General features: G+C 47.0%; 8 protein-coding genes across 13 annotated transcripts; 4 read left to right on the top strand and 4 right to left on the bottom strand.

Moving 5' to 3' along the window:
• Positions 1-24,978: 24,978 nt before the first annotated feature.
• Positions 24,979-26,719, bottom strand: her9 (hairy-related 9). 2 transcript variants are annotated; one of them, XM_030119757.1, is made up of 4 exons: positions 26,436-26,719; positions 26,243-26,338; positions 26,064-26,151; positions 24,979-25,969 (listed from the first exon to the last, which is right to left on the bottom strand). In XM_030119757.1, the coding sequence occupies exons 1-4, from the start codon at positions 26,541-26,543 to the stop codon at positions 25,389-25,391; spliced, it is 873 nt and encodes a 290-aa protein (XP_029975617.1). In that variant the 5' UTR covers positions 26,544-26,719; the 3' UTR covers positions 24,979-25,388. The 2 variants fall into 2 exon arrangements, with proteins under 2 accessions (XP_029975617.1, XP_029975615.1); XM_030119755.1 differs by having other exon boundaries at positions 24,979-25,972.
• Positions 26,720-58,604: 31,885 nt separating this feature from the next.
• Positions 58,605-67,960, bottom strand: tmem201 (transmembrane protein 201). 2 transcript variants are annotated; one of them, XR_003933798.1, is made up of 12 exons: positions 67,779-67,960; positions 66,881-67,001; positions 66,357-66,551; positions 66,099-66,278; positions 65,195-65,544; positions 64,919-65,122; positions 62,149-62,324; positions 61,304-61,366; positions 60,940-61,227; positions 60,692-60,817; positions 59,590-59,970; positions 58,605-59,439 (listed from the first exon to the last, which is right to left on the bottom strand). XR_003933798.1 is itself a non-coding variant. In XM_030119749.1 (11 exons), the coding sequence occupies exons 1-11, from the start codon at positions 67,886-67,888 to the stop codon at positions 59,873-59,875; spliced, it is 1,911 nt and encodes a 636-aa protein (XP_029975609.1). In that variant the 5' UTR covers positions 67,889-67,960; the 3' UTR covers positions 58,605-59,872. The 2 variants fall into 2 exon arrangements, 1 of the variants encoding a protein (XP_029975609.1); XM_030119749.1 differs by having other exon boundaries at positions 58,605-59,970.
• Positions 67,961-71,200: 3,240 nt separating this feature from the next.
• foxl2l (forkhead box L2-like) lies at positions 71,201-72,672 on the bottom strand. The gene has a single exon (XM_030119045.1). It carries the CDS (start codon positions 72,616-72,618, stop codon positions 71,713-71,715), a length of 906 nt encoding a protein of 301 aa, XP_029974905.1. The 5' UTR covers positions 72,619-72,672; the 3' UTR covers positions 71,201-71,712.
• An 8,472-nt stretch (positions 72,673-81,144) lies between these two features.
• On the top strand, positions 81,145-88,014 carry LOC115408651 (uncharacterized). The gene is made up of 6 exons (XM_030119501.1): positions 81,145-81,274; positions 84,362-84,588; positions 85,990-86,176; positions 86,274-86,369; positions 86,468-86,975; positions 87,069-88,014. The coding sequence occupies exons 1-6, from the start codon at positions 81,248-81,250 to the stop codon at positions 87,983-87,985; spliced, it is 1,962 nt and encodes a 653-aa protein (XP_029975361.1). The 5' UTR covers positions 81,145-81,247; the 3' UTR covers positions 87,986-88,014.
• A 4,651-nt stretch (positions 88,015-92,665) lies between these two features.
• snx21 (sorting nexin family member 21) lies at positions 92,666-97,374 on the bottom strand. The gene is made up of 6 exons (XM_030119003.1): positions 97,180-97,374; positions 95,598-95,912; positions 95,105-95,286; positions 94,872-95,013; positions 94,628-94,793; positions 92,666-94,550 (listed from the first exon to the last, which is right to left on the bottom strand). The coding sequence occupies exons 2-6, from the start codon at positions 95,893-95,895 to the stop codon at positions 94,088-94,090; spliced, it is 1,251 nt and encodes a 416-aa protein (XP_029974863.1). The 5' UTR covers positions 95,896-95,912; positions 97,180-97,374; the 3' UTR covers positions 92,666-94,087.
• Positions 97,375-97,853: 479 nt separating this feature from the next.
• Positions 97,854-107,725, top strand: LOC115408317 (deoxyribonuclease-1-like 1). 2 transcript variants are annotated; one of them, XM_030119006.1, is made up of 10 exons: positions 97,854-97,964; positions 100,085-100,251; positions 100,353-100,441; positions 102,321-102,332; positions 104,959-105,045; positions 105,137-105,234; positions 105,322-105,434; positions 106,126-106,283; positions 106,421-106,517; positions 106,650-107,724. In XM_030119006.1, exons 2-10 carry the CDS (start codon positions 100,093-100,095, stop codon positions 106,779-106,781), a joined length of 945 nt encoding a protein of 314 aa, XP_029974866.1. In that variant the 5' UTR covers positions 97,854-97,964; positions 100,085-100,092; the 3' UTR covers positions 106,782-107,724. The 2 variants fall into 2 exon arrangements, with proteins under 2 accessions (XP_029974866.1, XP_029974867.1); XM_030119007.1 differs by lacking the exon at positions 102,321-102,332 and having other exon boundaries at positions 106,650-107,725.
• Positions 107,726-109,396: 1,671 nt separating this feature from the next.
• hm13 (histocompatibility (minor) 13) lies at positions 109,397-120,632 on the top strand. Of its 3 annotated transcripts, XR_003933763.1 has the most exons (13): positions 109,397-109,770; positions 111,017-111,052; positions 112,249-112,347; positions 112,433-112,515; positions 112,926-113,014; positions 113,424-113,509; positions 113,622-113,747; positions 113,822-113,879; positions 113,985-114,105; positions 114,195-114,297; positions 114,419-114,504; positions 115,938-116,154; positions 120,601-120,632. XR_003933763.1 is itself a non-coding variant. In XM_030119004.1 (12 exons), the coding sequence occupies exons 1-12, from the start codon at positions 109,567-109,569 to the stop codon at positions 116,005-116,007; spliced, it is 1,161 nt and encodes a 386-aa protein (XP_029974864.1). In that variant the 5' UTR covers positions 109,397-109,566; the 3' UTR covers positions 116,008-116,634. The 3 variants fall into 3 exon arrangements, 2 of the variants coding, with proteins under 2 accessions (XP_029974864.1, XP_029974865.1); XM_030119004.1 differs by lacking the exon at positions 120,601-120,632 and having other exon boundaries at positions 115,938-116,634; XM_030119005.1 differs by lacking the exons at positions 111,017-111,052; positions 120,601-120,632 and having other exon boundaries at positions 109,398-109,770; positions 115,938-116,634.
• Positions 119,201-121,693, top strand: mrgbp (MRG/MORF4L binding protein). The gene is made up of 5 exons (XM_030119009.1): positions 119,201-119,421; positions 120,074-120,195; positions 120,307-120,388; positions 120,490-120,564; positions 120,804-121,693. The coding sequence occupies exons 1-5, from the start codon at positions 119,280-119,282 to the stop codon at positions 121,073-121,075; spliced, it is 693 nt and encodes a 230-aa protein (XP_029974869.1). The 5' UTR covers positions 119,201-119,279; the 3' UTR covers positions 121,076-121,693.
• The last annotated feature ends 850 nt before the right edge of the window (positions 121,694-122,543 follow it).

Below are 122,543 nucleotides of genomic sequence, written 5' to 3' on the forward strand. Positions count from 1 at the left end.
GTTTCCCCTTCGCACGGCTGCTCCTAATCTCTGACCCCCATCAATAAGATGCATTCAGAGTCCATCAAACAGCTGAGTCGCTGCAGCCGTGAACCGCTGGGGGGAGAGCCATGGGAAACACTCTCTTAATTGTCCGCCAAACCTTTTTAAAGAATATTAGGCTGCATTAGCCGGCCATGAGCCTTTCTTCGCGGGGCTTTCTTCTAGAGAGGGCCACAGCGAGCCACTCAGCCGACAGGCCATTAAACGTGACAGGTCTTTGTGGGGAACAGAGGGACGAGCTCACGGGAAAGTACAGCCAGAGAACCACAGCGCGGCGGCGGCTAACAGGTTAGCGAGCCGTGCAGCCGGTTCGCATCGAACCGTCACTCCGCCAGCTCCAGCGGACTCGAACCGTGACTCAGACGAGGGGCGATCTGAACAGCCTCGAGGGACGAGAGGAATAAAAGTTTCGAGATTCACTAAAGCTTGTTCGTTGGTTTTATTTTAATTCAAACACAGAGAAAAGAAACATGAGTGAGAAGACGCTTCACTCGTTTGCACGACTTTGATTTCACGTCAAAAATTTAAAACTTTCGTTGTGTTTTGGGGTTCTGGAAACAGTTCCCAAAGTGGATCTTTTTGGGGAAAAAAAAACCCACTCCCAATGAGCTCCAAGTGAGTGGAAAAACATCTCTGATAACTCAGTATTACGATCATTCAGCTGCTTTAATTGAAGGAACATATTTCATGCAGTATCAACTGATTTAACTGATGAATAAGCAAACACTGAATGAAATACAAATTCCTTTAGTGCTGTTTATTCCAAGAGAAAAAAAGAAGCTTTTGTTCAAAGTAACACAAATCACCTTTCATTCCAATCATAATCAAACGGCATTGCTTAATTTGTTAAAAGTGAGCTGCATTATTCTAACTCCCTGACCCGCTCTCTCTCCGGGGCACGGCCATATTGTCCCGGGCGTTAGTCACATTAGGAGGACTTTACGAGCGGGACGGAGCGAGTCATGTGTTAAGGTCGGTGTTAAGCTGCTGCCTGCGCCCTTTATGTGCTCCGGCCTCAACCTGCCGCGTCACGGCGAGCGACGTCGGGGGGGGATCCGGAGAATTCCCCTCTAATGTGAAGAATCACGGCCCAGGTTTTTAACTTGCCGCTGATTGGTGAAATAATTCATGTTCAGTGAGTTCAGGTGGCAGTGATGGGAAAGAGGCCAAATGCACGTGAATACGATTAAGATGAAGTGCGCTTGTCTGAACGCTGAAAAAAGGTGAAACATTGCCACAGTCAGTATTTGTTATTAATCACAGTGTTAATATTTTCAGTTGCAATAAACTGCCTGCATTTTCTTAGCTGTGAACAATAAGAGCTCGGGATGCTCTGATAGAGATGCAGAGTACCGATACGATACTCCTGGAAGCTTGGATTAGAGAATCACAGACACTTGTTAACTCAGAGGATGTGCAGAAGTGCATGGTTCACAGCAGCACATAGCTTTTACATACTGTTTACATATGGAGTATAAATTCTACTGACTAGCATTTAATAAGTACATGTATCAGTATTTGGTATCGACAGGTAGCTGAAGGTCACTCGTCTTTAGCAAAGCGGTGTCGGTGCATCCCTCGTAGAACCAGTTCCTGGATGTTTACTCAGTTTATTCCCACATAACCAGTGACTTAAACACATTGTCTTTCCACAGATGTGCTCTTTACCAAATAAGAAAGCTCCATTTCTTCCCCGGTTTCCCTCATTCTGTGTCTGAGCCGCTCGCCGTGACCTCCTGACATCATTAGTCAGAAAGTGTCGGCACGCCGTCTCCTCATTGGGTCCCATAAATGGCATATGCTGCCCAGAACGCCCGCTCCATTAATCAAAGGCAGTTAAGCAGCGCTAAATAGGCAGATCCTGGATGAGGAGGTAGGATGAGTGCCCCCCCCCCCCCCCCCCCCCTCACCGGGGTTCATATCATCCGACGGGAAGGGGATTCATCACCTTGTCATCCGCAGATAATAAAAAGCTGGGAGGGCAGCGTGGGCCCGTGTGAATGCGGCAGCTCTGCGACGTTGGAGGGTGCGCGCGGCCGCCGGCCAGCGGTGGGCCGGGCCTTCCTGTCGGCGGCACAAAGCCGTTGCCGTGCAATCAGCTCGGTGTAAAATCGCCGCGCACAAAGCCCGACAAAGGCAGGGGGCTGGTGGCTGGGGCGGGAGCGCCGCGGCACAGCTGTGAGCAGCGCCGACACGTCCCGCCTCAATATGGGCTCCCCTCACATCTGTAGCGGCCGGGCCCCCGCTTCCGCCCGGCCCCCGGACAATGGAGGCCCTCGGCCGACCCCTTTGTTGCAAAGTTTTTCAGAGTTCCTTTTTAGCCTAAATCTTAAATATTTCATTAGGGCTCCTTCGCCCCTGCTCTCTTTTCACAAGTGTTTTGAAGAGCATCGCCGGGACCCCCGGTCTCTAGCCACCCCCCCCCTCGCCGCAGTAACGCCCTGAAGACAACAAAGGATTCCTCCTGAAACTGCCGGGACCTGCTGTCACTCGAAAACAGGCAGTGTTTAAAATTAAACACAAGATCAGCACTTTGAACCTGCTGTGTGTTTTCTGGAGGTTTTCCTCTGCTTTCTGCACGCTCCAGGGTTCAGTTCATATGCGCCAAGATGATTTCAGTGGATCAATCCCATAATGCTTTGCACTGGGACGTTTGCCAATAACACACCTGGCTTCACCTGGAAGCCCGCCAACATCGAATGTGGAATTAAATGGAGTTATTTCACTCGTGGCTCTTTTTTAAAAAACATTTTTTTAAACTGCAAACAGTTTGAAAAGTATAATCAGGAGGAATCGAGCAGGAGACGCTCTTTTGCATGTACGTGGTCACGTGACGGCGTTCGGGGAACTGACGTCTCTGACAAGCACACAAAGTTCCAACCGTAGGAAATAATACGGTGTAAATATGATCAGACTGAAGAGTCAACATTTAATTGGATTAGTTTTGGTCCATGTAACCACAGCTACTGTCTTTTGGGGATTTTATTCTGTTGTTTCATGTTCGTGAATTAAAGTTCAGGTTCCATTTACACGACGACAGTCTCCTGAGTCTCTGAGAATGCAACTTTTTGAAAACTCTCTGACTCCGTCTCCATGTAAACGGTGAAAACACAACTTTTCAGAAACACTACTCCTGTAGATGGACAATAAGACCAGTGTTTTCCTGTCCTCATGACTCCCGGTCCAGATTCTGCTGGGACTTAAAGCTTTAGATTACAGAGTTTCTTCTTGTCATTATTACAGTTTTATAGTTTTATAAGCTGATTTGATCAAAGTCAACAATCTAACCTGCCATGACCTTTTCAATCGGGTGTAATGGGTGAAATATTTGCTCCTAACTTTAAAATTGCACCTTAAATAACAATGCTGGACCTGAAGACGTTGATGCTCGGAGCATCTGTGCGAGCAGCAGTCAATAACTGCCTGTTGAGTGAATGAATTCAATGATCCTGATGATGAACAGCGGAGTGACGGCCGCCGATTGAAAGTCAAATGTATTCCTAACATATGGTCACATTAGCGGCGTAGAGCGCCAGCCGCTCGCCGGAGGAGGGTCAAGCATGAATGTCATGTGTAGAAGAGGTGACCAAACACTCCCATCCAAATATTAAACACTTGTTAATAACTTTTCCGGCCCTGCGGCAGAACTTCTGTCAGGACGGACAAAAAAAAAAAAAAAAAAAAAAGAAAAAACAGCAGTGAAAAGGATTTGTGTGTGTGCTGAGCCTTAAACCGGCCCGATTGGACGGGGGGACAAAGAGGACGGGGGGGTTGATTTATCCAGCACTTTAAGGGAGTCTAATGAATAATTCAGTGTTATCATTCAACTTGATGCTCAATTATGAAGTTTTTCTTCTTCCTTCACACGTGAGGGACCCCGGCGGACGGGGGGTGTCCTGCGGGGGCAGCTCGGGGGAAGTAATGCGCTCGCAGGGACAAAACCGGAGAGGCAGCGGTGCAGTCACCGCGCTGTCAGCTTGATAAATATAATGTGTCACCAATTAAAAACTCGTTGCCATTCTTGAATTCAGCCGAGGCCTTGTTAACCGCCGCCTGGCGGGGAGGCTGCGGGAGCGGCCGCGGCCTCGGAGACCAGCTCCGCCATAATAGAGGCCCCTGCTTTCCCATCCCTTTTAAAACCAGAGCCCTTCCTATTGGCATGTAAATAAGACATTCAAGCGGCAGCACTTTTCCAATAGAAAAAAATGACCATCGATGTCTTTGATTTTTATCTTTTTCTTCTTCTTTTTTTTTTTCCTCCTGGGAAAACAAAGCATTCTATAGTTTCAGATTTTTATTCAAAAAACCCCTTTTTGGGCCTTTCTCTGGGTGCTTTCTCATGGTAATCGTGTTGACTCAACTTTGTGCGACGCGGCTATACAACACATATGAACCCTAGCAGGAGTCCATTACAGAAACGCCATTTAGCAAGCCGTTTCTGTGAGAAAGTCAAACGTTTAGGGGGCTTTTTTTGTGTGTGTCGCTCGGGGACAAGGGTCTCTGCGGAGCAGCGGGAGTCCTTGGAGGACTTCAGAGCGACCCAAAAGGCCTCTCAGGTCTGAGATAGTTCCCAGCTGAAGTCAAAAGTGTCAAAAAATGCAGAAAAGCTGGTTTTCTTAAGCAACGTCTGACTCCTTGTCAACCATGACTGCAACGCCACTTAGCAACTTTCTTCTCTGACACCGGATAAGTGGCTACCTTTAAGCCTTTAGCGTCTTAGATCTTTCTTAGATGACAGGAATTATGCAACAACAATCCGTTTCTATGTCCTCTAAGCCCAACCAGAGCAGCAGAAAGTCTCCTCTGACCTGCAGGTTTCTTCCTGTTGAACAGGACGTGTTTCCTTCCACCGTCTGACCTCAAGTGGAATTTTGGGGTTTTTCTCTGGAAAACTGTATTGAGATGATTGTGTTGTTTTTTTCACCATAGAAATAAAATGAATTAAATTGAATTGTAATGACGAATCTTGCATTTCAGTTAGAAAAGTCCTGGATTCCGGTCAACAAGAATCCCTTTTTGCTGGAACGTAATGAGTTCTGATCCTTCTCAGAAGTCTGACGACAGTAATTCAGAACGCTTTTGTCCAAAAATGGAAAGATTTAACAAGCTTAAAGCTCCGGATTACCTGAAAACATTACTGACGTGTGGGGAAATCTTCCAGGGTGTCAGGATAACGGCTATCGGAGAGTCTCCGCCTGCTGTTGCAGCAGTTTGAGTCACCGGCCGAGTCAGAACGCAGCTTTCCGTCTCCCACGCACCTTTTGTGCGATGCGCCGTCCGCACGGACGGGGGAAACAATCCCGACTTCTGGGAGCTGAATTGTTGGAATTCAGGGGTCAGGCCGCTTGTAATTCCTGCTCTCTCGGTGTTCCTCGTCGCTGCTGGAATGCCAAATATTCCATTGAGCGCTCGATGAGCCGGGTCATCCTGGAACCATTAAAGCATATAAAGAGAATGAAGTATGAACATCTGAATGAGTGCAAGACTCCATCTTCAGCGCCATACAATCCCACACCGACCCCCTCCCCTCCCCTCCTCCCCCTCCTCCCCCTCTCTGCCCGCTCATTATCCCTGTCACACAGGACCAGGGCCCACTTGGCACAGCCTTGTGGACTTAATTGAATTAGACATACCCGCTTGTTTAGGCATTGTGCGGTGGCATGAGAATCTCCCAGCCACCTCCGTGAAGCCAGAAGAAAGGAGACGGGATCAGCGCCACTTGTCGGTACATCTGAGAGTCGGGGATTCTCAGGGAGGGAAGGGGCAGAGCGGAGGGCCGCCGGGCTCCCACCGCCGCCCCGGCTCGGTGCCAAGCGCAGAGCGAGACCCGTTCAGGGGAGTCACGTCACTTAACCCCGAGGTGTGGCGAATTCCCAGCATCCCACCAGCCCTCAAAGCCTCCTCTGCACCGTGTGTGTGTGTGTGTGTGTGTGTGTGTGTACAGTTTCAGGGTCATCTGAAAAACGATCACTGAGAAAACATTTCACTGATTGGAGAGTTTAGAGGGATTAAGAATAGTCGATAGTTGTAGAAATGGCAGTGGAGGGCGTCTCATCCTGCCTCCATCAACACTACAATAAGCAGGACCAAGACACAGATCTATGATACTGCTCTAAGTGGTTTTACAAGGGGGTCAAACATAAGGCCTGTGGGTCAAAGTAGGCCCTCAAGAGGCTCCAATCTGGGCCGCCAACCACCCGAGAAATTCAAGCAATTTCAAAGAAAATATAGATTTCTTAAGAGTATCAACACGACACAACACTGAGACCCGAGCTGAGACATCAGTGATGCTGCCATGAAAGCTAGCTAGCTAGCTAGCATTAGCATCAAATCCTGCTGTCAGGGGGAGTTTGTAAATGCATGAAGAACGCAGCAGCTGCAGCAGAAGTTTTATAACTCTGGCTTCATGCTGAGATTGTAGCCCTCTGTAGTAATAGCTGTTTGGTTTTGTGAGAATATAGAGACTTTCAACACGTATACTCTGCAATATCAAAAACAACTTGCATTCAAACACTATTTTACTGATCTGACCAACTCAGGATGACATTGCTTTGCATGTGGAACCAGAACTAAAATGTGATTGTCTCATTCTAAAATGAGGAGGGGCATTAAAATAGTTGTAATAAAAAGAGAAAACAATATTTACAATATTTTCATTACCTTTAACAATTGAAGGCCTCATTAACAGACAATGTTTTAAAGTGGAAAGTGAAAACACCACACTACAACGGCACTCAGAGCCACTGAAACGCACAAAAACGGAGATCGTTTTGAAAGCGTTCCCATGTAAACATGAAACTTTTCCGAAACGATGAGTTTTCAACGAGCAGGGCTCATTAGAAGTGCGTCGAAGCTTTTGTCACAGTCTCGTATTTCCTGTTAGCAATTGAAAACGTTAAAATCTGACTGCTCTCTGCTTCGTCCTGTCCGGTGAAGCGGTTCGCTCCTCCCGTCTGTTTTGGTGACGGCAGCCGTCACCGCTGGATTGACAGCGCTTTACTGTGCCGGCTTAACCCTCTGACTCCTGCCTCTCGCAGCTAAACGCCTCGGAGCAGATTCTAAAGTCAAGAGTCACTCACTTTGTGTTCCAGGTTTTTTTCTTTTTCTTTTTCTTCTTTGCTTTAAATTGGAAAGAAACCACTTCTAATGTGATCAGCCGTTCCCATTTAACCAGCTGGGCCCTAAATGGAGGTGCTACAAGGAGCTGTGACTACATAACGTCACCTCCCTAACCCCGGGGGTCAGGTCCAGATTGACACCATAACCCACATCCCTGATCCTCCTCCAGCCTCTTTAGAGGTGCACCCGGCCGGCAGTAATGCGGCCCGCACTTTATTCACTTGGAGATCAGCCGAGCTGAAAAGATAAGCTCTGAATAATTGGAGCCCGTGGACCACGGAGAATCTGACGGGATCTTCCACTCTTTAGCTGTTTTCAGCCCCTTGTTGGATCCGGGGCAGCCAGATGGGCGAGGCAGCGGCGGGCCGGTCCGGAGCGAGGGAAGACTCCGGCTGCAGGGGCCTGTCACCGGCGTGAATGAGGAGCCCTTAATGAATCCTCCACAGCCACCAGTGGACAAGCCGGAGCTGTGTGTGGACACCAGACAGCCAGACAGGAATCCATCCGGCCTCCTTTTCAGGCCCGCTCTCCTCCTCGCTCGCAGCGCCGCAATCGATTTGCACAGGTTTCCTTTTAAAACTGGATACTACCGAAACGAGATGCTGCTCACTCATTCATTCTACACACACTTATCATCATCGGAATTCACTTATTTCACTGTTAAGTGTGCAAATCTACAAAAAGTCTCATCCTGCAACAATGGTGTCAAAGCGTTAAGAGTTTTATCGCCATCCTCATTCAGCACACACTTCATGATCCTCCATCAAAAATGTCCCCGGTTCACTGACAGATCCTCATCTCTACAAACCCTTGTGCAAGCATGATGGAAGAGCTATAAATGAAGGTTTTTTTTGGACATTTCACTGAATTTTGCACCAGAAACTATCATTAAAATAGGATTTCTGTTCAGACTGTATTCAATTTTTGCAAAGATACAGATGTTCTCATCATGAGCTCTCTGTCATCAGGACAACAGAAGAAAAACTTAAATGCAAAGGTTATTATGGCTCTATTTTACCGGTTCAGTCCACAGATCACTTTCCATTTATTTTATCATGCTGATACTGTATATTGTCTTTCCGATAAAAAAAAAATTCTGTTAAATGTTGATATTGTCATTTCCAACACTGACCAGTCATTTTATCTAAATGAGCTTTATCATGATCTGTATTTCTAATACAGTGTTAATGAAGCATTCCCCTTGGTTTCCCATCATTCCTCCAACATGTAGTTTTACTGTCTGACAATAAATAGTGTCGAGAAGCATCCGGGGATGTGTGGAACAGCGGCGCTCCCCCCACCGAGACACCAGATCGGCCGTTAATAGAGCAGTCAAGCCTCTCTGGGCGGTGGAGACAATGAGACATGAAAACGAGACTGTCTGTTACTGTGCCTGCTGTAGTTAATCATCCCGGTGTCAAATTAGCTTTGGCCCTGCCCTGCGTGGCGGAAGGAGAAGACACCCGGGCGGATTGACAGGCCGTCGTTAGCTGCGCCGCGCAACAATGAGCGACCGACGGGGAGGCTGCGGCCGTACTGGTAGAGTCAGGTCCCGGGTCACGCTGGTCCGGGGCCAGCTGGAGCCCCCGCTGCGCTCTGCCAGCCCGGCGCTGTCTCAGCAGAGAGCGCTCTACTGTACGAGGCCGGAGCCGCAGGACCACACACTCCTTCCTCATTAACACGGGAAACCGTCATGGCTTCCTCTGCTATAGATCATTAATCGCACCTTGTAAGAGGTCTGGACAGCAAACAATTGATATTATTGTCATAAAAAGTGATTTATGTACAAATCCGCCAGCAGCAGTCAGTGGAGGGTTCTGTCCCCCAGCCTCTGAATCCCAGCACTTCAACACAACAGTCCTGATGATTGCAATAGCATGAAAAGCAGCTGGTGGCGTTGCCCCGATCCACGTGGCACGGCGAGAACCGACAAATCTCTCCACATCGAGTCGAGCAAAAATATTTTCTCTGCCCAATCACAGGGGCGCAAAGCTTCCTGTCCCGGACACAGTGGCGACCCCGGCGGCGCTTTGTTTTCCATTAAAAGTCCTTTCCTGTGGCTCGGGGCATTTTTCATGGAAAATAATGATAAAGGTTCTCATATGAAGTCCTGTTTGCAGCTTTTAAAGCAGAAATGTTTCTGAACTGGACGGAGCTGTGAGCGCTGGACGGTTTACAGTTTCAAAAATAATGAAAAAAACAAGAAATATAAGCGTAAAAACTGTGGTGAAGCTGGTTTTGGGGTTCTGTTCTCAGGTCACAAACTGCTTTCAATCTGATTGATCACGTTGTACATGCGCAGAGTCGAGTGTTTTCAGAAAGTTGCATTTTCGCCCGTTTACATGACGTTTACATGAGTCGTAGCATCGCCAAAAAGTTCCACCTCGGGAGCTGTTTTCAAAAAGTTTCTAATCCGGTGAGATTATCCTGTGAGGCTGATCCTCCCGCCGCCAGGCTGGGATTGAGTAATGAATACTCGACGTACAGACGACTCAAGTGAGCCAATATTATAAATCAGCGGCGGTTTGTAATTCTCTTCACATAAACAAAGGCCGAGCGAATAAAACTCATTAAGATGACATGTGAATTGGCAAACAAACTGTTTAATTTGTGTCTGCTGTGTGAAGGGGGCTTTCTGCCGGCCGGGCCGGGGGCAGCCCAAATTTACATCTGATTGGAGTTTAATGGCCCATGGCCGCTTTTACTGCGCCGTCGCCACGGCGACCAAGCTTTTCTCAAGATTTCCAACAGACTAAAATGTCCTTTTTCCTTTTTTTTTTTTTCCGCCCATTTGAAATGTGTCATGCAAGCCAAATGGGGACTCGGGCTTGTATGTATCAATTTGTTTCTGTTGCGGGGCCCACGCCGGCCCCGCAATGAATATATGGGCCATTGAATCGCCGCGCACAATGGCCGCAGCTGATGCGGTTGCCACAGAGACACGCCCACACAAAGGCCCGGAATGATGACATATGGTCCAAACCTGCCCAGTCGCTGGACCCCCAATAGGCCCACTGCATTGAGGGACAAAACCCCGCGTTAGCCATTTATCCGTGCCTACTCATTTCATGGTAAGATACACTTTTTATAAAGTTTCCACAGCCCGTGCACAAGAAGTAAACGGATGGTGAAAAAGCCACCATGTAAAGTGGGGGGAATTCATCATTAAGTGATTAACAAAGGCTTCTTTACCACCTGCTTCTACATTAATACGGACATTTAAGGCCCCTCTTTTTGTTTAAGGTGAAAGAGAGGAGATGGAGGCTGAAAGCATGAACTTAAAGAGGCAGCCGGACGAAGCATATGTCCATCGTTTGACCGCTCGTTCTACAAAAACACTCCAGTTTGACTCTCACTGCCGTGAGTTGATTCTATTGGGAACCTTTTTAAAGCTTTAATGGATTCAATTCTTTTGAAATGCCAGATGTTTTGTTTTTTTCTTTTTCTGTCATTTAGTAAGATTTAATAAATTTAAATTCTGGACCATTTTGAAACTTTTTAGAGTTTAAATATTTAGCCGTGTGGTGTGAAAAAAAAAAAAAATATTTGAATAGAAATAATGAAGTTTCTGTGAGAGATTCAGCATTTCTGAAGGAAAACCTCGACGAGATAAAAGATAGAGATGATTAACAGGGTGATGTGGGGACAATGGCCGAGGGGAAATCCCCGGGAGAGCAGGCGTGTGGACGGAGGAGGCCTAATTCCATTTGGAAAGATAAGCAGTGTGTGAAGAAGACATTCGAGACTTGACCCGATTCATTACTCAACACTCAAATATGTGGTGACGTGAGCGCGGGCCTGCATGGGGGGGGGGGGGGGGTGTTTCACTGTCACAGAGGCAGGAGTCACTGGAACCCCCTGCAGACCATCCTCTTCAGCTCCTCCTAAAATACAGATTTATTACTGAGATTATGCGAAAAGGGGCAAACAGAAGACAAATCATGTGGGGATGGCTGCTGTTTTGGACAAACCCACTAATTTCGCTAACAGATTATCATATCAACTAAAGCAGGGTGTCAAACATAAGGCTGGTGGGCCAGAATCGGTCCACTCTGATCCATCCGTTCGTCCCTGAACTAAAATGTGTTTGACGGCACTGATTATGAAACGAAGCCGTCGAACCCGGTGAACATCGTCACAGCGGACGTCCTGATATCATCTCTGAATCTGAATTGATCCCAGAAAAGCTCCTGATGTGAACACAGACAGGATGAACTGGTCCAGCAGCTCTGCCAATTCCAGCATCATCTCACACGTTAATCCGCAGAAATATGTTTTCTCTGTAACCGCAGCTCGGCACATGCTTCCTTTGCGTGGTATGGATCAATTCATCAAGTAGAGGGCAGTAAATGTTGTTGGCTTCATCTTGAACAATGTTTCTAATCCAAACGTGAAAGAAACAGGTTCGAAACGGCTAAACTGAAATATGTTCTTTATTTGAATGTGTTCATTGTTTTGATTTCAGCTTCGCTCGCTAAAACGTTCAGGTGAGATCAAGCACACATTCATACAGTCTATTTTCTTTATCTGTGTTCTTAAATCCTTTAAGCTGGTTCTAAATGAGCTACAGTGCTCAACACTGACCCTACAGGTCACCGGTGGTACTACACCAGTTACAACAAACCCTGAAGTTCAAACAACAAACAGAAACCAGAAAGGTTCGTCTGTATTTGTCCATTTATCATCCTTAGTTCGAACTTTCTGCACTTGATAATGAAAGTTTTATAAACCGTTAGGGGAAAATCAACATTTCAATGCTCCAATATGTCAAACCTGCTTAACGGATCCCTTAATAATAGTAATATAATAATAATATTTAATGATATTTAATTGCCTTTAATTCAGACATTTAGTTACAGAACCAGTCCAGCGTGTGTCGTGCCTTCAGCCACACTTCTCTGGGATCAGCTCCAGAGATCAGCTTTCTCTTTTGGAATGAATGAATGAACTTCTTTGTTTATTTTGAACAAAAAAATAAATTGAAATTTAAAAAGAACAAAATACAAGCAGAAAAGATAGTGTCTTAAATGGAGCAAGAATAAGTAAAACTTATATGACGCTGCCCGTTTCTTTCCATTCTGATAATTTAGTTTCTTAAATCAATTTATACCCAATTATAAACATGCAAGCACCCATCCTGAATTTATTCATGATCCGATTTAATTAAATAGACATTCCTCAAATTATTTACAATCCTAGACAAGAATAGCAATTAAACCAACAGACAAATCACCCGTTAACAATGAGGTGGACATAATGGTGGAGAATCCTCCATTTCCACACAGACTGAATTAATGCATTTTCAAAAAGTTGATTTGGCCTATTTTTTTTTTTTTTTTTACAGGCGGACAGAGTCAAAGCGTTTTCAAAAAGTTGCAGTTGGATCCCCTGTTGCATCCCCAAGTTCCACCTTTGGAGCCTTTTTCAAAAAGTTGTGTTTTCAGTGTCTCCAAGCACCGTGGTTGTGTTTTCCGTTTTCACTTGAACTCAGCAGCGGTTCACCACACCACACTGCCACACTTTCCAAACACACTTCAGTCTCACACAGATTAACCTGCTTTATTCTGATTTCTGCTGTAAAGAAATGAAAACGACAGAAGATGTGACTCACTGGAAAATAACATGGATGCTTTTTGGGACACAGTTACCCGGACTCCCAGAGTTTAAATATAGAAATATAAAAAAAAATTAAATAAAGTGTTTGGAGTGAATTTAAAAATGTGTAAAATGTTTAAAAATTAAAAATGTTTTTGTAACTTGGGATGGAACACACACACACACACACACACACACACACACACACACACACACACAGTACACAGAACACACAGTGAGACAGGTGAAACTCATCCGAGTGCAGCAGTCTGAAATGAGAAACACAATCTCAGTTCAATCCAGCTCTATTGATGCAGTGCCAGATACAACACAGTCCCTTCAAGGCCCTTTTACAGAGAAAAACCAAACAATTCCACACGTGGGAAGGAAAAACTCTTTTAAAAAAGAGGAGATACCTGCAGAAATCATGATGAAATCATCAAATTAAATCCGATTCCATTCAAAAACACTCAAAAGTAAAAAAATACTCCATTTGCAAAATACTAGTCTAGTCTTTTTGACAATTATTTGTCATAATATTTCTAATAACTTGCAAAAACAGAGTCTGAGATCACGTTCACATCCAGATGGAGCTGAGCATTTTCAAAAAGTTGTATTTTCCAGGAAGACTGAGACATAGGTTGATTTTAAAGTAGCGTGTTTGACCATCTCCATGGAGATGGAGTCGTAGAATTAAAAAAAAAGCTGCATTTTCTAAATTTGCATAGACTTGTAGCCTTTTGAAAATGCTGCAGCTTTCCCTGTTTCAAGAAAGACTTGTAGCATTTTTTTTTAATGTCGAATTTTCCTCATTTGCACTGGAAACCTTTATCAAAAAGTTGTATTTTCAGTGACTCTGAGCACTGTTGTCGTATAAACGCGGCTCCAGCCTGCCGGTGTGTGTGTGTGTGTGTGTGTGTGTGAGTGTGTGTGTGCGTGTGTGACGGTGTTAACAGCTCCAAACGGCCACAGTGGAGCTGCAGCGTTTGGAAGCGCGGAAACACCTTTACTCTCCACTCGCTGTATCTGCTGATGCTGTCAGGTCAACGTCCAGCCAGGCGGCCGAGGCAGCGGAGGTCAAAGAGTCGCTCCATGTCAGCCGTGCTGACAGGCGCTGAGTGCGACCGGAAGGAGGGCGGACTGATACCGAGGCGACTGCTCCTCCTGGAAATGACCCGTCCGAGTCCCCCCCCCGCCCGGCCGGCCGGCGGGCCGTCCCCCGCATGGACGCCTCCATTGACCGCCGTCAAAGAGCAGGACCTGGAGGACACCATTACACTGGGAGGTCAGGGACCCCAGGGCGACCCGGTGAAGCCCCGCCACCCCCCCCCCCCCCCCCCCCCCCCCCCCCCACACTGGCCCAGAGCGGAGCTGACAGTGGAGCTGTCAGACCGGAAACCCGGTGTGAACGCACTGTGAAATTTCACATGAAATCCAGCCTGAGAGGCGTCCGTCTCAATCAGCGACGCTCCGAATACAGCTGTCCATTCTTCTGCTGGTGGACAGTCTTTTTCTGGATCTCATACACACACACACACACACACACACACACTTCTCCTCTTCTGTCATCACTTGAGCAGATTCCCAGATTCCCGCAGATGAGCGGCGGTGCAGACCCCACACTGCACAGCATTATGCACGGCGCTCCTCGATTCACACACTGATCTAAAAATACCCGCCGGGGCGGAAATCCCCACATTCTGCAGCAGCGGAGCTGCACTACAAAGACGCCCAAACAATGAGCGTCTCCCGACTCGGAATCGTCCCAGACGGCATCGGAAGGCCGGAGCATCGCAGCCTTGTTTTTTCCCGGATGGACTGTTGTGTCTGGGTGTGGAAGCCTCTGCTGACTCATGGCAGCGGGCCATGTGTGTGAGGATCGGCTGCTGGACGGGCGTGTATCAGGGAAAACACCCAAATCATCGTTTTCATTTGAAAGGTCGTCCCGTAAACGGGACCTCACAATCAGACCCGTCGCTAATCTGGCCTGTTAGCCTCAAACCGTAAAGCGGAAAACATGCAGAGTCAAATATATAGATTAACATCCATTCTTATATCAAAATCCACATGGCTTGTATTGTGGTAAAAAACATAGTTTAGGGGCCAACTAATTTCATCTTGACTTCAGAATAACCTTGGATTTGAAACTTTAAAGTTTTTACAACTAATTTAATGAGACTTTCTAGTGCAGAATATAACAAAATATCACAAAAAACTGTTGCATTCTTCAAGTTTTTACAAACTCGCCCTGGCAGAATGGCTGAAGCTAATGCTAGCTTGCTGGTTTTCATAGCAGCATCACTGTGTTGTGTCCACCACTCGAAACAAACTTAATAAAAAACTAGAATTTGGCTCTCAGAGAGCGCAGACCTCCGCCACAGCTCAAATCAGTCCCCAACAACAATAAGAACACCATATATAATAATAATAATAATAATGATGCATTGGTTTTATATAGCGCTTTTCTGGACACTCAAAGACACTTTACATTGCATTATTCATTCACACCATACTGGATGGTGGTAAGCTACTATTGTAGCCACAGTCCATAACTTTTTCCGTAATGTTGCGAACAAACCAACCAACCAACCAACCAACAAACCGACGTGATTACATAACCTCCTTGGCGGAGGTAATAATGTCTTCTTTGGAATTGGTTTTAAGCCTCTTGTGGAGTGGGTTTTGCCTAGCCTCATGTTTCACACCCCTGGCCCAGCAGCTCCGCTGAACACTCCGTCAGGACAGACTCCTTGTTAAGACCAGAAGATTTAATGAGTCGCGACACTTTTCTGCCCCGCCGGCGTGATGAGCTCTGCTTTGTGAGCGAGGCCACAATACCAGCTCTTATTCTGCAATTAGCATTGTTGTGGACGTCCACTCCATCAAAGGCGAATCCACTGACCTTTAATTAAATACATTGGTCTGATGCTGGAGCATCAAACAAAAGGTCTGTGGGCCTTGAACTGAGTTTTTTTGGACATTAGACTGTATTTTACATCATTAAAATTGGCTTTATGTTGAGATTGTAGTAACTTCCTACAGTGATTGTTAGTTTTTGAGAAAATAAAGATGTTTCCTCCCTCCCCTGATCTAATATATTCATTAAAGATAATTGAGAGCTTCTGAATCTTGTTCTTTCTTCACACTCAGTCCTGAGAAGGTATCAGCTACAGGAGCGGCCTCGGCTTGACTGACAGCCCCACAAAGGCGTGCGGACGGAGCGATTCGTCAATGGCTAAAAATCAACACAAAGAGCTATTGATTGGCAGGAGAGAAAGGAGGCCGAAGTACAATGAGCGTGTTTCTGTGAGATCTCACAGGACTGATCAATACTGGAGTTCTGCATGAGGAGCCATCCCGCTCCCTGTTTATACAGTCAGACACACAGCAAAGATCAGCTATTGTAGCGCCGCAGCGCCGCTGTCACTCAGCGCGGAGAGACCCGGCAGGAGGGCCCAGCACACACACACACACACACACACACACACACACACACACACACACACACACACACACACACAAAGACTATCCTTTCACAATTTCAGCTTCATGGGACAAATAAAGGATATTTTACTTTAAATGATCTGATCTCAAATCATATTGTCACATTTCTCTATATGTTCCATTCTTAAAATTGGTCTTAAATTAAAAATTTGGTCATTTTCAGTGGTAATTGTTTGGTTTTTGTGAAAATAAAAAAAACATTTTCATTAAGTATACTCTGTGCCAAAGCAAAGAAAACCTTTACAGTTTAAAGGTGGTTATTTTTTCTGTTTTATCTCTGAAGATGAAGTTAGGCTGAATGTGACTCCTGAACTAATGCGTGTCTTTTTTAACACCTCTGGGTTTAGAGTTTGTTCACAACATAGTCTGAAGAAAATAATTAATTTCAGAGTTTATTAATCATCAATAGAAAGAAGGACACTTCTTATACACTTCTGCTTGAGCAAAGAATAAATATCGGATATACATAAATTCCAAAAGTGTTTGATTAGAAAGTTAAAGCTCGTGTCCGGAGTTTTGAAAGAATGAGAGTTTTTTTTTAATCAAACATATCGAGGTTCCGCCCTCCCTCTGCTCTCTGAGCGACCAAGCCACGCCCCTTTAATTGTGCACGCGCATTACCTATGGGATGAAAATGAGAGCCTCCGAGTCCTACAGCATCCTCCATGTTTATCTGTTTACGGTGGATGTTCAGCAGACAGTGGATATATCCGAGGTAAGAGCGGCGGCTGCTGCGTAGCTAACTCACCTCTGCCTGGGCGAGCGGCCGTGCTCTCTGGCTGCGCCACACGTTGATTGACAGCATGACAAGGCGGAAGCTCGAAATCTATAGGCTGAAGCTGACCGGCGCTTTTTCGGATAACATGGGGGTCTATGAGACGAAGGCGGGGCTCATAAATACATTTTTATATTGCTTTATGCTAATATTATATTATTGTATCGAACCAGACTGACACATTTAAGCTCTGTTGAAAAATGATACATACGTTGGAAACAAACGGAAACTCCGGACACGAGCTTTAAAGCTTATCTGTCTTTGGCACGTTGTTACCAAGTTAGCTCCCGTTTACACGACGACGTTTCAAGTGAAAACACATCGTCTTTCCGTTTTTGTTTCAGAGACGTTTTGCATTTAGAGGACGACACGTTTCCATGGAAACACTGGAAACGATGTAGTGAGCATGTTGGGCCACTAGCGGATGCTGTTGCTTCTTTAGAAAGAAACCACACACACACACACACACACACACACACACACACACACACACACTCCTTGACAGTGACTCCCAGCAGCGTCGTCGTGTCAACGGACCCCCAAAACATGGCAAAAGTTTAGCGTCTTCGCCTAAAATGGTTGTCAGCGTTTCCCCGGTCACATGAAGCCGAGGCAGACAGGAGGAGGGGGACACATGTCCAGACACTCACAGAGGGAGGGATTCCTCCCTGAATGGGCCGCAGCTAAGAATAACACTCGAGACAGTGCCCCGTGTGTGTGTGTGTTTGCCCCGCGCTAATCTTATCACACACATATTCATCATGAGGCCCCGTCTCTTCAGCTCTGGAGGGCCCGGCTCGGCTGCAGATGAGAGGTGGCGTTAGCCGGGGCCATCCATCGCCGCCAGATCAACGCCGGCGCACAGAAACGGGCCCACTGTTTACTTCCTGTCAGTCCACCGTCGAGCACCACTAAAAAGCTGTTGGTTGTATCAGAGCAGATAAGGGCCGGGCGGCGGGCCGGGGGGAGTCTCACGCTGTTGAAACATCGCTCTGTTTTCCCGTGGACGTGACGTTGTCGGTGCTGTCCACTTGTGTAGCTGCACCAGCGTTGCAGAGACTTCGCGATGTATGTTTTGGGTACGTCAAGAGTTTTACGCTCCATTTACGCCACAGCATCGATGGACGCCCAAAGTGCAGAGAAAGTTTTGAGTTTTTACTTGAAAACGTTTCGGAAACTGTGTCTAAATGAGTAAGATAACACCGCTGCACTGCACGTACCGGGCCGTGGTGAGCATGAACAGCATCAGCGTTTCCTAAATCTCCACACAGACGAACTCTGAGCATCATCAAAAAGTTGCGTTTTCACCCGAATCCATGGAGACAGAGTTGGAGAGCTTTCAAAAAGTTGCACTTTCGTAAAGCTGTTTCCAAACTGTTGTGTTTCGAGTGGCTGCAGGAGCGCACATCTGTTAACATCATCGTGTTAGAGGCTTGTTCCAGACTGTAGATACATGTCCTGCAAGGTTAAGATTAGCTGCACAGTCGTAATTAATACTGGTAATAATCCTGTGTGTGTGCGTGTGAGTGTGTGTGTGTGTGTGTGTGTGTGTATACCCAGCTGCATTCTCCCTCTCTCCCTGCGCTCTTTTGAGAGCGGTTGTTTGCACTGAGCCCATCCACTTATTGACACTTGTCTCCGCCGCCTCTTGCATGACAGTCCGGCCAATAAAACGCCGGAGTGGAGCACACACTGTTCAACAGTTACCGCCAGAACAACGGGAGCAAAGAGGGCCGTGTTTACCTTCCCAGGGCATGAAAAGAGAAGGAGACAAGAACAAGAAAAGAAAACACGAGAGCTCCCCAACCGCATATGGTGCAGAGACACACACACACTCGGATACACACACTCATCGTCGGCGTTTTATCTCAAACTCATCACGGAGAGGGAAACGACGTCACGTCTGCTCGAAGATCAGCCTCAGTGCCCGCAGAGTGCAAAACACATGAAGGAGGGACCAGACACCAGGACATCCTGTTCAGGAGACAATGCCCCCCCTCACCCGCCCTCTGGCACACACACACACACACACACACACACAACGCTGAAGCCATAATTCTCCTGCACTCAGCAGTGCGGCTGTCACCACCGAGCCAGCCGGGGTCCAGGGAGGAGCAGGGAGGAGCGCAGGGTCCGGGGCCATTTCTCCAGGAGGCCCGGCGTCTCTTCCAGGCCAGAGGCCTTTCAGAGTGGAGTTTGCATGTTCTCCATGTTCTCCCTGTGTTTTCCTTCCCTCTCAGACTCTGGCTGCAAACTGACTTGGATAAAACCGACATTGACGACGAATTAATGAGACACGTTTTGGTTGCGTATTCTGGCCCCGATTATGATTATGCACACACATATACTGTATACACGCGGGTGTGTGTATATTTACACACACACACGCGCGCTCTTTTAAATTTGCCAAACTCACTGCCCAGGACTTTAATGTGTGAAATGGGTCAAAGGCCTTTTCTCACAGTCAGTCACCCGACCACATGATGGAAATGTGCAAAAACTCTGCTTTCACCCACCAACCACACACACACACACACACACACACACACACACACACACACACACACACACACACACACACACACAGACGGAAGCAGAAGTACAGTCAGTCAGTGGCAGACTTTGGCATCTTCGAAACATGAGTCACTTCAGCTTCTAAAGTGTCACTGAGGACAAGTCTGTGCTTGTATTGATCCACGTGCGTGCAGACATGCGCGCGCGCACACACACACACACACACACACACACACACACACACACACACACACACACACACAGCTTCCTGCACTAGGTGGAGATGTTGAGCCAGCAGCTCTTTAGAGAAGCAACAAGTGCATCATGGTACATGGAGTGAGAATCATGCAGCAGGTGAGCATAAATCTCTGCAGTCTGGTACTTTTTGTGTACTTTGCTTTAAAGTGCATCACCTTAAACAACAGAGCAAAGTTTATAACTCTCCCATTCCCTAAACTCTGCGAAACTATAAAAAGTATTTGTTGTGTTTTTACTGTTGATCCTTTTCCATCTATAAATTACAGTGTTAACACTGGAGCAGAATTTCCCTCTGGGATTAATTAATATTTCTGTTCTATTCTGAACAAGAGATTTCTCACACGATAATTGTTTTGCTGCATCCTCACATTTCCAGACTGTAAGATGTTCACACCTTCTTCACCAACAGCTAAATATTAGACAGTGATGCACCGATACCAGTGTCAGGTATCGGGGCGGATGTTGCGCTGATTAGTGACAGGAAAAAAGCTTCCCGATGCAAATCCGTAAACTACCACCCGCAGGTTGTCAGACAGCAGGAGGATGTTAGTTTAGATTTTCTGCAATATTGATGAGATTAAAGAAAGTAAGACAGACTATAAATTATGTTAAAAGAAGAATAGAAAAAGAAAAAAGAGAGAGCTCTCTCCATTAGGAATCACAGAGCTGCTGTAAACAGCTAAAGACGAAGTGGATGAATAAAGGGGCGTGGTTAATTCCCCACATGATGTCATGAAGGGAAAGTCTCTGATTGGCCCGTTTGAAGTGAGGGAGATGACAGACTGTCCCCACCTCTGCGGCCTCATGCAGGCCATCAGGACACATTTTACTGTCAGAAAACAGAAAGTGAATTTTGCATCATACGGGACCTTTAAAGAGGTCTTTCGGTCGGAGGGCGCCTGCTCAGAGCAAATATAGAGCAACAGCTGATGCAGCTGCAGGGACGACCCCTGTGTGGACGGAATCATAAATAAAAGGCGTCCGGGTCTGAGGACAGGGCTCCATCAAGGCCACCGAGGCGGACGCCGGCAGATGACCTCTCACCCCTTCAGGAGGAGCCTTTACTTTCCCCTGTGGAATCTGCAGCCGTGGCAGAAGGCAGTAAGCCGCGGGCCTCGCGCCATGAAACCCAAGAAGCTGCTGAAAAGCCAAACCTGGCTCGCAGACGCACGCTCCGCAGACGAGCGGCGGGGATCAGCGGGGCCCTGTGATATTTAATCGGGCTTGACACGTCCCGTTGCATCTGCCCACAGCGCCTGGCCTCCCCTGTCTGCACACACCCAGCGCCGGGGGATAAGTGGTCCCCGGCTATAAATACAGAGGCGGGATGGAAGCTGGGGACGGAGCCAAACACGAGGAGGAGGCCGGCCGGCGTGGCTGGAACATAAAAAGCACCTGTTAATAAGGTGTCAGGGAGTCAAATGTGGGGTGACACCATTAAAAGCAAGTTCATAATCGGCCTCAGCGCTCCTCAGAGTCGCCGTCTGCATCATTTGTCCCGAGGTTTCACTCTCATGTCCGCACCTCTCCAAACGGGCCTCGTCGTCCTCGTCCGCCGCAGGAGAACAGGTGCAGGGAGGAGCGTCCCCGAGCAGAACCTGCTCCCGAAGCACGCCCAACAGTTCCTCCTGTCCTCGTCGCCGCAGCGTCTTAAATATAGCAAATACAGCCTGAAAGTTAGAGAAGAAGAAGATGAAATCAGGCCCAAGTGTTTGACACGCCTGGTTTAAATAATCTGCAGCTTGTTGCATCCTGATGTCAAACATCTTGAAACATGTGAGATAAAAACAACTGTTTTAGCAGTTCAGGCTTCCATTTGCATCCCTTTTTAAAAGCTGCCTGAGTGTAAAAGCGGCACATCGCCACCTCAACAATGGGAAAGTGGAGGGAGAAGCCGTGTCGGGAGTTTGGCGGTAAGTTTGCGCGCGCGCTGCTCCATTCAGGCGCTAATGAGAATGATAATTTGTGGCTCCGCTGATGACCTCTAACTTCCTCTCAATGCTGACTTCTCCCAGGGGACCTGATAGCACCGATCCCAGAGGGACCGGCAGCCTCCACAGGAATCCTTTTCATCTCCAGAGAGAGAGAGGGAGAGGGAGAGAGAGAGGGAGAGAGAGAAGAAGGCTCCTGACTGTTATGATTTCTAACCTTTTTCTGATTTAAAGATTGTGAACCTCTCCAACCCTCCACCACAACCAGCACAGTTACAATAAAGAAAGGAACCTCACATCAGTGAATTCCTGTTTCTCTGCTTTACTCTGTAACGATGAGTTCTTCCCCTCTGAAGATAAACTCTCTGGGTTTCATCTCACAGTGTTTGACAGTTTCAAACGTTGATTCTCCAGTTTTTCACCACAAAAGATGAATTCAGCTCTGATTTTCTCAATTTGCTCCTATGAAGCCACATTCTGCATGTGCAAAGACTCTCTTTTTTTCTTTTCTTTTTGAGCCGTTCATGTTTCTCTTCAGTCTGATACGCCGCCATTTTTGTCCCACTGCTGAACTGTCGAGTTTACATTTGTATTACAAACTCTTTTATATTGTTTGTTTATATTTAAATAAATGATTTACTTTTGGTCCAAATCCTTAAACTGGCAATTTTATTCCATAAGTGAATTAAATTTTAACTGATCTATTTCAGTTCACAGCTGGAAACATACATTTTGGGGATGACATGAGGTTTGCTGTGTGCAGACGGCACGGTGAGAACACAGGATGAATGGGTGAAGGTGAGTCGGTGAGCTCTCATCCTGGTGGCATTTATGTATTTGGAGAGAAATCCCTGGTTCAACCTGCGGACCTGCGTCGACAGCAGCGTCTCGATCGCCTCAGATATTTAGTTTAGGGTTAAAATCCTGCTGCGTGTCGGAGCCTAACGTCGCTGACTGGCCTCACAGATGATCGTGTTACTGACAGAAATCACGAGAGGCTTTAAAGCATCCTGACCTTTACTGCTCGGAAAAACATTTTATCTTTTTGGACTCACGCTGCTCCTCCTCTGTTCCAGCTCATTATGCTCCACTGACAGTCAGACGGGATCTAATCCAGTGATTCCCAACAACCTGATCTGTTTTTATCGTTTGGGCTGATAGGTTTTATTCCAGTGATCAAGAATCGGCACAGCTTTGATGATAAATGAAGCTTGAGATGTTGTGTTGTTGAAGTCTTCGCTGTGTGAATGCAGATGTGATAAAAACAGGGCTCAAGAGGTCTTCATGACCCCCTCCCCATGCATCTCTGGCGACCCCTGAGGGGGTCGGGCTCCCCTGGTTGGGAATCTCTGTGCTGAATAATCCAGATCGCCATCAGTATAAACAGATTGAACCATCCTCAGTAATTGTTTTTCATGCGTAAAAGTAATGACAGCCTCTGTGCGTTCTGTATATTTATATGTCACAACGCGCTGGTTGTTTTCTCTTTTAATGATATACTTCTCAGACTGAATGGACTCATTGTGTCTCTCCTTCAGTGCAAACTGTAAAGATGGATTTCTTTATCTCGCCTCAGAGTTCCTGTGCGCCGCTGCTTTAACTCGATTTCCACAGTTTACAGCGCGTTGCCATGAAAATAACACACAGTCGGCCAAACTTCTCCTGGGAGTCCAACTGCAGCTGGATCCCGAATCCCCCCCGCTCCGATCCCTCATGTTTACACCGGACAAGGCGCCCTTCTTGGCGGCCACGCGTGTGTGTGTTCGCCTCCTCACCTCGGCAGCGCGGCTGCACGACCCGGCCTGCCAGCGGGGATTTACCGGCTGGCGCTGCGCCCGGCCGCAGGCAGACTAGTTCGCTCCGTTCTCACGACCTCAGCTCCACAAAGGCATCTCTGAACTATTAACTCAGACACGAAGGCAGGAGGAACAACCGCAGAACCCACGCGCGCTGCCAACTGGGGTTTCAGTATGCCTGCGCGCGGGAGGAAGCCGCTTCGGTATCACCTCCAGACGCGTTTCACTTTGCCATTTACAGCCGGTGTCATCTGCAGGGCACGAGGGGGGAAATGAAAAGGCAAGTACACAAATCAGCAAGAGGCTGCAGCTGCAAACGGCGCGTCCGTACAGGAGGGTGCAGGGTTGGGGATGAAGCTGCGCGGACAGTCAAGTTGTTCCATGGATGTATATCTGGAAACATTTCTCCACACTGAGGTCTGGACACGTTATATGTTAAAATGAGCGTGCGGTTTGTGTGAGCTGCTGATGGCCCGGGGATGAAGGAACGCGTAAAAAAGCGCGTCTCGCTCGAGGCCCCGCGCCACGCAGCCCGGCGCGCCGGCGGAGTATTAAATGTTGAGGGGGTTTTTGACCGGCGGTCAGCAGGCTGTAACCTAATCCCCAGGGCAGGGGCCCGGAGCCTGCAAGTGGCTGACACACGGCCTGCGCCATGCCGCCCGTCACAGGAACACTGCCCCCCAGTTCCGGACCCCGCTAACCGGAGAAAGATAGGCTTACACCCAGAGATAAACACACTGGGAGGAGAGGGGACGGCAGACATGGAGCTGAGATGGAAACGCACCAAAAACACATTTAGACCACAGACTGAGATAATAAAAAGCCATTCTAGATAAAAAATGTTTCTCAAATTGTATTTTTTGCGCAGAGCTGCATTAAAGTTTGTCTTCCATCAAAAACAAAGTCCACAAAGTTCCCTCCTTCACTGAGGCGCAGGTCCGCTGGGAGTGGAATCGAACAATTGACGCACAAAAGGAAGCGAGGATCTTTCCATATTCTCCTTTCACTGAGGCAATCTGTTAGTGACATTAACCCCTGAGCGCATTTCCCAGGCTCATGAATAGGGTTTAGGACTTCTCAAAGCTCCCGCTGCATACAGGATGAGAACCTTTTCAAACATTTAATTACCTTTATGGCAATAGAAAAATACACCCCCATTGTCCCCTGGACTGGTCCCTAAAGGGCCAGATGTAAAGTGCTCCCGCCAAACTGCTGACAAGGTGGCCACTTAAAACGTTGTAGAAGAATTGATGCAGATGTTTGTGATGGGAAAATGATCAACGTGTCTCTATAGCGCAGGTCCAGAGTTTTATATTACGTTGCCAATTTAGTCAGTGCAACTTTTACGCACAAAATGTAACTTTTACGCGCGACTTAAAACATGTTTACACTGATCACAGCGAGGTGAGGCTGGTGAGAGAAACAGGCTGCAGACAAGGATTCATTTGAAATCTCATTTATTAAAACAAGGGGTCAAGACCCAACTTCAGTTTTTTTCTCTTTTGAACACAAAACAACAAAGAATATAAAACACCGCTTTGGTATAAACAATCAATGACACGTCTGTACAAAACTAAACCTTTTCATAAAAAAGTACTTCATAGCAAAAAAATCTTTTAAATTTTTTTTCCATCTGCATGTTTTCCACCGATTTCCAAATATTGGAATCAATAAGTTATATGAAAAACAAAACAAAAACGCGCCATTTAAAGGCCACTCGTGTTCCATAAAACGAAACAAAAACACTGGATGGGCGTTAAGTGGTTAGAGTTACCATCCTACGGTCACAGGTTCGAGCCCGCAACAGTTTGTGCAGTTCAGTCTGGAGAAGCAGCGCGAGCCGCAGCGCGAGCGCTACCAGGGCCGCCACACCGGCTCGCTGCTCTCCGAGCCCGTGCTCACTCCCACCGGGCTGACCGCCTGCGACCCCCCGGAGAAGGATGTCATGCCGTGCACCGGGGACGCCGCGGTGGGCGCCGAGCTGCCGTGCACCGGGCTGGCGTTCACCGCCACCGGCACTCCTGCGTTCGCGTAAAGCGGGATGACGGGCGCCGTGGCGGAGGCGAAGGCCGGGTTGGGGATCAGGAAGGCGAACTGTCCGTCGGTGGCGGGCACCAGCTGGAAGCCCCCGAACACTTTGGGGGACGCGGCCTCGGCGGGGCTGAGCTTGGAGCCCATCGCGGCTCCGCTGATGGGCAGCGTGGACGGGAGCTGCACGTGCAGCGGCTGCGCCAGGTGCGCCTGCTGGGACGCGGCCTGCTGCGGGTAGTTCATGGACATCATCTGGCCCATGCAGCCGGACAGGTGGCTCAGGAGCCGCGACCGCACCTCCGTGTTCACCCCCTCCGAAGTGGACAGGAAGCGCGTGACCTCGTTCATGCACTCGTTGAATCCGGCTCTGTACTTGCTGAGGACCGTGGCGTCCGCTGAGAGCGCTGCTGGCGGGGAGACAGAGAGCAGAGGACGGGGATGAAGCGGCGGCTCCGCGGGGAGGAGGAGGGTCCCGCTGCCACGAGCTGCGCAACTTACCGCTCATCTGCACGCGCTGCAGGTTCCTCAGGTGCTTCACTGTCATCTCCAGGATGTCTGCTTTCTCCAGCTTGGAGTGTCTGGAGCTCTGCGCGAAGAAACGTCAACTCTTTAGTTTCTATTCAACACACACCTGATGGAACGAGCCCGTTTCATCCCCTCAGTTCACTGCTACTCACATCTTTCTTCAGGGCGTCCAGGATGAGCGTCTTCAGCTGCCCGAGGCTCTCGTTTATTCTTGCTCTCCGCCGTTTTTCCATGATCGGTTTAGAGGACTGCAACGGATGATCACAGAAATGGAATTAATTTACTGCTCACCAACCAAGACGCCTAAAAAAACTTGAGAAAAAAAAAAGTAAAATAAATCCTTACTTTTCTGTGCTCGCTGGCGTTTTTTGGCTTGTCCGGAGTGTGAGTTCCGTTTGCGGGAGCCCCCGCAATGGGAGACGCGGTCTGCTTTTCCATAGTGTCAGCTGGCATCTTCACCCGGAGCAGGTGAGAGGAAAAATCAAAAAAATCAGAGAAAAGGTAAAATCCTCCTGGAGAAACGGAAACACGCGACAGAAATGCCCCACAGATGCGTTCGCGTCGTGCCGCCTGTTATCACGGAGCTGTCATGTGCGTGCGGGTGCGTGCGGGAGCGTGCGGAGCGACTCTCCACTTCTGCCGCCGACACACGCCGGCGCGCTACTTATAGCCGGCTCGCGTGCTCCCGGTTCGTGTGAAACCTTCTCTGCATTCTTTCCCACACTCGCCTCAGCCAATCGCAGAGAGGACTCACCCATCGGGCGCGGGGCAGGCCGCTGATTGGACAACGCCCCCGCGGGCCGTCAGTCACGCGCTGCTCAATCAGCCCTGCAGGGACAAACAACAAAGCGGGGCGCGCGCGCGCAGCCGCGGCGGAACGGCGGCGGCGGCGGCGGCGGCGGCCGGGATGTGAAGCGATAAGGAGCGGGGAGGGGAGGGGAGGGGAGGGGATGCGCTGGATGTTTGCTTCCAACTTTGTTCCGTGCTCGTGAAAAATGTTTGGAGGGCTTTTGGTGCGCGCTGTGTGTGTGTGTGTGTGAGAGAGAGAGTACAGACGCTGCTCTGTGAGGGAGGAAACACCGCGGGACACGGCGTGCGGCTCCTTCCAAGAACCTCGGAAATCTGTGCGACAATAAAAAAAAAAAAAAAAAAATCATATCAACCGCGCTGCTTTCAAAGACATTTTGTTTTTTTTAAATTTTTTTCCCAACAAAATTAACGCAAACTTCACGCATCTATTCTCAAGCACAATACATAGTTTTAATGTTGTATGAAATACAAATTTAATTAATTTGCTTATTTCTTAGAAAATTGTTTGTTTGTCAGGAAAAGTTTATTGTTGTTGATCGTGAAAGTGAAAATAATTTTATTAAATGCGTTAAAAAAAACACCAACAATCATGTTTTTTTCCTCCATAAACGCAGTTCCGCACCCTCGTCTATTTTTAAACCGCCTCGAGCCTCCAAGGAGAAGACATCTGTAATGGCACGCGAGGCGGTTTGCAGCAGCACGCATTAAGCCAATGGCGCGCGGCCACTTTATGCAAATTACGCACGGGCGCACTCGGATTGGCTGCGCGAGCGGCTCCGTGTCAGCAATCCCGGAGAGGGGAGGAAGAGGAGGAGGAGGAGGAGGAAGGCGGGGGCACATCTGTCCGCGTGCCATTCGCGCAGTCCTCTCCGGTTTGCGCTGCGCACGTGCCAGAACTCACAGATTATAGCTCGTTCAAAGAGCGCATAATGTCCGGGCTGCTCCTCCGGAAGCCTCGGATTCACGCTCCAGACCGCAGAGCAGAACGATTACTTATAAAATATTACCTTGTTATTCTCCTTCTGCTTCGATCTGCAGGCCATCGATCTTTTTTTTTTTAAACTGTCAAATTAAATTCTTTTTTAATGAAAATCTTCGTCATTTTAAAGACATTTAAATCATGAAACATCAAGATTTTGCTCATCTGACCTCAGGCGTGACCTGACCTGGCAGACGGTTTACCTGATACTGTGTTTATCCTCGTTTATTTTCAGGAGGATCTGAGGCTTCTGTCCAGTCGGTGTTCAACACGGCGTGTAAAGGAGAAGGGCGCCATCTAGTGGCCGAAGGTAAACCGACTCCACAGGTTGAAACTGAAAGAAAAAGAAAATAGAAGTGTCAAAATAAACGTTTTTTACTCTGTAATTCAAGAAGCCTTTGTTGTCTCTTTAAGTTGTGTGTTTTTTTGCTGTAAAGCTGCATGAGATGTAAAATAATGTAATTATTTAGATGAAAAAAACTTCTGAAATTGTTTCTCAGAACTCTTTGTTTTTAAAACCTTTATTTTTTGCATTTTCTTCGAGCTCTCAGGTGCCCATAGGCAAAGTTTAATATCCTCTCAGTTACTGTGCATTTCAAAGACTAATTTGACTGCTTTTTAAACATATCTTACAGAGTATTGTTGCATTAGATCTGCAGTATTACTTCAGTGTTACACATTTTTCTCCCTTGGTTGTGGATTTTTTTTTTTCAACAGATCACATTTACAAAAACCCTATCTCTTTTTGTAAAGTATATGAATTCTCCCAGAGTGAGATATGAAAAGGCTTAGTAGGATATTTTATTCAAACGTATTAAAATTAGCCTCTGTGGTTTAAATTTCAGGAAAATAAGGTCTAACTTACATGAGTGTGACCTAAATACAATGATTGATTCTTCCAATTCTAGTTAATAATCAGAGTCACATCATGTGTTGAGTTAGGATAAAAAAAATCATTAATTTTCTGCTGTCCTGAGTGGTTCCTTGTGGTTCCTTGTGATTTTTTTCGACTAAAAGTAAGCATCAACTAAAACAGTTACATCCTGAACTCATGACCTGAAAAATAAAACGTTTAACCTTCCTTTGACTTTCTGAAACCACATTTCCGCAGGAGCAGAAGAGTCTGGATGTTCCCTCAGCTGCTGCATTATCAGGATCTTTCAGCCTTGTTGACACTTTTCTGATATCTGAGTGCAGAATTTGAACCTTCCTCATCGAATGACACCAAAATACATCAATACTTTACTATCGGGACGGAAGAGAAACAGAGTGACTGCACGACAATCATCATGTTTCCAAGAGAAATCAGACTGTTGAGGGAAATATGGCCTCAGAACAGAAGTCAGAGTCACAAAAAATCAAAGAAAAACGATTAAAAACAACAAACTCAGCAAACCCTCAGCTTCTGACGTGCTGCTGCTGCTGGGAAACAAAATTAAATCATTTCCTGACAGTTCCCTCCATTGCACTCCTCTCATGCTGTGGGTCGTTGTGACTCCAGAGGACATTAAACTCAATCAACACTCAATAAAATGACTGAAGATCTGAAGAGATGAATCAAAGGACTCAATGAACCAAAAAAACAACAACTAAGAAATAGATTTCTTTTAGAGTCAGAATCAATCCATAATAGTTTATATAATCCAGAACATGCTGAATCAGGAGGGTATTTAAATCATTTCTTTTCTGGGAATAATAAAGAATTTCTATTCTCTTCGATTTTCTGATGTTGACTTCCCGCAATGGCCAGCAGGGGGCGCAGATCTGCCTTCCTGATGGGGAAATAATATCAAACTGATTTAAAAGGAATGCAAAACTGTTTAAACCATGTGGGGATTTTTTTTTCCAATGCATATTTTATTGATTTTGTTTGTTTTTTTTAAAACAAGACAGACAGAAAGAGAAAGAAGAGAAAAGAAAGAAAAAACACACACAAGAAAGGGGAAAACACCCACACTGACCAATAATTTACCAATTAGTAAATTATGATACAGGCAGCCAGTTGGTAAAACAGGACCAAATATAGTCGTATTGATGAATCTTAATCAGCAGACAGCACGTTACTTTCTCATACGACGCCAGTTTAACCATCGTTGTTCACCACTCCTCATAAGGAGGAGGCTGTTTCTTCATCCAGTGTCTTAACAAAATACGTTTTCCAGTTGTAAGAGCGAGTATGATCCATCTTCTTTCAGAGCGAGACAAGTGAGAGTCCAGAAGTTCTGTGGTTGAGCCTAGAATGGAAAGTTTGGCTGAATCATCTTTTTAACACTTTAAAAATAATTTCTATTATAATTTTCCTCCATTCTTGGAGGGCTGGACCAGTCCAAAGGATGTGAAAGATTGATCCTCCAAGCTCATGACATCTCCAGCAGGAATCTGTAGGAATTACTTTCCATTTGTGCAGCTGCTGAGGGGTCCGGTGTCATCTGTGAATAATCATTAACTCAATAAATCTGTCAACAATTTCTTTATTCATTGTATTAATATTCTGTAAACAAGATTCCCAGTCTTCCTGGGATATGTCCAAAGCAAAGTCCTTGCCCCAATATTTTTTAACTTTAGATAACAGATCAGACAGTTTTTCAAGGAGTAAATTATAGATTTTGAAGTAGTCTCTTTTTTTTAGATGATGATTTACGAAGACATGTTTCTACGGGACTACCTACAGGGCAACTGAGAGGACTTCCCAGCCATTTAGAGAGTGAGCTATGGAGTTGGACATATCTCCAAAACTGATTTGGGGACAAGTTATACTTGGCAGCAATTTGGTGAAAGCTTAAATATTCATTTTTCTCTATATCAAATAAGTTTTGCACATAAGACAACCCATTTTTTCACCATTGTGGCCAATTAACTACCAATAAGAATACATTTATTATTCCAAAGTGGTGCTAACGGTGACATGTGGGGAATTTCACTAAATATATGTCACCTGATGAAAGCATTTCTAGAGTTGCATCTGTTATATACATAGAATAAGATGTTTACTCCTAAACAAGAATCAAAAGAAAACCTGGAAGACATAAAATCATTCACATGTATCTTGAATAACACACTGCTGGACAGGTTTTAATGACTTTATAACACTGTTTCTATTTACATAATTTAATAATCAAAGTGAATCGAGTTCCAAGAGTGTCGATTTGTACAAATGATATAAAAGAATTAAATAATGAATAAGATATATAAAACATTTACATTTGTGTTCATATGAACACAGAAAGAGAAATTTTATATTATTTTATTTCATTTTACTTTCTTAGGTAACTGTTTGTCTATTGTGAAAATAATCAATTTTTCAGTGAAATAGATTAGATTTTGGATGTGATTCTTCTATTTAATGGATACAGATGTTTAAAATTACAGGGAAACTGATGAATGCCTCCAAACTGTCATTGTTTACCAGAGAGATACTGAGTCGCATGACATGGAGATCTTAATTACAACAAATGCAGATAGATGAAAGAAAATAAACATTTATACTGCAAAGAAAAAGATGATTTAGATTAGTGTGTCAACATAAGGCCCAAAACCTGCCCACAAGAGGCTCAAGTTGGGCCAAATTTCAATTTTTAATTTGGTTTTGGACACAGCTGAGACCTGAGCTGAGCTGTCAGTGATGCTGCCATGAAATCTCGCTAACTAGCATTAGCCTCGAAGCCATGAGTTTATAAAAACATCCAGAATGCAACAGTTTGTTTACACATCTCACTATGCTGCATCAGAAGGTTTCAATATTGGCTTTTTTATTGAGATTGCAGTCATTTTCAGTGATGATTGCTTGGTTTTTGTGAAAATATGCTTATTTTCATGGCGTGTGCTCTGCAACACAAGAAAAATTAAATCTAAAGGTTATTCTGACACTATTTCACCATTCTGGAGCCACGAGAGGTGAATCAGGGCAGCATGTGGCCCCTGAAGTGAAATGGATGAAGCAGAAAGAATGAAGAAAGAAGTGAATCTACTTTAAAATATAAACTAAGGAACGATTAAAAGTGATGGAAAAAGATTATTAAAAGATGTCAGGAGCAAAGCAGCATTGATCATGAAAGGATGAAACTTCACACTGCAAGGATGCGACGTTGTGTAAGATGTGTGTATTGATTCTCAATGCGTTAATCGGTAATTATGAAAATATGAAACATGAAAATAGCTGGTGGGGTTCCTCTTGGCTCTATCCTAGAGCCTCTTTTATTTCACGTCTGTGCTCCATGTGGTTCAGATCAGGAACTTTACGAGGCAGAAGTTGAAGAATGAAAGGATTTCTATTTGAACAACATTCAGAGAAACTTTGTGTTTTTTATTTTCCGCAGCTGAACTATTGTAACATTGAGTAAACAATCTGCACATTCTACCTGAGCTTCCATCTCTTGTGTGTCAAAGGTTCCACTTCAAAATCTGACAACTGGTCCAAAAAGGTTCGGATGGTCTCAGGTCTAAATACAGCATTATGAACCATCCAGACCTTTAAGGTCCTCAGGAAGAGGTTTAATAATGATCCAGACCTCCGAGGTCCTCAGGAGAAGATTTATTAAAAGATCTAGACCAGGGGTGTTCAACCTGTGGCTCTGGAGCCACAGGTGGCTCTTCAGTCCCTCTGTAGTGGCTCCACGAAGCTTTCGCTGTATGAAACGTGAATGAACATTGAACTTATTTTTATGGTAGTTACACACCACAGTACTACTGAAAATGATTCCTCGCTCTCGGTTCAAAAGGGATTAAAAAAACGGTACAAGTAAAATTGGTAAAAAACCACAAGAAAAGGAGAAAAAAGTGATAGAACGACTTAAAAAATGTGTAAAAGAAAATAAATATGGCTGGAAAAAAGCATGCAAAAACTGCTTAAAAAGAGGAAAAATGGTTGAAATGGCTACAATTTCAAAATTGTCAACAAAAAATACTTGAAAATTGGAGCAAAACTGTTAAAATCAAGTACAAAAATAGGTTAAATTTAAGAAAATGTTCACTACCCTGAACCCTAACTTCATAAGCATCATGAGATATATTTTCTGTGTGTAAATCTAAAGTATATATGAAGCTTCATGAGCTGCATTCGCCTCATTTTAAAAGGTTAAATGAGTTTTGCGGCTCCAGAATAACTTGACTTGGCGGAAAGTCACAAAAATGTCTCTTTTGCTCATCAAGGTTACAGAACCCTGATCCAGACCTTCAAGGTCACGAGGTTTAATAATGATCCAGACCTCTGAGGTCGTCGGGAAAAGATGAAGCAGCTCCGGTTCCTCTGCTCCTCAGCTGTGAAACAAACGTCCTGCTGACTCAACATTTAAAACACGTTTATCTTTATTATTGGCCTTTCTCCATCACTATGTTTTAGTGTTTTTTAAAACTTTTTGTGTGACTTGCCGGAGTGGTGAAGAATTCCACTGACCTTGCTTTAATTCACTCCATGTGCTGTATCGACCAATAGGAGGAGTAAAGACTCAGCTTTCCAACACGGATCATCTATTCGTTACATGAATCTGCAGCCGTGAGCTGAATTAAAGCTTCCTGCAGCAGATTTCCATGTTAACTCAGCGAGTCCCGTCCCACAAAGGGAGCATTACGGCCCTAAAGGAGGCGGCGATGTCATCCTAATCTCCAAACTGACGGCGAAGTCTGTGATCCTCCGCAACGGGCCCAATGCAATAAAACTCGGCTAAGCCCCGCAGCCATCCGGCCCCGCTGAAGAGCGGCGGCCATTGTTGGGCCTCTGTGCCGAGACACGCCGGACGCTCGTTTACCCAGGATCCCCCGAGTCTCGAGGGCCAGCTGTGTGTGCTCGGGCTCACTTCGCCTCCTGTTTGCCTTCGGATCGGCCCAAATGAAGCAGATCTAATTCTACACAGATTACACGAGCGCTCCCCGCAGCAGGGCAGTTAATGGGATTTCTGCTTTAATAATTCTGTATAGTTGGAGGGGCGGCGGCGGCGGCGGCGGCGGCGTTGGGGGTTAAACCACCTGTTGGACCTGATCTGAAGTCAGAGCAAGTCAGCGGACGAGTCCCGGTCAAATCCATTCCCTCCCTCTTCAGTCCTGCATTTCAAAGATGGGACTCAGACAACAAAGAGAACAAGAATTCCTCTTCAAATGAAAGAGGCGTCTTGAACGGCGCCGTCATTAGAGCGCCATTAAAGCCAGCGCCGGCGTCTCCGCTCGGAGGAATGCCCCGAACAGAAACCGCCGCTTTTTTTTAATGGGCGATCAACATTCAGCGCGCAGGGCCTGAGAGTACTTGCTTTTTGACTTAGTGTTGTGAGGTGGAGATGAAAGTGAGGAGGAGGAGGAGGAGGAAGGGGGGGGGACGCGGTGTTTGCAGATTTAGCGGAGTTCAGTAGTCTGTTGTGCGGATTCTTCGAATGCTCAGCGGCTCCTTTTGACTGCTGCCTTGCTTAATTTGTTGTCGTACAATGAGTCCGTGCACTCCTCCAAATCCATGTGCACGGCTGCAGAAGGAGAGTCAATTATATCTGTATTAGCCGCCGTCGGCCGCACAATCCCTTTATACACACTCCCCGATCCGGGGGCTGGGACGTGTGTTTACCACAATGAAGCGGCGACACCGAGCAGATACAAAGACTGTTTGGGTGCCGAGGGCTTTGTTTCAGAGGCAGTGGCCTAGTTCTTGAAGGAAAACAACAACAACACACACTCGGACACACACACACACGCACACACGCACACACGTACGTGCACGCACACATTAAAAATAAAAAGTTCAAATAAACATAAAGCAATTCCTCGTTACTAAAACGTTTGTAATCTGAGCTACGTTTAACTCTGCATTGATATCAGGGAGGTCAAACATGAGGCCCGTGGGTCAAAACCGGCCCTCAAGAGGCTCCAATGCGGCCGGTCAAACCACCAAGAAGAATTATAAATGTTTTATATTGATATTCTAATGAAACCATTGACTTTTTCAACAGCATGGCTGATATCTCATGAAAGAAGATTCGTTGCTAGAATTAGCCTCAAAACCATGTCGTTAGGCTCAGTTTGTAAAAACTCCCATAATGCAACAGTTATAGGAGAAGATTTTTGGAAATTTCAGCGTATTTAACCCCTGAGGGCTTCATTAAAATAGAATTTATATTGAGATTGTAGTCATTTTAGATGATAATTGTTTGGTTTTTGTGACAATATAGAAAATTCCATCAGCTATACAGCAAAACAAAGCCAAAAAGTTCAAATTTAAAGTTTATGATGGCACTATTTTACTGATCTGGCCCAGTCATGATGAAATTGGGCCCATGAACTAAAATGAGTTTGACACTAAGAACGAAAGTCTGTTAATTTCATCAAATCGCTCTGTATTTATCTCCAACTCTTTATACGGATATCAGTGAATCTACAAGCAAAAAAATCTATAATATTGTAAAATTGAACTATTTTACAACTTGGTACGATCTAAAAACAACATAATGTATCAATATGTATTTTTTTTTTTGTTTAGAATGTTAAAATCCATTAGTAGAATATTGGAGAATTGTTGGATTAAATGAGTTTTATTTGTTCCAATTCATTTTCAGACATGTTCATATGTTGTACTAAGAGTGTCTTTAGATACGAGATGTGTTTTTATTGAATATAGATTGACTCATATAGTGTATATGAGTTATTTACGACCACATAAATAAATCAAATTAAGACAAAGTGAGTCCATCACTACATCCGAGGCTCCTGTTAGTACCAGTTAGTGCAGTGAGGTTTGTTAAACTAGTTAAACCAGCTCCGCGCAGAGAGGAGACGCAAAACTACGGGACTCAAAAAAGTTTAATTAAACTGTAAACTGAAGATTTAAGGTGTGTAAAACTGAAGGCATTTGGCAAACGATCTGAAGGGAGCCAGCGCCAGACATTTCACGGCCATTGTTGTTGGGGATTTCTCCGATGTGGGCGTGGCCACGTGCAATAAAAGATTTTCCTTTTTTTAATGCTGGTATTATAACAGCTATTTCCCTGCTTAACCATTTGCTGTTTGATGTATGACCAGGACGGCAGGGTGCTTCATAAGAAGGCCCAATTTGAATAAATGAATGTGAATTTGGGAATATTTCTCACAGGGGAGGGTGTTCCCACTCAAAGGCTTCAAAGCTGCATGTTTGCACCACAAACGTGATGGAAAGTGGTATTTTTTTTTTTCGAAATTTTATTCTTCCCTAATCTCATTACTCCCTTAGCTGTTTTCATACCTGTGGAAAAAAAAAAAAAAGAAAAAAAAAGCCTGAGATCAATTATATTTGCCTCACTTTTCAAGCGGCTTGTTGTCATTTTGCCATCTGCAGACCAGCATGTCCAGTACAATGTGCTGCATTCAGGGAGCCTCGGCGGCTTTCGGAGCAGAGAGGGAACCCTTTTCTCTCCCTTCTCGCCCCAATTCAAGCCTTTCTTCTCCCTTTTAAGTGGGCTGTTGATGAGGTTAGTCTAATCAGATTAAGTCAACTCACATTGGTCTCTGCAGTTTGTTTTCCCTCCAAAGGCATCCTGACATCTCCTATACTTTTTTTTTTTCTTTATCCTCCTCTTTGCACTTTTCATCCAGGCTTCCAGGGAAAAAAGGCCTTTGAGCAGAGGTCCCAATGGACTCCTTTATAAACAGCAGTTCCCCCGATGATATAGCTTATTTAGAATGGGTCACTAGGCTGCAATGCATGGGAAAAGGCCTTTAAAGTTGTGCAGTGACGCATTTGGACATTTCCACCGGTTCGCCGAGTGAATGCCAGAGATTAGATAAACACAAAGCACCAAATCAAATTTTGGGAATTGGCTGGAACCTTTAATTTGATTCCTAAATAAATGTTTTTTTTTTTTTTTTGTAAAGTACAAGGCTAATTCAATCTGCACCTTTATGCAGGAGCCGGCTTGTTTTCATGGCTGACGTGTTAATCTGTTTTTAAGTGGAATAAATAAGGTTCTGCCAGTGGTTGTTGTATTTAATGGATATAAATGGGGAAAAAAAAAACAAACTGGAAAACTGAGGCCAACGCCTCAGAATGACCATTCTCATGGGCTCTGTTTATCAGAGCGATTTTAAATGAACATACTGGTTTCACCAGATTCAGACAGGTTCAAGAAAATAAACATTAGCACAGCTAAAAAGATGATGTCGATCAGGGGTGTCAAACATGAGGCCTGTGGGTCAAAACTGGCCTGGAAGAGGCTCCGATGCGGCCAAAACACGAAGCTAATTACAGAAGTTTCAAGGAAAAAGTTGAGATATCGGTGAGGCGGCCATGAAAGTTAGATAGCTAGCGTTAGCCTGAGAGTCATGAGTTTGTAAAAACTTGCAGAATAAAACAGTTTCCTGGACATTCCATTGTATTTCACACCAGAGGACTTCATTAAAACTGCCTCAATGTTGAGATTGTGGTCGTTTTTCAGGAGAAAACGTTTATTTGTGAAAATATGGACATTTTCATCATGTATGATCTGCACCACGACTATGAAATGTTTAAAATTAAAGATCATTACGGCACGACTTCACTGATTCGACTTTCTGAAGATGAAAATAGACTGAAATAAAATGTGTTTGACATTCCTGATTCAGAAAATCAAAATCAGTGACACAAATATTATAAACATGATTAGTTTATTGTTGATGTGAGAAAACGGAGTGGGATCTTTGATGGAAACATAATTTTTTTTTCTGCTTTTACTTGATTAAACTAAAGTGCAGCAGTTAAAAAAAAAAAAAAAAAAAAAAAAGACAGCCTCCCACCTGTATCTGTAGAATCTGCGAGGTTGTCATCAGCGGAGGGCTGTAACTCGACTCCCCCTCTGAAAACAAGCTCACAAAGACAATGAGCACAATGAGTACAGAGGAGGTCTTTTCAGATCACTTCAGGGTCCCCCCCTCCCTCCTCCTCCTCCTCCTCCTCCTCCTCTTTAGAAAAGACACCGGCTGAATGGGGGGCTGCAGAACCATTTCAAGCTAATGGATCTGAGAGACTGTCCACATAATTACATTACAGCGTTTCATGCGGCCTTTGAGCCGCACGCTCGCAGCTCGGCCACACCGCGGCCCTTCACTCAGCGCGGCGCGCAGGAATGCGCTGTGACAGATATGGCCCTTCTGGGCCCGGCGGCCCCCGCCGCCGCCGCCGCCGCACACACAGGCCCGCGGCTTTAAAACAGAGGGTGGCTGCCGGAAGACAAAGGATCAAACGTGGAGGGCAGGGGAAAATTAAAAATCGACTTAGTGTCGAAGAGATACGCAGCGTGAGTGCAACAGCTCGCCTTCCTGCTCAGGTTGGGCCGAGGATGAGGAGGGATTATAATTATCATGAATTATTATCATCATCAAAACGATTTTTGATATCTCAACTCAGTCTTCAAAACACATAAAATAGATCGTTTCGAATTAGATGATCATTACACGTCAAATCAGCCGCTTGATTGAAATCCTCCTTCCTCCTCTCCGAATATCCTGAAAGCGACAGAAAAATCAGGCAGAAAATCAGCGTCTCGTTGCTCCTTGTGCTCAAACGGACCTTGTGTCTAATCCATTCCGGCGAAAGCAAACACGGCCAAAAGAGGAACAGGAGTTTTGCCGAATGCGCCTGAACGAGTCAAACAGGCCGACACAAAGCGGAGAGAGGGAACACTTGTTGGTGCATTAACGCACAACTGACTCCTCAAGCGCTTGTAAAGAACTCGTCCAAACCTTCACCGGCCAAATTATTCAAATGAAACCAGATGCTTTCTCAATTTGTCACCGAAAGCGTCTTTTCCACGCGGAGAGTCACGGTCCATCTCTGCTCCAGACGCCGAGAGGGAGATCCTTCAAACCAATGTGACACAAAGCACCAATTTTCAGATTTGCCTTTCTGCTTATACGCCATATCTAAAGGTGCCATTGATCTTTTTGTCCACTTTAGTGGAGGCTTCTTCGTGACTCCTTTCACGGAAAAGCAAAATCAATGCAAATTAATCCTTTATTCATTTCCCTGTGAATAATTCCACGCCTTTCCTCCTTTGTCCGCGGCTCACAAAAATCATAAGAAAGGTGGAGAATGTGGACGTTTATTGGCCGGTGGAAAAGAGAGATGACCCCTCTCTCCCCGGCGACAAAGGCTCCTTTATGGCTCCGGAGTGAACCCGTGAAACCAGGCCGCTCCCCTCCGACTGACCAGCACCGCAGGACGTCCAGCATGTGCAAAACATGACGCCCCAGTAAAACCAGCGCTCTTTTACACACATAAAGGAGGCCAAAGAGAAAAGACATAATCTCGTGTGCGCGTTCTGGGATGTGGTGACAGGCGGCAAAAATATGGCCAGAAGCTGTTTGGCAGAGCGTCTCTGACTCTCACAGATTCATCTCCATCTGCTGCACTCAGACAACGGGAGGAAACGTCTCATTTAGGAAGATTTTAACATGTATCCACGTCTCTTTACTGTTTTCGTTACATTTGAGGGTTTGTTTACACGACAACGGAACTCAGAGCCACTTATAATGCAACTTGAGCGTTTTATCGTGGAGAATCACCAAATATAGTAAAGCAGCTTTTCCAGTTCTCTGCAAAGATGTCTGGTTTCTTTACAATAACTGACAACAGCACCCACTAGTGGCCCAACAGGAAAACTACATACATCCTTTACTACCATTTCCACGGAAAACGGACATTATTTTCAAAATGTTTCTGTCTCATTGCAAAACTTCTCTGAAACAAAAACCCACAAACGATGTGTTTGTACTTGAAGCGTCATCTCAACAGGGTCTGAGACGAGTTTGCTAGTTAGCCAGCTTTCATGACAGCATCTCCGATATCTCAGCTCGGGTCTCACTGGTGCGTCTGTTGCTCTGAAGACATTTATTAAAACAAAATTAGTGTTTTCTTTGAAGTTTCTATACCACTTGCTTGATGGTTTGACAGTCCGGATTGGAACCTTATGGTTAACTAAAAAATAGCAATTACAAGTCTCTATTTGAACACCGATCACTACAGCAGGTTCTGTTTGAACATTAACCAGTTTCTATCACTTAAACAATACAATGTGTGATATTTCAATCCAGATTAGGATGATAATGACAAAGATCTTAACCCATAAATAGAGCCACTGATGAGTTTTGTACAGAAGAAGCTGACAAGATGTTTCTCCAAAGTAAAGAATTTGGTTGCAGAATCTTGTTAAAGAGCCTGTGGCGAGCTACTGAGCCAGAGTCAGAGGGTTATGTCGTCCCATGTTTGTGGTCTTCCCGTCATCAAAGTCCCCTGCGAAGCCCAAACACCGCCACCCTTCCTCTTCCCTGTGATGTGGAGATTCACACACTGCGCGCGGCATAACCCTCCCTTTAACTATTATTTTGGGTTAAACGCTGCGGAGGAGACGATTTGTTTCTTTGAAAACACTCGTATCAATCACATCAAAAGCCCGGGAAACAAAAGTGGAGGCTGGCAGCATCAGACAAACACTCCCATCAGTCACTGCAGTCTCTTGTACCACATCACGGCTGAAGGAGGGGTTGTTTACCCTGGAATATCTCACACTGTAAAGGCAAAGGGAACCTACCGCCTGGCCCATTCAGCCGGCGCGCAAACAAACAGAGTTCTGTGTGGTCAATTACAGAAAGAAAAAAAAAAACACAGATCAAAGAGCACAAAGTGGACTTCTGACTCATAATGCACCATGTGGCACAACCTTTTTCCTCCCAAGGCCCCCACGCTCCGTCTTCCCACACTCATATACAAACTCACCATTAATAAGGTCTGAAAAGTGTGATTTTCAGCTCGGGCTCTTGTGTTCAGGGTCCTTGTCCCGCCGCCTGCCCCCTGCCTGGTGCTGACCCAGCCAGCAGACTGCCTCTGCCCCCTCCGTGGCCCCCTCCAGCCCTGGGAAGAAGAGGCCCACGCCGCGGCTCGGACCGGGGCTCATTAGCGGAGCCCACCTGGAGGCTGGCCGGGGGCGAGCGGGGGACCGAGGGGGCCGAGGGGGCCGAGGCCTTGATCTGCTGGATGTGCTGGCGGCGGGCGGCGTTGTGGCGCTCAGCGGGGCCCGGGCCGACGGCGTACAGCACACGGCGCCCTCACATGTACAGCGCCGACCACGCTCGGGCCGCCTGACTGGCTCACCTCTGCTCTGAGCCGTCAGAGTCAGACTGATAGACCAGGCCTGGACGCTCCTGTGTTGACGGCATCACCGCAGAACAAACAACCCGTGAAACAATTAAGGAAACAAGCGTCTTTTGTGAGGCTTGTCTTTGAAGTCTAACCACGTTATGCAAATGGAGAGTCTAATCAGCTGCCAGTGCTGCCGCTCCCTCTTCACCCGGGCTCACAAATCTCACTCTGGTTTGAGGTGGATGTGGGGGTGGTGGGGGCTGCTGAGGTATGCCGGTGTGTCTGAGTGATAGTCTGATGGTCTGGAGCTCCTGCAGTCACTTGTCCCTGGACCAGAGACACACAAAGGGATTCCACTGAGGAAACCAGAAGTCTCCTGAGTCACACAGTCTGAGGTCTGTGAGGCAGAAAACCATGTTCAACCCCAACTAAATAAAATACACAGAATAAAAGGACTCAGATACACTTAAGATCATTTCTATCATGTTCACTTCATGTTGGACGTTCTTCCTAATCCAACCTGAGCCGTTTGGTTCGAGGTTTGAAGGCTTTGCTCAGGGACACAGAGGGGACCCATCAGCACTGGGAATCAAACCTGCAGGGAAGGGAATCATTTTACTGTATGTTGCATCAGAAGGTTTCATTAAAATTGGCTTTACGTTGAGATCATAGTTACTGTTTGGCTTTTTCAAAAATACAGACATTTCCATCACGTATACTCTGCACCACAACAGAGACAAACTTTCAAGTTCAAATTTAGAGGCCATTCTGGCACAATTTAACCAGTCCGGCCCTCTCAGGATGACTCTGGGCAGCATGCGGGCCTTGAGCTAAACGGTTTAACTCTGCTAATGTCGGTCATATGACAATAAGGCCAACAGCAGTTTCAAGAAAAGTCAAAAATGGAAGCAAAAACCTATGAAATCAAACTTCTAAATAAAAAGACAAGCTTTAATCTAGGATATATCTAAAAAGCAAAATGGCTGTCTTGCAAACAGAGTTGTCAGTGTGCGACCATCGCGATTCCTTGATTTCTCATGTTGGGATCACCAGCGGGGCGATCCAGGTTTTTAGCTCTGTCTTCTTCCTCTCTCTATTTAATGTCCTTATCTATTTAGAGAGTCTTTGGTTGTTTTTTTTTGTTGTTTTTAGATCAAAGCTGAAGAGTTGATGTGTCCCCGGTGATGAACCCCGACAGTGGTCGTGATGGCTGGTAAATCCCGTCACGGACCGCCTCATCAAGGACAATTAGCGTCAGCTTGGCTCTCCAGGCTCTCCCCTGAAGCAGGTTTTGAAACAGTGACCTGCTGACTGGGCGCATTCCACCTGCAGCCTGCAGTTCAAAGGCCTCCCGGGAGGATCGCCCTCTGCGCCTCCGCCCGCCCCGAGGCCGAGCTCAGCCCGCCGCTGCCGGAGGGGCGCCCCGCCGCCCCTCCGGCAGCATCCCGACCCATTCACGCCGCTGGCGTCCCGTACCTGCGAGCGGACGGCCTTAGGTGGCGTTTGAATGGGGTTCGCTTCCGAATCGGCCACACCTCTCCCCCCTCCGACAGAAGCCAGGAGGGAGGCGGCATATGGCCGGCCCGGATGAATCCCCCTACTGTTTCCAAAAGGAGCCCACCGGCCTCCGGGGCGATCGGAACTTCACGCTCCTCTTTACTAGATTAAGTCTAATAATCTCCCAGTAACGAGACTTTAAATCCAGAGCGGTAAAACACCGACCCCCAGGGTTCGCTCGCACACTGCTTCGCCTTTAACGTTTCGTTTTATGGCCGCAAGTAAGAGTCCATGTTCCCACTTTCTCTTGGTGTGCGAGCAGAAAGGAGGATTTGTTCACAGTTGAGATCGAACAAATTCAGGAGGGACAGAGTGAGCCGCATTCATCAGAGTTCTGATGGGTGTGTTGCTGGTCTTAATCCAGCTGGAGCGAAACAGATACAACCATCTAATGATAGAGCCTCTGATCATTCTGACTCAAAACTCAATGATGTTTCTAACAAACGTGTAGGAACAGTTAAGCTATTTAAAGAAGATAGCTGGGATTGATAACAGCACCCCATGGATGGATGGATGGATGGAGGGATGGACGTACCATATCAGATCAATGAGAATTCCTCATGATGACCTACTGATCCCCGTGTGAGTCACCAACTTTGGATCTTGAGATTATGTTTTAGTGGAAAGTCCATGCTCATACCACGGATTGTTTTTTTTTTTTTTTTTGTTTTTTTGTAATTAGTCTTATTAGTCTAATTTGTCTTAATCTCCGTCTAATTTGCGAAAGCTCTTCCAGGATTCATCTGATAAATCCTCTAAAATTGATAAAGTCTGGATTTATCTTCACCAGCGTTGCAAATTCCACAGAATCCACAATGAACTGCAGCAGTTCTGCAACTGCATTTTACTAAAGAACATATACTTTATTCTACTGTTTGGTAGTTTGAAGTAGAAAACATTTAAATGTGTGATTGATTAATTAATTCCTTAAAGCTGTAAAATATAGATTGTAAAAAAACGCCAGTAACGTGAGCAGCAGGTTGTTTTTGATGCGTTGTTGGGATTTCGGTTCATCTCTCATAAGCAGCTCCCGTTGGGGCTCTGTGCTCTTAAACAAGGTGAAGACAATAGCATTCCTGTGTGGAGACGACCGCAGCCTCCTCACCAGGAGAAAAATGAACCAAAACGAGGTTTTCCTCGGCTCGGCGGAGTCTCTTCCGACCTTCCGCCAGACAGCCGACTGGAAATGCCAGGAATGCTAGACTGCGGCTCGATAGGAGACCATGTTCCACTTATTGGCTACTGGTGGGCCGAGCCGCGGGGACAATGTCCGAGATGAGTTCCCACACAATGGGAACAAGACATTTATGACTCCTCGGCCGGGATGAAAATGAGGAGTTCACACTCGGGACGCTCGGGGCTCTTGTCCTGCCGCCGGCTCTCGGGGAGAGACGCTGCTCTCCGCTGACACCAGGCACATTTCTGGAGAAAAGGTCTCCCCTGATTCCAACCAGGCCGTCCCGTCCGGGGTGATTTAAACGGCCTGTTATTACATTTCTCAGCCTTTGTCTCTGCCCCCCGCCCCCTCCCCGCCCTGTAATGCTTTAATTATGACTTTCACCGGTGCTCATTACACAGGAGCCGCTGTAATTCCGGCTTGGCATTTAGCTGGCATGTTAAGATGACTTGTGAGAACCCGGGCAACCGAAATGAGCCTCGATCTGTCACTCGCTTCGCCAACAAGCAGTGAACATAAATTCCTTGGTCTGTTAGATAATTTGCAAGCAGCCCGACTTCAACCTGAGTGTGCCAGACCGGTGAAATGGAGCCATAATAACCTTTAAATTCAGTGTTTTTCTCTGTTGTGGAGCAGAGGTCACGTGACTAAAACATATATTTTTGCAAAAAACAAACACTTTCGAATTAAAATGACTCAAATTTCAACAAAAACACAATTTTAATGAAACATTCTGGTGCAAAATACAGTAAAATGTCAAAAAAAATTCTATTGAAAGTGTTGAATTAGGCATGATTTAAGCATGGCGCTAAGGCTGATGTTAGTTTTGTCTGCTACTCTTAAGAAATATGTGAAATGGTTTGGCGGGCCACATCAGAGTCATTTGCTGTCTAGTTTTAGCCCACGTGCCTTATGTTTGGCACCTCCGATCAATCAGAAAACCAAATCAAGAAAGAAATGAATCAAATCTGTAAGGCAGTGAGGAAGAAAGTAACCTGACTGGCAACCAAAGTTTGTTTAAAAAATACTTTATGTCTATGTTGAATCTTCTAAATTTTCAGAATTCAAAGTATTGACCAAAATGAAAAAGCCAGATTATTCCATTCAAAAGCGATAATACTGTGTTAAAAGTGAAACTTCAGGGGAATCTTGGCCCTGAACATCTTATTTATGATTTTGAATTGTGTAAAGTTAACATTCAACTGGAAAATGTGACAAAGGTGCTCAGAGCCACTGAAGACCCAACTTTTGGGAAAACGCTCCTACATGAATAGAATGACAATTTCCCCCCAGACTTCAGAATAAACAGTTTGAGGCTGTTTTTTCTGTGGTTTGAGGTTTAATGTATTTTCCTCATTCCTGGAGCTGAGGATCAGGTTTTTCATTGCAGAATTAAATGAATAAAAATAAATTGCTGAATTCATTGATAAGTATGAAACCAGTCTGATGATTTTTCACAGAGTTCAAACTGAGAAATTGTCTCTCAAATGAGCAGAAGAGAGAAACTGGATTTACCGCTTCAGGAGCTGGATTTCAGAGGATAAATCCCAGTATTTTAGTTTTGCTTGTGGAGTTGGTGGACTTTTCCCCCCTCAGACCTGCAGTGCCACCTGCTGGTAATCTGACACAAAAGCAGGCAGAACTATGAATTCTGGGATCATTCAACAGATGTGAGACCAGCTTCATTGAGAAACCCTCTCATATAAAGTGATTTTTTTTCCCCCCCGTCTTTGCTCCTTTTCTGCGTTTTCACATTACTGCCAATTAGGAGCGAGGGAAGGCTTCCCTCTTTCTCCGGAGCCGCCCCGCTTCCTTGTCCTCTTCCGATGGCCCACTGCTATTTGAACCTGTCTCCAGACCTTCCTCCAATTAGACCCACCTTCTACTTCAGGACTCACTGGGCCCGGGACGAGGGAGAGGACAGAGTCTTTTTAACGAGTGGGCCCCTCTCTCTTGTTCGCGCGGGGGAAGTTTACCCACATCTGTCTCAGCGCCTAACCCCTGGAAGAGAGCGGGGTCAGAGCCAAAGCCGGAGGTCACCACTTGTCCCATTGTGAGCTAGAACCAACATGAACCCCGGCCCAAAGCGGCGGTCAGCAGGACACGCTGCCCGGTTGGTTTTTTAGCGCCACGGATGTGTGAACCGAGCAGGAGTTGTGCTTTGAGGCGGCTTGCTGCTCGGCAGCGTTTGAAAAGGGACCCTTCACCGTCCTTAATTAAGTAAAGAACAAATAGTTGTCCTGCTTTTGTGGCTCCCTTTCTGCGTCGTCAATGGCGCCGGACACAAATAGGAAATAAAGCTGCGGTTGGAGAATTTGCAGGTGTGCACGGATGCGTGTGAAGTTACTGGAAGGAGTAAGAAAAAAGAAAAAAAAAAAAAAGAAGAGGGAAAGTTTATGTGGCACTCGAGGGGGAGGTCTGTGTGAGAACAGATCTAGTTAGGAGCGTCACAACAGATCTGACAAAACGGGCGGTCGGGTCAGGCCGGGCCTGCCGCACCGTCCCAGCGGCATTCAGGCAAATCATTTAAAAAAAAAAAAAAAAAACAAAAAAAAAAACAAAACCCAGCAGCGGTCTCGCCCCCGTCCCTGGTACTGCCTCTTTCTCCTGCCTGCTTTCTTTCAGCCTTATCAGCAAGCCACCGTCCATAATTGACCTGATTCCCAGATTTCTGTTCCTCTGACCACCCTAAAAGTGGGCAGCATAGGTGGCAGAAGACGGCATTAGAAGAAGAAAGAAAGTATTCTTCTAATGTCCTGAAAGAGAAAAGAAAATCAGCATAATGACCATGCTCCCCTGCCCATACACTCCTTCACATCCAGATCTTGATTAACCTCCTCTCTCTCTCTCTCTCTCTCTCTCTCCCTCTCTCGCTCGCTCCGTCTTTCCCACCCACTCACATTCACTTCGGAGGCCCCCTGACAGATGGGGCGAGGGGTTTCGGGGGGTTCCTCTGAACAAATGGCACCCCGGTTCAGTGTGGTGTTGTCAGGGTCTGAATTGATCCCCGGGACTACAGAGGCTTCTCTCTGCCAGCGCGTCACAATGGCAACAAGTGTGTGGAGCTGGGAGCAAGCTTGTACAGGCATGGGACCCATAGCTCATGAATGATAGCTTAGCAAATGGCCCTCCTTTCACTGGCTTTCATTGCAGGGGGGCATCTCTCCTTCTCTTTCATGGCCTACTCAAAAAACTTGCCCAGCTTTGTTAGTTTTATTGGGTTTGATTGGTTTGGGATTCTGAAACGTGTTGGTTTTTGTGTGATTTTGAGTCGGGTGGAGGAGCGTGTGTGTGTGTGTGTGTGTGTGTGTGTGTGTGAGTGTGTGTGTTTTTTTTGGGGGACATTTTTGCTTGTTAAATTAATGGGTGCAGTGGTCTCACGGTATGGCCTGTGGAATGATGTAAAGCTATCTGTCATTGGCCAAAGCCACTGAATGTGATTCAGTTTTATATGAATAGCACTTCCTGGGAGGTCGGGATTTTTCTTTTTTTTTTGTTCTTTCTTTTTTTAAACACCCGACCAGATAAACACCATGTGTGCAATTTTCACAGCTTTCCATAAATCCAGCCTCGATACACAAGCAAAGAAACTTTCACACAGATAAAAAATACAAAACGTCCTTTCTTGTCGGCTCAGATGCTCGGAGTGAATTCAATAAAGCGAATCGCTGCAGCGGCCGACGTCCTGTTTGTTCAGAAACGGCCCCGGATCCCACGCGCTCAGCTTTTGTGGTTTTGGGCTGGAAAGTCATATATTTGTCTAATATGGTGTCGTATATCAGCGTAATGAGCCCTTGTCTCGGCGCAGCATAAAGCCGGGCTGAAAGTGTGACCCCGCCGCTGACCCCGGGCGGCAGTTTACAGGCCCAGGAACAATCGTCCCATTGGCGGATAACCACGGCATCGTCCCTCCAGGCTCAGTTCATCACTGTCACTTCTCCGTCTGGTTAATGTTTCACCTCTTCTCTGTCTTTTTATTTTCCTTCCAGCTCCTCCAGATAGGTGGGGGGGGGGGGGGGGGGGGGGGGGGGGGGGGGGGGGGGGGGGGGGGGGGGGGGGGGGGGGGGGGCGAGCCGAAGGAAGCTTGGTTAATCACAAAAGGAGGTTGATCGATTGATTGGTAAACAAGCCGGCCGGACGGGGCAGAGCGGACCCCGGGAGCCGAGGTCTGCGGTTATCTCCCACAGGAGGCAGGTCTATCCATCACGGCTCATTATCAGCGCTGCATCAGGAGGCGATGACGGAGTCCGCTGCAAGTGTTGAAGTGCCGCGAAGCGCCGGCGACATCTGTAACCTCTGGAAGGCCCGAGGTCAGCTCACGTTACCCTGACGGACGGGGAAGCTCCAGTCTGACAGCTTCCGGGAACATGATCACAGCTATCCTCTGATTATTAATGGATGCAGCTCAGACAAGGCCTCCCGCCTGCAGAAGATATATTTCTCATGCATCCTCTGCCATGAAAGTAGAATTCAAATAAATAGTGAAGCAAACCTGTTGTGTGTAGATATTCTGCTTTTTTGCAGGGTACAAAGTAAAGAAGCCATCACGTATTTATTGTTCTGTACAGCTGTAAAGACACTATTATCTTGTAGAAAGATAACAGCAGAAGGGCGAAGGCGCACTTGATTTTGATTTTCAGTATGAATACAGACGGCCTCACGATCCTTCTGACGTGCAGAGTTTTAAGCAGGAGGTGTCAAAGAAGTTACCACAGGGATAACTGGCTTGTGGCGGCCAAGCGTTCATGGCGACGTCGCTGTTTGATCCTTCGATGTCGGCTCTTCCTATCATTGTGAAGCAGAATTCACCAAGCGTTGGATTGTTCTAGGTGTTGTTAGAATGCTGGAGCATCTGGAGGAAATACTGAGAGAAAATTTCCACCATGTTCTTTAGTTCTGTTCACTATTTATTCAGGATGTGTGAAATGAAATGAACACAGGCTGCTGTTCTCACTAAAGTTGTCACACCAAAGCTTGATTATTCATTTGTTTAACAGTGAAAACAAACACAAAATACAAACACATACAAGAAAGAAAAAAGAATAAATACATAAATTAGAGCATTAATAATGATTAATTGATGTAGGGATGACCAAAGAATAATTTTTAAATCATCATTAATCACATAATTAGGCTTAGGGCTTTTTTCATGGCACTTTATTTTGAAAGAAAATCCAACAAGGTCAAAAAGGAAATTCTTTCTCTGTCTGATTCCTGATCAAGACGCTCTGGTCAGAAATCAGTCGCTGCAGGAAACTGTGATGCTAAAACTTCCACAATGACTTTAAAGTGGAGTTTTGAACAGATGGTTTGGGCTGATGAATGTTTTACGTTATGGGCTGAAAACTGCCTTGAAATGCAAAGCAACACTTTTCAGAACATGTAATTCAAAGTATGATTAGTCCAGTACGCTATAGTATAGTGATTAGTATAGTTTAGTAATATATACAAATCTGTATTCATATTTTTTTTGTATCTGTATTGTTTGACATTTCAAGAAAACGTGTGTGTGTGTGTGTATTCGATCATCCCAGCCTGAGGGCTCCCAGTGTGACAGCAGTTCGATGCACTGAGGTGATAATGAGAGCAGAGGACGGCCCAGAACCCCCTCACACACACACACACACACACACACACACACACACACACACACACACACGCAGCAGGCCTTTGTCTCCCCCGCTGCCCCCCCATCATTAGCTTCATGCGGCCCTCTCCCTCAGCTAAAAAAGGCCGCTGCCAGTTTGGCAATAGGTTCACAGATGCAAATCCAGCCCAGTGCTAATGGAGGTAAATGAAAATTAATTGATTCTCATTGAAAGGCCCTTTCAGCCGCCTGTTCTCCCTCTGTGTTTCCCTACATGCTCGCCCCTCCACCTCCTCAATTCAAGCATATCGCAGCGAACTGGCCACTGTCATGCAGAGCAGGAGGGAGGGTGTGGCGGCGGCGGCAGCAGCACCTGGGTGCGCCCTTTGACCCCGACCGCTGCTCCATGTGTGGGCGTCTCGTTAAACAGTTCCGTGTCAGTCATGTCGTGTCTCACAGGACGAAGGAGCACGGCGGGTCATTATTGAGATGGAGCTGGCGCCCAAGGTGAAGGCTTCTCTCCCTGGGAGGATTCAGGGACTTCAGGAAGTCAGGAAAGTTATGAAAGTGGTTAGAAGGTGTTTTTAATTCAGATTTGGTTTATTCTGAATTAAGTCACTCAGAATTATATTGATGAGCTTGGCGTTGACATGGGAAAAACGGAGGGTTAAGTCCTCTCTCACGCCAGGGTCTGCGAAGCGTTCTGATTGGACAGGGGACGGCCGTGACGTAATGACGTCTCCCGGAAGTAAACATCGTTTTTCTCGTCTTTCTTTCTCCAGTAACTTTGACGCTACATCTTTGAAAATGTCCGCATTGTTTAGCGCCAGTCGATCCGCTTATTTCATTATATCAAATTCTACTAAAACTGCCGTTAAATAAATCGTCTCCAGACGAGATGAAGCACGGACAGCGGGCCGCCATCTTGGAATATTGCGTCATCGTGACAGAGCATGCGCAGAACGACCAGAATGAAGTCGCGCCTAATTAGCATATAAATCTGCTTCCGAAGGAGAATAAACCCGTTTTTAGGCGTTTACATGGTCATTTTAGAGAGGAATTAGGCTTTATTCAGATTTATAGATGAATAAAAAGTCCCATGTAAACGCAAGGGCTGTTAGTTTTTTTTTTTTCCAAATTAAAGCTACATTGCAAAGAAAACAAAAGCAGCAAAACAAAAACAAACAAACAAAAAAAAACCTGAGCATTTACAGCAACATAAAAAAAATCAACCAAGGGGATCATAACAATTTGTATTCTGATACTGTCAAAAAATAAAGTCACCGTCTTCCTGAAACAGTGGAGAACTTATCAAGAGTGTCTGCATCTGTGGGCTGAGGAAATTTGGCCTCTGAGCCTCGTTTCTCACAGCGTGTGTGAGAAGGAGGGTCAAATTAAAACTGGATTAGACACTCGGAGGGTCCGCTGGTCTTTTCCTCCACGCGCTGGGAGTAAACCCAGACGGCTGGACAGTATGAGCGGGGGACAGGGGGACAGACGGGGTCACAGATGTGACCTTAACAAAAGGGCCGGCGGGGGCGAGCATGTGCGGACGTCCCCGGAAAAGCAGCTGTTTGCTTCACCTGTCTATTAAAAGGGAACATAATTCACAAGGAGGGACACATTTATAGGCTCCACAACGAGAGAGACACGTCTTTCTTCGTCTGGCAAGAAGCATAAAACACCGATTATTACTATTATTAGTCGTCAGCTGATTCTTTACAAACCTGGTCAAATCAAAGGCGTTACAGTGATTTTTCATCGGCCGGGAGAGTTCAGAGGTTTTACGACGACACGCTGAAAAGCCAGACAGATATTGAAGTGACCTCCAGCCCTTTGCTGTGTGGAGTCTAAAGCAACACGGACGACACCCGAGCAGAGGGGAGAAATCAGATGGCTTAATTGTTCCTCGACAATCAGACCATCACTCAAGAGAAGACTGAGCAACAGTAGCAAAGGGAGGAGGCGAGTGAAGAAAGGGATGAAAGAGCAGGGCACTAAAACACCCACTGAGCGAGAGGCAGAGAGGGAGAGGCTCCGACTATTGAGGGCCCGACGGGGCCGAAAGGAGCAGAAAGCAGTTTACAATACTGTACAATGCTGTTCTGCACCATTAAGTGGCATGGAGGGCAGGGCCGGGACAATGGCGCCCTGTCCCCGAGGAGGAGGCCAGCGGCTCCCGAGGAGTCCTCCTTTCAGCCCATATGGCCGCCGACGCCTCACAGGATGCTCCTCGCGCGGCTGCCGCATGCTCGACATCTGGACACGGGAGCTTCCTCCACGTCTGCCCGGCCAGTGCCGCCGCCGTCGCCGCCACCGTCGCCGCCACCGTCGCCGCCGCCGCAGCCGCCGCAGCCGCCGCAGCGCCCCGGAAACACTGTGCTGGAAACACCGAGGGAAGAACCTCTGAGTGGACTGTGATGGAATCAGGGTCACAGAAATACAGCTGAAAAACCCAAAACTGACCCACTGAGTGACTCCACCTTAATGAGGAAAGCAGCTTCAGCCCACTTGAAAACAAACACAACACACACACAACGGATGAAGACAACGTTCAAGTTTATTTTAGAACCACAAGCTGAAAATGTATGTACATTCTATGTTATTTATATTTGAACTATTTGGCTCAAATTATAGCTGGGCATGTGTGTGTGTGTGTTGTCTGATTGTGTGTGTGTGTGTGTGTGTGTGCACATGTGCATGCACATGCACGTGCGTGTGAATGTGCATATGCACATGCACCTGCATTCATGTTTGCATGTGTGTGTATTAAAAGTGTATCTTGGTCTTCTTCTACGGTTCCACAACATTTTACTTTTTTCGAAAATCAGTTTTTCTTGCTCCCAGTTAAAACCCCAGAAGCCTCTGAACGCCAGCAGAGGTACGTCGGAGCTGTTTCCTGGACTCTCGTCTGTTTGGACCGGTGACAAAGAGCCGTCAGGGTGATGGATGATCAAGCTGCTGCCTGAATCTCAAACAACAGGCCTGTTCTAACCCCGGTCCGTCCCCAAACAGAGCCGCAAACCCCCCGAAAGAGGGAAATGTAAGCCGAGTGACCACAGGAGACGAGAGGCCGCCGCCGCACTAGAATCCTAACAAGTGTTTACCCTCTTCTCCGTTGCCAAGCTGTGCCGCAATAACCGAGCGTAGCGAAAGGCAGAGCCTGATCCGGGAAGAAAAGGCCTCAGCCTGCCGGGTCAGGGGTCACTAACTCTGCCTTTGTCTCTGACAGGGCGAGCACACTCCAGCTTTTCTCCGCCTTTCAAATCACCGTGATGGGGGTGGAAAGATGGGCCTGGAAACACTGGGTCAGGACCAGGGACTTTATGGGAGTCGGGGAAGAAAGATCTGGACCCCAAAGGTTAAATGAAGAGCGAAAGGGCCCTTCTGTCCAATTACCGAGGGACAAATGCTCCCTGTGACCCGGCGGGGTCAGAGTTCAGCGGAGCCATTGGCGGCGGCACACTCTGGTGTTTTGTGGCCCAGATGAGATGAACCTCCGCCGTGTTTATCTAAGTGACGCCCCGGCCAATAGTAAAGGTATAAATAATTAGGGGCTCGTGTGCTGCCACTTAGCAGAATTAATTTATAGACTGAAGCAGGAAGTGAGTCAGACCCGATTCACGCGACCGCCACCCCAGTGAAAACACTTCGGTCTTGTGTTTTCGATTCAGAAAAGTTTCACATTCATACGGCAACATTTCAGAAATGATGTCCGTTCACACGAAAACAGCAGAAATGCTTTAAATAATGTAAAATGAATGTTGAGTGCTGTTGTTTCTTATGTAATGAAACCACACAGTGAAAGAACACCGGTGACGAGTCTTCATTTGGTCAAAGTGGGACTGTGACTCTGCCGACACTCTGGCCGCCATTGTTGTTCCTGTTCATCTTCTCGCTCATGTGCAGAACAACTACTTACTACGCCTGCGCTATGCTACAATTTTCAAAAAAGCTGATGTTTCCTCTGTTGAGGCAGCGCTGCAGCTTTCTCAAAAAGTTCTGTTTTCCCTTTGTCCAAGTAGACAGATCGCTTTCAAAAAAGCTTCCTTTCCCCCTGAACTGAAGCTCTTTTTTTAATATCTGGACACAACTGTGGAGGATTAATGACAATTTCTGAAGTCTTTTACAGACAAAATAACACAACTGGCAGGAAACAGAAAATGCATCAACAATCCTATATTCGATCATTCTTATTAAACACTGAGTTTTGATTTTAGAGAACCAAAGAGTGTAAAGTTACGTCTGAGAAACAGAAAGCGGCCGCTCCAGCCGGTGCTCGGGGGTTAATCACTGCCCATGTCCGTCTCCGGCAGCACTCGCAGTGTTAAAACCTGTGGATACAAAAGGCACCGTGGAGCGGCGCGGGGAGAGCGGCCCACATCCGGACACCGCCGGATTAGAAGCAGAGACTTTCTGAACCCTCTGGGCCGCCGGGGATTAAAGCCCCTAAATTTAATCATCTACACTTGTTAAGTTAACAAGCAGCCAAGTTTTTTTTCTCCTGGTTGGTTGTGAATTTCCTGATATCGTAGCTTCAGGTGAATCAGGCACAATCAGCCACTCTGCTTGTTTTTCTGTTTCTTCCTCAGTTATATTTGCTACAGTAGAGTTTTTTCAAGTAATCTGGACCCTTTAAAAGTGAAATAAATCGAAGAGCACGTTGTAGCTGGAGCAGAACCACTTTCAGAAAGTCCAGAAATGAAGCTGAGAACAATCCATCAAAGCTCCGCGGAGCAGCCGCCCGGAACGCCCAGAGAGAAAGCTCTAAATCTCTTCCTCTGCAGAATCCATTTAGCACGGCTTTGCCACACTCCACCGGGGGGGTGCAAGGCCTCCGTACCAGGCGGGGCAGCACACTCTTAATTTATGCACCCAGTTTGTGTGTGTGTGTGTGTGTGTGTCCTGCAGGTAGCCTCCGTCCCTCATGAGCCAGCATAAGCCTGTTGGACACACAGCGGAGCGGTGAGGGGGAGACTCTGGGCTCCCGGGGTCTTACAGGCCCTTAGAAAGAGCAGGATGACCTTTAATCGGGGATCAGGGGTCCGGGCTGCAGCTGGAGGCCGGCGGGAGCTCCTGGCCTCGGCCGCGGCCTCGTCTCGCCCCCCACCCCCAGACGGTCGTCCACCTCGGGCCGGATGAAGCACTTGGAGCAGGCGTGAGGTGAACGTTTATGAACGTCTAATGAATTCTGCCATCAGACGTCCTCTCACATGTTCTCTCATCAACATGTTCTGCCGGCAGTAGAGTCTCCTGAGGGCCAGACGACTTTAAGACGCTGAAAACTTCCACGCATGGGGTCAAAGTCTTTGTTGGATCAGTCTGATTCACAATGTATTCACTGCTCGATCCTTTCTATCTTGGACACACGTCCTACAATCAGTCCCTCCTCTCGTCTGTTCAGGTTGACATACAGTTGAATGGTGAAGCGTATACGTTATGAAAATCTCCTGAACTCACAGCTGCAACTCGTCTCCTGATGGTTTCACCCTTCACCTTCACAGTTCTCACTCCTCTCTGGAACATTTGAAGGGAAGAGGTTTGTTTTGGTCTTTCTGGTTGGTGGGGGTCTGCGCTCTGAAACGTGAAACTCCTCTGAGTTGGATCTGTGTTTCTATCTCTGCTCAACCTCTTCAAGTTTAAATTAAACTAGAATTTGGCACGCAGAGAGCGCAGGCCTCCGCCACAGGTCAAATCAGTCACCAGCAACAATAAGAACACCATATATAATAAAACAACATGGTGGTCGGGGGTGTGATCGGAGCGGAGCGCTGTGGCGTGCGGCACAGGCCCCTGTCGACGGGCCTGCCCAACTATGTGAAAGACTGCCCTATCTCTCAATGATAAAGAATCCTTTAAAAAATTCCTGGATCCAGACAGTGATCCGGATCATCACCAAAATTGAATGGATTCTAAGTTAGCCCAAGACCCACCTCACCACAACGTTTCATTGCAATCCGTCCATAACTTTTTCCGTAATGTCGCTAACAAATAAACCAACAAACCAACAAACCGACGTGATTCCATAACCTCCTTGGCGGAGGTAATTAAAGACGATTTTCACTCAGTCTTCAGCTCCAACAGGCAGCATCTCCCTGTGGAAGACATGCCTCGACACACACTCCTGCCCCCCCCCCCCCCCCCCCCCCCCCCCCCCAGCCCCGGGGATTAGGCCCCTGCCCCCTCTCTCTCCTACCGTCCCCTCTTGCCCTATTATCATTTCTGATCCACACCTACCCATCCACCCTCCCTCGTGCACCACCAGCAAGGCATGCCCCCTTTTCTTGGGCCGCTCTCGGGGAGAAGAAGAGGAGGATGAAGAGGCAGGGGCTTTCACCGGGAACAATCTGCCAGGGAGACGAAGAATGAGCGGGCACTCAATTAAGGGCTGCCCATTGAGGCGGCGGAGTGAGCCTGAATGCGGGCCCCTCCAAAGGAATGGAGTCCCATGAATAGATTGTGGGCCTTCATGAAATATTAAAGAGCGGACGGATTTCCCACAATATTTGTACACCTCCCTTTGTGCAGATTTCTCCCTCCATTGAGCCTGAAACTGTTAACACATCCGCTCTGAAGCGCGGCCGGCGGACTGCGCTAAAGAGGCCCGGCGTCTCCGCCCTCACACTCTTCCTCCGCCGCTCCCTCCGTTCCTGTTGTTTCCCTTTGTCTTCCTCTCCCCGTCACTCTCTCTCTCTCTCTCTCCCTCTCTCTCCGGTCGTCCAGTCTGTTATATTCATGGGAGGATTACGGCACTTTTAATGACCACCTGTCTCTGCCGGCACCGTTTTGTTTTGTTGTTTTTTTCACCATGCTAGGCCGAGCAGCAAGTATTCCCCGGTATTAAAGGGTCAGAGCGCCAACCAGACAGGTAGCCATTTACCCACAATCCTCTGCATGACAAAAACAAAAAGGGGGGGGGGGGGGATCAAAGTTTTAGACTTTTTTTTTTTTTTTTACACACACAGACGGATGAGGTTGAGTGGAGCTGTATGGAGTGTGACGGCTGCCTGGTGAAGCTGCTCTCAGCACATCCTGCACTGACTCAGCATTATTCAGGTCAACATGCAGCGTTTCTGCAGACGACGTCCGTTTCTACGGAAACGGCTGAAACGCTGAAAACTATAGTTTTCCTGTTCTGCCATGCCTGTCTTTCTCCAGTTTTCAGGTTCTGATCTTTAGCGCTGCAGTCAGCGGGTTTCAGCGTCCAGCAGCGTGTTTTCATCTGCTGGATATCTGTTTGTCAACTCTGGAACTATCAAGTCGAGGAGAATCTGGACCGGAACAAGGACCAGGACCAGGAGAGTCTGGAACGGGAGTCATGACTCTCTGAAGGAAGACATAGCTCTTATTGTAAATGTACTGAGCATGTGCAGAACTAGTATAGGACGAGCACGTAAAGCTGCGTTTTGAGTGTCGTCATGTGGACAGACTCCTGGAACACAAACTGGATCAACTGAAGATCAGAATCAGTGACGCAGCAGAGCTGGTTAAAGCATCTGTGTGTGTGTGGGTGTGTGTGTGTGTGTGTGTGTGTGTGTGTCTGTGTGTGTGTCATTCTCAGCATCATTCTCAGCTCCAGCTGTGGAGCTCAGTGGATCTGGACTCTGTCCTCCATATGTTTAGATCTGGGGTCCAGCCTGCAGCACATGGAGGCCAGCTGGAGGGGTGGGGGTCCCGGGGTCGCTGCTGGGGGGGCGTTAGCAGGAGGACGGCAGCTGAGCGGGACCCAGCAGGAGAGCTGGGGGTCTTCTCTCATCTTCTCTCATTCTCTCCCAGCCAGCTGAGGCCTTCGTCTCTCCTCCTCTTCCTCGCTCCCTCCTCCACCGCCAGGTTGATGCACTGACTCACATGTGACGTTTTCCTATGAAACTCCCGGTAACGCTTTACTTGAAGCACCCGGTATAAAACATTATAAGTAGTCATAAACACTCATAAATAGGAGTGTAACAATACATGTATTTGTATTGAACCATTTCGGTACGGGCCGTTCGGTTCGGTACAGGGCTGTGCACGGGTGAGTTCACGGGCCAAAGTTTGTTTGTTCTTTTTCCCCGGCTCACGGGCCGGATGGTGCGTGTGTTTACGTTCTGCGGCCAGCATGTGCAGCTACACCTGCAGCCATGATTGCTACTGCTAGCAGCTTCGTCCATGCTTCACATGTCCGCGTGGCGCCTGCATGGAACGTACACAGCCGAGCCCAAATGTCGCAGGAGAGAAGAGCGTTGGCATCGGTGATGTGCCGCAAAGCGGACACAGACACGCGGACATGGGAAGCATGGACAACAACAAGAAAATTTAGGTTTTGCATTTTGTTCCCTACTGTCTCGAAACCGAACCGAACCGTGACCTCAGAACCGAGGTACGTATCGAACCGAGATTTTTGTGTATCGTTACACCCCTGCTCGTAAATGATCACAATACTTTACAACCCGCTATACAGCATAGGGTTAGGGTTAGGGTTAGGGTTAGGGTTAGGGTTAGGTCCTAACGTTATTAAGCATTATGATCATTTATGAGTGTTTATAGCTATAGTTATACAATGCTATAATGTACTTATAATGTGTTATACAGGTGTGCTTCAAGTAAAGTGTTACCAAACCCAGCCCCCCCCCCCCCGCCGACCCCCCGACCCCCTGGTCCAGCCACGCCGCTTTGTCTTCCCATCATCTCGTTCGTCCACATCAGTCAGTCATGAGTCGCTGGGACGGAGGACAGGGGGCCGTGGAGACAGGAGACATGTCTCTGGCTTGTCCTCCACACAAAGCTCCCCATTTGCCCCCCACCCCCCCGCCCCGCTCTCCCCCCCTCCCCCACCCGCCCCCCATATATTGCCGATCAGCGTTCTGCACGGTGCCCCTGATGAAGTGTTGTTTTTGTGGCTTCCTGTCATGAATTCCAAACTCCCTGGGAGACATCTTCCTCTTTTTGTCTTCGACGTCGAGGTTTTGTGGAGTGAAGCGAGCGGGAGTGAAGGGACCCGAGGGTCACCAGGTTGTTTACCGAGCATCTGAGCTACGGTCGCCACTGTGCCGAACACAAGACGTCAGTCAAGTGTGGCGGCGGCGTTTCTCAGGGATGGATCTATGTAATGGGGGGAGGGGGAGGGGGGGCTCGCCTCACTGTTAAAGGACGAGCCCCTTGTGTCGGTGAAGGTTCTGACAGGTCGCCTCCCACAAAGGATCATCCATGTCTTCATGTCAAAGGTCGCAGCATCGGGTTAACGACGACAGAAAAACCGACATCCAAGAGTCAAACTCTTCTTGACTTTCCACTTCCTTCATTCATTAGAAACAGAGCCGATTCATTGGACCTGCTGCTCAGTCAGGAAGACACACGACACTTGCTGTAAATTCTTTATTATAAAAATAAATAGAAAGTCAGTGTCGCAGACCAAACAGTGCAGAAGAGGAACGGCAGACTCCTCCAAACCTTCTCACACAAAGTGAAATATAAACGTGCTTTAATTTAACAGCCACTCCTGGAAAACAAAAACACACAACTGCACTTTACAAATGTAGAAATACATTCTGGAAGCAACAGAATCTCTCAATTTTTCACAGCCTTTCAATGAATAAATCTCATAAAATGACTCCAGATTACAGATTATTCAAGTAGAAAACGACTGTTTGGGAGAAGAACCCAGGTTAAAAGAGAACTTTCCAGATTTCTAAACGTCTTTTAGCAGCAAAGTTTAATTCCAACGTCACGTCCTTCAATCTCCTCTGTTATATATTAACTTTCTCAAACGGTGAAGAAAACAAAGCATTCATAAAGTGAGAGGATTTTCAGGATGAACTGTCAGATCGATCATCCAGCTTCGAATCAGGATCTGAAAACTTTGAACAGTTGAGGAAGTAAGTTCTGCACCGACTCCAGTTACAGCAAAGTTTGATCAAATTAATCAGTCAAGGTTATCAACATGTTGAATCGCCGTCGCGTCGCGGTGAGGATGGAGCAGACACTTTCTTTTTGCTTCCAGGTGAATAAAAACGCCACATTTCATCCATTTAATTCATTTTTTTTTTTAAATCTGCTCATGATTTTCATGGACATAACGGAGACGTTTCTGCAGCACACACTGTCTGCTCCGACGCTCTGCACTGATCCTGAGAACGAGCCGATCGCCACCATCGGCTGAGAGGCCAGTTCAGCAACCGTTTGAGGCCAAAAGAGGGCTGAATCCTTGGAGAAAAAAAAAAAAAAGGACGGGAAATAATCCCGTTGGAGGAAAGAGAAGTGTTTGATGAAACTCCAGCAATTCTTTACACAACGTCCTTTATTCTAGTGTTTCCTCGTGGGAAAAAAAAACCACGCACATTTAGCTCGTCTGACCTTGAATGTCTGTACAATCCGTTCCAAACCAGCAGAAACCAACGTGTGGAGACCGGTTTTCGTGTTTGGGTTTAAGTCTGGAGGTCGAACGGCGTGGAAGTGGCGTCCGGACATCACTGAGAGGTAGTCTGAGGAATCTGTCTCATGGAGGACCTTCCAGTTCCAGAGGCTGCAGCTCTGCCGGGAGTTGTTGGGAAGCGTCGCTCTCTTCCTCTGGGGTTCCTACGCTCCACTTTGGCGGTGGAACGCCACTCGCTGTGAGCCACGGCGCTCCGGCCGGCCTTCACCTCCAGTTCTGGTACAGGTAGAAGCCGCTGAAGAGCAGGTTGGTGGTGAAGCTGAGGAGCAGGAGGCCGGGCCAGAGGAGACGCTTCACCACTCCTGGACAGACAGACAGAGACAGAGACAGGACATCAGACAGCTCTGGAACTGAGTCCATGTTTCCACAACCCACACAGAAACAGACACCAAGCATTTTCTAAAATGTTTCCAGAGGTGCTGGGCGACGGCTAGAAACATGTCAGAGAATGAATTAATGAAGTGATGGATCTTTATGGTTTGTTTCTTAAGAAAGAAACATAACGGGACTGTAAACGCAGGCTGTGCATCCATCAGACAATAATCATATAAAAGGAGGTGAAAAACAAAGAAATGAGTTAAAAAAAAAAAACAACCCAGCTCATCCAATATCGCTGCTGGTTTCACTTCAGCTGTAATGATTTAACAGCTGATTTCCATCATTTCAACCTGAACTGGAGTCATTTGGAGCATTGAACACGCTGAGCTTCATGTTCTGAGGAGCAGAGACCCTGCTGCTGTGGTGCTGCCACAGCGCCCCCTGCTGGACGCCCCTGCTCTCAGGACATGATCCACTCTGGCTGAAGAGGTTTTTTTCCGTTGAAACCAAAATAAATGATGGTCGGCTTCAAGAGAAAAGCTGCTGTAATGTGAGAAGACTGACAAAGTCTGCAAATAAAGACATCTGAAGATAATCTCTGTGTGAGAGGATTAAGATTAAACCTGGTCATTTATCATCTGCTCAAAGAACAGGTTTAAATCTAAAGCTTTTTATGACTAATAACCCAACCTGAACCCGGCTCACCTCTGGCAGGAGCCCCGCCCTCCAGGCCGGGCGTCGTCGTGCCGACCAGGCCGGCGGACGAGCCGGACGAGTTGGTCTGCTTCTCCGTCTCCCCCAGAACGCTGCCGTCCCCCAGGTAGCTGAGCCCTGCAGAGCCAGGAGGAACCATGAGGCCAGGCGGCAGGAGCTACCGCCCCATCTAGTGGCGGCTTGAGTTACTACAAGGCTGACTCCCCCCTTGAGTCCGGCGTTTCCAGAGCTGCACTTGCCGTCGTGGTAGTGGAACGCCGAGGTGTCGGGCGACGACTGGCCGCCGTACACGGACGAGGACAGCTCCGCGTGGAAGTGAGTCGGCGACGTCGGCCGCGACGCGCAGGACGGCGCCGGCTCCAGGGAGGACAGGCGCAGCCGCTGCCCGCCCAGGTTGAAGCGGGCCGGGCAGATCAGGGGGCGGCGCCGGTCCGAGCCGCAGCTGGACGCCACCGAGCCGGTGACCAGGGACGGCGGCGAGGGGCCCGGCGAGGACGGCCGGCTGCCGGACTTCAGGGACAGGTAGTCTGGGGTCAGAGGAGACAGGAAGTGAGTCGGTGGGGGGGGGGATCAGGAGCACAGAACCAGGAGGACTGACGGTACCTGAAGATCCGGAGTCTTTGTAGAGCGAAGCCGGTCTGGTTCCACTGAACAGGAAACCAGAGCCTGGAAACAGACAGAACACACACACATCACAGAGAGCTCCAGGGAGCTGCCCAAGGTCAAAGGTCATGGCTCAGGGAGCCACAGTGGGATTTGAACCGAATCCTAACTCCACTTTTCTGACCTCGAGGCCAAAAACCCACAAAATGTGAAACACAGAAAGTTTCTTAATAACATCAATATATCATGAAGACGTTCTCATCCAGCGAGTCGAACTCGACAACATGAAGCAATCCTCAACCTTTAACTTCTACAGTGTTCTGCTTCAGTTCATCACACGGCTACAGAGCGCCCCTAGTGGTCACATGACTGCACTGCAGTTACTGCTGGACTCTGGAGGTGGCCACATCTGGCCTGTGGGCCGTATGTTGGACACCCTGCTGCTCCAGGATGTGTAACATCACTGATAAATTCAACAAATGAGTGTATTTATCTCAACATCCTGAATCAAAGCAGCTTTCTGATTAATTTGAAAATATAACAAATCTAAAAACCAGCTCCTGCTGCAGCTCACAGTCATCTTACACCCACTTTTATTCCTATTTATTCCTATTTTAAAGCAGCCTGAGACTCTGCTCCAGGTTTCAACTGTTTTGACTGTTGGCTCTTTGTTTCAGCCTCTAATATTTTTCAAGTGTTTTATGAATAAAGTCGAGAAAAGGTGTTTTTCCCCGTTTCCATGGAGACAGAGTCAAACCGTTCTCAAAAAGCGCCACGTTGGGGCACCGTTGTCATGGTAACGGACCCCAAAAGGCAGCGCCCCGTTTCACCGTCACCACCGTTACCTGTCCTGGAGAGCGGCGGCGTCCGGCCCAGGCTGAGGGCGCTGCTGAAGCGTCGGGACAGGACGGTCGGCGACGCCTTGAGCTCCCTCTGGCCCTGCTGGTGGCGCAGCAGCTTGGACAGGTTGGGCGGCGGCGTGGGGACGAAGGAGGGGGCCGCCGAGCGCTCGGCCAGGTATCTGCAACACAAAGGGCAATGCGGTGGTCTGCGGCCTGATGGGAAACTGACCGCCGCTGGACGGACACACTCAGAGGGACACACACGTTTCCTTTCATCAGCTGTTTATTGGATTTTCTGTACAGCGCGAGTCGGGAACACACACACACACACACACACAAACACACACGGCGTCTCATCATCGGAGTACCTTCACAGCGTCTCACTCCACACACTCCTCCAACATTTCACAGGTCAGCTACACACTGGGCGTCCACAGTAACACAAACACCGACACACGCCAGGAGGTCACGACACAGCCGGGCCGCGTTTCCACGGCGACCGTTTCAAGCGAAAACGCAAAAACTGTCACTGTGTTTTGTCAAAAGTTTTGAAAAACTCAGAAAAGGGTCCAGAAAGTGTTGCTGCTGCGCAGGTGAACGCCGGCTTTAGCAAATACTTCTTCTCACTCTCAAAAAGCAAAGTTTTCACCTGAAACGTCGTCATGGAAACAGCAGCTGAGACTCGATCTCCATACTGAACACAGCAGCAACAGCCGTACAGCTTATCGGGCAATACAGAAGATTAAAAACAAATTAAAAAAAAAAGGATAAATATTCATATATGAGAGTATAAGAAAACATGCAGACCATAAAACTTGGCGGCTGAATTCACTCTGAAACATTCAACATCAGGATCAATACGGTTCAGATCAATAATCCTGGAGTTCAGTTTAGCAGGCCGACACAGGAAATGATCAGAAATGAGACCAAATTGAATCAAAGATGCCATTTCCATCGTTTTCCTTTCTATAAAATGAGGTTTGAGTCTGTTAAAATCCAGTGTTTCTCGATCATTAGTGGAGCCACATTCAGAGGAAGAGTCGTCCTGCAGTGAGGATTCCGCTTCAGCAGCAAGTTTTATGATGCCATCGCTACAAAATCACGCGTGAGAATATAAATCCTTCATAAATACTGTGATTAAAACGTTCTCATTACTTTCAAATAACACTTGAGATCAAAGATTAATGTTTAAAAACTGTATCTGAATCACAAATTACAGATATGGAGATAAAAAACAGTCTGTATCATTCATGGTTCCACACTGAATAAACCCTACTTTTATACCAGTTTTTTTTCCTTCATGATCTTCTTTATCTTGACTTCACAGCACGACACACAGTAACAACACACCGATTGAGTCAACACGTCCGCCGTTCCAGTGTTAACGGGCACTTTACAAAACGTTTACAGGAGGTTAATCCCTGCTGAAGACATGCAGCCAAGCAGGTCATGTGTTCAGTCATTCTCTGCTTCTACACTTCTATCGTATAAACTCCACGCTGCGGCGCGGTGTCAGTCACTCAGCAGCGAGCTCAAACGGACAGCGTGGTCCGGGACCCTCCTCAGGGGGAACCTGGTCACGCCTCACCCCCCCCCCTCCGAGCCCCGGAGACGACGGCTCGGTCCAAACCAGGCGGATTTAGAAAGCCACTGGTCGCATAGTTCATTACTGGGCCTGAAACAGCTGATCTGGGTGATCGGTAGTGTTTTGATCAAATCTAGACGTTTTCCTTGCATTGACTTCTGTATCACAACACAGAAAAATGTATTAATGAGGTTATTTTGGCACACTGTCCTTGGTTTAAATTCATCAGGTTGTTCTACAGGTTAGTGCTTGGTGCAGTCAGTGCTCCGCCCTCAGCCACGGCTTCATCTGATTAAATAAATTAGTACATATCAACACATTAATAACACAAAACGTTTCAAGCTCTGTTTGACAGCAGAGGCCACACATTCGGCTAAATTAGAGTCACACAATGATACAGATGGTCAATTCTGCTACTATTCCCCACGTAAAGCTCTCGTCACGTCAGTTTAGTGATGCTACATATTATCTATATTTACTGGTGGAATTCACCAAAAGTCTGAACAATCAGGAAACGGTCGAGTTAAACATCCTCAGATAAAAAGAAAAAAAGCCTCGTTTACATGACGGCGTTTTCAAGTGAAAAGGAAAAAATGGAGCAGCGCTTTGGGCGTCGGTTCACACGACGACGCTGCTCGGGGACTCTTTGAATATGACCCCACACCGTCTCCATGGAAACGGAGGGAAAATGTAGCTTTTTGGAAAACATTGCTACACCGTCTCCATGGAAACGAGTTGGTTTGTGCTCTCCCATCGCTAAAGTTTACAGCGTATGGATCTCTAAACACGTTTGTTTGGCTTCATTATGAAAACACCCGGCAGCGCCGGCTGGAGGCCAACATGAAGCCGCACTGTTTTCAGCGTTCTCGCCGTTTCTGACGTTGTTCTCAAAGCGTTTTCACCTGAAACGCCGTCATGGAAACGTTGCCGACGCGGAGCTCAGATCTAGAGACCGTCTGGCTCGTCGGCCTGCGGTCCGACCGGGAGGATTTCTCCACCATGAAACAACTTCTACCAGTTCTCCTGATCAGGAGTTCCAGAAAAAGACCAGAGGGGAAAAAAAAAGAGAAGACGCAGAACGAAAGCTTGTTTGATGAGTGTGTGTGTCGGCGACGAACACACACACCTCAGGGAGAGAGGACTCTGAACGATCCCTCCTCTCACACACGTTAGCGCTCAGATTCTGACCTTTGGTATCTGATTCTCCGCAGACTGGCGGGTTTGCGAGTCGCCACGGCGGCGGCGCAGCCGACGGAGCAGCAGAGGCAGGCGGCGACCAGCCTGGCCGTCTCCAGCCAGGCGGCGGCGGCGGCGAACAGGAGGCCCTCGGCCAGGTGGAGGCACAGGAGGAGGAACCAGAGGACGGAGGAGACGGCGTCGATCCTCCTCAGCCTGGAACAGAAGAGCGTCCAATGAGAGGAAAAGAAAGACAAGGTGGCGACTTGAGCGGCGGCGGCCGCCTACCTCACGGGTCCCGCTAAGAAGATGGCCGTCAGGCAGGTCAAGAGGCCGACGGAGACCACGGCCAGCTGGTGCTGGCGTCCGTGCCGCCACGCCAGCTGGGTGTATTCCCTGGCCGAGTCGGGCAGCAGCTGCAGCAGGTCCTGGAATCCGCCGCCGCCGCCGCCACTGTGGGCCGATTCATTCTGAGGCTTCGGGGGAACAATCCCCCCACTCAGCGTCTGAGGGCCGCCCGGCGCCGCCGGCTGCTCCGGCAGCTCCAGCAGGGACGTGGCCACGAGGAACGCACATATGAGGAAGGCCAGGAGACGCAGCAGGACGACGGACAGCGGCGAGGACACAGACTGGGAGCTCTGCGAGGACAGAGGGAGCAAGAGGCAACAAACGGTCACGACACGGGGCGACAAACCCCGACAACAGCCGGAGCCGGGGTCACATCTGCTCAGACAGGAAGTGAAGGATCCACTGGAAACACAGGCCTGAATGTCTCCAGAGTGAAGAACAACAACTTATTCACGTTTCACCATGAAAGAGTGTTGAACATCGGTGCTCGGAGATGTCCTCGTATTTGAACTTTATCTATTCTGGACGCTTCATATTTTACCGTCTTCTCATTTCTGCAGCACTTTTCACATTAAAACTGAATTTTCACAATGTTTTTAAATTAAAGTGACTCAATTCTGCTGCGTTTTAAATTCCGTTTACATGAAATCTCAAGTAAAAAGATCCAGTTTAGCCCGAGTGTTTGAGGAGATGGGTTCGAACCATTCTCATCACTGTTGCCATGGAAACAGACCATCAAAACAATGAAAGATTTCTCTTTTCTCTTGAAAATGTTGTCATTTGTCAATGTTGGGACACTATATACTACACGTATAACTATACAGATACTGTATGCTGCACTGACCTTCACCGACGCCGTGTTGGATTCCCGTGTGCGCCGCAGCTGGTGATCCAGCAGCACGGTGCGCAGCTGCCGGTTCTGGTACTTGATGTAGTACTCCACGGCCGTCTGGCACGGCCGGCACAGCTTGTAGGTCTGCTCCAGGTGATGCTTGTACACCTCGATCTCCTCGTCGTAGTTCTCCTGTAACAAGAACACCGCTCGTTCAGCGCCCAGACGACCCACGCCGCGCCGACACCGAGACGCACGGGGCGGACTCACATCCTCCCTGGCCGTGTACGAAGCCAGCTGCTTGATCTTCAGCGACTGGTTGTTGTTGCACTTCCTGCAGAGCAGCATCTGACAGTTGACGTACTGCAGACCTTTAGGCGTCTGAGACGAGGGCAGCTGTCCCGAGACGCCATGGTTCAGGTCCTCCATGTACTGGGCAGGGATGGGTTTATTGTAGTCCCCATTCTGGAAGAAAAAGACGGCGACCGATTAAACCAGCGGCTCCCACCAGACCCAAATATGTACCACTGTAGACCTCGGCGACTCCCCTCTAAATCCTGAACAACCAAAAAAACTGATGAAGGAACCTCATAAAAGCACACTATCAGTGAGATTCTGTTTCTTTGTAATCTTCTGTGATGATCTAATCACGATGTCTTCATCAAGCTCCTAATCCTATCAAATCCCCCACAGCAGGAAGAGACCTCTAAACATGGAGGACAGAGGCGCTTCCGGACCTGGGATGAAGATTCCTGCTTAGAAATCCACAAACGGGGGGAAATAACTCAACTCACCTCCTGGAAGCCATTGTACTGATCACAATTGGGACAGTCCCAGCAGTTCCTGTTCCCATAGGGCACAACCGTGTTGTCGTTGCAGAACCAGCAGTTCACGCTGGCATGGGTGGGCTTTTTCCTGCAGGGACACAGTGACACATTTAAAGATCTGCAACGCTGAATCCCACCTGTCTCCCCTCAAAGATCTGTACAGTCGCAGTCTTCCTAAACTTTGTGTGTGTGTGCAGTAAAAACAATAAACTGTCACTCTTCAGTCTATATTGATAAGACTTTATTGATCTCCTAGTGGAGAAATTTGCAATGCTGACCATAGCCGTATGAAAAGGCGCCCATACAGGGCAGCAAAATGCACAAATCAAAGGACTCTATAAACATAAGTTTAAAAAACTTAAATAAAGGAATGTGGCAAGCACAGAATTAATCAATGCACATTTAATAAAGAAAATGTACATATGTAATACATATAACAAGGTAACAGTTAAATACATTCATGTACATGACTGAAATGTCAGACTGACTTCAAGCTCAGAGACTGATATTTTGACAACTTTAAAAGTCATGGTTGAGGAGGAATACATTTTTCAGGCTTATTGGACATAAAACACGTGTGTGTGTGAGAGAGAGAGAGAGAGATAAACCAAATGTGTAAAACACGCTCAACTGTTTGCTGATGTCCAGTAGCAACCGAGCTACAATCAAATGCTGCGCTGACTTAAAAATACAGGAAATAAAACAAAACGGAGACATGTCATACAACAATTAAGGAGCCAAGTTATCAACCTAGACACTAAAAGATCCGCTGAGACGAAAAAGTTCATCTTTTGTTGGGAGCCTCTCGTGCTAACCGCTAACATGTGCTAACGGCGGCTAACCCCACGAGCCAACACATACATACCTGGAGGCTATCTTATAAATAAGCGCCCCTCCGGCCACGAACGCCGTCGCTCCGACCCCGCTGTACATGAGTCCAGGATACTCCAGCAGCAGCTTGTTAAAAGTCTCCATTTTCCAGAGATTTTTCCACCGTTTGTGAGAATCTGTGGGCAGCAGCGCGGCATGTAGCGGCGGTCTGCAGGCCACGCCTTCTAGCGGAAATGCGTCACCTCCCGGCCGCGTTCCAACACGCTTTCTCCTCTTCTTTCTTCTTTCTCCTCACATTCACAATGCCATACACCAGGATTTTTTCACTGTTATTAGGGACCGAGCCCGAGGGCGAGGTGGCCTCAACTGAGGCCACCTTGCCTGAGGGCAAGGCCTCTATTGTTCTTCGTTCGTTTGTTTCTTATTATTATTATTATTATTATTATTATTTTACTGTCGCGCTCGAGCATTAATTTGACCCCCTAAACATGCATGAAAACTCATCAAATTTGACACGCACATCTGGACCGGTGGTACCTTTGATAAAATGAAAAAATTAACCCCATAACCCCATTCGCTCTCTAGCGCCACCTAGAAACAGTAAAATAGCCACAGCAACCATTAGGAATGCCGTAGAGAGATCAAATTGATGTGGATGCGTTCGTCTCCTCAAGATCTAAAAATCTCTAATTGACAAAAATGTTCTAAACCCAACAGGAAGTCCACTATTTCCCTTTCAGTGTAAAATTTGGCTAAAAATGACTCCTCCTTTAAAAATTATCTGCTCCGAGACTGCTTGTCGTGGAGACGTCAGAGTGGTGCCAAATAAAAGAGGACAAGCTTCTCTTCTGCCGATGTTCAAAACTTTTTCAAAAGTCTCAGGGTGTGGATTTTATTAACCCTTAAAGTTTGAAGTCTGAAAACGCACTTGCAACACTACAATGGACAGTGCGACCCGCACGAATGTCGCAGAGAAATAAAATCAACATGGATGAGTTCGTCTCATCGAGCTCTACAATTTACCAAGAGACATACCTATACCTAAATCCAACAGGAAGTCCGCTATTTCCTGTCAAATCAAATGTGCCTGAAAATACTCCTCACCCCAAAACCAAGACAATGTATTGTTTGTCTTTCAGAATGTCGTACAGAGAAAAGAAACATATGCATGCGTTCGTCTCATCGAGATCTACAACTTTCTCACTCGTGCCTATGACCTAAATCAAACAGGAAGTCCGTCATTCACACTTTCTGCTCAAAATTTTGCTCAAATTTTGCTCAAAAATCTCACCTTCTTCATCAATTAAGCCTCCTGTTTCAAAACTATAAGTCTGACTGCTCTGAAAAGCTCTACAGTGAAAGACAACTAAATTTCCTATCACTTTCTGACATTGTTTGCTCACTTTGGTCCACGGAAATGCATTTCCCCAGCTGTTTTGACCAAAGAGAAACTGTGTGTCTGCCGACTCACACTCTAACATCATGTGACCTACTTATGCCATATATGGGCATAGAGCCTCAGGGCTGATCTGAGAGCTGCTGTAAAACATTCTGCATGTTGTCCCTGCTTTCCACAGTAGATGGCGCACCGTGACCACAAATCACACATGAGTGATGGATTGCTGCTCAAACAGGCAAATGAATGTATGGAATCACACTCACATGGATATATTGGTGTTTGACATAGTGGAGCAGACATGACTATCAAAATAAGAGCCTCACACCCCATATTTTTGCAAAATATGACATTTTTAACAAAGCACAGGGATAATTTCAAATTCAACAGTGTTAAAGGGCAACTCCGGTTTTTTTGATACCTGGACCTTATTTATAGGTGTGTGCCTGCTCATATACTCACTCAGACAAACATGGTGCATCTTGGATTCCTTCAGAAGTTATTTAAATCCAACCGATTCAGCGGGGGCCACGGCAATGGAGCTTCCCGCACTGCAATCCATTGTCGTGGCCCCTGCTGAATCAGATGACAGATGCTAACAGCTACATGTTAGTGGATGGGAGATGCTAACAGCTACATGTTAGCGGATGGGAGATGCTAACAGCTACATGTTAGCGGATGGGAGATGCTAACAGCTACATGTTAGCGGATGACAGATGCTAACAGCTACATGTTAGTGGGTGGGACATGCTAACAACTCCATGTTAGCGGATAGTAGATGCTAACAGCTACATGTTAGCGGATGGGAGATGCTAACAGCTACATGTTAGCGGATGGGAGATGCTAACAGCTACATGCTAGCGGATGGGAGATGCTAACAGCTACATGTTAGCGGATGCAAGATGCTAACAGCTACATGCTAGCGGGTGAGAGATGCTAACAGCTACATGTTAGCGGATGAGAGATGCTAACAGCTACATGCTAGCGGGTGAGATACGAGATGCTAACAGCTATATGCTAGCGGATGGAAGATGCTAACAGCTACATGTGAGCGGATGAGAGATGCTAGCAGCTACATGCTAGCGCGTGAGAGATGCTAACAGCTACATGCTAGCGGGTGAGAGATGCTAACAGCTACATGCTAGCGGGTGACAGATACAAGATGCTAACAGCTATATGCTAGCGGATGGAAGATGCTAACAGCTAAATGCTAGCGGATGAGAGATGCTAACAGCTACATGTTAGCGGATGGAAGACGCTAACAGCTACATGCTAGCAGATGGGAGATGCTAACAGCTACATGTTAGCGGATGGGAGATGCTAACAGCTACATGTTAGCGGATGGAAGATGCTAACAGCTACACGTGAGCGGATGGGAGATGCTAACAGCTACATGCTAGCGGATGAGAGATGCTAACAGCTACATGTGAGTGGATGGGAGATGGTAACAGCTACATGTTAGCGGATGACAGATGCTAACAACTCCATGTTAGTGGGTGAGAGGGTGCTGGAAGTCTCTGGAGGAGCAAGGTTCCCAGTGACTTGAATTTCGGTCATCAAGGTACGAGGACGACCTCAGTCGGGCCACCTTGCCAGAGGGCGAGGTCCCGTCCAATGCCGCTTGCGGCTTTAATTTGTATCTTTCATCTTCTTATATTATTGAAGTAACAATATATTGCTTATTTGTTTAATTTATTTGACTTGTAGTTCCGTAAACTATTTCGAGCTACAGTGTTGGAATGTGGCCCCTCCCTTCCCCAAGCCTTTTTTCCCGGGAAAGGTTTAGCTGTCATTTAGTACAACTTCTGATCGTTTATGCTTTTAAATAAATATAAAATTAGGGTTAATTGTTTTACACTATTTAAAGATGAAATTAGAATTAGATGAAAGACTGCATGTAACGGATATAAAACATAACACTTTGGAAACTGTGTCAGACACACAAAGTGTGCTTATAGTAATTTCTTGCAGTGTTTTAATATTATGTTCTATGATGGCTTTGTTTTAGAAGATATGGTTATATATGTTGTTTCGGTGTAATAATAATCATAAAGACCGGATGCAAAAATAACATTTTATTACAACAAACATGATGCATTTTACATCAGGTAACCATTCAGGTAAAAAAAAAAGCATCTTTCAGTGCTTTCGTTGAACATTAGAAGAGCAGCACGGTAAACTGGACAAAACCATAAAAAAGAAATAAATAACAAATGCATGAGCAAAAACAACATAAACAACAACAAACGTAGGAAATCAGACGGTTGTAAGTTGATTTCAATATATGTGGGAAAAAAAGGCCTCGATTTAAATTCGAACAAGAAGCAAAACGTCTTTCCGAGTAAGAACATTAAGAGGAAGGAATTGTTGATCTCTGGACACCGGAGGCTTTAGAAAAGATGAGAAATAACGAACTCGACAGTCAAAATCTGAAACAAGTGAAACATTTTACACTTCTGAACAGTGACAGTGAGCAACGGCTTTACCTGAGAACGTGTGTGTGTGTGTGTGTGTGTGTGTGTGTGTGTGTGTGTGTGTGTGTGTGTGTGTGTGTGTGTGTGTGTGTGTGTGTTCACTGCTGGTACAGCAGCTCCTCCGGGTGTCTCTCGGTGTGTGTGAGCTGCTGCTGGTAGTTGAATCCCACGGACACGGTTCCCCCCTCCGGGCTCAGCGGCTGGCTCACCCCGCCGTACGGACACGCGTTGTGGGGCACGAGCACGGCCGGGTGTCGGTGGAAGGCGGCGTAGGGCGCGTGGTGGTGGAAGGGCCCCGGGCGGCAGTAGGAGCCCACCGGGACGCCGGGGGAGGCGCAGCGGGGGTGTCCGGTCATGGCTGGAGGGTGTCCGGTCAGGCCTCCCGGGTATCCCCCCGCCGGCTGCCGCCCCCAGGGGCCGCCCGCGTACGGCTGCAGGTACACCGGGTCCGGGTAGTCCAGGTACTCCGGGTACGGGACGCCGGCGGGTCTGCAGGGTCTCCTCACGCGCCTCCTCCGCCGGTAGTTCCCCTTCTCGAACATGTCCTCGAAGGCCGGGTCCAGCGTCCAGAAGTGGCCCTTGCGCTCGCGGCCGCCCTCGCGGGGCACCTTGACGAAGCACTCGTTGAGCGACAGGTTGTGGCGGATGCTGTTCTGCCAGCCCTTCTGGTTGCTCTCGTAGAAGGGGAACTTGGAGACGATGTACTGGTAGATGCCGCTCAGGGTCTGCCGCCTCTCCCGGCTGTCCCGGATCGCCATGGCGATCAGGGCCACGTACGAGTACGGCGGCTTCTGCGGCTTGGGGCTGGCGTCCGGCTGCTGCGCGCCCTGCTCGGTCTTGCCCTCCGTCTCCTCCCGGTCCATGGCTCCGGTCTGCGGCTCGCGCTGCGTCCTGCTGCGGGGAGGAAGGAAAGAGCGGCTCTGCGCGGTCCTCAGGTGCGCGCGTGGCGCGCGGCGCACTCCTCCCACAGGTGCGGGGCGCAGGTGGCACGGCCCCGCTTTCATCTCGGCCGGTTTCCCACGCAGCGGCGGGGGGACGGACCGTCAGGATGAAGCGGGGACCGGGGACGCGCGCGTGCGTGTGCGTGAGCTTGGAGCGGCTCCATCAAAGAGGAGCGTGTTCTTCATGTGCAGAGAGCGCGAGAAAAGTGTTTGATGAAAAACTTTTGTTGATATTAAAAAACAGCACAGCGCGCACACGCATGCGTTGCAGTGAGTTTCTCCAGCCTAAATGAGCAGCACAATGAATGTTGATAATGATACAATTTATAATATTTATTCTTAGTTATAATTTGATGATCAATTTTCTTCTCAAAAGGGGTAAAACAGTCAATAATCATTCAGTTTGAAGCTTTTCTACTGAAAAATGCAACATTCAAGACTTTCACTGTCACCAGCTGAACTCACTCAGCTTAATTCAATAAAATTCCCTGGTAAATTATGTGAAACGTGTCTGAATGGTGCTGAAGAAATACAGCTGCCCTGCCTTGCTTTACGATGAACTGCAGAAGTAACACTGTGGCCTTAAACTCACACCTTCTCCGTATTGATTTCCACCTTTTGCAGGCAGGTTCGGGGCTTTCCAGGCCTCAGAGGAGTATGAGGCGTGCAGGTATCACCACATCCAGCCAGGCATGAACGGCAGGCAGGCCGAGCGCGGCAGATAATGATCACCTGCTCTCAGCAGACAGTCTGTCTCCCCTAAACGCATCTCGAAAGGCGAGCAACCGCCGGAAAAACTAGTTTCACTCTGGGAAAAGGATTCGAGAGCATTTTGAAATAGTGGATCGTGAGACCAGAGGAGTCAAACACTCTTCAGTTCAGGGGCAACATACAGGTCAGTTCCAACTTAGGTGTCCCAGAGCTGTAAACCAGAGCCAAAATAACCTTTAGATTTGAACTCTAAATACTTTGAAAGTATTTCTTGGCTGTGACGACACAGAGATACGTGATGAAAACATTGATATTTTAATGAAAGCAAACAATTGAAAACTGAAAATTACAGCAAATTTACCATAAAGCCAATTTTATTGAAACTTTCTGGTGCAAAAACAGTGAAATGCCCAAAACACTTCTATAACTGCTGCAGTATGCATGTTTTTACATGTTTCTTTTAAACTTCTACCATTTGGTTAGAGGCTTGGCTCGATTAGAGCCACTTTCGGGCCGGTTTTGACCCACGGGCCTTATGTTTGGATAGATATGTGTTCATCATACAATATGTAATCAAACTTAAACCAGTGTTAAGTTTGTTCGTCTACGAATATGGTTTCTATTTCTATAATGCTGCATTATGATAGTGAAGGACAGCAGGACAGCTGTGATGCACCGATGAATCTCCAGCTTGGTCTTAAGATCTGAATCAGAAATTCAGATCTAACCTTCCCAGTTCTTGTCTGTACCATCGGTAGAAATCGTGCTGCAGAGACAAAAGGATTCCATTAAACTCCACTATTTTGCATTTTTAAAAAAAATTATTTTCAATGCTTTTCTTGGACCCTTGTTGGGTGTTTGTAACAAAACCCTGATGACACGCCGATTCCTGCACTTTAAGATGTTTGTTCTGAAGAAAAGAAGCTGCCTGGTGCCTGATCACAGCTGATATAAGGCGTTGATCTCTTTAGGCCACATATTCCAGTTTTTAAAGCCTTCAGATGAACAAAATGCAGGAAGATGGTCAGAATATGACTGTAGCATTTGTTCCAGTCACGGCGCCTCAGAGGTAAAAGTGTCTGCTGCCGCTCGTCACTCATCTCACTCACAAACATCAGGGATCCAACCTCAACGGGTTTGGACCTTTTACCGACTTGCAGCACACACACATTCACATACACCCACACACACAGTCAGCAGGAGGAAGAGCAGTGAAGGTGTTGAGCCACCTGATTTGTTGTTCTTGTCTGTTGTAGTCGCCATCTGTGCATAAAAGGTATTCGTGGCACGACGGCGGGGAGTTTCCTGACTGTAGCAAGTCAAAAAGACAGGCTTCATTTTTCTCTCCTGACAGCTGGTAACCTGCCAAGAAAACCTGTGCTCACAAAACTATTCCTAACATTAACAAAAACAATGTAGAAGTCCTCCGTTTACATGGAAAAGAACATTCAACTCACAAATTAATCACATCGAAGCATTAATAAGAGGAAAAATGACCCCTCACTGTGATAAATTTACTATTTCTGACTGCTATGAATGTTGCTGTTGAGTATCAGATTCATCCTTTTTATTGACCCAAAAAATTACAAATTATAGAGATCTGCATTTTACAGACACAACTATTGATATAAATGTAATTTTTTTAGTTGAGAAATCTGATAGCTGTGTCAAACAGTGGAAATGAAATGGAAGAACAACACTGAAAGTGCTGAAATACTCCTTTAATATCATTTTATAAACCTTATTGCACCAAGTAATCATGATAATACTTCCTGTTGTGACGGGCTTCTGGAGAAACTAATCAATATCATATCACATCTTTATGTTTTTGACTCTGAGGGCCTTAAATGAGTGTTTTACCATCTGTAAGTAAAAATTATATGAAATTCAGAAGCTATGCTAGTCAGTGTTCCATTTCTTTATCGTCATCTTTAATAATGCTTTATATTGGGAACAAACATCATGGGAGTGGTGCAAATGATGCATCATGAAAATGTCTGTATTTTCACAAAAAACAAACAATTCGTACCAAAAATGACCAAAATCCCAACAGAAAGTCAGTTTATACCTTCTGGAGACATGTGCAGTGAAAACTCTGACAAGCACAAAATTTAGTCCAAAGTCCGAAATTCAATGTCTTCTCTGATTTTTGCACCATTTTCTTGGTGCTTCTGACTGGAGCCTCTTGAGGGCCAGTTTTGGCCCACCGGCTTTATGTTTGACACTGCTGATTCAAGACAAAGGAAATATATTAACTTTACATAATCCATTTAAATTGAAATGTGTTGTCACTTCTGATTGCCCGCTGCAATGAACCAAACCATCAGTCGGATGTTTGTGTCCAGAGAGCAGTGTGGGAGTCTTTCTGAGTTTATCCAGTGTATTTCCACAAAGTGGGACCGCGCTGAGAGACACAGTCCTGAAACGGGACTCTTGACTGATGCACCTGCAAAGCTGCTGTGGTGATTAGAGGAGATGACAGTACGTGTCGGGACTCCTGTCTAAACAGAAGCACACGGCGGCCGACCACAGCCGCCGCCTCCGCTGACAGTACTCATTTCAGGCTCCACTCCCAGACCGCCCTAATCCCCGGATTACACCTCGTCTGCCGCCTCTCTGGAAGTGACACAAGAAAACAAGCCGCGAACACATGTGGCCCCCTTCAACCCCTGACCCCACGTTTAGGGCGGGAGGTCAGCTTGCCTTTCCGAGCCCCACGCCCGAACGTGTGAGGTAAATTCCCGTGGTAGGTGTGTGTGTCGATTCCCCTGTTTTCGGCTTCCTGCTGGATGGCGTCCGCTCCTCTGCAGGGTTCCACATGACCGCCTGTCAGGCTGATCGGTGCCAGTCTGGTCCTGTAACCTGCAGTAAACCTGTTCCTGCTGCTGCCAGACTGTACCGCCACTCACACCGAGAGGAAACGCTCCGACAGGCCCACACTGACACAGTGAACTCCCAAACTGGAGACTCACAAACATGTTCAGACACTTTAGGATCACCTGAGCCTCTTCAGAAGACAAACAGATCAATCACCACATCAGGAATGTGATCGGTTTTAGCCAGATGACCAAGGAAAAACTCCCATCAACCTTCACAGAGGAGATCAGAGAGGAATCGCTGAACTACTAAAAGGTTCTGCTCAGAAATGAACCCTCCTAACCCCGACTGGAACTAGTCCTCTCTGAGTCTGGTTCTGCAGGTTTCTTCCTGTTAAAATAGTTTTTCTTTTCCACCGTCTCCTTCACGTTTAATTGTTGGTTTTTCTGTGAAAGTTCTTTGACACCTCGTGTTGTTTTTAGTGGTATATGAATTGAGTTGAACTGAATATAGGAAACACTGATGTTATCAAAATTGTATTTATGTGAAAATGATTCCATGTCACCGCTCACATTTTTATTATTTGCAGCTTTATTGTTGTTTGTTGTTGTTGCTTGTTTTGTTACCCTATTTCACTTCTTTCTCTGTTTTCTTTTATTTTCCAAATGTTTTTTTTTTCTTAAAATCAAGTTTATTTGCATTAAATTAATTGTATAATGTCTGATGAATGTTGTTGGGAGAAAAGCATAGATGACTACACCTTAAAAAATGAATCCAGAGAACGTCTCATTTCTCCGGCCTGTTGTCTTCCTCCCTGCTTTGCTGTGATTCTGGTTTTCTCCACAGAGCAGCTGTGGATGCAGATGCTTCCAGCTGGCAGGAGGCGAGTGACTGAAGGCAGATCACATTCATACGAAACGACAATCTGCAGCCTGAATGATCAGCCTGCATGTCCACACATGACGGGGCTGTTATAGAGCTACATCCTGCACGGTGGTGTAGTGGTGAGCCCTGGTGTCACAGCAGGAATATCCCTGGATGGAGTCCATGAGTGGAGTTTGGATGTTGTTCTCGTGCATGAGCGGAAACTGTTGTCTTTCCACAAATCTTTGCATATGAAGACCATTATATGAAGTATTGATCAACCTATGCATGCATTTGCAGGTTGCACTTTTTTTTTTTTTTTTTTTACTGATGATTGATTTTCAGTACATGAATGACACATTTCAAGGCAGTGCATGCGGCAAATATAGAAAAACTCGACAGTGTCCGCACTTGACCACTTTTGTAATTTTATTTCAATATTTTTCTGGCAATTTAATAATTTGCTTCATGTTTTATATTTCTCAAGATGGAGTTTCACCATCAAATCAAAGCGTTGTTTTATTCATTTATTTAGAAAAGCAGGATTTATCAGGAAAAATGGATACAAAGTCAGAGTTACAGACCAAACAGTGACAGTGCAACGAGAATAACAATCTCCATCTGCATCACTGAACATATTCATACATCTAACAATTCAATTATTACAGAATAGTAATCATCAGATTACTGAGCTGAAGTTGATCAGACTTCACAGCTCTGTCTGAAGGGACAGAGCTCTACCACTAGCTCCCTCTAGTGGTTCCACATGGTTCCACACGAATCCCCACAACCTGAGCTCAAATCACTGGCTGTCGGTTTCCTGCATGGGATCAAAGGTCAGGGCATTTCTTCTTTTTTCACGACCATTCAGTGAATGAATCTGCTGCAGATGAAAACACGCCACTCTGTGTCTGAGATTCCTTCATTAATTCAGAGCAGCAGATGATTTGACGTCTTTATCTTTTTTGGGATTTTTAAGGATATTTTTTTTAAATGTTTGTACTATGCCAGAGGTGTTCAACCTGTGGCCCTGGAGCCTTGTGTGGTCCTTGACCCTTCTGTAATGGCTCCCTGAAGGTTTCGCTAAATAACACCGAAAAAAACAATTTTATGTTATTTTTATTTAATTGAATAAAAAATGTTTTATTTAATTTCAAAATAATTTTTTGGGATAAAAATAGCTTTAAAAAGCCAATAAATAAAATGGGGGAAAACATGCTAAAGTGACTGGTATTTCAAAAGGGGAGTAAAGCTTAACAATGGAAGAAGAAAAAACAATTAAAACGGTGTAGAAATTAGATAAATGGTTCAAATGGCTAAAATATCCCTCCATCCTCCATCCTGTGGTCATAACGCCTTATAACTCCTCCCTGTAAACAGTGTTTTCTTTGTTGTGATTAATTTAATCCTTTCTGTGTTCATTTTAGTCTACAATAAGTGTTGTATATCTTAATATTTAAGATTGCCCTATTTAAATTTTATCCTTTCTTGTTTGATATGAAACTTCCTTGCTGTTTATTCTGTGTGGAGCAATGCTTAAAGGAATTTCTTGGATCAATACATTGTTTCTCTTTTCTTCTCTTCTAAGGAATGATGAAACCAGTCTGGTGCAAAAACAGCTGAAAGTGTAATGAAATGTTCACCATTCTAAATTACAATTGAAACTTCACAAATGCAACATAAGACACCGGTTTTGTTTCAAATCTATAATATGAAACTTCAGAAGAAGCTGTGTTCACCTGATTTGAAAGGTTCAGCGTGCTTTGCGGCTCCAGATAAATTAGATTTGGTGGAAAGTCACAAAACATCGATCACGAGTTGTGTAGTTACTGGAGAGCTGCATCTTTTTCAGCTTGGACGGTGACTTCAGGTCCTCTGGGTCCTCTGCAGCACCGCTCAACTCCAAGACTCATTCAGCTGAGTAAACAGCTATTTGCAGAGTATGCACAAACCTCCCCAGCCCCACCCAGGATTTAGATAATGGACCGGAACAAATGTGATTAAAAAAGGTCAGAACTGGCTTTCTGCTCAATCAGATGCCAAACAAACCCAGAGGAGTCGGTTATCTCAGAGCCTGCAAAGACCGTTTTCCTTCAGTTCCACCTCCTTTAACTGGCGCAAACAGGACTTGCTGTTTCCTGAATCACTCAGGTTAATGATTCAATTATCAGGCATCATAAGTCTGAGATTTTCTTCCTGTATGACAAAGGTTCATGAAAATCTAAGAATCTCTTTTTGTGTCGCTCCTCCTGTTGTCCACCTGGAGGCAGTGAAACTCTCCAGTCTTACCGGGTCACAAAATGTGTTTTTGTCTCCTGACTTCTTGGAGATGATCCACGTCCATCTGGACAGAAGCATCGAAGAGGCAATGTAGTAAGTTTATATGCCCAAAGTTGATACTGTTACAATGCATAAATGGTGATTCTTATTGGAAAATATGGTGTAAAACTGACAAAAAGGAGAGTTTATATACTCTTAGTGAACAAGCTAATGACATGCTGGTAGTTACAGTGGCAGTGCAAAATGTTTTACAGCGATAGTGACTGAGTTTTTTTGTTCGGTTTGCTGATGAAGAAGAGCTACAGTAAACGTTGAACTTGTTCCGATCTGTCTGCAGTCCATAAGGACCACCAGTGCCCATCCCTGAAGCAGGTGATGGTACCCTGGCCCTCACCATCTGTTGGCCAGCAGCATCACTCGCTCATCTCTAAGTACTAATGGCTCCACACTTAGTAGGTCATCCCTCCCCCCAGAGCCTGGGCTGAATATGGATGCATACATAGCAAGAGTCAGGAGGCCACAGCAGGTCGTCAGAATGGCACCTCAGCTTTGATTGGTGTTTCATCGACGTGGCCTCATGACACCTGAGAGTTTGACTGAAGATCCAGCTGCCTGGACGTAGTCCTGCTGGCCAACAGCTGCCTGCTTTCACCAGCCCATATCATATATGGATAGAAGGATAGAAGGATAGATCGGAGGCAGTGCCCAAAAAGCAACATGCAGATTGTCATGAATCGACTCGCTGCAGACATGATGGGAGCAGCAGAGTCACACCACAGACTCCCAGTTGTGGAAGTGACAAATGTATGGGTTAATTACTCAGCATCACTCTCAGTGAATTTTAGAGACAGTACAGCAGCAAGAAAGCCGTTCTGCAGGCTGCAGACTTGCTTAATGCGGGAGTTGAAGGAGACGTCCTGCTCAGCAGTAACTTCCAGGTTCTTCACAGTACAGGTTCGAGGTCAAAGTAATACCCCCCGGTGTGACTACTCGGTGTTTACATAATTTTTCCAGGCTTTACTGTTTTTAAGACAAGGTTCTAATTTGACTAGTTGATCTGTGTAATCTGATTTTAGAAATAAATACATCAGTGTATCATCTGCATAACTATGGACATTCATGCAGGTTCAGGATGTTACGGATGGCGCCATCGCAGAGGACAAGGCAGGAAACACAAACAGCAAAGGACCTGAACCTCAGCTGGGTCTGAAACGAGCTCCCACAGTCACCAGAGGGCGCTTCGTATTAGAGCTGTGAGCTGTAAGACTGTACACTGTGTACACTGGCACACACACTCACACACACACAAACAGCCAGAGGAGAGGAGACGATGTGAGGAGGAGAGACGGACACGAAGGGGAAGAAAATCTTGAATGGATGCTCTGATTGATGCTCCGTACAGTGAATCAGAGTCCGTTCCTCCATTCCTCCAGACTACGGGCTCTCTGATTGGCTGCTGGAAGCAGTGATGGAGAGAGAGAGAGAGAGAGAGAGAGAGAGAGAGACAGAGAGAGAGAGACAGAGAGAGAGAGAGAGAGAGAGAGAGAGAGAGAGAGAGAGAGAGAGAGAGAGAGAGAGACACTGCTCCTCACCCCTTCACCTCCCTCTCTTCCTCTCTTCATCAGTGCTTCTCTGGCTCCTCTGCCTCGCTGCACACTGCGCTCTGATTCGCTGTCTGCTTCCTGAGGTTTCATGGACCTGCTGCTCACCGACCGCTGCTGCTGTTTACACCGCGGCGCCAGGTGCATGATGGGAGCCGGAGTTCCCTGGGAGGACAGCTGATGGAGCCCAGGATCGTCGGTCAGCGGAGTTTGGAGATGTGAGCTGGTGGGCGTGCGAGGATCGCCAAACTCTCGCTCTCTCGCTATCACTCCTTCGCTCTCCTCCTTCTCCTCTGCAGCTTCGCTCCATCTGCTCTCCTCCTCCTCCTCCTCCTCCTCCTCCTCCTCCTCCTCACCTCTCCATCCATCCCCCCATCCCTGCCTCCCCGTCACTCACACTTCAGCTGGAAGCAGGCACGATGGGTTGTCGTCTCACTCGGACTAAGGTGAGTGTTCCTTCAGGTGTGTCGGCAGGGTTGAGGGACGAGGGGGAGGAGGTGAGGGGTGGGGGGTGGGGGGGGGGTGGGGGGTGTTGAAGGGTGAGATGTTGGATGAGAGAGTGAGAGGATGGCGGGAGAGAAGAAGGACAGGGTGAGTAAATGAGATGTGACGTTTGCTGAGATGACCTGCTCTCTCTCTCTCTGTTAGATCACAGTAGACATGTACACACACGAACGCACACACACACACACACACACACACACACACACAGTAGCCTTTAGCCTTCAGTCATCAGCATTGTTCGGGTTCACTGGTGCTATCTGGGCTGTGTGTGTGTGTGTGTGTGTGTGTGTGTGTGTGCGTGTGTGTGCGTGAGCGTGCGCGCGTGTGTGTGTGTGTTGAGGATGAGGGGGCAGAAAGAGAAACAACAGCCTCACTTAATTTATATCTGTAAACACAGCCATTAATCTCACACAGCATTGTGTCAATTCTTGTAAAAGTAGTGGTGAAAGTATATTAGTTACTACTGATCAAAAGTAATAGTAGTAGTTACCTGGTAAAAGTTTTGTTTAATGTCCTGTGTTCATAATGGTCACATGACTGTATTCTACTGTTGTTGCACATTAGCTGAACTGTCAACACTGTGTGGGTCAGAGGAAGATGCTCTACAATCTGCATGTTAGTGGAGGAAGATGCTCTATAGTCTGGATGTTAGCAGATGATATAAATTAATTGTCTTCAGAGTTCATGATGAGAAGACGTGGCAGCAACAAAACAGCAGAGATAAACTATAAACATGCAAACAATTCTAGTTCATCAATATTTCAGAGAAGTTGATTTCTGCATTAAAGAATATGACACCTCAAATATTTATTAATGTAATCTTGTAATGTTTGAAATGAACTGAAACTTCAGCTGGTGTGTGTGTGTGTGTGTGTGTGTGTGTGTGTGTGTGTGCGTGCGTGCGTGCTTTCACAGTGAGAGTGCTCCTGAATGCCTCATGCAGAATAATCATGGTGCAGCTCAGTGAGGCCTTCACAGGCACAAACTGTGCCAAAACTAACAGCCTCCATCAACACAGCCCGAGGGTGGAGGCTGGGATGATGAACGCTGTGTTGATGAAAAGGTGCAGGCTGTGAGGATGAAGAGGAGAAGGCTTTGAGGGTGTAGGATGAAAAAATGTTTCCACTTTTAACACTTCTAATGTCCTAACGTGGGAACCATGAGAGTCAGAGAATCGTGGGTGAATCAGAAGAGAGCCGTGAGAGTCATGAGAGGGTGATGGGAAATTCATGATCGAGAAAATGCAGAATTCTGCGAAAATCAGGTGAGAATCATGAGAAAAACGTGAAATCATGAGTGAACGCTAAAACAATCGCGAGAGAATCGTGGAATACTCATCAAAATCTTGAGAGAAGAAGTGAAAATCATGTTAGTCATCAAACAATAACAGAAGTGTGAAAGAATCAAGGCATGAGCATAGAAGAATGAGGAGGTAATAATATAACAATCTTAAGAGAAAGATGAGAGGATCACAGATGAATGAGAGAACCATCAGAAAATCTGTTTATCAATCATGAGAGAGTAACAACCATCATAAGAGACTGTTGAGAATTGTGAGAGATTAGTGTAAGAATCATGAGGGAATCTTAAAAGGATCGCAAAGTGTGGGAATACAGAGGGAGTCATGACTGATTCATGAGATATCATAAAATAAATCAAGAAGAATAGTGAAGAAGTAATGGCAGAATCAGGAGGGAAGGATGAGAGAACACGGTCAAATCACTGGATGATAATGATAAAGTTTTGAGAGGTCATGTGAGAATCATGACAGAATTATAAAAGCAATCCTGAAAGAATCACAACAACAGTGAAAATCAGGAGAGAATCATCAGAGAATGGCAGAAGAATCTTTAGAGAAAGGTGACGATCTAATCAAGTGAGAATGGTGAGAGAATCATGTAAGTATCATAAGAAAATCAGAAAGAAATCATGAGAATATTGAGAATCGTGAGAGGCTCAAAGAGAAAATGAACTGATCATAAAAAAGCTTTCTGAGAAGCACTAAACCCAGCTTGAGAAAATCATGAGTGAATCATCAAATAATAATGAGAGAATAGTGGCAGAAATGTGAAAATCACAGAAGTATCTTGAGATTATGGTGAAAGAATCATGGGAAAAATCATGACCTTCACATCCTTGTCCTGAGACAATAATGAGAGAATTTAAAAACAGTTGAGAGATTCATCAAATAAATGTGTGAATGAGAGAATCGTGAGACTGGATATGAGAAGGTGAACTTGGAGCTTTCTGCAGAGTCGGTATCAAGCTGTAAAGTCAGTCTCATTTCTGAGTTTCAGTCACAGACACAACTTCTCAAACTGCTGTTGCTGTTTTCCGCCTACTGAGCGGAAATGAATGTAACTATATGTAATGGAATTTCACTAAATGTAACTGTGTGCAACGTTTCAGAGGATGAGGGAGAAACTCAGAGACTTCAGCCTGCATTACTGTCACAGTGCAGCGGAGTGTGACACACTTCTGCAGGCTACATCACTCTGTGTGTGTGTCTGTGTGTGTGTGTGTGTGTGTGTATGTGTGTGTGGGCCATGACGGCGCTCTTACACTGTAAAGACTCGGGGCCTCCATCATCCTGACCTACATGACGCTGTAGCGTTGAAGCCGGCTTCGTCCTCGCGGCCCTGCAGCGGCGAGGTCAGCTGCGACCTGCCAGCGGCCCCGCGGGCCCCGTGGGCCCCGCTGCTGGCCGGTGTCAGGATGGTGACTCTTAAAGTCAGACAATCCTGACAGCAGAACGACAGGAAGTCATGAAATGTTCTCCATTCTGTTAGTCCGCCACAGACGGAGCTGCTGTACTCAGGCTGACTGCAGAGCACTTTCACAGGACGCACAAAATTCACAGATTTTCACAGGAGCCTAGAAGCTAGAGGAGTTAGCATTAGCTTTACCACAAAAAGCTAGCAGACCTCCACCAGTGTGCAGCAACAGGACGAGGCACCAAACGCAGACCCTCGTCTGAAGGGGACAGTTCTGTGTCGATGTGACAGATGTGTGTTGTTTCCTCTCTCCAGAATCACGAACAGGCTCGTCGCCGTCGTCGGGAGGAGGTGCGCTATGTGGACGAGTACGGCCAGCCAATCACCGTGCAGGTGGATCAGAAGAGGGGGCGGGGCCACAGGAGGCGGCATTCGCGCTGTGCCATCGAATGCAACGTCCCAACGGAGAGACACTGGGAGGCCCTGAGAGCCATGGGGCTGATGGAGGGGGAGAGCGGACAAGGGGACGGATACAGCGCAGGGTGGGTGGAGCTGGAGGGAGGAGGCTCAAATGGTGAAGTGGATGGAGTAGGTGGAGTGGATTTGGTTGGTGGGGTCAGTAGAGTGGATGGAATGGGGTGAAGTCCTCTTTGGGGTAATGGGGAGGTGGAAGGTTGTGGGTTTGAAGGGACGGTCAGCTGAGGCTGGTGGCGGTGGTGGGTGAGGGGGCGAGCCTCTACTGAGAGAGGGCAACAGATGAGACACCAGCGGTATGGATGGATGTATTGATGGAAGCAGGGAAGCCAGATCCACAGTCAGAGTTTAAAATTGTTTTATCAAACATTAGCAAACTCTAGACTGACTTTGTCTCCTGGTATCACTTTCTCGTGGCCTGTCATTCTCATCATCGCATGTCTTCGCCTTCAGCTTCTTAATCTGCTTCTCATAGTTTTCAACTCCTACCGAAAAGCCCTGAGTTTCTTCTACTTGGCAGTGAATGTCTTCTTCTTTTTAAAACAGCCTTTAATGTTCTGATTGATCCATGGTTTGTTGCTTGAGAAGCAACCGACATTTTTGGTTGACATTGTTTTCTGTTATGCAACAAGAAACACCCCCAGTGTCATCACTAAAGTCATTTATAAAAACTCCCCTGTGCCTCCTGTTTGTCATTGGACAAATCAATTATAGTCCTCGTATTGATTGAATGCATTTCCTCCGTTGGCCTGTAGGTGGTGTAAAGGTCTATGAAGTTGTGGTCTGAGCGACTGATTGTGGTGGAGAAGAACTGTATCCATACTTCATGTTGGCATGCAGAAGATCCAGGATTTTATTCCTTCTCACTGCACAGTCCATGTATTGTGTGAAAGCAGTCACGATCGAACAAACATGATTAAAGTCCGAGCGGTTCAAGATAAGAGCACTCGTGCGCTGACTGACTTCATCGATTATCGATTGGTTCACTTCACTCATGCTGGCTTCAACAGCTGATTGTGGAATGTACAAAACATCTGTGATGGTGTGTGAGAATTCGAGTGGCAAAAGCAGCAATAATCACCAGGACTTTGTACAAACACAAGACCAGACTTACACCACTTAGTGTTGACAAAGACAAAGGCTGAGACGAAGGTCAGCGAGAAACACTGTTCAGTATATTCTCCTGTAGCCACGTCTCCGTGAAGCAAAGCATGCTGCATTCCCTGTAAACGAGGTATTTTCTTACGAGTGCTGCCAGTTCATTTGTTTTATTAGCGGGTGACATGACATTCCTCATGATGACCAATCCTTTATACGCCTGTATCCATTACCCCTCCATATCAGGTGGAGTATGTGAAATATGTGAAGTGAATGGAATAGATTTAAACTCATATTGTCTACGAATGATGCAAGACATCATGTGTTCAAATCATGCTAACAGACATTGCGTGATCTTGTCCCCCTCGCAGGCCGTACTACAGTCACATGACTGTGTCTCCTGAAATGTACCCTGCCAGCACTCGCAGCATGATGCCATCTGATGTCTACCCACCCAATGGCTACCTCCCCCGACCATCCAGTGAGCAGCACCCAGCTAACAGCTACCTGCCCAGTGTCTCCTACAGTTTGGATCACCTGGACAGGCTGGACTACCAGGTGAGTCACTTTGAAGTTTACTTCACTGAGACTCAGTGATTATCTGAGCGACTTTATAGTCTTGAGAAACCCTGATGCAGTTCTGTTGGTCCTGCAGGGGGCAGACATGATGCCGTACCAGCCCAACTCAGAGAACTGTCTGGTTGGCTGCTACAGTGCAGAGGAGATCGAACAGAAGAACTTCCCCCGACAAGTAAATGTTCTCTTTTCACTCATTGTCCCAAACTTTCTTGACTGCTGTAGTTATTCCGGTCAGGTCTGATTTACCTTCGATTTTTTGACTCTCCTCAGCCGGATTATCGCTCTCCCTGGAGGCCTGACCCTCCTCTCGGTTACCTTCCTCTCAGTGAGCTGGATAGTGGCCTGGGCTGCGGCCCTGATAGCCCACATCACCGGATGCCGTTCTCTGAAGCTGAGACAGATGCCATGTCTTCCCTGCCGGGCCACACTGCCTCCTCGCAGGGTTCCTCATCCTCTTCAGAGTCACTGATCTCCTCGGAGCCCAGCGACTCGGGTTTCCACAGTGTCAGCACTGGCGAGCACCGCCGCCTGCACAAGATTCATGTTGGCCATGCACACCGGCAGTCCCACCATCTCCGCTCAGGCCACTCGCCCGGAGAGCAGAGAGGACGCTGGGATCTGGAGTCCATCCCTGAGACGACACCTGTGACCCACAGCGGAGGGCCTCAGGCATCCCGGTGCACCGTGGGTAACAGCACTACCACCACAGTGCACTTCCACAGAGCTGAGAGAAGCCCCACGCTTCCTCGCCACCGCTCACCACCATCGCCCTCCATCGGTCAGTACATAAGCACGTCACCATCCACAACCAACACAAACCATGTTGGTACAGTTACAATGTCAGGATTTGACTTCCTGTCCTTGTTTGCAGGTTGTCGTACTGAACCATGCCAGCGGCGGGCACTGTGGTTGGAGCAGCAGGGAGGAGGTGGGACTATCGATGCTCCGGGACGTAGTCGAACAATAACAGACCTGAGCGAAGGGCAGCGGCGCCGTCGAGCGAGTCACCCCAACATGACGGATCCAAGTGCACCGCTTCCTGGCAGCCAACAGGGCCCCATTGGCAACACCATGGGGCCACGCAGCAGGGCCAGTTATCCCAGCAACTGTCACTCCACCTCCCACTTGAGCATCGACCGGACCAGTCTGACCAATCAGCAGAGCCCCTCCCGCAGCCGGGAGGAGGACTCACTCTCCAGGAGTCCAGGCTCCGCGTCCAGCGGGGCATCTGACTGGCGAGGTATTCAGACACTGGGGAGTCGAAGCAGCAAACCAAAAGGAGGTCCTGGAACTCCTTTCTACAGCACTCTGGGAGCTCCACAACGGAGCCAGTGCTCGCCACCCTCGCCTCGCTCCAGGCCGTCCAATCAGAAATCAGTCAGGAACCAGCTGCTCAGAGCCAGAGCGTACAGATTGGCCAGGGAGCGCAGTGAAGTCACGACAGATGAGGAGGTGCGAGGAGAGGGAGGCATGCGAGGGGAGGAGGAGGGGGACGATGGCCGGTGGGGTGGGCGATACTGCAGCCGCACAGAGAGGAGGCGCCACCTGGCGCTGTCACGGCAACAACGTGAGAGGAGGAGTGGTGGGGAGGAGGCAGGTGGGATGGGGCAGGGAGCACTGTCCTCTCAGACGGTGCTGGAGCTGAGCCACCTGAAGCAGAACCGGCTGAGGAACAGTAAGCTGCTGGATGACTGGACCACAGTGGAGGAGCTGCTGACCCATGGCACACGGGTGGAGAGTGACGGGCAGCTGTGTCCAAGTCCGCTGCTGTCTGTCACCACCGTCTGAGCACCGCACCATTGCATGACTGCATACATCGTTTCTACACACCATCACCACAATTCTCAACTTCACTGCACTGTTGGCCCACTGCACCAATGTACCACTGCATGGCAGAACCACTACTCGAAAAAACTGCTGCAACACTCCACTGCACCAATATTTTAGTACTGCACCACTGAACAACGATATCAATGCATCGCCGTATGATTGTTCCAATGCATCACTGCAATGTTCCACTGGACCAGCATCTGAGCATCACACCACTGCCCCACTGCATGGCTGTACCATTGCTGCAGCGCACGACTGTAACAATCCAATGCCCTGTCAAACCTTATCCACTATAGTTGCACTGCATCAACACACAATCATAGAACCACTGCTCCATGCCAATGCATGGCAGATCCACTGAAATCCTTCACTATACTTTCATCTTAGCACAGCACCACTACACCAGTGCACTGATTGCATGTACCTTTCCACTGCAGAACTATAAAACCACTCCACTATAGCTTCTCTCTACCATCATCTGAGCACCGCAGTGCTGCGCCACTGCAACATTGCAAAGCTGTACGACTGCATCACAAGGCATGTCCACTGTACTATATAGCTCCACTGCACCACCATCTGAGCTCCAGAACAACACTTCAGTGTGATGTACCTGCAGTGCTCTGGCTGGTTCACTACGACTTCAGTACCCTAACCTCACTACTAAATGTCTCTGGATATTAATATAGGACTGCTTCCATCCTGTTACTATACTCAGCTTCACCGGCAGACTCGATCTCCACTCTGGGTCCAGCCCAGAACCAGTCCAACCAAACTGAGGATGTCACAGACAGTTTGGGTTGGAGAACAAGTCAAGGGAGCAGGAGGGAATAGTCCTCCTCCAATCAGATGGTCTGAGTCCAAAACAAGAACAGTACAACTGAAAAGTGCCGCAAGGCAACAGGGTGCTGTGGATCCTGCTGACTCTGAGCCGGAGGCTTCAGACCCACATCCTCCTGCAGGATCTTATGAATCCAGCTGAAGACACGGGATGAGATTCCTCTGACTGTAGGTCTGAAGGTTTCATCAGTAACCCCCCCCCGGCCCCATCGCCCCCCAAAGATGCTGTAACTATATATGGGTTATTTTCAAATTTCAGGTTTATTTTCACATGAACAAAACCAAATCAGCTGAAACTTTTTTAACCAAAAACTAGAAAAAAAAAAAACTTAAAAAAAAAAAAAATCAGCTGAAAACAGACTGACTGCACAGAGAGGGAACATAGGTTTGCTTTGGTCTTTTTGATCAAGATGTCTACAGGTTGCCAGTACCAGTCTCCACAATCCTCTGCACCACAGGAGGCGGGGCCTCCCAGTGCATGAACCATTTCCATTCATTAGAGTCAGGTTAGAAGAGCTTAACATACAGAATGCAATCATCTTGAAACTGTTAACAAGGGTCGCTTACAACATCAGAATTTAAATTAAGATGTAGTCAATCTGACTCCACTGACGTCTGTTTTATCAGTATGGACGGACAGGATCTACCACCTGGGTCACTTTCTAGGCCTTCATCAACGAAATATACAAACATTGTTGACTGTAACATTAAATAGGTGATGCTGGTGTCACTCTGAAAAATAGTACACTGAGGGCTGGTTGCCGTGGTAACACCTGGTTTAAGTTCAGGAAATCATGTTTTTTAGATTCTGAATAAAACAGTCGCTCCGGTTCAAAAGACTCTTCTTTTCCCCATGGATGTGACTCGGGAATTGAACTTTGGCCCCAGATCTTAAAATCCGGCTTTTATTCTGAGTCTTTATTTCATTCTCGTTTCTGTCTAATCTCACTGAAGACAATGTCTTAGTGGTTTTCCCTGTATGTCCTACATCTAAGGGACTGGTAAAAGAGGTTTCTGAGCGCGACTTGCTCCACTAACAGTTTCCAGCTGTTTCCAGGCTTGATGCTAAGCTAAGCTAGCATGCAGCTGTCGAGGACAAAGCAAATCTGTTTACAGATGCTCGCTCATTTCAGCTCCCGATGTGTGGCAACACACTGTGATGATGCGATATGGTGATTCACACCGGAACAGTCGGCGGCCTCCACCGGCCACAGGGTGGCGCTGTATCACATGATCGCATGACCACAGGAGGGCGCCGTGCCACTCTGCACAGACAGTTGACATCCAATCAGGATGAGGAGTCACGTGATTAAAGTGTTCGATGCACTTTGTTACAAGAGAAATGTTTATTTTCTTAACGTTTGGAGAGAAAAAAACCCTGATGAGCGATTTCAGGTTGGCCAGACTGGAGTGTGTGTGTGTGTGTGTGTATGTCGTGATTAGCCAAAGAGAAACTGTAACTTTGTTGACAATCTCCAGATGTGTATATCAGTGTGGTCGCGTGTTGTAAATGATTTTTCTAAACACAGTAGTTTTGATATATTTGATCTCCTGCCCGTCACACACTACAGTGTTGCAGACGGCTTGTGAACGCAGCTCATTAACTGTTGCTTGTTAATTCAGACAGTGGGTGATGTGAGCGCGAAACCATCTGTCCGGGTGAGGAATCGTTCTGTGGATCTGTCAGATTTCTTCATGTTGTTCTTCATTTGAGAAAACTTCAGGCAAATCTGCAGATTTTGTGAGAAATGTTAAGTTTTTGTCTTAAAATTCTCAGATCTGACAACTTTACAACCTCCATATTTTTATTCATCTTCAGAAAGCCCAGTTTCAAACCCATGGCTGTCTCGCTGTGACGCCAGAGCGATAACCACTACACCAGCTTGCAGTTCTGCTTCACATTTTGAATACTTTCCATACACTAAATATATCTCACGTGTGAAAAATGTTGCATCATCTTTGACGTGAGGGACATTGCAGCTTTAAAATGTTGTGTCATCTGTATAAAAACTGACAGTTCTGACAACCTCAAGCTTTTCTTTTCTGTTGAGCTGCTCCAGTTAGCTGATCTGCAGAATCAGGGATTTGTCCAAACAGTTAACTGTCTTTAACCTGTAGTAGTCAGTCCACACATGTAAAGTTGTTGATACATGCTGAAAACAGTTGTAGAAGTTTACCAAGATGTAAGCTAAAAGTAAGAGAAATCTTCACAAAGCTAGCAGTTAGAACCAAAATGACAGAACGCTGCATTTCAGTACAAGCGGTCCAGTTATGGAACAATCAAAAGATCATAACTGACACATCACATTCAAAAAACTAATACAATCCAGGTTATTATTGAAATACAAAGAATCACTGTAATACTAATCAAAACCTGTTAAGGGTGAGAGCAGCTGCTGGCCGCTCAGACTTTATTTCTGTTGTTGTTTGCTGTTTGTTCAGTGAAATGTATTGTTTCTTTTTATGTTTGAAGAATATCGCTGTATGATACAGGGGCACATCAGATGCATTTATTCTTCCTTCTGCTCTCAAGCAACTGAAAAATTTATTCTGTATTGTTTGACCTGATTTGTTTTTATTTTTACAACAATATGAAATAAACTAAACTAAACTAAACACCAGGCCCATGACAACAAGACTTCATACATTGACATTTGGTTTGACTGATAGAAATAATCAATAGTACAAGTTGATTGTAAACCAATATTTAACAAGTTAGAAATGTCGAACTACGTGGATTTAACACTTTTGAGATCTGAAACTTAACGTGTCTCTCAAACAGGTTATTTACAGAATCAGTCTGTGGGTTTCGCACTGAAGGAACCAAACGAGTCATTGTGGATTAAATCAGACACAATGTTTAACCGACTTCAGACAACAGAAACACATACATACACACACATACACACCTTGAAACAACAGCTATCCTCAGGTGTGTGTGACTTGGAGTTGGGTAAAAGAGCCGTGTCACCGCTCCGATCATGTGTGTGTGCGCGTGTTAATGCTGTAACCTGACAAATGTACATGAAGTTGTACATGTGTTTAGTCTGAATCACCCGAAGAAATCCAGTAAAAACGTAATGAAAACCCACAGCTCTGTGTCCACTTCCTGTTTGGTGTCACCGCCTCCAGTCTCTTGCATCTCTACTTCCTTTTCGCCTGTTAGATTGAATCTTACACTTTGTCCCTCGACTTCCTGTTTGGTGTGACCTCACTTCCTGTCACCGGCTCCTACAGTTATGGGTCTTGGTGATGCGGGTCCAACTCCGCAGCTCTTCATCTCAATCGGATCAGAAGCAGAATGTCCAAACAAATGTGACATCTAAAGAATCAGGTCCAGATGAATATGGGTGAATCTGGACCGCTCCAAACCGTCGGCGTCTCTGAGGCCTTTAGCAACGCCTCGTGAAAGGGAATCAAACGCCAGTAGCATTACAGTGAGGTGACAGAGCCAACCACTGCAGCGCCGTGGACGCTGTGCTCACTGTCACTCTCGTTCTGGACGTTATGACTCAAACTCTGACAGCTGCCGCTGTGATGGGGTTACCATGACGACCGTGATTGACACCTCCCACCACTCGGTCCTGCTCCGTGACCGTTGCCGGGGTAACCGACGTTTCCACGGCAGCTGATGTCTCAGCTCCTGCCCCCCCCCTTCAGTCACCACGGTGACGCTACATAAAGGACAGCATCCTTCACAACCCCATTATCACGAGGCGAAGGGCGACGCCCCCTGCTGCTCACAATGTTACATCACACACACACACACACACACACACACACACACACACACACACACACTTTCATCACAGATTTTATTGTGTTATGCTGTCACATACATTCCTGATATAAACACATTATTTAACACATTTTTTTTCCATCCTTCTTTACCAGCTCATCGATCCCAGCTGACTGTGTGTGAAAGCAGGACACACTCCACACAGGCCGCCCGTCCATCACAGGGCAAACAGAAAGACACAAACCACACACACACACTCTCACATTCGCATCTATAGGCAGTTTAGGGCCTGTTTACACTGCAACAATTTCAAGAGAAAATGCAACTTTCTGAACAAACACTCCAATTGTGTCTCCATGAAAACAGGAGACAATGCAGTTTTTTCACAACACTCTAACGTTGTCTCCATGGAAATGGAGGAAAACGCTAATTTTTGAAAACGCTCTGTTTCCGTGGAGACGGCAGACATGCTGCCATTGCGCACGCACACAGCAGCCATAGTAAAAAATCTTCAGCAATTCTTCTGGCCACAGTCTGTTTTCTGTGCAAATTTTTTGAGAGATTTCATTCCAAAAAAAACAAAAAACAAAAAAACAGCACCCTCTAGTGGCCTGACATGCTACTACGTCGTTTCCAGCATTTCCATGTAAACGGAAATCATTTTGAGAACACTGCTGTGTCAAAATCAAACTTTCCTGAAACGAAAATGCAGAAACAATGTTTTTCTTTAAACCCTGTCGTGGAAATGGGGCCTTCGGGGGTCGCCCTCACGCGGATGTTTTTGGACCAACAGAGGAAACCAGAGTGAACCCAAACAAGCGTGGGTCAAACAAGCAAACTCCACACAGATGTGAACCCAGAACCTTCTCACTACAGTACCACAGTTCAGCCCCAACTTTCTTTATTCTTATTTCCTTTTGTAAAAAAAAAACTTTTTTTATATATAAAAAAGACACATTAAAAGCAGAGAAGGTGCCTAAAGATCTCAGATCGCCCCCTAGTGGCCGCATGCAGTAGACATTAATAGCCCCGCCACTTCTGCTAGCATAAATACAAACTACTGAATACATTCTTTCTGGTTCCTCTCATTCACGTTTGTTTGAGTCCCTCATCTACTCCTGATTAGCACTACTGACCTGATGTTTGACGCTTGCGGTTTACGAAGTGCAGCAGACTTGAGTTAACTTGGTACGCTCAGATAAGTCATACACACTACACACAGATGTGCCGAGAACCGGGAACTGCGTCGTACATGAAAGGCGTGTCGTAAGACTCAGAAACGGTAATATGTTCTCCAAGATTAATGGAGAAAAGTCCACATTTACAAGTTCATTTCCCTTTTAATTCAAAATATATCTTTCCTCTTCTTGAAAATAACTTTTTCTCACCATGTTTTGAAATTTTGTAACACAGATACGGAATTAGATCCGTGGTGCTTGTATCAAGTTTGCTAGCCTGATTGTCTGCGTTGCGTCGTGGTGGTTTCAGTCGTCGCCCTCCTGCAGATTATGTTTGACCAGAAACTCTTTGACGGTTGGGTGATTGTCTAGCCCCGCCCCCTGCTCCTCCAGCTGGTGCAGAAGCTCCTCCCATTGCCGCTTGTCCTGCCCGGTCTGCCACGACAGCCGGACCACCGTCTGCAGCAGCGGCAGCAGAAGTGGGTGTGGCCTCCCGTCCGATGGGAGGGGCCTATCCTCGCCGCCGGTGTGAGCGAGCGCGGGCGTGAGGACGTGGAGGGCGTGGTCACAGTGATCCCGGGCCTCCTCCAGCTGCTCTGCCTCCTGGAAGCAGAACGACAGCCCCACCAGCGTGAAGAACCAATGCGATGAGGAGTTGGAGGTGGGGGCGGCCTGGGACTGGTTGTCATGGCAACAGGCCCAGCCCAGCTTGTGCTGCAGCCTCTTGGCGTTGAGCAGCGGCCCCAAAGCATCCTGGTAACTTCCCACCCTGTGGGAAGAATATGGTCAGGAGGCATTCAGGTGCTCTGCCCATTGTAGGACATGGGAGCGTCTGCACCTGCGTACCTGATGAGCAGCTGCGCCGTCTGCAAGTCGCTCAGGTAGAAGAAGTGGCGTACGCACAGCGCCCCCCGCAGGTCGGGCAACGCACACAGGTGTGACAGGTACTGCTCGAAAGCCCGACTGCGCTTGGCGATGGTCTCAGCCGTGAAGTTCTTGCGGAGCTTTTTTCCTGCAAGCGTTAAAACACGGCGTTGGTGCTGTCTGGGATTTCCTGGGCGCCGCAGCTCGCCACCGCCCCTCTACTCACGTGGGAAGCAGACGCGCTCCATCTGGTCTCCATGGTGACGGCGCAGCGTGGCGTGGAGCCGCTGGAAGTCCGAGTAACGGCGAGTGATTACGGCTGGAGTCTTATCGCTGCCGCCGGACTGGATGACGTGGACGGTGTACAGCTACAGAAACACAGAGCGGTCAGTTCAAACACACGGTGTGTTTTCATCGTCCTGACAGAAAGTGATCTCAGACACATCCGAAGCAGCCCACCACATATTTGGAGGATCCGTCCTGCACCACGTTGGCGTCCGTCACCTCAAACAGCAAGAAGTCCACCTGGCGCCGAGCAGAGGGGGCGGGGCTAACCCCTCCGGATCCACGCAGGCTCCGCCAGCTCTCCTGGATCTGTCGAGTCAGCAGGGAAGATGGCGAGGGGCTGACGGGACTCATGTCTGCACAGGCAGGCGAGAGGGGTAGGAGGAGACAGGAAACCATTTATTCCCTTTAATAATGAAGGCGGGGCCTGTTCTGACAGGTAGGTATATTACAGACCAGAGTCAGATTAGACTAATATCAGATTATAGAATAGAGTCAACAGGATTACAGTCTACTGTCTCTCCACCAGAGTTACTCACATTACAGATTTGTGTCACATTACAAACTAGTATGAGATTACAGACGAGTGTCAGATTACAGAGTGGTGTCTGATTACAGACTAGTATCAGATTACAGACGAGTATCAGATTACAGAGGGGAGTCTCACCAGTGCTGCTCAAGCCGTCCTCCATCGACTCTCCCAAGAAGTCAGAGTCGCTGTCCGGCCCCGAGTCTTCGCCCTCAGCTCCATCCTCCGCTCCTCCACCTCCTGCAGCGTCGAAGCACAGCGTTCCTCCGAGCCGCTCGCTCACACACTCCTCCTCCTCCTCCAGCTCCGCCTCCCAGCGCTCCTCCCTGGGCGGCGCCCGCTCCTCCTCCGGCTGCTCCTCCTGCTCCTCGGGTCCCGCCCCCTGACCGTCTCTGAACAGCGAGCGTCTGAGTCGGTCCAGCAGCCGAGACGCCATGACGCATGGGGGAGGGGCTACGGGAGGGGGGAGGAGTCACAGGGGAGGATATTTAATCTGAACATCTGGAAATATGCGCACGCACACACAAGTCTTCCTATGACTGCTACAGTACATGTCTATGAGCCACATGGACATGATGTGAATTCCTCCTGAGGAATCAAACATTAATAAATCAAATCTTCCCGACAGCCCTGAAGTAATCCACAATGAATACTGCACACTTCAGTATTTAGTTGCTGGCGGGTCAGCATAGCTTCAGTTTGAATCCACGTATAAACTGGGATTCAGGTCAGTGAGGACAGAGCAGAGCAGACACACTGCACCACCGCGCCGGGAGCAGCAGGAGGAGGAGGAGCTTCTCCAGTTACAGCGCCTCCGGCTCCTCCCACTGGAAAATGTGTCACTCATTCATAATGTAGAGAGGGAACACACAAGCATACACACACACAGTATCATAACCATCATCATACACACTTACATACAATATGACACACACACACAGACACGCACAGGATTTTAACGAACATCACCATCAACCACACACTCTTTATCTCAGACAAAAACACCAACAAAAAAACAAAACAAACATACAAACTACCATAACCATCATCATCAAACACACACACACACACACACACACCCAACACACACACATTTTCATACACACACACACTATCCTTAATTACCATCATACACACACACTTCCATGATCATCATCATCACACACACATGATCTTACTAATACACACTCTCTCTCTCTCTCTCTCTCTCTCACACACACACACACACACACACACACACACACACACACTAAATGAGCTACTCCAATGTAATTACAATGTAATTAAAATGTAATTATTGATGCTTTAATATAAAAAAAAGATCACTAAAACTAAAAAGTGGTATAAACTCAACATAAAGGAAATAAAACTGAAAAGCAGACCACAAATAACCGATTTAACGAGTCAAGAAGAGAAACAGACAAAACTAAATATCAGTAATTAGCTAAAGGTATAAAATTCAGTTCTTCAGGGAAACTCAGGGATGTTTGTTGTTGATGTTCACAGAGTTGACAGTCAGCTAAAATGATATTATCACGTCAAACAACTCACCTTAACTTTATGTCAACCGGGACTAAATCGGTTCCGATTAGCCTCCTAACGACTTGCCGGGTAAGGCAAAGTCAACCTATTTAACGGCGCTAGCAGCTAACTAGCACCGAGCGCTAGCCGCCTGCCCCGAACTCCCACTCCAACTCCCCCCGGGGTCCGGGACACTCACCCTGGGCTCCAGCCGGACTCCGCCCGGCCCCCTCAGTCCATGTCTGCCCGCGGAGAGTAGAGTCCGTCCGGCTCTCCGGGGCTGCTCCGTGCCTCCACGGACAAGTGAAGCACTCTCACCGCGGAGCTCCGGAACCCGACTCCTCAAACTGTTCCCCGGCAGGAGGAGCAGGAGGAGGCGGGCCGGGAGGAGCAGGAGGAGCTCCGGAGGTCCGGTTCAATGCGCAGCTCGAACGCAGTTCTCGGTTCGGACCAGCAGAGGGAGACATGGGTCCGTCATGGGGAAACACACAGGGACGCCATACTGTCTGCCGAATGGTACGTCAACAGCGCCGCCATATTGGACCGGGCAGGTTACTGGATTTTGCTGTGCAGACAAACTTTATTTCATTCATATTTCATATTCATCATTTCTGTGATGAGCTACTAACTTGTCCAGGTGTGTGCCTTCACTCTACCTATATTTATCTGGGGTTAGCCTTGTAAGATGAATGGATGGATGAATTAATGGGTTTATTAAAAACACAATGAAATAATCATACTTGATTAATTCTTTGGGGAAAGACCTCTTTCCACATCTACGCTCGATAACCTTAAGATGTCCTGCAGTCTCTGAATGCAGCGCAGGTAATGAGGCAGGAGGCGTGGCTCACCTGGGACAGCAGGAAGGTGTTTCTGGAGTGGGCGTGGTTTAATCCGAGACCTGCGGCTGAGAGCCTCCACCCTGCGGGAGACAACCAGAGCGTCCGCGGCAGAGAAACACAGACCCTCCACTCATCTAGACAGGTACACCTGTGTGTATGTGTGTGAGTATATGTTCCTGTGTGTGTGTGTGTGTATATGGATGTGTGTGTGCTGAGTACCCTGAACTTTTGTATGTGTGTCTGACCCAGATTGAAGTGTGTTGAGATCATGTGAACACACTTCCTGTTTCTCTGAGCTCTCAGGTGTGTCTGTTTGTTCATCAAAGCAGGAAACCTGGAAACTTCCCAAGAGGTCCTCTGGAAGTTATGGACAGTTCATCTAAAACAAACCTAAACCTGAAACTATATGTTTAAAAGTTAAAAACAGCTGGATAGATCTCTGTTAAACTCTGTAGAAAGTAATCATTCACTTGGTGGCAACAATGATTACACAGCTTGGTTAATGTTGAACTGTCAGCTCTGTGTGGGTCAGTCTGATAACCGACTGAATTCAGGTGAAGTTATATCCATCAATGGGAAGGGAATACTCCATGATTTGGACTGATTAGTTTGTTTGGGGTTGATGAGTCACTCCTTCTGCAGCAGTAAACAAAGTCATCTTAACACAACTGCTTTGTACTGGAGACAACTTTTGACAGCCACCACAACATACCACTAACCCGAAACGTAATGTGGCATTGCCAAAAGATTACCCTATAGATTATGTGCATTCAGGTAATCATTAATAGTCACCTTTTTTTTTTAAAGGAACACTGAGGTGGTTACTGCAATATTAAAGAATTCCAATCACTTCTTGGACATGGCAAAGTTTTCAAGCAAAAACGCAAAACTTCCACTGCGTTTCAGGGGTCTGTTTACATGACAGCACTGCTCTGCTCAGAGGCACTGCAGACGCAATTGAAACAAAAAAGCAAATACGGTGTTTTTCTTTTGAAATTCTGCTACGCAAACAGGGATTGAAATTATCTTGTGTCTGGGACTTGATGTAAGTGTGTCCTGGTCTTTATGATAATGCTGTATGGTTGTGGTTTTCCTGTGACAGAAGCTCTATTTAAATCTGTTTTGGCGGCAGCTGTTTTATCTAGAACTCCGTGTGTCTTTTTTTATGTGAAGTTGTTGTTCTGGTCCACCCAGCTGCACCTGGGAGGAGTCAGAACTGAAACACACTGACACACGTGTGACTGTGTGTGTTTTTTTATTGGTGGAGTCAGTGTGAGACTGATGTTCTCTTCCATGTTTTATCTGCGTGAAGCAGATCTCCACGTTTAGCCTCAGAACGGCACGGCCTCGGATCAATGGGATCGTGTGTGTGTGTGTGTGTGAGAGAGAGAAGTCGCAGCTGGACGCAGGGCTGAGGAGGCCGTTTGAGCTTCAGCCGCCGGCGCTTCATGCCTCAACACGTTCACCATCTATCTCCCCTCTGTCCAACCAGTCCAACCAGACAGCTGCTTCGCGCCGTTCTCTTCTCAGATTAACCCCAATCTGCAACTGAGAGCAGAGATTATTCTCTATTTATGATAGAATAATGTCTCTATGCTGATCTAAAACCTGACCAGAGTAGCTCAAACATCTCCATGAGTCTGCTGTGGGCCTCGGAGCAGTAAAGTCAATAAAGTGACTCACTGTTTCACAGCAGTTTCATAATATGTGAAACTGTGTTTTGCAGCAGTGAGACTGTTTTTATCGATCAGTCTGCCTGCCTGTCATGTACTTCTACTCTAGCTGAAAAGGGGAAGTAACATCTGTTTTTCATTTCATTTCATTCTTTTGACGTGTCGACAGCTCATCTTCAGGGCGTTTCCTCCTGGATCTGAGCTCTGTTGCTCTGTCCCGGTTCATTGTTATTTTTCTTACTTTTTTCAATGTTTTTCTCCTTTTTTGTTTTTCTCTTACTTTTTCCTTCATGTTTCCCTGTTTCCTCAGAAAAGCTACACTAATTTTAATCAATTTAGTCTGAACAGTTTTCCTGTTTTTTATTTTTCTTAATAAATCCAGCTTTTCTAGCCATTTTAATTGGTCTCCCTTCTTTTTCTCCTTTTAGCCTGGGGATTAGACTATTTGCAAATAAAATCAAAATGAAATTAAAATGTTTATTCGCTGGAATATCCTGAGAGCTTCATGGAGTTTGAGAGCCACGGGTTGAGCCCCCCCTGCACGGCGTGAGTTTCCTGTCATACTGAGACTGTTTCATCTCACCGCCAGGTTCAGCCATGAGGTGGCGCTCTCCCCATCTTCTTCAGCTCCTCCTCTGGATCACACTGTTGATCTGCACAGCAGCCAGTTCAGGATTCACCATCTGCTCCTACAATGTCCAGAGATTCACCATAAACAAGGCCAAGAGCTACAAAGTCATACACACTCTGACACGGGTAACACACACACACACACACACACAGTTCTGGGTGTATGTTATGTGTCTAATAAAAACAGTGTCTGTGAGCTGTAATGGTGTGTGTGTGTGTGTGTGTAGGTGTTGTCCCGCTGTGACTTGGCGCTCCTGCAGCACGTGGTCGATCCTGACGGTAAAGCCATCGCCGCTCTGCTCAAGTCTCTCAACAGGTGAGTTTGTCGCTTTTTGAGTTCACCTCAGATGAATTTCGTCCCGGCTCTGCTCATACGGACGTGTCGGCCTCAGTGGGCTCCAGCTCCACGCCGCGATGAGGAGCGCAGCGTCTGAACTGTTCTGCGGTTGACGGGCGCCGGTCGAAGTCAAACATTGACTGAGACCCTGTTTACACGACGACGTTTTCAAACGAAAACGCTAAAGCATCCGTAGGGGTTTGGGTGATCAGTTAGTTGCTCGGGGTCGGAACACGCAACCTTTTCACTCCCTCCAGGAAGTTGTGATTGATTCAATTAATTTCGGTGAATTCTGGACAAAACTGAATTCACAGAGATTGGTTGAATCGGTTGTTGCGATCACAGCTTCCTGGATGGACTGTTGTTTGAAAACGCCTCCATTCCGTCACCGTGGAAACCGAGGCGACCTCAGCTTTTTCAAAGTGCTGCTACTGTGCATGTCCATGACGTTCATAGTAAATCGCTCTTCTGCACATGCTCAGCAGATGGACGATGACAACAATCTGCACAGGTGTGTGTTTTCATTACCTAAACAAACAGCACCCACTACTGGCCCGGCATGCTAAGTGCATCGGTTTCTGGTTTCTGTGACAGTTCTTAAAGGATAAGTTCGGTTTCAACAGTTTTCACGTTGTTTATAGAACTAAGTAGGACAATATTCTCACCCAGAAGGCTTTTCTGATCCGATAAGTGTTTCGGGAGAACTGTAGATCCAAAGTCGAGCTGCAGACATCCTTATACGGTTAGCCAATGGGGCATGTGTGGCGCCGGCTCCCAAAACGGCTTTAATCGTCCAAAAACTCGTTAGTTTTACCAATATTTTCTCATGGTCCGCTCACGCCACTCCTCCACGACAGCCCGGTGTCTCAAAATACATGCTGTTGCGCTTTTACAGATCTGTGAAGTGAACACGGTGATTAGCATGTAAACTGAAGTACATTCACTCTGCAGAGATCTTCTTCTTCTTCTTTGGAGCGGGTGGTGACCAACAACTTAGGTGCACAGCGCCACCTACTGTGTCTCTTGGTGAATGTACTTCAGTTTCCATCCTAATCACCGTATTCACTTCAGAGATCTGTAAAACCGCAACAGCATGTATCTCGCGACACCGGGCTGTGGTGGAGGAGTGGCGTGAGCGGACCATGACGAAATATTGGTGAAACTAATGAGTTTTTGGATGATTAAAGCAGTTTTGGGAGCCGGCGGCACACATGCCCCATTGGCTAACAGTATTCGGATGTCTGCAGCTCGACTTTGGATCTACATTTCTCCCGAAAAACTTATCGGATCAGAAAAGCCTTCTGGGTGAGTATATTGTCCTACTTCGTTCTATAAACAACGTGAAAACTGTTGAAACCGAACTTATCCTTTAAAAGCGTTGCTGTGTAAAAGCAAGAAACTTGTCTGAAACAAAAACGGAAAATGTTCTCACTTGTAACGTTGTGGTGTAAACGGTGCGTAAACATCCAGGATTTGTTCAGCGTGTTGAAGCTGTCAGGGCTGTATGAGCAGGCTGTGTCGCAGCAGCTGATCTTGATGGAGACTCATTCTGCTCCGAGACTCACTTTACAGGTTGAAATGTTGCAGCTTCCGATATTTGCACAATGAGAAACATCCAGTGTTCCTTCTGAACGTTCCTCATCTTCACAAACTGGTTTGTTCAGAGTCGCTTCACCTCATTTTTTTTCTCTGAACTTACCTGAATTTTCTACTGAAAAACAGTGATTCTGAGCAGCTTTATTTTGTAGCGTCGAACCAGAACGAGCTCTGACAGGATCAGTCTGCTGTCAGCAGTGTGTGTGTTTGTGCATGTGTGTGTGGTGACACTGATGTGTGTGTGTGCTGTCTGCCTCTACAGGGCCACTGACAGGTACAGTGGATTTTCTCAGCATGCGTAACACCATCCGATCTAATCAAGCACTCCAAATCACCTTCATTTACGTCCTCTTACTAATCCTAACCGGCTCAGTGATGAGCGGTAACACTTTATTTTGGAGCCTCATGGACGGTTTCCTTCAAAACGGGGATTCGTAAAGTCATCCACACCCCAACGCCGTGCTCACACAAAGATGCAGGCAGACAAAATGAAGTGTTACCCAAGCTGAAATCTTAACCTGCTTGATCCGGATCCGATGTCTTCTCCACCTTTATCACTGAGTAAAGTTTTCACTCCAAGATCAGCTTGAAATCGTCCGCTCGCAATGTGCCGTGACAGCTTTCGCAGGGGTGTCAAACATAAGGCCTGTGGTCCAAAACTGGCACACAAGAGTTTCAAAACCATGACGTCAGGGTGAGCTGCAAAAACGTGCATAAAGCAACAGCTGTCGGACAGGAGCTTTGACGTTTCACTTCGTTTTGCACCAGAAAGTTTTATTAACTTTGGTTTTGTTGAGATTGTGTTCATTTTCTCTTATTTTTTGTTTTTGTGAAAATACTCTGCACCACAACAAAGAAAAGGTTTAATTTTAAAGGTTATTTATGACACTGTTTTACCAGTCCTGCCCACTCAAGGTGAAGTGGGCTGTATGCGACCTCTGAACTACAATGTTTGGCACCCCTGATCTGCAGAAAAAGAAAAGATAGTGAATGAATTTCACCCCAGATTCACACACCAATGGAGGCGGCTGCCATGCAAGGTACTCAATCCATCCACTGGGAGCAGTGTCTTGCTCAAGAACACTTCAACAGCTTGACAAGAGGAGATGGGGGATCCAGCCTGCAACCTTCCTGGATAGCCCACTCAACTAACTCAATCATGGATGCAAAAAAAAAAAAAATTCAAAGCGTCTAGGTTCACAGAGGACAGGTTTCCCGATGGGGAGCGCAGTCCGTGTCTTCTTGTCTGGATTGGACTGAATCGGCGCCTCCAGGCTTTGCTGCTCAGCTGCTTTCTGTCTGATCCTGTCCGTTCATGACTCACTTTGGTGTCAGTGTGTTAGTGTGTTCTGAAGGCTTTCTGCTAGCAGATGCATGTGAGCTGGTGGCTCCAGATGAGACCCTGTGGGGAGTCTCATCTGGAGCCATCTTTGTTTTGCTTGGGGCTTTTCTCATTGTTGATCCATGTGGGAGGGGGGCTGTTCAGGGTTCAGAGCATGACTGTGATTATTGCTGCATGGATTATTGTCGTCGTCGTCGTGGAGTGATTTCAAATTGGATTTGGGAGCAAACGGAGCGGCTGACTTGGCGATGGAGCAGGTGCGTTTGGAGATCCTGCTGTCTGATTCAGTGGAAAAACTTCTATAATCTGAAAAACACTGAATCGCAGCAGCAGCCCAGCCTGACTCTTCAGCTCAATACTGAGAAACTGCAGCGATTCTCCACCACCTCTGTCTCCCCGTCACACGGTGCAGGAGCAGACTGCTGGACTCGGCAGCTTCCTCCACCTGTGACTTCCTGTTTATGGCCTTCAGAAGTCATGTGGTTTTAATTACTGGACCTGGGTTAAAGGGGAAAGTTTCCGGGTTTTCTGCTTTCCCCTCCTCGCACAGACGTGAGCGTCTCCTTTCTGAGCTGGAGAGCAGCAAAGTCACCAGAGGTCCATCCACTCGTCACTCCAAAACAATCCCGGTTCAGGTTTTCAGGCTGAAGATTTACTCTTCATTGTGTCTTTAGTTTCTCCTGTCTGAAGCTTTGAAAATGTCAGTGTCAGTTAGAATACTCTCCTAAGCTGTGAGATGGCCTTAAACCATTGTCGAAACTTCTCAACTAAATTTTGAATCAACTGTTGTAATAACAGGAAAAACATGCAGTCTGTTAAAAATCCAGTTTTTCGAGTTGCTGTAATTTCCGGGATTTGTACACACTGTTACATGACTTGGAAAATAGGCGATCTATAGTTTCAAGTGTTCACCTGTGCATATAACAGTCCCTCTATGCTGATGACACAGCTGCATTCTGCTGTTTGTCAAGTAAGTCTGGTTAAATTTCTTCTTTTCAGTGCGACGTTGACACGCTAACCAATCAATGTGTCAAAGTTTGCATCTTTTTCAATTTCTGAGTAATATAGGCCTCAAAAAGTGGTGTCATCTGCAAAAAAGGAAAAGTCCCTCCTGTTAAACTTGTCACGTTAGCTGGTTCAGACGTTCAGAGGTTGTTTCAGACTATCGTAAAGTTGTTAAAATAGTTGCTGCACGGGTCCTTATTTACAGACGTCTGACTGCTGAAAACCGACTGAGAAACGACATGTTTCCCACTGTGGAGCTCCAAATCTTCGCACTGAACAGTCTCGTTGGTCAGACGTTGGTAGGTTTCATTAAAATGTGAAGAACGTGGTAGAAATATGAGAAACTGAAGGAGACACGTTGGACGCCTTCCTCTGCGACAGTGTCCATGTGACTGGCTGTGGATGGACGTCCGACCGCTGATTGTTGGAAACGGAGCCGACTTGTGACCTGATGGCTGAGTCCTGCATTCTGCTCTGTGTGTGTGTCTGCGTTTGTGTGTGTGTGTGCGCTATGTGCTGTGGTTTTACGTCCACTTCTCTCTGCTCTGTTGAGGTATGACGACTTCAGCTACAAGTCTGTGGCCAGTAAGGCTCTGGGTACCTCGGCCGAAGACATGCAGAAGTATGTCTTCATCTACAGGTGAGAGACACACCTCTGAGGTGAGAGCATCCTGCTGCTGTGAGCCTTCATCGCTCCTCCTCCTCATCCTCCTCGTCTCGCTCTGCTGCAGGGTTGAGACGGTCAATGTGACGGGTCAGGATCAGTACAAGGGGAAGCAGAAGTTTGTCAGACCTCCGTTTGCGATTCAGGTCCAGAGCAATAAAACAGGTCAGTGAGGGCAGAAGCTCTTCATCCTGCTTTCATCAGTTACACAATCCTCTTCCTCATTTTCCTCTTCCGGCCTCCGTCCCACAGCCATCAAGAGTTTCATCCTGGTTCCTCTGCACTCGGATCCTGACCAGGCGGCGCAGGAGATCGACTGGCTGTACGACGTCTTCCTGGAGGTCAGCAAGAAGTGGAACAACAAGGTGAAGCTCCCGTCCTCAAAGTTTACTCAGATTTACACCACAACCTTTTCAAGTTAACATGCAGAAGCTTTGGGTGTCTCAGATTCCCTGAAAACACAACTTTTTGAAGACACTCCCACTCAATCTCTGTTGTTTGAAAATGCCCCGACTCTGGGCATTAGAAACCGGGTCAAATGCAAGCTTTAGGAAGTGCTGTGACTGTACATGAGCTGTACTGTACATGATCTCCTGCTCATGTTCAGTAGATGGACAACAACAATCCAACTTGATGGTCTGTCCATACGAACGTCTGTGTTCTCTCATTGCTCTCTGCAGCATGTGTGTGTAGTTTTGTTACAAAAACAACCAACAGCAGCCACTAGTGGCCCAGCATGAAAACTCCATCGTTATCAAAGATTTCACTTTATAAATGCAGAACTTTTCTGAAACAAAAACTCCAAAGTAATGTTTTCACTTAAAACATTGTTGTGTAAACGGGTCTGAGTAGTTAACTGTGGGAAAAACTCACAAGCTTTATCTCCCTTGTGCAAAACTATACTGTGTGTGTGTGTGTGTGTGTGTGTGTGTGTGTGTGTGTGTGTGTGTGTGTGTGTGTGTGTGTGTGTGTGTGTGTGTGTGTGTGTGTGTGTGTGTGTGTGTGTGTGTGTGTGTGTGTGTGTGTGTGTGTGTGTGTGTGTGTGTGTGTGTGTAGAATGTGATGTTTCTGGGAGATTTCCACGCCGCCTGCGCCTACGTGACCAGAACCACCAGAAAATCCATCAGACTCTACAAGAACTCCAATTTCTCCTGGCTGATCGGAGACAAAGTCGACACTACTGTCAGTGAAGACACCAACTGTGCATATGACAGGTGTGTGTTCACGTGTGTGTTTTCAGCAGTGCTGCTCAGTATCTGTTCTTGACCTTTCAACATCAGGGCCTTTAAGACATTTAGAAGTTAGATCTCTTGTCTTCTCTCTATGCTTGTGTTGCTTTGAACCTTTTCAGGATCGTAGTCCACGGAGAGCCCTTCCTGAAGACCATCCAACCGTTTTCTGCCGGAGTCTTCGACGTCGGCAAAGAGTTCAAACTCACCAAGAACAAGGTTTGGCTTTTTTTTTTTTTTATTCTAAGGTCAGGGGCCTATTAATGAGTTCACCGAAAGAAGACCATTTGAATGTGTCCTTCTGAACACGTTGCATCCACGAGGCCTAACCCCCCCCCCTTCCTCTGACAGGTGCTGGAGCTCAGCGACCACCACCCCCTGAAGGTGGTGCTGAAGAGCTCCGCCCTCTTCCTCCGGGCCACGCCCCCGTGGCTCCTCCTCAGCCTCTCTTTGGTCTTGCGCTCCTTACTGTTCGCTCTGTGATTGTTTGTTCGTCTTGGACTTTTTAAGGACTCCAGATCACCGCCATCTGTTTGTTTACCTGTTTATCTGTTTTGTGTGTTCAGCTGTGGACGTCATTTATGTCTGTCTGTGTAAACGTCTCAAGACATTGTAAAAATGTTAGATTTTTTTTTAATAATGAATGAAATTTGGCACTTAAACGTGTCCGTAATGTTTATATTTGAAATTAAGTATCATTAAACTTGTCCATTTAAAATGTTTTATTAGCATGTTTTAATACACACAGGCACTCACATTAATGTGTAATGTCTGTGTGACTTTTAGAGATTTAGGTGTATATATTCTTATTTCCACGGCTCGGAAGCTTTACGTTTTGCAGATTGAAGTGAAAAATGTGACAACTGAATAAATAACATGTAAAATGTCACCAGAATGCAAATTATTTCAGCGACAGATGACAGTGAATGTTGCTCTTTCCTCTGTGCTCATTTGCACCCTCTGCTGGGCCGCTTCTGGTCCACGGGCCTTAAGGATGACAGCCCAGAGGTTCTTCACGACGACGTTAACAAACAAAATTGAATTACTTTTACATCGTGTTAAACGGTGTTTGAGATGGTTTCCTCTCTGTGTGGTGTGTTATCCTGCTGGATGGAGCCATCAGAAGACGGCACACTCCTGTCATGTAGAGATGGACACGGTCAGTTGGTGCACTAAAACACATATGACTACTTTATCGATACTTTTCAACCAAAGATGGTATTTTAATGAGAGTTCTTCAATATTGCTGGTGCTCCATTCATACCTCTTCACTGTGAGTATTATTATTATACATACAATTTCACACATTGACAGTCATCCCATAGTTAAAGTGGAGCTTCTGCTGGTCCTGTTTTGGCCCACAGGTCTGACTCTTGCTCTATTAAAGGTCATTTAAAAGGTGTATTTAATATTGAAGGAATAAAATTCACAAATGTGTGAGTTTGGCCCAGAGTTTTCTTTGTGGTTAAACTTGATTGACAAAAAAAAAAAAAAAACTCCATCGGGTGGAGGCTGACTGGGAGAAAAAAATTCAAGCTCTGGAAGCTCAACTGCACGGTGAGATCAAGGCCAAGGAGGAGGAATGGATAGAGGACAAGAGGAGGACCAAACTGGACATCCAGGCACTCGTCGACAAGATCAAGCTGGGCGAGCTCGACTCCTTCAGTGACAAACAGCAGGATAAAGCTCAGAAAGAGGCTGCCAAGGAGAGAGAAGAAGTGAAGGTCTGGAGACAGAAAAAAAAGAAGTGTAGAAGTTTGTTCCAGGCTGAAGGCTGTCAGGTCTTCCTGTGTGGAGCTTCCATGTTCTTCCTGTGTCTGGGGGTTTTTCTCCAAGTGCTCTGGTTTCCTAACTATCCCTTTGTCTTTATCGGTTCAGTAACTAAAAATAAAGGAATTCATGAGTTGAATCAGAAATGTATTTCTCTGAGGCTGATAATCTTAAGTTTGCAGGTTATCGTACTCACATGTGTCGTCCTTTCAGCATAAAGCTTTTAGGAGTCACTGTAACACATTAAAACATTATTTGATATGGAAGTAGTTCACTGCAACTGCACCATGGGAATTAAATGCTTAGCTAGTCTTTAAAACAAATTGAATTTGTGGATAAAATGCATAAATACATGAAAAGGGTGAGAATATATTGTATCATTGCCTGGAGAAATGCTGTCGTTGCCCTTTACTGGAAACACCAGTTTCCTACAGAAAGAAAAGTAGTGACACAGCTTCATTATAGTAAAAAAAAAAAAAGCTTGGAGCATAATTTAAACTGGCTATTGAAAACGATTAGCGACTTGACTGGTGATATTGATGGAGCATAAGGTTGTAAAACAGGGATGTCAAACATAAGGCCCATGGCTCAAAGCCAGCCCGCAAGTGGCTCAAATCCAGTCTGCCAAACCACAAAGCAAACTGCAAAACTCTCAGAGAAAAAAGATTAAAAAACAAAACAACAAAAAAACTAATTCCTCAAGAGTAGTGAACACAACACTAAGATTCAGACTGAGTGGTTTATGGTTTAACCTATATTATGTCTATAATTTTCCCTGTATGTTATATCTTATTTTAAATGTTTTGCCTCAATAATTCTATCTGTATCGTTTCGATGATTCTAGGGTTAGGTTAGGGTTAACTCCAACCCCAATCCTAACCCTAACCCTTCCAGGTATTAGCTCTGATTCTACTTAATGTGCATCTATGATTCTACTTCGATGATGTCTGTAATTCCACTGATAATATGTTTTTGCTTCTACCTGTGTCGTGTCTATAACGTCACCAACATTATGTCTATAATTTTAAATGTATTACATTTCTAATTCTACTGGTATTACCTCTATGATTTTACCATTTGAGATTTATTATCCCGCCTGTAATGTGATTCTTGGCCATAGGGGGCGATGCAGGCCCGTTGAGTCAGAACAACTTGTTCCATCAGTGAAGAAAATTCTTCTTCCTGTTGACGCAGATCGTCTATTTTGTAGTGATGTATCACACTCACACGTTTTTCTGAGTTCGCTTGTTTGCATTTGAGTGTTTGCTTAGCTTAGCCCTCTGTCTGCAGACAGGAAGCAGAGTGAGAGCTCTCGCCTGCAGCTCTCCGCGTCCTCCTATCTCCGCTCCTGCTTTAGTAAACGTGGCCTTACGGACTCCAGTCGGCTCCAGCGGCCGTAGATGAATGAGCACCAGTCGGCTTCAGCCTCCATCTCTGTACCACCGAACCAGTGTCCACCGCATCCCCGCCCCCCACTGAAGCCCGTCCGTAGACCACCATGTCCCAGGCTGACCCGGTCCCGGTCCCGGCCCCGGAGGCCCTCAACGCCTCCGACTCCAACGGCACGGAGGCTCTGAACGCAACGGCCAAGTTCGTGGCCACTCCGGAGGGCACGGCGCTGGCGTACGGCAGCCTGGTCTTCATGGCGCTGCTGCCCATCTTCTTCGGCGCTCTGCGCTCCGTCACCTGCTCCAAGTCCAAGGTACGAGTCCGGGGAGGCGGAGGCGAAGGCGGGCTAACGGGCCCCGGCTGCTCGTCTCCCCGGCTAGCCGGCTCGGCTAACGGGGGGTAGCAGCTGTTTGTGTTTGGAAACGTGTTTTAGAAGAATCCGACCAAATGGGAGAGTTCCGGAGGCAGAATGTCTCCTTCATTCCGCCTCTAAAACTCCCCGTTCAACTGTTATTACCACGGCGACATCAGCTCTATTGTCACCGCTTTAACTCGTTATTGAAGACACGTCTTCAGTGCTCGATGTATTTCCTGAATCACATCCTATAGATGTGCGTATTTGTCCCCTTATCGCACCTGACGCTCATTTATTTAATAGTTGTTAATGTGTCACCTGTTGACTGTGTGTGTGTGTGTGTGTGTGTGTGTGTGTGTGTGTGTGTGTGTGTGTGTACACACGCACATGTTTAGGATGAGTTGTGAAAATAAGGCTCAGATGTCTTCACACGTTACAACAGCTAACGTGTGTGTAACGTGTATGTGTGTGTGCGCGTGCGTGTGTGTGTGTGTGTGTGTGTGTGTGTGTGTGTGTGTGTGTGTGTGTGTGTGTTAGTGATGAGGTGTCCCCTAACCTCAGTCCGCGTGGTGTGTGATTTGATGAAGGCTGAGAAGTCACACGTTACTACAAAGTCAAAGTGTGTGTGTGTGTGTGTGTGTGTGTGTGTGTGTGTGTGTGTGTGTGTTTGTTTAGGTTGAGGTGTGGGATGAAGGCTGGGACATCACACATGTTACAACACATGTTTGCCAAGCTTAACAGTAACTGTGTGTGTGTGTGTGTGTGTGTGTGTGTGTGTGTGTACATGTACATGCACTCACAGACAACATGTTTGGGATGAGATCTTCCTCTTGTAGACCTGATGAAGACATCACATGTTACACCAAAGCTAAAAAGTATGTTAAAGTGTGTGTGTGTGTGTGTGTGTGTGTGTGTGTGTGTGTGTGTGTGTGTGTGTGTGTGTGTGTGTGTGTGTAGGATCTTCCTGTCTCTTCTGTTGTGTGAGACACTGATGGTTAAAAGCTGCTCTCTGATTGGCTCTCTCTGATGTCAGATTGATGGGCGACCCCTCGACCTCACAATAACAACAGTGTCATAATTAGTCGGCCACTCTCTGATCTCTGATTGGTTGTTTCAGTTTCCTCCTCTTTTGTCCTTCTCTCCGTCTGTCTGCTCATCTGTCTCTCCCTCCATCCTGTCCGTCCGTCCGTCCGTCTGTCTGTAGGAGCTCGGGGAAAATGAGTACGATTCTGTGTTCAGAGTGAGTATGAGAGCTGCTTTGGACACACACACACACACACACACACACACAGCCTGTTTACAACATCCACCCAGGTTGCTGAGGCCTGTACTGTGAAGCTTAATGGAGATAACTTCAGGGTCAACCCTCGATTCTCTGCACTACGAAGCAAGTAAACTTGTTTCAGGGCGAATCAGCACGGTTAACTTACATTTAACGGCTAAAGAAAAGAACTCAACGGGAAATCTAAACTGAAGGTAGGACATGTCTGTGTACAATAAGGTGAAATTGAGTGATCAGAGTGCAGAATGTCCGAAGAATTGATGTTGTATGATTTCATGAAGTTACACATTAACAGAGTCGTCTATTTTCTGCCAGCGTTCCTTTTGGCTTTTGCTGCGGTAACAGTGTTGCTCTTGTCCTGCATGATGTGTTTGAAGTCGTCTTTTTTTTTTTTTTTTTTTCATAAAACCTGTCGGTTCGGTGAAGTTAGGGTTTATCATTGGTCAGACCCTGGAAACTCTGCCCCTTTTTTGTGACCACTCAATTCAATTCAGCTTTATTTATGTGGCACCAGGTATGACGCAGTGTGCTGAAGTAATGCTTCTTGGGATTGCGAATGTCTGGATCAGTCAGCCCAGGTAACGGGGAGAAATCCTGGGTGTGTTCAGCCCGCCTCATAGTCCAGGCCTCTGCGGCGCCTCCACTGCACACACACACACACACACACACATTTAGGAAAACACACGCAGCGTTGCATCAAACCACAAACACTCGGTTTCAGTCTGTTGCTTCATGGTGCGTTCAAAGTCTCCCAGCTGCACTCTGTAAAACTCTGCAGAGCTCATTCAGGCTCCTGTCAGGGACCCTGTGGGATCAGGATCCTCTTCCTCCTCCTCCTCTTCCTCCTCCTGCTGCCGCTCTGTCCCACTAACCCACTTACCGTCTCTGGGGGGTTTGAGAGGAGAAATGGGAGGTGCAGTGTGTCGGGTGCCAGTGTGAGAGCTGGAGGCCGGAGCTTCTTCTTCTCCTGCTGATAAAGCGCAGCAGAGTCAAACCGGGTTCTTCTGCACGCTTGTCCCAGTGAGCGTGGTGCTGCAGTGTGTTTCCCAGTCAAACTGCACGTTGTGACTGTGTGTTGTTGTTGTTGTGTATTTGATTTTGTTGACCCCTGGTGTCTTCACTGTGTGTGTGTGTGTGTGTGTCTGTTCTCCCAGAATGCAGCAGACATGCCAGAAACCATCACGAGCCGGGACGCCGCCCGCTTCCCCATCATCGCCAGCTGCACCCTGTTCGGCCTCTACCTCTTCTTCAAGGTGAGCGAGGGTCTCTCAGGTGTGCTTGTGTGTGTGAGATTGTGTGTGTGTGTGTGCGTGTACCTAATGTGTGTTTGTGTTTCAGATGTTTTCTCAGGAGTACATCAACCTGCTGTTGTCCGTTTACTTCTTTGTGCTGGGAGTCCTGGCTCTGTCTCACACCATGAGGTAACACACGCACACACACACACACACACACACACACACACACACACACACACACAGTCTCGTATTTCTATCCTTGTGGGGACCTTCCATTGACTCCCATTCATGTCTAGCCCCTAACCCTGACCCTTACCCTAACCCTAACCCACACCACAACAAAGCCTAACCCTAAAGAAATGTTTTTGCACTTTTACTTTTTTCAGTAACAACAACATGGTCAAGAAAACACTGTTTCTCCTACTTAGGACCGGAAAAAGGTCCCCACAAGGCACGTCGTTCCACGTTTTGCTATCCTTGTGGGGACATTTGGCCCCAACAAGGATAGAAATACGAGAACACACACACACACACACACACACACACACACAGTATAACAGTATGATATTAACAGTGCTCCTTTTCGTGTCTCTCAGTCCTTTCATGTGCAGAATGTTTCCGGAGTCTCTCCCAAACAAACAGTATCAGCTGCTGTTCACACAAGGAGCAGGAGAAGCCAAGGAAGGTCAGACACACACACACACACACACACACACACACACACACACACACACACACACACACACACACACACACACACACACACAATGCGCAGGCACGATACACTGCACATGCTACTCATACCTGCAGTACGACATGCACGCCTGCAACAAACTGCGCAACACGCATGCATGCAATGCGCTACGCATGATACGATACACACACACTCACATGCACAATACGCCTTAAATGCTCTCCATATTACACATGCATACATTGCATTAAGCACCTATACAACATGCATGATGTATGAAAACATGTGCTGCACACTATGCAGCATCCACAGGTATAATACACACTCTGTCCCATGCTGCATGCACACTCTCTGAAATGCATGGACACAATGAGACTGATTGTGTCTGTTGTCTCCGCAGAAATCTTGAACTATGAGTTCGACACGAAGAACCTGGTGTGTCTGCTGATCAGCAGCGTGGTCGGAGTCTGGTACCTGCTCAAGAAGGTAACTCCTGGTGGCACTCGGCCAATCAGCCGAGTCCGGTCACTCCACAGAGCCAACGACCAATAGTGTCTGTGTGTGTGTGTGTGCGTGTGTGTGTTTTGTGACTTCACAGCACTGGATCGCCAACAACCTGTTCGGCCTGGCGTTCGCCCTGAACGGCGTGGAGCTGCTGCACCTCAACAACGTCAGTACCGGCTGCATCCTGCTGGGGGGGCTGTTCATCTACGACGTCTTCTGGGTGAGAATCTGAGACCACACACACACACGCGCGCGTGCGCGCACTCAGACTGACCCCTCCCTCGCCGTCTGCAGGTATTTGGGACCAATGTCATGGTGACGGTTGCGAAGTCATTCGAAGCACCGATCAAGCGTGAGTATGAAGGCGTGTGGTGACATCACACTGGTGGGCGGGGTCTCACCTGTGTGACATCACCGCTGACCCCTCCCCCCACCACTGCCCCCCCCCCTCCTCCAGTGGTGTTTCCTCAGGACCTGCTGGAGAAAGGTCTGGGAGCCAGTAACTTCGCCATGTTGGGTCTGGGAGACATCGTCATCCCGGGAATCTTCATCGCCCTGCTGCTGCGCTTCGACGTCAGGTAGCCCCGCCCCCTCCTGCTGCTGCTCCTCCCACTCCTCCCCCTCCTGCTGCTGTATCACTTGTTCCTCCTCTGTTTTCTCCCAACAGCCTAAAGAAGAACAGTCGGACGTATTTCTACGCCAGCTTCCTGGCCTACATCTTCGGATTGGGCCTCACCATCTTCGTCATGCACACCTTCAAACACGCTCAGGTAGGAGCTCGCCTGTGCACCCCCGTGACGAGGCGTGACCTCTGACCCCCGTGACCCCCGTGACGAGGCGTGACCTCTGACCCCCGTGACGAGGCGTGACCTCTGACCTCTGCGTCCGCAGCCCGCCCTGCTCTACCTGGTCCCGGCCTGCGTTGGATTCCCCGTCATCGTGGCGCTCATCAAGGGCGAACTCACCGAGATGTTCAGGTCGGTAACCACGGCAACCACCATTAGAGCGGTCAGGTTCACTTTCACTTCCTGTGTCAGTGTGATCAGACAGGAAGTGTCCTTCCTCCACCTCTTCCTCCTCGTAACTACTACCCCCTTCGTGTCCTCCTCTTCTTTTCTCAGATCAGAAACCACTTTAGAAACCTCAAACTGAACTGAACTCCTTTTCTGTCTTTCTCCTTTCTTCATCCTCCTCCTCTTCCTCCTTCTTCTCTCTCTCTCCCCCTCCCTCCCCCTCCTCCGCCGGTAGCTTTGAGTCCTCAGTGGAGTTCCTCCCAACGTCTCCCAGACTTTCCTCCTTCCCGACCGTTAGCGGTTCTCCTGCTAGCCTGGCCAGCTCCATGGATACAGTCTCCATGGCGACGGGCCTCTCGCCCCGTCGCCGTCGCGTACAGCTGAGCTGCATGTAGAAGCCCCGCCCCCCCAACATTACCCCACTCCCTGTCTCACCCGGGGCAGGTAAAAAGCCCAAGGAGATTCAGGCCTCGTTAGCACGACATGTTCAAGTGAAAACGTGTTTTTGGTCTCCGTTCACACGGGAGCGACGCTCGGAGCCGGTCCGTTTGTGTCTTCATGACACGAGCACCACGGCCGTGGGAAGTAGTTGTTCTGCACATGCTCACTAGATGGACAGTGACAACGGTTTCCTAAGGGTGTCAATGACTCCCAGTCCTCATTCTCCTGAGAGTTGATGGCTTTATAACTGAGAGTCAGTAATAATACTGCAGCTTGGTGGTCTGTCCATACGAATGTCCCTGTCCATGTCTTTGTTCATGTTCTCTGCGCACGTGTGTGTGTTTGTGTGGCCACTAGTGGCTACCTACATCGTTTTCCGTGTTTCTGCCATTTTTCATGTAAATGCATATTGTTTTCAGAGTGATCATGAAAGTTTTCTGAAACAAAAATTCAAAAACAATGGGTTTTTCTCTTGAAACGTCGTCGTGTGCTCGGGGCCTTAATCCACCATGACTTAAGTTAAGACTAAAGACGTTAGTGTGTATTGAAACAAGCAGACTGACTTGGTCGTCTGTCTGTGCCAGTGTCCCTGTACTTCCATTGTTAGTGTTTATAATGTATTGTTTTGTGGGTGTGGCTTAATTACAGAAACAACCAACAGCACCCACTAGTGGCTCAACACGAAAACTGCGATTTTCAAATTGTTGCAGTATAAACCCAAGAAAGACTCTTCTGAAACAAAAACAACACAAACGATGCCTTTTCACTTCAGGCATTGTTGTGTAAACGGGGTTTAAGACACACAGCCTCCTCCACTCACCTCCGCGGAGGAGGAGGAGTCATCAGGTCTCCCATGTGAAAATGACTCGTTATGGTATAAAACAGTTACTCTTCTGACTCTGCGATGTTGTCTCGTCTCTCTGAACTGGCTTTCCTCCTCCTGCGCTCCTTCGCAGGTACGAGGAGACTTCTCCAGAGGACGCCAAGAAAGAGGAATCGTCAGAACCAGAGAAGAAGGACCAATAGCATCCCTCTGGAAGCCCCTCCCCCTTCTTTCCAGCCTGCTGCCGCCACATTTCACAGGAGCCCCGCCCCCCTCCCTCCCGCTCCCCTGCTTATCGTTGGTCACCGGGGGAAACGGGGCTCACGTCTTCATCGAGTTTGTGTGTAACTGTGGGAACACCGGTCTGTGCGTGCGTGTGTGCGTGTGTGTGTGTGCGTGCGTGCGTGCGTGCGTGCGAGTGAGTGTGTGTCTGCAGAAACTTGGGGAATGCAGCTCGGCTCTGATTGGTCAGCGTGATGTTTTTCACTTTTGCACTTTGACCTGTGGGGGGAGGAGGGGGAGGGGGGAGTAAAGGGAGGAAGCGCAGGAGGAGTGCGGTGAGTAAAGGGAGGACTGAACCTCCTCTGACGGCTCGGTGTCATTCTCACACCTGATTGGTGGAGCAGAGGAGGAGGATGTTTGCGATCCTTTTAAGAGTTTTTTTTGTATTTTGATGTAAAAAGTTCATCTCGCTGCGCTCCGTGAAGCTCCTCCCACTTTCAAATGTAACCTTTTATTTCCTCTGCTTGTATCCGTGGAGGCGACTGTATCTTATTTTTGTTCGCAAATTAAACTTTTTGGTGTTTGGATCAGCGTGTAGCGACGCATCACTCCGAGTCAGTGTGAATCTGTGAAGCTCTCAGCCCGTTCCACTTTAAACAGTCCTCTCAAACTAAAACACATGTCGGAAACACATTTCACGAATATCTGTGTTTCTAATCCATGTTTAACCTGTAGGTGACAGTGTTTCCTCAGATGACATGAGCAAAACGGGGAGATGGCTAGAGGAAGTTCACCTCTCTTTAAAATAATGACGATTTTGTGGGTCTTGTGCTGTTTCAAGCTTTCATTGCTCTCGTGAAAAGCATGGAACTTCTGTTTTTTTTACATTATCTCAGAGTTGTAAGACATAAGGCATTTAGACCAAAACCAGTGGTATATATGGTGAAAATATACAGACGAAGTAATTAGCATCACAGGTGTCTACAATCTTGTAATCAGTCAGTGGCTCATATACAGGTCGACAGGTTGTCGCTGTGCTTTTTGGTGACATGAAGTGTACCACACTCAACATGGACCAGAGGAAGCAAAGCAAAGAGTTTAGACAGAAATTAGAGATTAGAAAGAAAGTGATAGACAAGCATGTTAAAGGTAAAGGCTATAAGACAATCTCCAAGCAGTTCGATGTTCCTGTGACTACAGCTGCACATATTATTCAGAAATTCAAGATTCATGGGACTGTAGCCAACCTTCCTGGACGTGGCCACAGGAGGAAAATTGATGACAAATAAATGAGACGGATAATACGAATGGTAGCAAAAGAGCCCAGAAAAACTTCTAAAGAGATTGAAGATGAACTTCAAGCTCAAGGAACATCAGTGTCAGATCGCACCATCCGTCGTTTGAACCAAAGTGGACTTCATGGGAGACGACTAAGGAGGACACCATTGTTAAAAACAGTCATAAAAAAGCCAGACTGGAATTTGCCAAACTACATGTTGACAAGCCACAAAGCTTCTGGGAGAATGTCCAGTGGACAGATGAGACAAAAATGGAAGTTTTTGCCAAGGCACATCAGCTCTATGTTCACAGAAAGAAAAATGAAGCATTGTCAAGAAAAGAACACGGTCCCTGCTGTGAAACATGGAGGAGGCTCTGTTATATTTTGGAGCTGCTTTGCTGCATCTGGCACAGGGTGTCTTGAACCTGTGCATCGTACAATGAAATCTCAAGACTATCAAGGGATTCTAGAGAGAAATGTGCTGCAGTGTCAGAAAGCTTGGTCTCAGTCGCAGGTCATGGGTTTTGCAACAGGACAATGACCCAAAACACACAGCTAAAAACACCCAAGAATGGCTAAGAGGAAAACATTGGACTATTCTCTAGTGGCCTTCTTTGAGCCCTGACCGAAATCCTATCGAACATCTTTGGAAGGAGCTGACACATGTCGTCTGGAAAAGGCTCCCTTCAATCTGAGGCAGCTGGAGCAGTTTGCTCATGAGGAGTGGCCGAAATACCTGCTGAAAGGTGCAGAAGTCTCTTTAACAGTTGCAGGAATCGTTTGATTGCCTCAAAAGGTTGTGCAACTAAATATTAAGTTAAAGGTACCTCATTTTTGTCCATACCTGTTTCATAAGTTTATTTTTTTTAAATAATTTTGTTGAAGCATGGTTGAAAAGCAATGCCGGACGTTCATTGGTTAAATTTCATAGAATTTTTATTTCTTACTACTTTTGTCAGATTCAAGTTGTGTCTTCTCTGACCACTGCAAATTTTTCTTTCACTAAACGACGGGTATATATATATATATATATATATATATATATATATATATATATATATATAGAATACACACACACACACCATATATATATATATATATATATGGTGTGTGTGTGTATTCTCAAGACTTTTAGACTGAACACTGAGACCTGAGATGCTGCTATGTAAGATAGCTTCATTCTTGCAGTCAAACTGGCCTCAAAGCCATGCTGTTCTGGTGAGTTTATAAAAACATGCAGTATGCACAGTGTAACTGCTATAGGAGAAGAGATTTGGATGTTTCACTGTATTTTATATCAGAAGGCTTCATGAAAGTTTTCTTTATATTGAAATAATAATTGTTTGGTTTTGTGAACACATCTGCTTTTTTTAAACTTATACCCTGCCACAACCATGGCCCACAGCAAAGAAAAACTTGAAAATAAAGATTTTTACAGCTCCATTCTACCAGTACGGCCAACTCAAGATGAAACTGGACTGTATGTGGATCCTGAACTAAAATTCATTTCAGAATTCTGGTTTAGAAGATGGACTCATTAAAAATTTCTCTAAAGGATCCTGATACGTCAATATGTGTCAATTATATTAATATTTGGTTGAGTATCTGTAGTTATTAACAAAATAATAACATAATTACGGCCTACAATGCTTTTAAGCATAATAATTGCACACAAACACACAAGTAATGGTTTCTTTTTCTCTCAAAGAAGCAGCAGTTCAAAAAGTAATGCTCGGTAATTTAAAGACGGAATAAATCATTTAATCCATCTAGCTCGGTTCTGTGTTTATATTTCTACGTGCTGACATTTTAAATATGGCGCCGTCCGGAGCGCGCTGCAGACATCCCGGCATGCACCGCGGTGGAGTTCACAGCATCCGGTGTTTGTAGCGTCAGCCGGAAGTGTTCGTGTCCCGGCGGCTCGTGCAGACGGAGCTCCGGTTGTAGCTCCGGTTGTCTCAGACCCGGACAGACATGGGGGAGGCCGACGTGACGCTGAGCCAGGCCGAGGAGAAGCCCCCGGAGCCGGGGCTGGGCTCCGGGGAGGAGCCGGTGGTGTGGAGCCACGAAGTGGAGGTCTGTCTGTTCCACGCGATGATCGGACACAAACCTGTCGGTGAGAAGCTGCGCGAGCCTCCCGTGACCTTTTGTTTACGTGCAGCTCCCCCTCGGCTTCACGTGATTGGTCCTTTTCACTTCCCAGGAAGAACCAGTAACTGATAAAATGACATTTAGCTCCATTACTCCTGTCAGCGAGCCAGTAACTCGTTACAGTTAACTGAAATAGCAGAGCTGCCCTTTGACCTAAACGAGCCCAAATATTATCAATGTGATGGAGCTGTTTAGTTTCTGTCCCGCTGCAGTAGTGATTAATGCCGAAACATCCCGATAAACCAGCAGTACGTCAAAAGGCGGTCTCCATTGTCGTTATTGTTGAGTTAGTAGCATTTCAGAAACGTTACATTTTCCTGCAGTCCACACAGAGACAGCTGCAGCATCTTCAGAAACCCGTGTTTTCAGTGACTCTGAGCGCCATTGTCGTGTTAACAAGACACCCAAAACACAGATTCACTGGTGAACATGGTGTCAGCAGGGCCTGATACACACTGACAGTTCCCCGGGTGTAACCTCAGCTAGCATCCAGATCATAGAGCATCTTCCTCCTGCTGATGGATACAACTCCAACTGAATGTATTGTGTGTGTGTGTGTGTGTGTGTGTGTGTGTGTGTGTGTGTGTGTGTGTGTGTGTGTGTGTGTATGTGTATAGGAGTAAACAGACACTTCCACATGATTTGCATTCGAGACAAGTTCAGCCAGAACATTGGCCGTCAGGTCTCCTCCTCCGTGATCTGGGACCACCTGGGAACCATGTACGACATGCAAGCTCTGGTTAGTGCGCGCACACACACACACACACACACACACACACACACACACACACACACACACACATACACACAGATACACACAGACTCTCACTGAGGTATTGGTGTGTCGCAGCACGAGTCGGAGATCCTGCCGTTCCCAAACTCGGAGAAGAGCTTCAGTCTACCTGACGACATCATCCAGGAAGTGAAAGAAGGTGAAGACGAGTCCAAGAAACACACATGTCACACGCACTCTGATAGACACCATAGTTACCCTGTGTGTGTGTGTGTGTGTGTGTGTGTGTGTATTGTGTAGGTAAGCTGGGCTCGGAGGAGGATAGCAAAGAAGAGTTCAAAATGGAGAGAGAGCCTCCTGCTACACATGAAGAAGGTAATCAACGTTTGTGCTTGTAGGAGATATGCTCAGGTGTGTGTGTGTGTGTGTGTGTGTGTGTGTGTGTGTGTGTGTGTGTGTGTGTGTGTGTGTGTGTGTGTGTGTGTGTGTGTGTGTGTGTGTGTGTGTGTGTGTGTGTGTGTGTGTGTGTGTGTGTGTGTGTGTGTGTGTGTGTGTGTGTGTGTGTGTTGTATCCCCCTCCTGGCTGGGTTGTCCTCACTGTCTCCTCTCCGCAGGGAGCAACTCCTCAGTGAAGATGTCGGAGCGAACGAGCAGCGGTCGGGACAAAGAGAGAGAGCGTGACAAGGAGAAAGGAGGGAGCGAGGGAGGAGCAGCTGCTTCGTCGGGAGCTGCAGGAGGAGGAGGAGGAGGAGGTGGAGGAGGTGGGGGGAGCGGAGGAGCAGGAGGGAAGGAGGCGGAGAAGAGGAAGAGGAGCCGGGCGGCCGAGAAGCTCCTGTCCTCCTCCAACCCGGCGAGTCCCGGAGGCGTGAAGAGGAGGCGCACCTGAGGAGGGGGGCGGGGCCTGATCGGACTTTGACAGACTGAGATGGAGAGGAGGCGGAGCCAGTGTCGCGACAGGAAGTGACACGCGTGACTGTGTTAGTGAGGTTAATGTGTGCGTAGTTTGTGGGGGGGGGTCTGGACCCTCGGGTTTGTTCTGTTTGGCTCATCTTCGTCATCTTCATCATCATCATCCTCCCTCCGTTCACTTGATCGGCTCTCGGCTGCTGCTGCAGAAACTCCTCTGAGTGTGTGAGGTTCACACGCAGCAGCAAACGCCTTGCAGCCAGGAAGAGGAGAGGCTTACACACACACACACACACACCTAAAGATAAACGCAGTAACACACAGTTCCTCCTCTCAGAACCGATCTGCAGCAGTGACGCAGCCTCCTGCTCACCTGCAGCAGCTGCAGATGTAAGTGAATATGTGTTAAAGCTGAGGGTACAGTGTGTGACGTGAGTTCGAGCCCCCGGTGGAGGTGTGGGGGTTCTCGGGCGGTCACCCTGACGGTGTGTTTTCAGTTTCTCACACTTTCAGTTTGAAGCCGAGCATTAAAATAAGACTGTTAAACTGCAATAAAATTGTGTTTGTGAAGCTCAAAGTTCAGTTTTTCCTCTGATCCTTAAAACCTAGACTTGAAAACGATCCATCTCCATGGAAACGGGAAATAACTTTTTAATTCAGGCTCCATCTCTGTGTAGACTGTGGGAACTGCTGCTGTTTCTTCTGCGCATAGACGAGCAACAGCAATGTTTACCTCCACAGTGCTGTGTCTCCCAGTCCAGACTCTCCTGGTCCTGGTAGTTTTAGAGTTGACGGTCACCGTAGTAACAGCTGAATATGAGAGAGTCGTCTGGGACTGAGGAGGACGACACAATCGAGACGGGTCTCTTTCAAACGGGAGAAGCTGGAGATGTTTGCCGTTCAGTAAACTGTGTATGTTCTCGTCCTCCGTGTTTCCCCTGCAGTGTTTGCGTGTGACCACAGGGGAGCAGTGTGCTCCTCCAGAACCAGCAGGGCTGTGCACGTGGGTCTGAGTGAGGCCAGATCAGATCACTTCCAAGAGACATGTCAGCTCTTTATCTTTCACCTGAGTGTGTTTTCCCTTCCCGAGGGTTCCAGGACGTTCCTGCCTCACGCTGCGAGGAGCTCCTCCTCCAGCGGGGGTCATCCGAGGTCACATCCACGCTCAGTCTGTGTGAATGTGAACGCATGAGGAAATTCTGCGGAGCCGTAATGCAGAGTGCATGAACTGAACTCAGATGCTCTGCAGTTCCAGGCCATGTCAGACACATAGACATACGACACATAGATCAGCCCACATTTAGTTTCTCCCCCTTTGTGGGGCGCATAAAGCCTGTTTGTAATCTGATTACACTGAAGGGGGGAGCTGTCAGCTTGATTGAGAGGAAAACAGATCGAGTGTGAGAACGACACCACTGCTGCTGCATGAATATTCAACAGCTAAAGAG

Source organism: Salarias fasciatus, chromosome 20 (genome assembly GCF_902148845.1).
Source record: "Salarias fasciatus chromosome 20, fSalaFa1.1, whole genome shotgun sequence".
NCBI lineage: Eukaryota > Metazoa > Chordata > Actinopteri > Blenniiformes > Blenniidae > Salarias > Salarias fasciatus.

Coding starts and splice junctions, on each gene's coding strand:
- snx21 (XM_030119003.1), bottom strand. CDS start 95,895: ATGGCGTCTCGGCTGCTGGACCGACTCAGACGCTCGCTGTTCAGAGAC. Junction 95,287..95,597: donor GGACGGCTTGAGCAGCACTG/GTGAGACTCCCC, acceptor CTGCCTGTGCAG/ACATGAGTCCCGTCAGCCCC. Junction 94,794..94,871: donor GGAGCGCGTCTGCTTCCCAC/GTGAGTAGAGGG, acceptor TAACGCTTGCAG/GAAAAAAGCTCCGCAAGAAC.
- foxl2l (XM_030119045.1), bottom strand. CDS start 72,618: ATGAAAGCGGGGCCGTGCCACCTGCGCCCCGCACCTGTGGGAGGAGTG.
- hm13 (XM_030119004.1), top strand. CDS start 109,567: ATGTCCCAGGCTGACCCGGTCCCGGTCCCGGCCCCGGAGGCCCTCAAC. Junction 111,053..112,248: donor AGTACGATTCTGTGTTCAGA/GTGAGTATGAGA, acceptor CTGTTCTCCCAG/AATGCAGCAGACATGCCAGA. Junction 114,505..115,937: donor GAACTCACCGAGATGTTCAG/GTCGGTAACCAC, acceptor GCTCCTTCGCAG/GTACGAGGAGACTTCTCCAG.
- LOC115408651 (XM_030119501.1), top strand. CDS start 81,248: ATGGGTTGTCGTCTCACTCGGACTAAG. Junction 84,589..85,989: donor GGGGACGGATACAGCGCAGG/GTGGGTGGAGCT, acceptor TCCCCCTCGCAG/GCCGTACTACAGTCACATGA. Junction 86,370..86,467: donor AGAAGAACTTCCCCCGACAA/GTAAATGTTCTC, acceptor GACTCTCCTCAG/CCGGATTATCGCTCTCCCTG.
- LOC115408317 (XM_030119006.1), top strand. CDS start 100,093: ATGAGGTGGCGCTCTCCCCATCTTCTTCAGCTCCTCCTCTGGATCACA. Junction 105,046..105,136: donor AAGTATGTCTTCATCTACAG/GTGAGAGACACA, acceptor GCTCTGCTGCAG/GGTTGAGACGGTCAATGTGA. Junction 106,518..106,649: donor TCAAACTCACCAAGAACAAG/GTTTGGCTTTTT, acceptor TTCCTCTGACAG/GTGCTGGAGCTCAGCGACCA.
- mrgbp (XM_030119009.1), top strand. CDS start 119,280: ATGGGGGAGGCCGACGTGACGCTGAGCCAGGCCGAGGAGAAGCCCCCG. Junction 119,422..120,073: donor GATCGGACACAAACCTGTCG/GTGAGAAGCTGC, acceptor GTATGTGTATAG/GAGTAAACAGACACTTCCAC. Junction 120,196..120,306: donor TGTACGACATGCAAGCTCTG/GTTAGTGCGCGC, acceptor GGTGTGTCGCAG/CACGAGTCGGAGATCCTGCC.
- her9 (XM_030119755.1), bottom strand. CDS start 26,543: ATGCCAGCTGACACTATGGAAAAGCAGACCGCGTCTCCCATTGCGGGG. Junction 26,339..26,435: donor ACGCCAGCGAGCACAGAAAA/GTAAGGATTTAT, acceptor CATCCGTTGCAG/TCCTCTAAACCGATCATGGA. Junction 26,152..26,242: donor TGGACGCCCTGAAGAAAGAT/GTGAGTAGCAGT, acceptor TTCTTCGCGCAG/AGCTCCAGACACTCCAAGCT.
- tmem201 (XM_030119749.1), bottom strand. CDS start 67,888: ATGGAGACTTTTAACAAGCTGCTGCTGGAGTATCCTGGACTCATGTAC. Junction 66,279..66,356: donor CGTACACGGCCAGGGAGGAT/GTGAGTCCGCCC, acceptor TTCTTGTTACAG/GAGAACTACGACGAGGAGAT. Junction 65,545..66,098: donor CCAACACGGCGTCGGTGAAG/GTCAGTGCAGCA, acceptor CTGTCCTCGCAG/AGCTCCCAGTCTGTGTCCTC.